Source organism: Mesoplodon bidens, assembly GCF_964165515.1.
Source record: "Mesoplodon bidens genome assembly, contig: HAP1_SCAFFOLD_846, whole genome shotgun sequence".
Classification (NCBI taxonomy): Eukaryota; Metazoa; Chordata; class Mammalia; order Artiodactyla; family Ziphiidae; genus Mesoplodon; species Mesoplodon bidens.
In genome coordinates, this window is record NW_027672457.1 from 1 (window position 1) to 137,000 (window position 137,000).

The window sequence follows — 137,000 nt, forward strand, 5'->3', positions numbered from 1 at the left end:
AAAAAGGGGGAAATGTATGAAATGACAGTTTTTCGCCTTTTGGAGAGAGGGGTGAGTCGTGAGAGACATCAGCTCACTGCTGGACATCCTGTTCATTGGGATGACTCCGTACTTATTATTCCCTTTTTTAGAGCATTTCCTCATGACAACTTGTAATAGAAAGACTTCCAGAGAGTGTCCAGGGCAGGGGGCTGGGGAGCCCAGCATGTCTCTGGGCTGAAGGGATAGAGTGAGGTGTGGAGGTGGGCACAGCAGCTGAGGTTCACAGGCCACCCCAGTCTTCTGCTGAGACACGGTCAGTGCACGTGGGTGAGGTGAGAACTGGAGGCCTGGTGGCGTGCTCATGGGCGCACTGCCCTTCCAAGGCGCTTCCCAGCAAGGTACTCCATGTAGCTGATGTCCTTACGTGGTGAACTTGGAAAATGCGAGAAATGCGCCCTGGAGGTTTGCCAGGCTCAGGCTCAGAGGAGGTGTGGTTGCTGTCATTCCCACACAAGCAGCATTTCATCGGTGAGAATTCAGGCAGAGGCCACAGTCAGCAGCAGCAAGAACTGGAAAAGACCATTCGTGGCTCTAAGCAGCCACTTCCAAGAGCAGTTTTGGAGAAGCACACATTTTGTGCAGGATTCATTTAATGTGGCAGTTCAGCTGGGGAAATCAGGAATGGGTTAGGTGCTTATTCATTTGCATGAATCATCACTTCTTATTTCCGTTTTTAGAGGATTTCCTCAAGACGCTTGTAATAGAAATACTTCCTCTGTCCCTTTCGTAAGTATCTAAATCTTTTTAAAAGCTAAATCAGTCTCTTGCCAGCATTACAACCCAGGAATGTTTATGTTAAGGACCTGAGAGCTATCTTCTTTATCTCTCTGTCACCAGGGGAGTTTAGGCTAGGTGTTAGGCACTTTCTTCTGAGCTATAAGTACGTGCTTGTCGTAGACATAGGAGAAGTCTTCTTTCTCCTTTGGATAAAGGGTATTAACTAGCATGGACAACCACCGAGATGACCAGGTGAATTTAGGATGTACTCTGAAAGAATGTATGCCATTTTTATGGTGGTGTCAAGTCTATTCCCATGAGGCAAGTTCCCGTTTATCTTGAGAACCTGTATGCAACAGATTTTATCTGCTGAGCTATAAAAAAAAAAAGGTGAGGTTGATTTCATTTGCACAAACATTAGTGGTTCACCTGTGGGTGCACAGCACAGTCTGGTTTAATGGTTATTCAACAGTAAAACCGTTTTCTTTCTCTCTACATTTGTGGAGAGGATTTTCTCGGTTGGCGAGAGATTTTTTATTTTTATTTTGTGTGTTCGTTAATTAATTAATTAATTAGACTGTGCTGCACAGCATGCGGGATCTTAGTTCCCCAACCAGGAGTCAAACACGTGCCCCCTGCAGTGGAAACTAGGAGTCTTCACCACTGGACCACCAGGGAAGTCCCTGGAGATTTTATTTTTACCTTTTCCCCTAGCAGCTTTTAAGGAACAGTTGGCCAAGAACACAGTTATATTATTTCACCCCCAGTGATAAATAGTGATAAATCATTACCCTTCTGATTCCATTTTTGAAAAATGATATTTTTACCTAACATAAACAGTATCCTCTTTAAGAGGTAAGATCCCAGGTATCTGTTTTCTGTTTTCGGTTTGTGTGTACGTTCTGATTTTCGTACAGTTTTTAATGCGTTGGTTGTGTAATCTAAACAGCTACAGTTTCTATTTTCTTTTCCTTCCGTGGGCAATATTAGTTTGTGTCATGGCTGGGCATTTATTGTATTCTAGGATTTGAATGAAAGTTGTAGCGTTTCAGTTAAGCGAACATGATACCCTCCTTCCCCTCTCCTGGTGGTGGGGGAATCTCAGATGTAACCCGAAATGTCCCAGGGCCGGGAAAGGACCAGGGAGCCTGGAGACCATCACACAGCCCCCACTTGAGGCCACACCTTTCCTTGATCCCTAACAGGAGTGAAGACAAATGGGCAATGGAGTCCCTGGTCCAGGCGGCACACCCTCGCAGCACAGCAGCACTTGAGCGCCAGATGAGAAGGAGACATTTCATACGTTCACTATCTTGACGGCACGGAGACTTCTGGGAGGCTTCTGGAGTCCGGGTACTTGTCCCGTGCTCCTGGCGGGCTTTGGCAGGCGGACTTCGGGCGTTCGCCTGCGCAGGTGCGCCTCATGATTTGTGGGTGTTGGCGCACGCGCACCGTCGCCGCCCCGCCCTCGCTTCCTGTGCGTGCCTAGGTCGTCGCTGGCCGTCGTTCCCCCGTCTTGGCCTCTTGCGGGCGAGCATTTCGGGGGCCTGCGGGGCGGTACGCTGTCCGGGCCGGCCGGCAGCCCGCGGGAGCTGGCTGTGCGGGCGAGGGTTCGCGTGGGCCGGGCGGAGGCTGGAACTGTGACCTCCGAGCTCGAGCCGCGGAGCCCGCGTTTGGGCCGGAGTGGCCGGGCGGCCGGCAGCGGTGCAGTGCCCGACCATGTGCAGCGCGGGGCCAAGCGAGGTCCCGGGAGGGACGTGGGCCCAGAGCCGGCTCCTCTGGCCCAGTGGTCTCGGGAGGCGGAGCGGAGGGACCCCGAGAGAGGAGCGCGCCCGAGGAGCAGCCCCCGGACCGGAGCCTCGGGAGCCCGGGGCCGGTGAGCGAGTCCCGACGGGGTAGGTGTTGCGTCTGCAGGCCTGTAGTTGGTTGTGGAGCTTGCGGCCCTTGAAGAGCAGGGCTTGGGGTAGCCCGCCCCGGGCCCCGCGGTAGAGCCACCTGAAGGGTTTGACCGCTTCCCGGAGGTGGAGGGGCCGGGCTGGAGGACAGGGCTGGCTGCTCCGGATGGGGCTCCCCTGGGACTTGTGAGCTCCGGGTGTCGTGGGGGAGCAGGGTCCACAGGCTCGGCCGGGACGTGCCGCGTCCTCTCCTCCGTCCAACCCCGATCCTCCTACTCGTCCTCCCCCTCCTGTCGCCGTCTCGGCATCTCGCACGTGTGTCTCAAGGCGCGTCAGCACCTTGGTTGTCTACTGTAAGCGTCCGCCGCCCCCCTGGGTTGTGCCCTGTGGAGTCGCCCAGTGTAATCGGTGCAGGATGAGTCTGCAGGGCTTCTGTCCTGCTGCCTCGGGTGAGGAAGGAAGCGATGGGGCCTGAGAAGGGAGATGACTTGTCCTAGACCCTCACCGGGTGTGCACGTGGGGTCGCTCACAGGACTCCAAACTCCTAGGGCAGGTGTTCTGTCCACTTAAAGTCAGCTTTAATAAAAGATGTTTTCGAGCGTCGCACTTAAGTTTGTAAAGTTTGTACAAATCATTGCAAGACTGAAACGCACCTGAGTGTGTCCCTTTATTCTGGGTATCCTGTGGATGTTCTGATCTAAGTTGTTAACAGACTGAGAAGAGATAAACTATAAGCGTTTTTTAATTTCATATTTAATGACGGAGGTTTATTTTAATAGGATTCAGTGTACACTCGCTACGGAAAAATAAAGTATCCCCTCAGGTACCAGAGTCACGTGGGAGTTACAGACCTGAGGGTGGTTGCTCCCTCCTTATTCTCACAGGCCCTTCTGAAGGTGAAAGGACGAGTCTCCCACAGGTGTCTCTTGTGGAGCGCGGGGCGGGTGCTCGTGCACCCCGAGCCGCTTCAGTCGTAGCTTCACTGCCTGCGTTTTCCTTCTCCAGGTCCGCCTCCACTGTCACAGTCCTGCACGTTGTTCCAAGAGCAGCGGAAAATGAGTCAGCCTCTGGTGAGTTTTGCTGTTTACGTATTTACCTGCTGCTGTTCTTTTGTGATAACACCTTGGGAGGCGCATAGTTCAAAAGTTAAAATGGGAAAGTAGGAGTCGGTAAAAGATGTGGTTAGACAAAGTGTAGAGGAGCAGGTCAGCACCAAGTGTTTCTGGCAAGTTCTACGTGTAGATCCCAGGATCCTCTTAGAGCCACAGTACAAGCCTCGTGTTCTTGACATTTGTGGCAAAACACCATCCCTTGCTTGACTTACATGGTCCTGCCAAATCACTTTTGTTCTCGAGCGTTAAAAGGTTTCCCTGAGGATCCCGCTGTAGGCCGCGAGCCTTCCTGAGAGACAGCCCCTAACGTGTTGACATTGGTGCCTTCCTTGTGCTTCCTGTAAGCCGAGAGCGTGCTGTCCAGGGAGCACTCAGTGCATATAACTTGTCTGTTCAGTAGAACACCGTTGTCACATAGGTACATTGTTTTCAGTGCTCAGTCGAGGGATGCAATGAGGATCATCTGGAAGAACAGCCTTGTCACCCTTCCAGTAAATTGCGCTCTTTGTCTCTTACAATCTCAGAGGGTCGCGCTACACACCATGCAGTGAGGTCTCTGGCAAAGATTCTTGTTTCCCAGCTGAATTGTATCGTGCAGCCTGCGGTCTTGGTTCTGCCCCTCCACGGAACCTGATCCGGTTGAGGTGACCTGGCATCCAGCATACAAAGCAGTGGAGATTTGCCAGTCGTCACCTCAGACCACTGTCGCCTTGCCATCTGCAGAGTCTGCTCTGTGGGTTTCTGTGACAGATCTCTCCTTGCTGTCTTCCTGACTGACTCTGTCTTCCGCCCTCTGTGTGTGTTGTCGTTTCACCCTTGGTCCATGACTCTCCACCCCGTCTGATCTCACCCTCTGGTGCTTTTCACCTCCAGCTCTGTCAGTTCTCCCACCTGGACCAGACAGATGCCTCTGTCCAGCCACTTGCCAGCATCTCTATGGAGTTTGTCCAAAGGGCACCTCGGGTGACTAGATCCAGTAGATCCAGAAATGATTATTTACAGCTCCCCTGCCCCTTGCCTTGTCCTGTTGTCTCTGGCGGCTCATCGTTGCATCATCCAGCCTGTCACCTGCCCAGAAAAATGAGTTCATTCTAAAGTCCTTCTCCATCCTCTGTTACCACGTTGTGGTGTGAGGCTTGTTAATGTCGTCTTCTGGATGGTTTTTATTCGTTCTCCTTCATCCCATACTTGCTACCATTAAAACAGCTTATCTGTTCATTTCTGTAGTTACAGAAACTTCTTTTCTGTGCCGCTACCTCTTTCCTCCAGCAGCTCAAGTGTATTCTCCACGCTGAGTATTTCTCCTAAAATATTAATCACAGCGTTTTGTCTGCATGTGGGAAGCACTTTAGAGGTTCCCTGGGTGACTGGACAAACGAGGTTGCCGTTCCGCGGAGCCAATAACCATCTAGCCCAGCACTGGGGGGAGGTCCTAACTCGCCGATGATGCGTTTGGATGGATCTGTGGGGTAAAATCCTGATCGGAGAGGCTTAGGAGAGAGGAGTGGGAGAACTGGGTTTGTTCTGGTCCCAACTTTTTCAAGACATTTTGCTGTGACGGGGAAAATAGAAACTGGACAGTAGCTGGGGTAGGAGCTGAGGTCCGGGGAGGATGTTGTGTTGTGTTGTGTTGTGTTGTGTTGTGATGGGAGAAATAACAGTGGGAATGATCCAGTAGATGCGTGTGGGGGAGGGGAGAGCTGCTGCCCGTGGTCCTGGAGTGGGGAGGGGATGGCTGAGCAGGGTTGCAGGTGGGGAAGCCCTCCGATGGCTTCTGTGTTCTCAGGGAAGCAGCTCCTCAGCTGAGGGTGAGGGTGAGGTTGGGGGTTTGAGGGGAGAGCAGAGCTCTGGGGCCCAGCTCCATCGTGACCATCAGCAGACACAGTGCATCCAGCTGGGAAGACTGTACTTGCCTTCCCTGCCTGAAAAGCCATCTCCTTTCTTAAATGTGGGAGTAATTACTCTTTGGGGAGCCTGTGTAATTACACGGGTGCTGCTCAGCTCAAAGCGAATTGAGTGCCAGTTCTGGCCACGGACATTTTCTTCTCTGCTGATGGAAGGGTCCCCAGAGGAAGTGTCCTGCTTGCCTGGCTCTTGGCCTCGAGGACCCTTCACACCATCTAGTGTTGTGTCTTTTATCTTTGACATAAGCATCAAATGTCTTCAGTTTCTGCATGTGATCTTAAGAAGCAATTCTCTGCTTCCAGGAGCTTCTGTGCTCCTCGGGAAAGGCACTTCACAGACATAATTACAGGAGAGCTCGGGAATCCTGCCCGTCGATACATAGGGAACTCCAGAGTGCTGACAAAGCAGAGCCTGCTTTTATTTATTTATTTATTCATTCATTTTAATTTTTTATTTGTTTACTATTTAACTTATTCAGTTTCGGCTGCGTTGGGTCTCTGTTGTTGCGCGCGGGCTTTGTTCTCTAGTTGCGGCGAGCCGGGGCTACTCTTCGTGGCAGTGCGCGGGCTTCTCATTGCGGTGGCTTCTCTTATTGTGGAGCACAGCTTCTAGGCATGCGGGCCTCAGTAGTTGCGGGTCGTGGGCTCAGTAGTTGTGGCACGCAGGCTCTAGAGCGCAGGCTCAGTAGTTGTGGTGCACGGGCTTAGTTGCTCCGCAGCATGTGGCATCTTCCCAGACCAGTGTTCGAACCCGTGTGCCCACCATTGGCAGGCGGATTGTTAACCAGTGTGCGACCAGGGAAGTCCGAGAGCCTGGTTTTAAATGCATTGTCAGAGCACGTGGCTCAGTGACTCGGGGAAGGGGGACGGCCCTCAAGTGCCCAGGACTTGGGTAGCTGCAGAGGTTGGCGAGGCTCTCAGAGCAGCGTGAGGTGGACTGGATGAGGCTCCTGAGGTGCTGGTAAGGACCTCCTTCCTTAGGATGTGGGCCTCCCGTCAGGAAGAGTGGGACGTGAAGGCAGGCAGACCCTGAGTTTGACTGAAGAGCCTCCCCTCTGTGCTGGTTTTGGTTTCTTCCTGTAGAGAAACTGAAACCTTGTAATTGGGACAGTGAGTCATCTGATCAAAAGATGTCATGTGTAGAGACTGTGGACGGCATGAAACGCGGGGTGGGGTGCGGTGGGTCAAGTCAGGGGGACTCTGGGCTCCAGCACGATGCCCGACAGGAAGGGGCGAGGCCGCGGCGTGTTCCCGCTCATCCTAGGCCCCGATAAGCAGTATGGATGTTCCCTTGGGGTTTTTCTGAATCGTGAATGAGGTTGAGAGTATTGTCACGTGCTTAGAGCCGTTTCTTCTTTTTAATTGGTGGACAGTCTTTAGCGCAGCTTTAGGGTTATAGGAGAATCAGAATCGAGCAGACAGCGCTTTCCTATACCCGTCCCTCTGGGTTCCCTCCCTTGGTAACGTCTGTGGCCTGTGTGGCGCGTCATCTCAGTGATGGATCGGCATTGACACCTAATTCTCCCCTGGAGTCTGTAGTTTATATCAAGGCTCACTCTCTGTGTCCTACTGTTCAGGTTTGGACAGGTGTGATGACCTGCAGCCACCACTGCAGTGCCACCCAGAACCATTTCACTGCCTGAAACATCCCTGGGGGCCACCTTCCCTACCAGTGCCCTACCAGAACATCCTACCAGTGCCCCCAAGCCCCCGACAGCTGCTGGTCTTGTTACTGTCTGTGTATTTTTGCCCTTTCGAGAATGTCACGTAGTTGGAGTCCTTCATTCTGTGGTCTTTTCAGACTGGTGTCTTTCTGTTTTTGTATGAAGGGCCTGTTCATGTCCACTGCCCGTCTTACTGCCCCAATGCTTTCCTGTGGTTTTTTTTTTTTTTTTTTTTTTCTGTGCGCGCGCCTCTCACTGTTGTCTCCTCTCCTGCTTCGGAGCTCAGGCTCCGGACGTGCAGGCTCAGCAGCCATGGCTCAAGGGCCCAGCCGATCCGCGGCATGTGGGATCCTCCCGGTCCGGGGCACGAACCCGTGTCCCCTGCATCGTTTGGCACTGGAAGGCTTCCAGAAGCCTCCCCCTTCCATTGCAGCTGAGGAAGCAGCTCCTCAGCTGAAGGTGTGGGTGAGGTTGGGGGTTTGAGAATAGGCAGTTGGAAGAACTCCTCAGTCTGGAAGACACGATGTGGGAGGGAGTCTGAGTAGCTCATGTAACGTGTGTATAGATTATTCACTAAATCTTGAGTTAGCTCTTAAGATTGAGAAGAAGCAGCATTAGGGAATAATAAGCGAGCTGTCCTCCACATCCTAAGACCCGGTACCAACTGAGACTATAAATCTGCAGGTCCAGATTCATTCACAGATGGTAGGCTGCTGGGAAGCTGTTAGCCAGAGTTAGGGGGTTAGGGAGCAAATCCCCAACTTAGATTCTGTAGAGGGTAACAACCTGCCTCTCTCATGCAGGGGGAGATGGAATTCTCAGCTCCATGCCTCAGGACTCCGGTCCGTTATCATGGCTGTTGTAATCTGTTTCTGAAGTGGTCTTTTCTACAACATTGAAAAAAGTGACTGCATTATCCTGAACATTTTTATCAAGTAACAAATCAGCTGATATAAATGCATAAAGTTGGCTGAAAGCAGGCCAGGATTTCAAAGCCCCTTCGGCATGTCTAGGTTGGGCACACGTCATGGAGCCTAAGAGTTTATTTAGATGGGGAATCTTAAAAAGCTGCGACTAAAAGTGACCATGAAATCATCAAACTTTTAAGTTTGAAAAAGGCTCATTCTTTTTCATATGTAAAAAAACATTAAGTGAGTCATTACAAGAGCTTTTTAAAAAGCCTCCTGTCAAGAGAGTGACAGATACAGAACTTTAAACCCATGCCTCTGGGGCCAGTGCTCTTTCTGTCATAAAATGTTTCTCCCTAACATTTGATGAATCAAAACATACACACACACACACACACATACACACACACACACACACAATGTTAAGACCCAGTGTTCACTCTTCAACTTGCTTTCAACCATATGGAAACTTTATGGATTGAGTCTTTCAGATATTATTTCAGAGCAGATAAGCCAAACGCTATTTCTCTCACCTGGCTCCAAGCACTGTTTAGTCTTCTCCAACTGGGTGTAATTATTCACTAGGGATCTCACCTATTGTTCAACACTCAAACTTGTGATGGCCATGCTGTGGACTCCATTGTCTTGAGAGGAAAGTTTACACACCAAAACATTTGGGTGGGTGAAAGGAACACAGGAGAGGAGACTAGAGGAAAGGTATCGGTAAATATGTAGTGAGTTGTTGCTCTTCTACCTTGATTATGCCTGAATGGCTATTTTTATTAACATGAGCTTGTGCTACGTGCTTGATGCATGACACACGCAGACTCCCTTAACTTAGAACATAATTGTGGCACATGTATCTCCAGCTACAAATATAGATACCAAAGAGCCTAAGGAGCTCTGAGAGTCACATACCTTCATTTATTTTTTTTGACTTTTTCTTTTTTTGTGAGAATTGAATAGAAATAAAAGCTAAAAAGTATCCCTTATTCACCTAGCAATTTCTTCTCATCTTCCTTTTCTCAGGTAACATCTCTAGGAATCCTCCCATACCCAGGAAAAGATAGTTTCTCCTGCTCTTTACAATCAAAACCCCCTGGGCAACCCTTTCTCATACCTTTTATAGTAGGGTGTTGAATTGTGGATTTACTTGTCTGAATCTTCTTGAACCTGTGAGAAATTGAGTGCAGGGGCTGAATCTTCCAACAGTGTATCTTCCAGTGCCAAGCACGAAAGAGTCAACTAACATGTAGCTTTAAAAAAAAAGTACCTTGTACATATTGTAAGTGTTCAATACATTTGTACATCAAATACGTGAAATAATCAAGGCTGAGAAATATGATAGGAAAAAATTAATATTAAGGAGGATTTATAAATGAGTAGAAAGGGGATTTTAGGGAAGAAATCATGATTTAAGATTATTGGTTTTTTTGAACCTGGTATATGTTGCGGATTGCTATAGAAGAAAAGGCAGTTCAGTACTTTGAAAATGTGTGAAGTCTATATTCATTAGTTCATCAGCTAAAATAAGGTGGTATGCCCATAGCTGCTCATCTTTCAAAAATTTTCATAAATGTCAACTTGTTGAAAATATTTTTGAAACTAATTTTTCTTTACCTTTTAAATTCTCTTGGAATTAAACATGGTGATTTACCACTAAGACCTTCAAGATGTATTAATTTATTTAGGCCACCATAATAAATTTGAGAGAGTCTTTGTACAGAGATGCATTTTAAAAAACACAGTTAATCACCCAAAAGTAATTTATAAAGGAATTCAAATTTTAACCATTACTCATTAAAAAAGGTGAAAAAAGGAATTAAATTCATAAAAAGTTGAACATTCCTAAATCTTCATCCCCCTACTCAATTTTCTTGTAGTTCACAGTGCTGCAGAATTCCTAATGCAGAAATCCTCAATTATATCCAGCACTTTTTGGCTTTTCCCTTTTCTTTACAAACCCTCCATTATTTTCTTTTTCTTTTTTTTAAATATCTGTTTTGGAGTATAATTGCTTTACAATGGTGTGTTAGTTTCTGCTGTATAACAGAGTGAATCAGCTATATGTATACATATATCCCCATATCCCCTCCCTCTTGCGTCTCCCTCCCTCCCTCCCTCCCTATCCCACCCCTCCAGGCGGTCACCAAGCACCGAGCTGATCTCCCTGTGCTATGCGGCCGCTTCCCACTAGCTCTCTATTATTCTGTATTTGGTAGTGTATCTATGTCCATGCTACTCTCTCACAGCGTCCCAGCCTAACCTTCCCCCTTCCTTGTGTCCTCAAGTCCATTCTCTATGTCTTTGTGTTTATTCCTGTCCTGCTCCTAGGTTCATCAGAACCTTTCTTTTTTTTTTTAGATTCCATATATATGTGTTAGCATACAGTATTTGTTTTTCTCTTTCTGACTTCCTTCACTCTGTATGACAGACTCTAGGTCCATCCACCTCACTACAAATAACTTAAATTCGTTTCTTTCTATGGCTGAGTAATATTCCATTGTATATATGTGCCACATCTTCTTTATCCATTCATCTGTTGATGGACACTTAGGTTGCTTCCATGTCGTGGCTATTGTAAATACAGCTGCAATGAACATTGTGGTCCATGACTCTTTTTGAATTATGGCTTTCTCAGTGTATATGCCCAGTAGTGAGATTGCTGGGTCGTATGGTAGTTCTCTTTTTTAGTTTTTTAAGGAACCTCCATACTGTTCTCCATAGTGGCTATACCAATTTACAGTCCCACCAACAGTGTAGGAGGGTTCCCTTTTCTCCACACCCTCTCCAGCATTTATTGTCTGTAGATTTTTTGATGATGGCCATTCTGACCGGTGTGAGGTGATACCTCATTGTAGCTTTGATTTGCATTTCTCTAATGATTAGTGATGCTGAGCATCGTTTCATGTGTTTGTTGGCAATCTGTATGTCTTCTTTGGAGAAATGTCTATTTAGGCCTTACGCCCATTTTTGGATTAGTTTGTTTGTTTTTTTGATATTGAGCTGTGTGAGCTGCTTGCAAATTTTAGAGATTAATCCTTTGTCAGTTGCTTCATTTGCACATATTTTCTCCCATTCTGAGGGTTGTTTTTTCGTCTTGTTTATGGTTTCCATTGCTGTGCAAAAGCCCCATAGCAGTATTGTGAGTGTCACTGAAGCAGACTTGGGTCCACTTATCCACGTGCAATAAACCCAATGTACTGACACTGGGTTGTGGTGAAATAAAGTGCCGTGTTTTATTGTAAGGCACCATACAAAGAGTCTGGACAGCTAGTACTCAAAAAGCCTCATTTTCCTGATGGGTTTCAGCAAAGTGTTTTTAAAGGCAAGGTGAGGGAGGGGAGTCCCAGGGTATGTGATCAGCTTGTGCACAGTTCTCTGTTTGGTTGATGGTGAGGTTTCAGGACAGTGTCACAGGGGTTAACGTCATCAATTCTTTGGCTCCAGTAGGCCTGGGGCCTATGTGCTCATGGTCATTAAGTAGTTAACCTTCCATTTGGTGGGAGTTTTAGCATCTGTAAAGCAGGAAATGTGCATCAAATACTGTTATCTATGTACTTCAGAGAGGAGCTAAAGTAGAGGATATGGGGGAGGGGTCTATCCTAGGAAGGCCCCATAGGGTCCTCCTCTGTTATATGAGCCCTGATGTTCTTTCCAAAATCCTCTTAAAGTTGAAGACAGACAGATTGGGTTTCCATTTTTTTGCTACCAAAAGCATCCTAACTTATACACTTGGCATAAAAATACTCTACTAATTTGGTACCTGCTCAGAGGTCTTGCTCAGGGCTGTACACAACTCCAGCTTGTGTCATTCACATTGACATTATTATGAATGGTACCCACTGGAGTTGTGCAGTCCCCAACTTTCATAGTTGTAAAAGGCTGTGCTGCTTTGTATCTGCTCATCTTTCCAGCTCCCCTTCAGTTGTCTTACATATGTGAGCTACAGTTGAGTCAGTTCCAACTACTTTTGCTCTCCAGAGGAACCATGGTATTACTTGGGGTTTTTGTGATCACTTTGTTCCCAATGCCAAATACAGATTCTTCACAGTTTGTTCATCTGACAGAGTCGTGTTTATTCTTTGATGGTCTTCTCAGATATCACCTTTACTCTCAAACTTTTCTGGTCACATCATTTTCCTGCCATAGACCCTAGGCACTCATAGTAAATGACTTTATCAAATGTAAACATAGCACTTTGTGTACATTTCTATCAATGCATCTCATGATGTTTTTTTATGTTAGTCTTCTGTACTGACCTATGTGCTTTTTGAGCAAACAGATTTTTCTAATTGTGGCCTAGTAGAGGAAACCCTAGCACACAGCAGATGCTTAAAGGACTCTCTCTTTGTGGACTGTTTAATGTATTCATTAACACTCATAATTCACTGAATGAACCAAATCATTTAATATTTACAGTTTTCCACAGCAAGATCTTTTTCGACCCACCGCCTAGAGTAATGAAAATAAAAACAAAAATAAATAAATGGGACCTAATGAAACTTAGAAGCTTTTGCACAGCAAAGGAAACCATAAACAAACTGAAAAGACAACCCTCAGAATGGGAGAAAATATTTTCAAACAAAGCAACTGACAAGGGATTAATCTCCAAAATACACAAACAGCTCATTCAGCTCAATATCAAAAAGACAAACAACCCAATCAAAAAATGGGTGGAAGACCTAAATAGACATTTCTCCAAAGAAGACATACAGGTGGCCAAGAAACACATGAAAAGATGCTCAACATCACTAATCATTAGAGAAATGCAAATCAAAATGACAGTGAAGTATCACCTCATACCAGTCAGAATGGCCATCATCAAAAAATCTACAGACAATAAATGCTGGAGAGGGTGTGGAGAAAAGGGTACCCTCCAACACTGTTGGTGGAACTGTAAATTGGTACAGCCACTATGGAGAACAGTATGGAGATTCCTTAAAAAACTAAAGATAGAGCTACCATATGACCTAGCAATCCCACTCCTAGGCATATATCCAAAGAAAACCATAATTCGAAAGGATGAATGCACCCCAATGTTCACTGCAGCACTATTTATAATAGCCAGCACGTGGAAGGAACCTAAATGTCCATCAACAGAAGAATGGATAAAGAAGATGTGGTACATATATACAATGGAATATTCCTCAGCCATAAAAAGGAATGAAATAGTGCCATTTGCAGAGATGTGGTTGGAGCTAGAGATTGTCATACAGAGTGAAGTAAGTCAGACAGAGAAAGACAAATATTGTACAGTACCATTTATGTGTGGAATCTAGAAAAATGGTAGAGATGAACTTACTTGCAAAGCAGAAATAGAGTCACAGATGTAGAGAACAACCTTACGGTTACCAAGCGGGAAAGGGGTGGGTGGGATGAATTGGGAGATTGGGACTGACATATATAACTACTATGTATAAAATAGGTAACTAATGAGAACCTACTGTATATCACAGGGAACTCTACTCAGTGCTCTGTGGTGACCTAAATGGGAAGGAAATCTAAAAAAGAGCAGATATATGTATATGTATGACTGATTCACTTTGCTGTACAGCAAGAAACTAACACAACATTGTAAAAGAACTATACTCCAATAAAAATCAAATAAAAATTTTAGAGTTTTCAGTCTCCCATTATCACATATATCCAGATGCAGCAATATTTACTTCTTCTATCAGTTGCCAATGTCAACTAAAAAAACCCAAACAATAGCAGCGTAGTAAGGAGAAACTTTACTCAAAAGGGTAAGTGCAAGGAGGGGCCTATTGCAATTGGGGGAGGAGAACTATCGTATTAGGGAGAATGCTGTGACCCTAAGATCTGCAAGCCTCTCAGTGGTTAATCAAAAGGGGTTTTTCTTCTCTTGAGAGGAAGTAACAAGGGTATTAAGGGTAGGGTGTGGGCAAATGGGATAAAAGAGTAGCTTGAGTGGATGGTAGATCAGAGAATATTTTACCCTGAGGTCAGCCTGTTCTTAGGAGAGATTATCTGTTGACTCAGTCTGACAGTGAGTCCGAGTTCTGGAGCCTGGAGGAAGGAGTGAAACTTTACAGTTTGATTAATAAGCAGTTTGTTCCAATTGATTAGTAGGAATAAACACTTCAGATGATAATTTATGAGACAAAAAAACTGGCAATTTGGAATATCTTTGTCTGGCATTGCCATAGGTAAACAAGAGGAGGCATCTGTGGTGGTTCTTAGGAATAAGCTGTTTTCCACAACACAAAGGGCAGAGGGATATCTTAACTTTTGCTGTTTTCCAGGATTCGAGGGCTCAGGTAAAATTCCACATTGTCACTAATAATAGTTTTCAGTATCGAAGGACACAATTAGACTATATAAAACTTTATTTTCTTTTCCAGTGGTCATCACACAGCCAAGCAAATGTATCCACTTGTTAAATTTAATTACCTTTTATCTTAGAGAGTTCCCCCAAATTAAATAGGTCGGAAATTTTTATAAAGAATCAAATATTGCTTTCCTGTCTGAAAAGTGTGGACTGAGTATCAGAGACTTATCAGACTCCTTTCAAGCTAAAGTCACCTTCATTCACTTGATAAGACTGTAGAGGGCACAGTTGGACTGAAACAAAGCTTGAGTGAAAGAGTGTGAGAACTTCATTACACCCAGCTAATATCCAAATGTCTGCTGTCAGTGATTCATATCTGCCTTTCAGAGCAAAGGTCTTTTAAAAAATCTTTTTGAAAGAGGGTTTTCTTATTTGTCACTTTACTTTCTTTTTAATTAATCCTGACAACATTTCATGTGAGAAAGTGTGTTTGAAGAGATAGAATTATAAATGAGTCCAGCATTATTGTTATAGTCCCTGTATTAAAATGTTACTATAAGCTAAGGCAAGGAAGTCAAAGATAGTAGATTAAGAGAAAACTGCTGGGGAAATGAGCAAGCATTATTAAAAACAAGTGACAGGTTTGTATTACTCTCTTGGAAGGAGCATATAGTAGTGGAAAGACTAAGGAATTAGTTGGGCTATCTGTAAGCTATTTGAAGCACAGCTTTTCCAAAGCTAAGTAAAGTTTTGTCTAATCATCAGCTAATTTGTGGTTTCAAAATCCTGTAGTGTTCTTGATGCAGTTACCACCAAAATGAAGCATGCCCTTCTTCCTAATGGTCTACTCCTCCCCTTCCTTGTACTATATGTGCAAAACAAATGACATATACGAACTCTTTATGTTCTCTTTTCACCCTGCTTTCATTCCACATTGCACCAAGATTTCATTTTCCACATCAGTAATGGCTTTATAATTTCCAAATTCAAAGGTTTTTCTTCTGTCTCATTTACCTCAAAATCTCAATTGCCTTTGATTTTTTGCTCCTCACAGATGACTCTTATCTTTTTGCTGGAATTGTGTTGACTATGTACTACCTGTTACTCTTTTCACATATTTAGCAAATCAGTTTGTTAGTTTGAGTGCTTCTTTTTGATTTTTCCCATTCCATTATTTTGGGAATTCACCATACTTCTGTATTTTGTGTGCTGGTTCTCCTCTATCAGACTATTGATTGAATTTTATGTTTCCAGCTAAAACCTGCCATTGGATTGGCTATTACCTCAGTGGGAAATGGCTATGGTATCCATGTAATGTACTCTCACTAAAGCCCCAACTTTGTATTGCTAATTGCCTTCTAAGTATTCATAAATGGATGTCTTGCTGTTCCTTGAAAGATAGCTATTCAAAATCATTTTTCTCTCCAAACCTAGTCCCTCTTTCTGATTTTCTCATTCTTCTATCTCTGCCATAGCCTTTAGATAGAAAAAAATTTGACTGTTTTTTCAACTAACACTCTGTAGGCTCCTTGCTATCCTCCTAGGCCAGGTCTTTGGGCCAAGGTAACTAGTGTCTGGATCCATTAGAAAGTCCAAGGGGGCAGAATTTTCTTTATGCTTTGTTCATTAATGTAGCCTAATCACAAAGGATGATAACTAGCTCAGTTAATATTCATTAATAAATGAATGAGCCCAAATACCCAAAGTTAGGTTCTCCTATTATTTATTTTACATTAATTACCAGATGAATATTTTTAATACCACTTTTGTATTGCTGCTTTTCTGATCAGAAACTTCATTGAGTCTATTTTGTCTCTTTTTTTCTGACTTTTAAGATTGTCCATTTTTCTATTCTAAGGAGGTCCTAAGAAAGTGAATTAATGTTGTGGGTAAGAGTGAACGTACTGGAGTTAAACAGCCTGAGTTTGATTATTGTTCTTTCATTTACTAACTGGGACAGGTATTTAATTTTTCTGTGCCTCGGTTTCTACGTCTTTAAAATTGAGATAATGATCAGTGGATTGATGTTAGGATGAAATAAGTTAGTGTGTCTTAAGCACTCAAACAGTGCCTGGTATTTAATGAATGCTCAATATGCATTATTATTATTATTATTATTATAAACCTCTACATTTGAAAAGCGTCTGTACAGTCAGTGACATCCAGCTGTTTAACAGAACATATCCCATCTTTCAAACAAAATTTTACATGTAATCCCAATAACTTTATGAAATACAAAATAAGTGTGGCTTTGATTATTTGTACCCTCCGCTCTTTCATAAACTCATAAATGTCCTTGACAAAATCCCCAAACTCCAAGAACTACAATTTAAAAACCCCTGGTCTCAGTAACTTTTTTTCTTTTTTTTTAATATTTATTTTTTTGGCTGCACTGGGTCTTAGTTGTGGCATGCAGACTTCTTAGTTGTGGCATGCGGAATCTTAGTTGCAGAATGTGGACTCTTAGTTGCAGCATGCATGCGGGATCTAGTTCCCTGACCAGGGATCAAACCCGGGCCCCCTGCATTGGGAGCACAGGGTCTTACCCAGTGGACCACCAGAGAAGTCCCTGGTCTCAGTAACTTTTGATGTAAGTATTTACTGATTGACTAAGTCATGTTGAAAACCATTAGATTGTAGAAAGAGCAGGCATTTTAATAATACATCTATTATATTGCCTGTCTCAAGTGAGGGTATTGTAAGACAAGGAAGTTACATTTGAAAATATTATGTAACACAGACAATTTATATCTATTTTAGTAAATTTAGATCAAAGGAATAAACTTTTTTTTTATAATAAATGAGGGGTAAGTTTGAATTACAAATCATACTTAAGGAATCAAAGTGTTGTGTTATTATAATTGTCATATATAGAATAAATTATTTGCCCTTTGAGCATTTGGAGATGACTTAAAACATTATTTGTTTCTGAACTAAACCTAAAAGATGTAAAAAGCATTTTCTAAATGATAATATTGATATTAACAATACTTATCCTTTTACTTTCAACTCTGTAAGCTTAGTAAAACTTCAGTCTTTATTGATATCCCCATATCTAAAAGATATTTATCTCTACTGCTTAACTGGAAATTTTTGAGAAAAAATTAATTGATGTTATTAAAAGAAAGGTGTCATCTAAAATTATACTGTCTTATTTTTAGAAAGAATTTGCTGAGTGATCCAATGAACATCTGACTAAGAGTCATGTACTCTTAAAGGGGTTGAGAACAGGTTCATGAGATATTTGAGTCCCTTCATTTTACAAATGAGAAAAATATGAGCCTGCTTAGCTAAGGAATTTACCAAAGATAGATGATTGCATATTAAATATTAAGAAGTATTAAAATCTCTGTTCTCAATCCAGTACTCTTTCCACCATTTGGAAAATTAATCATACAGTCTCAAACATCAAAATATTTTTTCCTGTATCCAAAAGAGAACAGAATGTCATGTTTTAGAATCCAGATGTCATATCAACTTAAAAAGCAACATAAAAAACAATTGTAAAGTAAAACTTTGGATTAAGCAGATGATGACTGCTTGATTGGTAGTGGCTTATACTGGAATATAAAGTAAATCAGTAAGCAGAAATACTGCAGTCATCTGTTTTTCTGAATGTCAATCAACAGAGCTGTTCTAAGAAGGATTGAGAAATAGCAAAAGGCTGGTCTTTCTCCAATCTGTGGTTGTCTTTATTGAACTCATTTTCTTTTTTCCTTGCCCTTTTTGGTGCCTCTTATCTCTGTTCTCTCCTTCTCCTACCAAAACTTCTAGGAAACTTGTATCAAACTTGTACTGAAATGTAAATGGCTTACAAGCCTTAAGGTGCTGCCTCTCCCAGGGAAGTGTGAGGAGTGAGATTGAAGAGGGGCAAAGAAAGGTAAAGTTATAGAATGTATATCTAAATATGAAATTTTAAGCATCAATGAGGAAGAGAATAGCAGTTTTAAATTGTAGGAGGACACACTTCCCAGTGATTTTAAAACCATTGTTAATCTCCCCAAAGAAATAAAAACCAAACAGACAAACAAATATGCAACAAATATAACAGCCAAACACAAAAACAAAAATAAAAAACCCCAAATTAATGGGACTTGACTATGTTGAAACTGAGATTAATATGTGGAGTATTGATTTCTCTAATAAGTTGAGTCCCTCAGTCCATGAACATGGTATATCCCTTTATCTAGGTATTCTTTAATTTTTCTCAGTACTGCTTCATAATTTTGCATATAGAAGTCTTCGTATCTCTCATTAGATTTATTTTTATGTGTTTCACTTTTTAGATATTACCATCAAGAGCATCGTTTTCTGAATATCCTATTTGCTGTTGGTCTGTACAAATACAATTGATTTTTTAAACTATTGACCTTGGATTCAGCAACCTTGTTAAATTATCTTATTCAAATGGCTTACCTGTAGAATTTGTTTCAAATACCATAAGGATTAAAAGATCAATTCTCTAAAACAATGTAATAAATCTAAGATTTCATACAAACGGTAATGTTTTTAAAAATTCATACAGCAAAACTTGACAGGAAAAGAAGAATAAATATGTAAATCCACAATCATCGTGGGAGATTTTAACACAACTCCCTCAGTAGTAGGTAGAACAACCAGCCAAAAGTCCATGGAAGATTTTTAACACAAATATCAAACTTGATCAATTTGAAATATATAAAACGCTCTATGCAACAATGATGGAAATCACACTTTTCACAAGTATATATAGACTATATTACAAAATTACTTATATGGTTGTACATAAAGCAAGTCTCAACATATTTCAAAGACTGAAATACAATAAAATATGCTTTCTGACCATTGAGATGTTGAGTTAGAAATCAGTAACAAAAATTATTTTAAAATAGATCCAAATGTTCAGGAATTAAGCATTTTACTTTAATAATCCACAAAGAAGAAATCACAATTAGCATAAGAAAAGCAAAATTTTAGCTATACTCCCATGGTTTATTACATATGTGTGTACTCTAACACCATCACAGTTTCCCCCACAAGCATATGCACTAACAGAGTTTGTATCCTATCTATCTAGTTTCCTTTAGGGTCTGATAAGGCCAGTTGAAGATGCTTACTAAATGCTAATTGGGTGTATCGGCAGAACTCTTGGTTTTAAGCAACATGATATGACTTAGATAACTTTAAGAAAATGAATTTATTACAGTGATACAGAGTAGCTCACAGAATGGTTTGGAGAGTCAGAGAACCGTGGGTCTAAACGATCAGCCAGGAGAAATGTCTAAACTTATTTCATGGTCTGATGTGGTGAAGACGAGATTGCCGCTACTGCTGGATTACTTGATTACTCTGCAGATTGTAATGCTGAGCTCACAAACACAGAATTTAGATGCTGCTGGAAAGAGGGTATTGCTTCCACTAGGGTTCTTTTGTGTGACCAGTATAGACTCTACAATTACTGTTTTCCACTCACTCACTGGCAGCTTTTAATTGCAAATCTGGGGCATATGCATCCAACTGATAGAATTCCGTTTTTGTGCTAATGCCCTAGTTTCAAAGGAGGCTGAGAAAACAAGTACTTGAGATGTTTAGCTTCTATGGTGAAAGGTGGATTTGCCTCATAAAGTGGGAGATTCCTAAATCATAGGGAATGGACAAGGTTCATGCAATTTATCTATGACTTTCAGGCAGACATGGGTCTTGCCAAGACACTTTGGATAGTCTATTTACTGATCTGTAGGTTCTCTGAGCATGATGTCATTAAAATAGAGGATAAGTGTGATGTCAGAAGGTCAAGGTCTCTATGAACTAAGCTGTGATGTAGAATGAAAAAGTTGAGACAATACAGTGAAATTAATACTGCTGCCTTGTGATTTGCAAGCAAATTGTTCTGATGTTCTCAGCTTTTTAGAGTAAAGGAATAAAAGCATGTGCCTAATCAATAACTACTGATTACTTAGAAAGCAAAGCAGGTCCCTTAGAACCTTACTGATTTGTTCTAGTGAAGAGACCACATATAGAACAATGGTCTCAATTTGCTGTCTCTAGCTGATCAAATTTATAACAATCTTCTGTTTTACTCCTGAATACTCTGACTTCTACACTAGACAAATTGAAATTTTAAAAGGGAATATGATAGAAATCACCAACCCTGAATTTGTAAAATCTTCAGTAGTGAAACTAATCACTGTGATTCTCTTAGGGATTTAATCATGCTTTTGACATATTATTATAATAAATAGAGGAAGCTCTTGGGGCTTTTATTGAGCTCTTCCTAATAAAAATATTATTCCCTGAGACATGCAGCCAAGATGGTGATTCTGCTTGTGGCTGAGTGTACTACTTTAATGATATACTAAGAAACTAGTGAAATATTTATGGAATTTTGGGGCATCCTAGTAGTCCTACTGGGAGGCAGACTTAAGTCAAACTGCCACTTATCATTTCATCTTCATGTCTCCACCCTGACTAGTGGAGAATAGTGGTATCGAAGGTACCAAGAATCAATACAGGGAAGGGTAAAGAGGTTGGGATGGGAAAAATTGACTTCCATTTTCTAGGTAACTCTTCTTGGCTAAGTCATTACATGTCTCCAATCATGGCGAAAAAAATGTTACTATATGTCGTAAAATTGACTTCTCTTTAGAAAGATGGCAAGTGAGGGTTGGAGAGTCCTTTCTTTATTGGAATCTACCATTATATCCTCATCCCACTACAAAGAAGTCCAGTTCTTTTTCAGTCAGTGCCCCATTCCAAGATGCCAATTAAACTCTCATAATAAAGCAGTCATCAGAATTAAATGTTTAGTGTTATTCTATCTCAACCTGTGGATGCAAGAAGTAAGACTTTTATCACATTCACAGAAAGTTAATGATATTTGGCATTATCTTGAGCTGGGAATTTAAGACTGGAATATTACTTTCTTATTACATTGATTTATCCTGTTGTCTTTATTTTTAATTTATTTTATTAATTTATGAAAAGAAATTTTATTGTGGTAAGAAAACAATATGTGATCTACTCTCACATTTTTAAGTGTATAATACAGCCCCTGGCAACTATCATTCTATTCTTTGTTTCTGCGAGTTTGACTATTTTAGATATCTCATGTAAGTGGAATCATGCAGTATTTGTTCTTCTGTGACTGGCATATTTCACTTAGCATAACATCTTCAGATATATCTATGTTACTGCACATGGCAGATTTTCCTTCATTTTTAAGGCTGGACAATATTCTATTGTATGTATATATCACATTTTAAAAATGTATTCATCCATCAATGGATATTTACGTTTTGTCCATATCTTGGCTATCATGAATAATGCTACAGTGAGCATGGTAGTGCAGAAATATCTTTTAGATCTTGATTTCAAATCTTTAGACTATCTACAGAGAAGTGGCATTGCTGGGTCACGTGATAATTCTATTTTTAAGGTTTTTAAGACCCTCCATACTATTTCATAGCAACTGTACCATTTTACATTCTTACCAACAGTACCCAGTAGTTCCAATTTCTCCACATCCTTACCAATACTTTACTTTATTTATTTTTATAATAGGCATCCTAACAGGTTCAGGATGATACCTCATTGTGTGTTTTCTTTTGTTGTTTTTTGGGGGTTGTTTTGGTCTGTGCTGTGTGGCATGTGGGATCTTAGTTCCCTGACCAGGGATTGAACCTGCACCCTCAGCAGTGAAAGCACAGAGTCTTAACCACTGGACCACCAGGGAATTCCCTCATTGTGGTTTTGATTTACATTTTCCTGATGGTTAGTGATGTTGAGCACCTTTTCATATATCTGTTGACCATTTATATATCTTCTTTGGCAAAATGTCTGTTCAAGCCCATCATTGCCCATTTTTAAATTGGGTTATTTGGGGGGTTTTTTGCTATTAAGTCATAGGAGTTTCTTATAAATTTTGAATATTAAGCCCTTATCTGATACAGGGTTTGCAAGTATTTTCTTCTCTTCCATAGGCTGCCTTTTCATTTTGTTGATTGTTTCCTTTGCTGTTCAGAAGGTTTTTAGTTTGATGTAGTTCTACTTGCCCATTTTTGCTTTGTTGCCTGTGCTTTTGGTGTCATATAGTTAGGACATCATTGCCAAAATTAGTGTCAAGGATCTTTTCCCCTATGTTTTCTTCTAGGAGTTTTACAGTTTCAGATCTTATGTTTAAGTCTTTAATCCATTTAGAGTTGATTTTTGTGTATGATACAAGAGTCCAGTTTCATTCTTTTGCATGTGGATATCCAATTTCACCAACACCATTTGTCAGTTCTGAGAAAGAACAAAGTTGGAGGCATAAGAGTTTCTGATTTCAAAAAATATATTACAAACCTACAGTACTCAAAACAGCATGGTACTGGCAAAAAGACAGACGAATGGAACAGAATAGAGAGACTAGAAATAAACATATGCATATACAGCCAACTGATCTTTGACAAAGGAGCTAAGAATACAATTGGGAAAGGATGCTCTCCCAGTGCCCTTAGAAGTAACCATGACACCCTACAGATTTGGAATATTCAGGGCCTCCATACTTTTTTAAAAGATAAATTTATTTATTTATTTTTGGCTCCATGGGGTCTTCGTTGCTGTGCACGGACGGGCTTTCTCTAGTTGTGGCGAGTGAGGGCTACTCTTCATTGCAGTGTGCGGGCTTCTCATTGCGGTGGCTTCTCTTGTTGCAGAGCACAGGCTCTAGGCTCATAGGCTTCAGTAGTTGTGGCACACAGGCTCAGTAGTTGTGGTTCGTGGGCTTAGTTGCTTCCCAGACAAGGGCTCAAACCCGTGTCCCTTGCACTGTCAGGTGGATTCCTAACGACTGCACCACCAGGGAAGTCCCAGGACCTTCATCCTTTTACATGTGAGTTACTACTTGATTTTCCCTAGTCAGGTCACTAGTAGGCTTTAAGTTCCAGGAGACTCTAAGGTTAATTTTTCTCAATTTGTTTCTTATTGCCAACTAGGGATTTACTGTCTTCAGTGCCAAGCAGGCTAGATAACTGATGGCAGTTTCCCCTATATCCTCAATGATCTGTTGTCTCTGATCTCTCCTGGTATCAATTTTTATGTTAGAGCAATAGATGACTTACTCTGGGTTAATTAAGTAGAAAATAAACTACTAAAAAGATATTGGACAGTTTATGGAATCTCTAAATAAAAGATTCAAGAACCAGCATTGGTGTTTGGAAGTTTAAACTTATGCCTAGGAATCATGCTGTAGAATTGGTCCAGGGAAGAACCTAGTGCAAGAGTCACTGGGCAGAGACACTTCAGCTAGAACTACAAATATCAATGATAGGGGATGCTAAATACAGTAATATGAATCACTGATACATTTGTTCTGGATACTGAAAACTGTGTGTGCTTTCCACTTCCAGAATATATTCTAAGCAGTCTTTTCTTCTTGTCAGTAGCTTCTAGTCCAGTCTCCAGAATGGATATAACTGATTGTCAGAGCTAAGGTCATATGCTAGCCTATGGCCCTAAAGGTTACTCAGAGATTAAGTAGCTGGCATTTTCAATCTCAATAACGAGAGACAGATTCTTCCTCATAAGATGGGGATTTCCATAACTTATATATGGGTTCATACACTGGACAAAAACGAAGAGTAGAACTCTCCATTAGAGTTTATTCATGAATAAATACCACATAAGTCATAATTTTCTTTACAATAATATTTTGGAAACAAGAATAAGGAAGTTTTATATATATATATATATATATATATACACACACACACACACACATATATATACACAGACACACACACACACATACACACACATGTATATATGGGTGTGTGTGTTTATAAATTCTGACTTTATATAAAGTAGGCCTTTGTTTTTTACTGTTACTGTTCTGAATGCAGAATGGGGATTCTTTTAGTTACAAAGAGGAAAATGAAAACTTTTTTCTGAACTAAACTACATGAAGTGTGAACATGAAGATTAACATCGTCTCTGAGGCAGGAACCTCAAAATTATACTCCTTCTCAATCAATGTTATTGTCAGTTCTTAGTTTTATTAATTATTAAAGGAAAATATATATCCAAGACATTACTGCAAATAAATATTTTAGAATATGTCTGGCTTTTCCTGTACAGTGAAAACATTTTTATAATATGAAATGTAAGAACAGATATTTTTCCAACGTAAGTTCTCGTTGCACATTCTCACATATTATAACCATATGTAATTACTGTTAAGTGAAAAGCCTGAATTAGATGAGTAAATTGTTAGAGCCAGTGGTAAGAAAATTATTATATATATTTTTAGCACAGTATTTAAATTTTATATTTAAGAAACTTTTGAGGGACTTTTCATCTAGCTAGTAAGTGAGTTAATTAAAAACAGAGGAACGTTGTGAAGAGTGACACCATGGTGTTTTTAGAATCAGAGGGGTATGAATTCCAATTATTCAATGATAATTTTTGAGATCCTACCACAGCCAGGTACATGGCTTTTACATTTTCTCTAGGAATTTCATTTTCATCATCTAAACAATAGATATAAAACATTTAACTAATGAAGTTTTTGAGAGCAGAACAAATCTTCAAGGCAAGACACAAAAAGGTGAAAACCTTTCCAAGTAACTTGACTATGTTCCAGAGCAAAACTCAATAATATTTATAGAAATACAAAAATATTCATCACTACTACAAGGCAAAATTAATAAGTTATGGCATCCAACCAAAGATTACCAGGCATACAAAGGGTCAGGGAAAGATGAACTATAATAAGAATAATCACTTGAGAGTGACCCAAAACTGGCACAGATGTTAGAATGAGAAGATAAGGAAGTCAAAATAGCTTTTATAATTGTACCACCCATGTTAAAAAAGTTATGTCGAAATATAGAAGATATAAAAAAGAACCCAATTTAACTTCTAGAGATGAAAGCTAGTTATTGAGATCAAAACAAAGCAAACAAATCATTTGATAGGTTTTGTGTGTTTGAAACTTTGTTGTTTGAAAATTTGTTTCATTTGTTCTACCAGTTAGACCTGGTAGAAGAAACAGTGTTTCTGGGTAAGAGATGATAAAAATACCAGTCCTCCAGTTAGTTCACTGTCACTCTCAGAGAGCTTAAAAGAGAACTCAGTGTGGTTGAACAGTAGCCCAGAGAATAAGTTGGAGGGGGTTATTGCTGGAAGTGACAAAAGTAAGACACGGCTTCCACTTTGGGGTGTCTTCTGTTGTAAAAGAGGCAAGAATGAGGATGAACCATAAACTCTTCCCATGCTGAAGCCACAGAGTGAACCCATCCCATGTTATTAGAGGCCACTGATAGCAGAGGCAGAAGACCAGGATCATAACTGCTAATGGGCAGCTAATTGTGCTTGTAGTCAGAGGAGGGTCTCCCTCTTTTCCCCTTTTTCTTTTTAATTCTAAACTCAGGGTTATAATTAAACAAAACAGGAATTTAGAGAAGAGCATGTGGGAAGCTTTTTGGCTATTTGGAGTTGTTGCTTTGAACAAATATCCCCCCAATAAAAATAATAACATAATAATAGTAGTACATGAAATGTCCATATATTGACTTAAATGAATTCTTTAAAATTAGATGTAGTTTTTGGTCTAGACTGCAAAAGCATTAAATTTCCCTTGTAGCAGTTACTGAAAAAAAAATAAACATTTAAATTTCTTTACTTCATCAAGATTGAATTTCTCAATCAAACCACATATGATTAACCTGGTTTTCCAATGTATCTTTTATAACAGACACATAATCTGATAATAAACATGGCATTGCTTTCTAAATTATTTTTAATGACATACATGATAGAACATGAGAGGATCTTGGCCCATTTAGCAACCCCCATACTTTTATTTTAATGGAACATATAGTTTAGGTAGAAAATATAGCCTAGTGGATTTAAAAAAAATTATCTTTGGAAATGAAAAATAATAGGACTGAAAGATTAAGTATAAATTAGAGACTATAAGGATTTGATTTATTTGAAGTACAGAGTCCTTAAATTGTGCTTCTGGTTAATAAACTGGCTTTAGACATTGGACAAAGGTCTGTAATTTCTTCTACTACAGTCTGGTATTTCAAGAGCTACCAAGAAAACACTGCTGAATGGCTTTAGGTCTCAGAAGTTAAGACACAAGAGAAGTCAGATATCACCACTATGGTGGTAAATTCCCTCTATGCAAAACAATTTTAAAAAATTCCACTTCTCTCATTAGAATACCACAGTGCAGAACTTGCGTGGTGGCGCAGTGGTTAAGAATCCGCCTGCCAAGGCAGGGGACATGGGTGCGAGCCCTGGTCCAGGAAGATCCCACATGCCCAGAGCAACTAAGCCAGTGTGCCATAACTACTGAGCCTGCATGGCACAACTACTGAAGCCCACATGTCTAGAGCCCGTGCTCCACAACAAGCGAAGACACCGCAATGAAGAGTAACCCCCACTCGCCGCCACTAGAGAAAGCCCACGCGCAGCAATGAAGACCCAACGCAGCCAAAAATAAATAAAAATTAATTAATTAAAGAAGAAAAAAGAATACCACAGTGCAATGTCATCATCTCCTCAAGAAAAAGTGCCATATAATTCTGTTCTCTGTCTTCAGTGTTATGCAGTAAGACAAGATTTGTTTTCTCCAAGTCCCCCCTCCCTTTTTTTGGTCATTTCCCCCTCCTAGAAGAGAGCCTTAGCTTAGATGAGAAAATAAAGTTTCCATTATCATAACACCAAATAAAGGCTATCAACATTTGCAAGGGAAATTTTGATTGTAGATGTTTAACTGAAAGATTAAAACATATTTCCGTAGGACCTTCAAGGTACCTGACCTCTCCCACAGCGTATCTTGCTGAGAAGATGAAAGGAGCCTATTGACTGCTAATCAAGCCTTGCAGAGTAAGAAGAAAGCTGAAAAAACCAAGGTCATGGTGAAGAGGAGAAAAGTTAGGGAGAACCTACAGAGATGCAGCTTTAAGCTGAAACCTGTATAGACTTTAAATGGAAAAGAGGAAAACACTATCCGTGCTCTCCACTGTTCTCTATGTGTTTTGTATTGTAAAGTAGGCTTTTCTTCTAGTAACAGACCCACTTTCATGCTCTTCCAGATATTCAAGTCTACATAAATAAGGATTTATATACTTGTGGTCTTGTCTGAGATTACTGTACTGTGACATAACATATGGCTGTGCCTCCATCTAAGACTACCATAGAAATGAGCCAAGAAATACTCCACCGTTTATCTAAACTACCAGATTGTTGCTGAGGAAGGGGAGTGCTCACAGCTTTTGTAAATTGATGTAATGAATACTCTTTCAGCAGGGGAGTAACTTGAGAAAAGTAGTAATCTTGGCCTGGAAGCACTGGCGGAGAGAATGCATGGTTTAACATGAATGCCTAGGTTAATGCTTTCTTGTGAGTTTATTAGTTTCCCATAGGAAAATTTCACAAGCTGTTATCAGGCTATGAAGAGAGGGAAGAAGTCTGGGGAAGGTCATATGTGTGTCTGCATCATCCAAAATGGCTGATAGAAGGGAAATTAGATTGTTTATGAAGGCGGAGGAAAAGTCCGTGAATGATATGGCAATATTGATGGGGGCAATGCAGTTGATAGAGTATTTGGCTCCAGCTACATTTGAAAGAGGGCTTGAAACTAGTGAAAAGACAGCCAGTAGGTACGTGAGAAGAAGAATGCATTATTTAGGAATTCATGATTCTCTGCCATTCTCAAATAATTCATTGAATAATTAATTGAGAGGATGGGTAAGGGAAATTGATTAAGCTTTAGAGAAACTGATAAAAATTATTTAGTGGACAGTGTATGTTATGGTTGATTTAAGAGATTTTCAAGGGTAATTTTGACTTTACTCCCTTAAACAATATTTTCCACTGATTTTAGCACCTAATCAAATATCAGAGTAATATTTGACTCCAATTTATGGACAGATTTGAATATACAAAATCTTAAGTAACCTAAGAATGGAAGGCAAGTTTAAAGAGAAGTTATAAGGTATGAATACAAATTTTTCCTCTCAATAAGCAGTGCAAAAGGAGAACTACAGCTGTAGAACCCTAGAGTTTGTAGAGCTTTTCAGTGTGATTGAGCCATCAGAGATCAATGTTTTATGGTACCATAGTAGGAAATCCTATATTATGATATCATAGTATCGAAGTTAGTGATCTTATTCAATTGTGATGGTATTTTAAAAGACTAAGAAAATTAGGATGTGTGTGTGTTTGTACTAAAGGAAGTTGAAGAAGAAACTATTAATCATTAATTTACTGTATCCCAAATTCAGAATTCAGAAGTTGGCATGGTATAGATTCAGGAATTTTTTTGTCTGTGTTAGATTTAAGGAAGGAGTGAATATTATTTGATACCCATAGGAAGACTAAACCTAAAGAGAATATAAATACTTTTTTCTAGGGAGATTTTTTTTCCTTTGAAAAAATGCTTCAGGGTAACACTAGAGTCTAAACTCTTTGGGGACAGTGGCTATTGGTGAGAGTATTTGGAAGTGTAGGTCTAGTTAAATAATAAACTTGATTCTTGGAGTTAAGGACTCTGAAAAAGCAAGAAAAGTTACTTCTCTAAGGGCAGGATCACCTTAAGGAAGTTAATTTGAAAATGTCATTTAACAGGTGTGAGTTTTGACACACTTCAGTGAATATGTGCACCATGTTGTTCATTGACAAGGGGAAAAAGAATTACTATGTCATTAACAAGACCACTTCTTACCAATCTGAAAGAACTAAAGATATTTGGAGAGTTCAGATGGTATTATAATTGATTCATCCAAGATTACTCCTAGAGTGAAATAAGTGGATTGGCATTCAGCATCTATTTGATCTATAGTCATTTCCCTTTATTCGAGGTTTCATTTTCTACTGTTTCAGTTACCCACGGTCAACCGAAGTCCAAAAATATTAAGTAGAAACTTCCAGAAATAAACAATTCATAAATTTCTGAGTAGCGTGATGAAATCTTGTATCATCCATCCACCCACCGGGATATGGACCATCCCTTTGTCTGGCATATCTCACCCCTTAGTTACTTAGTAGCCATCTTGGTTATAGAACTGACTCTCAGTATCACAGTGCTTGTGTCCAAGTCACCCTTATTTTACTTAATAATGGCCCCAAAGCAAAAGAGGAGTGATGCTGGCAATTTGGATATGCCAAAGAGAAGCTGTAAAGTAGTGTCTTTAGGTGAAAAGGTGAAAGTTCTTGGTTTAATAAGGAAAGAAAAAATCATTTGCTGAGGTTGCTAAGATCTATGGTAAGAATGAATCTTCTGTATGTGAAATTGTGAAGAAGGAAAAATAAATTCATGCTAGTTTTGCGGTCACACCTCAGATTGCAAAAGTTATGGCCACAGTGCATGATAAGTGCTTAGTTAAGATGGAAAAGGCATGAAATTTGTACAATAAGATATTTTGAGAGAGGAAGGGACCACATTCAGATAACTTTTATTATAGTATATTGCTATAATTTTTACATTTTATTATTAGTTATTGTTAACCTCTTACTGTGCCTATCTTATAAATTGTATCATAGGTATGTAAGTATAGGAAAAAAACACAGTATATATAGGATTCGGTGCTATCTGCTGTTTCATGCAACCACTGGGGTCTTGGAATGTATACCCTGAGGATAAGGGGGCTACTGCATTTTCTAGTATACCTTCCTAAGGCAGAGGTTAGAAGTTAAGAAAAAAAAATCCCAAACCCTCTTTCAGCTTGGGATCTTTATGTAAAAGAAATTCCACAAACTCAGTGCATTTACGTGAGACTTGGAATTTGAAAATAAGGAAAGGCAGTTATCCTGGTGCTTTAGCTTTTGTGGCCAGCAAGCATCGCTGTGGAGACATAAGTATTCATCTGTAGCATCATTCCTGTGTACTTAACTCCCTAGGTAGTAAGCACAATAGCTGTTTCTCTTTGTGAGTTTAGATGGAAAATCTATAGACTCTATGTACATTTTTTTTTTTTTTTTTTTTTTTTTTTCTTTTTGCGGTATGCGGGCCTCTCACTCTTGTGGCCTCTCCCGTTGCGGAGCACAGGCTCCGGATGCGCAGGCCCAGCGGCCATGGCTCACGGGCCCAGCCGCTCCGCGGCATATGGGATCCTCCCAGACCGGGGCACGAACCCGTATCCCCTGCATCGGCAGGCGGACTCTCAACCACTGCGCCACCAGGGAGGCCCAACTCTATGTACATTTAATGAAAATTATGAAGCAGTAACAATTGTTCCAATCACACGGGTCAAGAAATGGAACATTGGCAACAACCAAGAATCCCCTCCATGCCTTGCATCATCACAAAACCCTCCCATAGCACAAACAATAACCACTTACCTAACTTTTATGTTAACCCATTCATTGTTTTTCTTTGTAGATTTATTACTTATGTGCACATTCCTCTAATACTGTTGATAGATATTTGTGTTGTTTTCTATTTATGGCTGTCATGAACAATGCTGAACAAGATACATGTTTATATATGTATCCTAGTAGACAGGAGAACACGTTTCTCTAGGGAGTGAACTACTGGGTTACAGGGAAGTTTCAGGAATGAGATGCTGAGTCACAGAGAAAATATGTCCTTAAACCACAAGATAATGACAAGTGGTCAAATCAACTTACACTTCCAACAGTGGTGGTGACTCATATTTAAATTCCTTGACATTAGTTGTTATCACTTATTTTAATATTTCCTACCTAATCTGTGTGTAGTGGTACCTCATTATGATGTGAATTTTAGTTTTCATGATTACTATTGAAAATATAAATATTTTACAGTTTTAAATATAGTTATTGGCTTTTGGGATTTGCTGTTTTTTGAAGGGTCTATTGAATTTTTGGCCTACTTTTCTATTGGGTTATTTGCCTTTTTATTCTTGCTTTTAAGAGTTTATTTCATTTTTTAGTTGAAGTATAGTTGATTTACAATATTATATTACTTTCAGATGTAGAACATAGTGATTCAATATTTTTATAGATTATACTCCATTTAAAGTTATTATAAAATATTGGCCATATTTCCTGAACTGTAAATATATCTTTGTAGCTGATTTATTTTACACATTTTATACCTCTTTATCCCCTACCCCTATCTTGCCCCTTCCTCCTTCTCTTTCCCCACTGGTAACCACTAGTCTGTTCTCTATAACTGTGAGTCTATTTCAGTTTTGTTATAGTCATTCATTTTATTTTTTAGATTCCACATATAAATGATAACATACAGTATTTGTCTTTCTCTGTCTGACTTATTTCACTAATCATAATACCCTCCATGTCCATCCATGTTGTTGCAAATGGCAGGATTTCTTTCATTTTCATGGCTGAGTAATATTTCTCTGTGTGTGTGTGTGCGTGCGTGTGTGTGTATCATACCACATGTTATTTATTCATTTGGCTGTTAGCAGGCACTTAGGTTTCTTCCATATCTTGGCTATTGTAAATAATGTACATAATGCTGCTGTGAACATTGGGTGCATTCATCTTTTTGGATTAGTATTTTCGTTTTCTTTGGATATATACCCAGGAGTGGAATTGCTGGATCTTGTGGTAGTTCTGATTTTAGTTTTTGAGAAACCTTCATACTGTTTTCCATAGTGGCTGCACCAATTCATATTCCTACCAACAGTGTACTAGGGTTCCCTTTTCTCCACATCCTTGCCAACATTTGTTATTTGTAGTCTTTTTGATGATAGCCATTCTGACAGGTATGAAGTGATACCTCATTGTGGTTTTGATTTGTATTTCTTTGTTGATTAGTGATGTGCATCTTTTCATGTGCCTATTGGCCACCTGTATGTATTCTTTGGAAACATGTCTATTCAGGTCTTCTGCCCATTTTTAATTGTTTTTTTAATATTGAGTTTTATGCGATGTTCATGTATTTTAGATATTAACCTCTTATAGGTCATATCATTTGCAAATATTTTCTGCCCTTTAGTAGGTTGTCTTTTCATGTTGTCAGTGGTTTCCTTTTCAGTGCAAAAGCTTTAAAGTTGATTTAGGTCCCATTTGTTTATTTTTTCTTTGGTTTCCTTTGTCTTAGGAGACAGATCCAAAATAATATTGCTATTATTTATGTCAGAGTGTTTTGCCTATGTTTTCTTCAAGGAGTTTTATGGTTTCTGATCTTGTATTTAGGTCTTTAATCCATTTTGAATTTATTTTTGTATATGATGTGAGAAAGTGTTCTAATTTAATTGTTTCACAAGTAGCTGTCCAGTTTTCCCAGCACCACTTATTGAAGAGACCTTTTTCCTATTGAACATTCTTGCCTCCTTTGTCTTAGATTAATTGACCATAAGTGTATATAGGTTTATTTCTGGTCTCTCTATTCTGTTCCATATGTCTGTTTTGGTGTCAGTACCATACTGTTTTGTTTACTGTAGGTCTGTACTAGAGTCTGAAGTCAGGGCGTGAGATACCTCCAGCTTTATTCTTTTTAAGTTCTTTTCATATTTTGAATAGTAGTCTCTCTATTGGTTTTATATGTTGCAATGATCTTTTCAGGTCTGTGGCATGAGCTCTCTTTTAACTATCTTTGTGTTTTCTTTTGTTGGAAAATATTTCTTAATTTAATGTGGGTAAATACATCAATCTTTTCCTTTAAAGCTTATACTTTTTTCCATCTTTCTACTTTGTGGCTTAAAGATAGCCTCCTATATTGTCTTTTAAAATATATTTGGTACCATTTCACATGTAGGTCATTAATCCATCTGGAAATAATTTTGTTTACAATATGATACAATTTTAATTATTTTTTCTTTATGGATACCCTAGTGCTCAGCATTTTTTAATCGAAAAGTTTGTTATGTCTTTGTTGAGGTGCTGTGATACCTCTGTTATACAGAGGTGCCATATGTATGTGTGTGTGTGTGTGTGTGTACATATATATACATATGATTTTGTTTTAACAATATATGTTTTGGTTTGTTTTTCTGTGTCTCTATTAAGTCTTCTTTTGGTTCATTTGTTTGTCTCTATATCAAAACTGCACCCTCTTTGTTACTAGAGCTTTATAAGAACACTAAATATTCAGTAGAACAAGTTTTCCCACATTTATATTATTCTTCAAGTGTGTGGTGGGCTTTTGTAATCCGTATAAAATTTTAAAGAAGTTTTTCAGGTCCAAAACAAAATCTTTGGCATTTTCACTTAGATTTTTCTTACCCTATAACTTAATTTTTAGAGACTTAACATCTTTTCACTATTAAGATATCCAACTTATAACCACAAAATATATCTCTATTCATTTCTGATTTCTTCAAGGTCTTTGAAAAACTATTATAATGTTGTCTGTAAAGGCTTTGTATATCTTATTGGATTTATTGCTACTTCAGCTTTTTGGTGCTATGTAAAAGGATTTCTTTCTTTTTACTATCACTTTCTGTTTGATGCTATTATATAAAAACACAATTTATTTTTATTGATTTTTATCTAGAAATCTTAAGAAGCTCTCTTACAAATCCTAGCAATTTCCTGTACATTATTTTGTATTTTCTCTGTACACAACAATATCATATCTAAATAGAACAAGTTGTGTGTTTTCTTTTCTAATCCTTAGACATTTTAGTTCTTTTTCTTGACTTTCTCCACTGGCTAAACTCTCAAGTACAATAGTGAATAGAGTGGTGACAGGGGGCATCCTTGTCTTCTTCCTGATCTTTAAATCTTTAATCATCTCACCTGTATCTATAATGTTACTCTATGGTAGATAGCTAATTTTCATTTAAGAAAGTTTCTGTTTCTAGTTTGATAAGATTAGCTGCAGGTTTTTGTAAAATCATACATGACTGCTGAAATTATAAGAAACTTTGGATTTAATTTTTTGTATCTTTAATTTTATTAATTTTGTTATGTAAAATAATTTTGGTTGTCTGTCATGAAATTAGCTTTTTATGTTGGACTCAGTTTGCTTATATTATATTTACCATCTGTTTTCCTGGGTAAGGTCACCTCTAATTATCCTTTCTTATACTGTCCTTTCCTGTCTTGAAATGAAGAAAATATTAAAAAGTAGTTGAATAGTGTTCCCTCTTTCTATTCTCAAAGAGTTTGTGTACTACTGGAATTCTTCCTTTCTTTAGAACACACTAGTGAAAAATCTTGGATTTCAGCTTTCTTCATGGTGAGAATAGTGAGTGCTGATTCAGTGTCTGTAATGTATAAATGTATGTATAAATGTCTATTTCTGTTTGAATCTATTTTGATATTATATTTTTCTAGAGGACTGTGATTTTTATAAAATTTAAAATTTATTTGAAAACACTTTGTTCATTTTTTCCTTTGTAAAGTCTGTAACATGTATGTGATATATGACCCTTTTACCTTTCTGATATTGGCTTCTTTTTCTTTTTTGGTCTTGAGAAGACTCTCAAGTAGATAGCCATTTTTATTAGTATTTTCAAAGAGCCAAATGTTAGCTTTTGAATTTGTATTGTTTATTTTCTATGTCATTAATTTCTGCTCTTGCATTTATTATTTACTTCTTCCACTTTCTTTGGGTATGTCTCTTGAAGATAGCACATAGTTACATGTAATTTTATACAATCTGACACGTATTTTCTTTTCATTTGGAGCAGCCAATCCATTTGCATTAAATGTAGTTACTAATTTGGTTTAAATCTTCCTTTTTTTCCTACTTGTCTAAATTCTTTCATATTTTTCTTCTGGAATCGTGAAATATTTATAGCAGTCTACTTTGACTCTATTAAGTTTGAAACTGTAAGCTCTATTTTATTATTTAATGACAATTTCTGTCAGAATTTACTAAATATTTAGAGCTGAAAAAAAAAACCCTTGCTGGGAACCTGTAAATCAGTACTTGTAATCTGTGTCACACACACACACACACACACACACACACATTTGAAAGGAAACTTATTAGAAATTAATTAGCTAAGTTTGCAACATAAGAATTAAATAGATTGTGCCATAGAAGAAGAGATAATTAATAAAACAAGTAGGACAAACAGAAAACAAACTATAGAGGGTATCAATAATCTCCAACTTGTAGGAGGACTCACACTTCACACTATTTAAAACAATAGTGGTAGGACAGTAAAATGGCGTCACTCAATTGAAAACCATCTAAGCAGTTCCTCCAACAATTAAACATGAAATTACCATATGACCCAGCAATTCTACTCCTAGATGTATACCCAAGAGAAATGAAAACATATGTTCACACCAATTGAACAAGATTGTTTATAGCAACATTTTTCATAGTAGCAAACAAGTGGAAACAGCCAAAATGTCCATCAGCTGATAAATGGATGAACAGAATTGGTATGTCCATACAATGAAATATTACTTGGTTATAAAAAGGAATGAAATACTGATGCATGCTATCACCTAGATGAACCTTCAAAATATTATGCTAAGTAAAAAAGTCAGTCACAAAAGACCTTATATTGTATGATTCTCTTTCTATGAAATGTCCAGAATAGTGAAATCTACAGGGACAGAAGATAGATTAGTGGTTGCTTAGAGCTTGTGGGAAGTAGGGTGGGAATATAGGGAGGTGATGCCTAAAGAATATTAGATTTGTTTTTTGAAGTGATAAAAATGTTCGAAATTGACTGTAATGATGGTTGCACTTATATGTGAATATACTCAAAATCACTGAAATATATAAATAGGTGAATTCTATGGTATGTGAATTATATGTCAGTAAAAAATGGGATCTAAATTGACAATAGAGAGGATCAGTAAACTTCAATTTTGTTTCTTTGAAAATATAAAGAATGGTATTTTTTTATGTTCATAGAAGAGGAAGGCACAAACAAAACTATGAAAGAATAAGGGTTTTACTTACATATATTTGGAGTTTTACTAATTATAGGAATAAAGTAAAGAGTATCATGCCATTAATATGAAAATTTATAAAAACTTGAATTAAAAAATAAAATTAGCAAAATTGTCTTAAGAGGAAATAGAGAAACATAGTATACTAACAACTTTTACATGAATAGGCTAGTCTGGTCAAATGTCTAGAAATCAGCAAACAAAAACACCAGGACCAGACATTTTAAAAGTGCTTTGCAAATCCTTCAGGGATCAAATTAACTTTTATCTTATATAAAATTTTTCAGAGAGTGAAACAAGAGGGTATACTCACTTTTTCAATATACAATAGCCAAACCAAAATAAATAAATAAATAAAATATACAACACATCCATTTATAGAGATCAATAAAACTATTCCAAATAAAATATTAACACAAGATTAATTTATATGTACAGAAGCAAAAGCCAGTGAAAAATATATTTGAAAACAAAAAAAGAGGTGGAAAATGTCTGCATACAAAATACAAGAAAATCTGTAATCTCTGAACTTGCTGGATACAAGACTGACATACAAAAACCAATAAGAATTTAAAATATTAGCAACAACCAGTAAGAAAATGTACTACTATTAGTAAATACTATTCCATTAATACTTTTACTATTAAGTAAAAATATCATTCACAATAAAATAATAAATATCAGGTATTTGAGAATAAATATAATAACGTGAGTCAAATATTCATGGAGAAAATGATGCTTTCTTAAAGGATGTAAAAAATTAAATGGAACGCAGAGCACAGGGAGATCAGCTCGGTGCTTTGTGACCGCCTGGAGGGGTGGGATGGGGAGGGTGGGAGGGAGGGAGATGCAAGAGGGAAGGGATGTGGGAACAGATGTATATGTATGACTGATTCACTTTGTTATAAAGCAGAAACTAATTAAAAAAATAAATAAATAAACTTAAAAAAAAAAAAAAAAAAAAAAAAAAAAAAAAAAAAAAAAATTAAATGGAACACTTTATAATATTCTTTGTAAAAATGAATCAATATTTTATAATTGACCATGCCACTAACTTGTGTATGCATTGCTATCACAATGAAAATTGCAATAGATATTTTCATAAGCCATGACAAGCTAAATCTAAAGTTTATATGGGAGAGAAGTGTATTAGGCAGAGTTCTCCAGAGAACCAGAAGCAGAGCCAATAGGAGATGTGTATGTGCAAAAAATCTGCAGGGCAGGGCAACAGGCTGGAGACCCAGGGAAGAGCTGATATTGCAGTGTGAGTCCAAAGGCAGTCTGCTGGCAGAATTCCCTCTTTTTGAGGGGACGTCAGTCTTTTTTCTATTAAGACTTTCAACTGATTGGGTGAAATGTTAATCTCATCTAAAAAAATGCTTCACACAAATATCATGAATAATGTTTGACCAAATGTCTGGTTACCGTGTCTTAGCCAAGGTGACCATTACGTATAAGTAGGGAGTTGAAAGTAGCCAAAAAATTCTGAAGAAGATATGAAAACATTAAGAAACATGAAGAAAGGGCAACCTATGCTGCCTGATATAAACCTTTAAAGTCATATTAATTAAAACAGTGTGGTACTGGCACAGCAAAGGTATAGACAAACAAAATTGAACAGAATATAGGGCCCAGGAACATAGATAGATTAAAAAAGAGACTAATGTGGTAACATTACAGATTTGTGGAGAAAGGATGAACCTTTTAATAAATGGTGTTGAGATGATTGGAAATTCATATGGACAAAGGATTAGACCCCTATCTTAAAGAAATGAGAAAATAAATTCCAGTTCAAATCAAAAATTAAATATGAAAGAAAAAACATGAATACTTTAAGAGCAAAATATGGATATAGCTTTATGAAGTCAGGTTAGGGAAAGGTTTCTTAAACACAACATTTAAAGAATCACAAAGTATGAAGAAAAGCTGAACAGATTATATGACATTCATATTGAAACATTTCCACAGCAGTATAGACAAATGGACAAATAAAAACACAAAAGAATAAATCTGGGTGGCCACGAAACTTAGAAAAGAAAGGTCAGCCTCTCTATCATTAAGGAAATTCTTATTTATCTACATTAGAAGCTAGGTGCATTGGAATCTTAATGTAGTGCTGTTTATAATAAGGTGGATGTTACCTAAATTCCCTTCTTAAAGGTAATTGATAAATAAATTATGGTTTGTTCTCAAAAGTAATATTATACAATAGGTAAATTGAATGAAATGTTTTTGTGTGTATTAACATGGGTGGATCATAATAACATAATGTGAATTTAAAAAATAAATTGCAGTTACAAAAAGAGTATGTAGGTTTACAAATATATGAACTGAAGGGATGGGTGTGTGTGTGTGTTTGTGTGTGTATGTGAGAGAGAGAGCAAGAGACAGTGTGTACATGAGTTTTTGTGTGTGTTAAATAAGAATATATATGTAGTCAGATATGGCAACATGAACATAGAAGATTCACATACCTTTTGGATAGAGATCTCTCTAATGATTGGGGATGATCTGAAGCGAAATGCAGGAATCAGATCTTTGGAAATACCCGTCAGGCTCCACGTGAAGTTTTGAAAAATTTACCACTTTAAGTAAACATTTTCTTCTCTGAGTCTGTTAAGATTTATTGCAAGTTCGATCTAATGAGCTGTATAGTAGAATGAACTTTTCAAAGTATGCTTGGTGAGGGATAGATTTCAGATCATTGATTGTTCCCCTAAAGACTAAGGCTATTTGGTGAGGAGGCTCCAAAACAAGGATTTTGTCGATATATAAATCTGTTTTCTTGAAGAGCTAATTATTTGTAGTTATGGCAGTATAATTTATTGAAGCTTTAATTTGTGTTTGTTTTCCCCAATAACTCTATGACCACCACTTCAAGATGGTAGTCAACCTTTGCTGTTAATTACTTCAGGGGAGATTTGTGTTAGGGTGAAAAGCTGGTGTTTCCTGGAATTGACCGATTTTCCTTTGTTCTTTGAAAAGCACAAATACTTTGAAAGAATAATGTTAGGTGAGAGAGAGAGAGAGGAAACAGAGGAGAGCCATTGAGACTCCAAAGGAAGAGGGATAGATGTCCCCGAGGCTGGAGAGAGGGACATATCTTCATGTAGCAGAAAACTTAAACATTCACTATGGCAATGTGAAAATAGGGCATGTCTCCAGAGGTACAGAAAGATTTCAGAAACAGTGGTTATGCACTTCATGCAAGTAATATGGGTTCAGGCACCAACTTTCCTGTTATTCCAGTTTATCAGTGAAGCAGTAGAGTCAGCAGATTTAAAGCCACCATGAAAGTTCAACAAGATGTATCTTTTGTTTAAGGCCCAAATACAGAGCCTCTACCACACTTTCTAGGGTTATTTTAAGCCTCTAGAATGTTCATGTGACCTAACGAAAGAAATGGATTCTTGAATGATGAGAAATGGTAGAGTTTCTTCTTTGCCTGATGGGATGAGGGCTTACATTATTATTAAATTTGACATAAAAGAAGTGAATGAGCCTCTTCTTTTTGTTTTTTTTAAGATGTTGGGGGTAGGAGTTTAGTAATTTATTTATTTATTTTTGCTGTGTTAGGTCTTCGTTTCTGTGCAAGGGCTTTCTCTAGTTGTGGCAAGCGGGGGCCACTCTTCATCGCGGTGCGCGGGCCTCTCACTATCGCGGCCTCTCGTTGCGGAGCACAGGCTCCAGATGCGCAGGCTCAGTAGATGTGGCTCACGGGCCTAGTTGCTCCGTGGCATGTGGGATCCTCCCAGACCAGGGCTCGAACCCGTGTCCCCTGCATTAGTAGGCAGATTCTCAACCACTGCACCACCAGGGAAGCCCGAGCCTCTTCTTGACCAAACACTTGAAATTCACTTTAATGAGAATACCAATATGGTGTTGTAGAATAACAAAATCTCATGCAAGAAGGGAGCCTAGTGATCACTCCATCCAGCCTACCATTTTGTAAATAAGGAACCTGAAATTGATCAAATGTGGACAACTTGCCCGAACTTAATATTCTGTTAATTAATCAAGCTGCGATTCAAACTCAGGTCTTTTGATTCCAGGTCTAGTTTATTTTTCCCATTACATTAGGCTTTGTTTAAATAGATACAATTTTAAAAGTACATGATACCTTTACTCACTGTGGGACAGTATTCCAACATGAAGGTTTTATTTCTATTTGCCTTTCCTTGAACCTAGGACAGTTGAGGAACACACACACACACACACACACACACACACACACACTCAGTAAATCTTCATTGCTTGGACTATCAATCCATTGGTATTTTAGCGTTTCCTTCAGAGATATGATGCATCCTAAGAAGCTATATTTTCAAATAGCATATTTCAGATGAATTATCTAAATGTGTGGGGGTTAGTTCCTGAAAATCTATTTCTCAGTTAATTGCTAGTTAATGTTTTTCTATTTTTACCACCTTAATCTGCTGTCCGTTACCTGGACTCTTAAAAAGGGCCTTCTAAAGTTTCTTCTTGAATCCTTGTTTACTTGTCTATAGGAAACTCCCCATAGATAATCTTTTTTTTTTTTTTTTTTTTTTTTTTTTTGTGGTACATGGGCCTCTCACTGCTGTGGCCTCTCCCGTTGCGGAGCACAGGCTCCGGATGCGCAGGCTCAGCGGCCATGGCTCGCGGGCCCAGCCGCTCCGCGGCATGTGGGATCTTCCCGGACCGGGACACGAACCCGTGTCCCCTGCATCGGCAGGCGGACTCTCAACCACTGTGCCACCAGGGAAGCCCTCCCCCCATAGATAATCTTTAAAAATTAAATTAGATCATTTTTCTCCCATGTTTAAGCCTCCAAACCCAACTCTGCATTGCACTATCCTATTGTAATTGAATAAAATCAATATTTCTCACCATTGACTAAAAAGCTTACATGATATGGCATCTCCCAAATACTCCTTTGTTTGGTCTGCTATGACAAAAATACCATAGACGGTCTTTTTCTGTCTTATATCACTTATATATGGAATCTAAAAAAGCCAAAGTCATAAAAGCAAAGAGTAGAATGGTGGTTTCCAGGGGCTGGGGGTGGGGAAATTGGAAAAATGTTGGTCAAATGATATAAACTTGCAACTGGTATTGATAGATAAATAAGCCCTGGAGATTTAATGCACAACATAGTGATTACAGTCAACAATACTGTACTATAAACTTCAACGTTGCTAAGAGACTAGATCATAATTATTCTCACCACAAAAAAAGAAATGATAATTGTGTGACATGATAGAGGTGTTAGCTAATGGTACTGGTGGTAATCATACTGCAATATACAAATGTACCAAACCAACAGGTGTACACCTTGCACTTACATAATGTTACATTTCAACTATATCTCAATAAAAAATACTATAGGCTGGGTGGCTTAAACACAAATATTTGTTTCTTATAATTCTGAAGTAGTATTTCCCCCAAATACTACTTCACTATTGAGTTGTAAGGTCATCTTACATATCCTGGATGCCAGTCTATGTTATGTATATATCTATATCTATATCTATATCTCATGAATATTTTCTCCAATCTGTGGCTTGCCCTTTCATTTTCTAATGGTGTCTTTAAAAGTGCAGAAATTTAAAATTTTAATGTAGTTATAATTTTTTTTATAATTATCAAAATGCTATTTTTAAAATTCTGAGGTAACATGGTTTTAATTATAAATTGAAAAGCAGATAGTATAGGTATGTGATTTTGTATCTCATGCAGAATTTGGCAGTCTGGTAGCTTGTGAATATTTTCTATTTGTACTATTATTGCATGTATGAATTTATTTACAATAAATATACTTATGTGATACATAGAGAATATTTAAATTGTCAGGATTTGCTATTTCCCCATAACCTTTCTCCTGTCAATACTCTGAAGACTTGAAATGTTTACTTTCTTAATTGGTACAAGGCCTTTGTTGAGGTGGGGGGTGGACGGGAGAGAGATATAAAGAATGTAAAGAATGCAAATAATAGCCCAGGCTATTCTCTATGAGGAAGAATGAAAGAGGGCAAAGGGGTAAGAAGGATAGGGAACAATAAAGGAAGGGTGAGGACAGGAGAGAAGAGGTAAAAGGAAAGAGCAGTCACTATCAGGAATGGGATTTAGGAAAGGGAGTGTGTAACAAATCTTTCGGAATCCTAGCTGTGTGCTGCCTGCATCTTTAAAACAAATCAACATGATCTTCAGTGCTTTCTGGAGGTTGGTTTCTGTTTGTGTGCATTATCATACTTAGGCTGTGATATATTTGACATCCTAAATTTTCATGGAGTTTATTTCCCACTCTTTGACATCTATGTATCTTACTGACACAACTTGAGTACCTCCTACTTTTTCTCATGTCCAATCACCATAAACTCATCAATACAAGGGACTATCATAATGCTTTTGTGATATCCAGATGACTAATCTCCCTGTGGACTATAATGTTATAGACATCGGGAGACTTGGCATAGCACTCAAGTAAGACAAAGTTTGAGTGTACTTCTGTCTCTGTCAGATAGAAGTGAACTGCTCCGTTACCTTTGCTGTTTGATGTGGAGACAACTATTCGCCAGATCAATAGCTGTGTATCAGGAGTTAGAGATGTTTTGATTTGTTCCAGAAAAAAGAGGCCCATAAAATCCAGCAGCTTTGATTAGAATTAGTACCTCATTATCTTATGATAATCAACAATCATTGTCCATGACTTATTTGCCTTTTTTACAGGCCAAACAGATTATTTAAATGGGGCAGGTGATGGAGATTCCCATCTGCATGGTTATTTTAGTCTCTGCAAATTCCCCAGATATGTGCTATTGCTATTTTTTGGTATCGTTTTCATGTAGGGACAGTTCCAGGAGTTTCCACTTGGCCCTTCCTATGTATTTTTTCCAGTTGTGGCAAAATATGCATGACATAAAAGTGACCATCTTAACCATGTGTAGGTGTACCATTTAGTGGCATTAAGTACATTCACGTTGTTGTGCAACCATCATTACCATTCATCTCCAGGACTTTTTTCATCTTCCCAAACTGAAACTCTGTACCCATGAAACAACACCTCTCAATTCATCACTGCACCCAGACCCTGGCAATCACCATTCTATTATCTGTCTATATAAATTTGACTACTGTAGTACCTCATATGACTGGAATCACAGTATTTGTGTTTTCGGTTCTGGCTTATTTCATTTAGCATAATGTCTTCAAAGTTCATCCGTATTGTAGTGTGTGTCAGAATTTTTTACCTTTGAAGGGTCATTAATATTCCATTGTATGTATATACTACATTTTGTTTATCCATTCCTCTGTTGATGGACATTTAGGTTGTTTCCATCTTTTGGCTATTGTGAATAATGCTGCTAAGAAGGTGAAATTACAAACATCTGTTCAAGTCCCTGCTTTTAATTCCTTTGGATATATACTCTGAAGTAGAATAGCTAGATCGTATGGTAGTTCTGTTTAATTTTTTGAGGAACTGCAATGTAGAAGGGTTCAGATTTCTACACATCCATGCGAATACTTGTTCTTTATTATTGTTTTTAATAATAGCTATCCTAATGGATGTCAGGCAGTAGCCGTTCTTAATAGCACTCACTGACCTTGGTTGAGAGTTCTGTCATTTTCCAAGTATGTGTACTCCAAAAATACATTCAGATATGGGGAAATATAGTGTAGGTCACTGCACAAGATTTCTAGTGAGGTGAACTTGTGTCAAAATTCCAATTATCACATGGCTTCCATAAGCCCTATTATGACCTGAAGACCACAGTGATGTTTTGGAACCTCAGGTGTGTAAATTTATCTTAATAATCTCTGAAAAATTCTGAGTTTTCCACTTTTCTTTCTAAACATTCCCCCTGGAAAATTGTAAACCCCTTTGAGGTAGACCTGGAGGAAGAAAATAATCACACTCTATACTTTTGACAGTGTTGCAGCAAAGTTCCTGAAGCTATTGTAGCCACCTGATCTCTGGTTTAGGTCTGGGCGAGGCTGTAATTTTCATTCCTGGAAAATCAATGCAGGTTTCTGCTCATTGTGCTTGAATTTTATTTTCATTTATACAGTTCAAGCCTGCTCATCAATGTAATTCCCAGTGTAAATGTGATTAATCTGTTACTGCTGGAAGTCACTTTGGGTCAAAATACTGCCACTCTGCCCTGCTGACCTTTATGATAATTGCACTCACCTTGTTTCTCATGTTAAATGCTACCACTTAACCTCTGCTACTTTGTAACCCAATGTTCCTGTTAAAAAGCACGGGGGCCATTTCATTGGTGCTATCCCGCATTGTCATCTTTAGCCCACAGAAGACAGATGCCACAGAGGTTTAAAAGGATGCTTGTATTTCTCTCATCAAAGAATGTCTTAATGTCTTGAAGAAGAATGTTATCGGTGACCTCTGAGGGGGCATAACTATGGGATAGTTGAGTGGGTTTTACATAATTAATCCACTCCAACATTCTCATTTTAAGTACATGGATTCCTTTGTCTACATTCTGTCAGATAAATTATGGCATCTTGCCCTCTTTGAATGTTGCTGACTATTGAATCTATGTTTCAGTCAGCCAAACAAGCCAACGATTAGAGCCAATTCCATCAGCTAGAGCTAATACTTTGAATCTCAGGTAACGTCTTTATAATAAATTCAACCCCTTGCAACTTTATATTCGATCTTTCTCAGTCTAACACTTATAAAATATATGCCAGGGCTTCCCTGGTGGCACAGTGGTTGAGAGTCCACCTGCCAATGCAGGGGACACGGGTTCGTGCCCCGGTCCAGGAGGATCCCACATGCCGCGGAGCGGCTGGGCCCGTGAGCCACGGCCACTGAGCCTGCGCGTCCGGAGCCTGTGCTCCACAACGGGAGAGGCCACAACAGTGAGAGGCCCGCGTACCGCAAAAAAAAAAAAAAAAAAACCAAAAAAAACCATATGCCACACACGCATTCTACAGGTTTCTGCTGATACACGTTAGCAGGATATAGCATTTCTTTTGATGTATATGCTAACTCCTACCAGGGTGGACATTATACTTGCCTACTGGGGCCTGGTAGAATCTGACTGTAGTTATTAGGATGCAATAAGTGCTGATGTGGGTGGGTCTTGAGAAAAGTAGAAATTTCCTTGAAAACTAACCTATTTAGATGAGGTCTTTAGAGATATGTTAAGTAAGTAAGGGAAGGTTAGTTTCCTCAAATGGGGAGGAAGGAGGGTGGCTTCCTTTGGCGAGGAAACCACAGGAAGATTTGGGTTAAAAATTTTCATATGAATCTGAGTCTGCCTACCTGCACTTATCCTAAATACTCAATATATCCTTATCTTAATACCCAACTCTTCCTGATCAGTGTCCTGATATTAATCTGTGAGGCTTAGCACAGATGAACGTTGAACTTGCATTTTAATTCTGCAACCCACACTTTTAGATCTGAAACTTGATCCTCAGCCATGTCTGCTGTGTGGCTCTAAGACATGAGAAAATTTTAAGGCCCTCAGTGTGGCTCTCTGTGTCTTCCCATGCCTCGATCTGAGAGCTTAAACACCTAACACCTTTTAACATTAAGTGTAAACATTTTCATTTTGTAAGCTCTCTGGTGCTATAAGAAGCAGCTAATGGTCCCCATGGTGCTTGTAGGTATTACTGCTGTAATAGACAAAATCCACTGCCGCTTGAGATGTAAAAGTATTGTCTTCAACTGGCAATATGTTCAAAGCAAATATTGCTGGTAATTTATTTATTGCTTCCACTACTCGGAAGAAGCACTTGTCTTTGCATTGGCAATGGAGTCACTATTACATTCAAGCTCAAAACCTTATTCCAGAGCCCCATCTTGAGCATCTTTTTCCTGGGATTACTCATGCAGGACAGGAAATCTGCTTCAGGAAGTTTAGAAAGTAGATTTTAATAAAAGGAGCTTGTTTCAAAAGTTATAAAAGCTGGAGTCAAATGAAATAGGAAGGCAACCTAGAGTTTGGAAAGACTGAATCCCCTAAGCAGAACTGGAATGAATGTAGAGACTGCTAGTGGGTGCTGGGAACATGGAGGGAGAAGCCCTTGAGCAGGAATTGGACGCATGAGGGAGACGAAGCCTCAGTTGTATGTACAACTCAAAGAAAGAGGGCATTCTGGGTTCTCCCCTATCCCCTTCCTCCAAACTCTCACCAGTCCTTCCTTTACTCAAAATTAATTGGAAGCTAGTTGTCAGTGAATCCTGGGAAACCGAGTTTTCAGGAGTCAGTCCTCTAAAATAAAAATCAGAGCTGGAAAAAGAGAAATAGTCTTTAAAAATTATTCACACAAATATGCCATCCCTTTACAATAACTTCTCACATTCCAGTTCACTTGTTCAAATACCCCACCACTATGATAGTACTTTGACGCAAGTCTGTTTACTCCCTTGCTTTCTCCTGATACTGCCTTTGTATCTCCCCTTACTCTCTTACATTCCAATGTCCATTATCTACTAGTGTGTTTGTCCCTAGCCCTGTTCCAGTGTCTTTTAATTATGCTGGATCAACCCAAACCATTGCTTTCTCTTTTCTTGATCTCCAGCTTTCAAAGTCTTCCCAAGTAAAGTGTATAATAGTTTAGATTGTTTCCTTTATAAATTCATGATCACTAACCTAAAAGGTCCTTTAATATTGCCCTTTAATTCTGCTACATTAATCTGGACCCATCATTTCCCACTCTTTACACTTTGTTCTCTCTTTCTGCACTATTCTTTTTTTTTTTAAATCTTTATTGGAGTATAATTGCGTTACAATGTTGTGTTAGTTTCTGCTGTATAACAAAGTGATTCAGCTATTGCACTATTCTTAAATGGCATGTCCCCACCATTTGCTATAATATCAGGAGATAATCTCTTTTAATTCACAGAAAAGAAAAGAAAAAACATTAGGAGAACTTTCCTGTTAATTAACATAATAGAGTTACTACATCTGCTACCATCTTTATCTCCTTTGGTAATTTAACAGAACAGAAGCTCTATTCCTACTAAACCCAATTCCCTTACTCCTGATTTGGATTGCATCACCTTGCACTCTCTAAGGATCCTTATTTTGTTCAATACCTTCTCTAATCTGGATCTTTTCCACTATCTTTTTTAAACATTCTAAAATCTTCCAAATTGGGAAAAATAATAAAGAAGAGTAAAGCAAAAAAGGAAAGCAAAACCAAACTCACCTTTCTCCACCTGACTTCTGTTACTAATTACCACACTATCTCTTCTTCAAAGGCACAGTTTTTAAAATAATTCTTGAAAATGTTTTTCTATATCTTGGCAATTGTGAATAATGCTTCAATGAACATGAGAGTGCAATCTTTTTGAGATCCTGATTTCAGTTCTCTTATACATATATATATACAGACACACACACATATATATACATATATATATACATATATCCATTCAGAAGTGGGATTGCTAAATCATATGATAGTTCTATTTTTAATTTTTCGAGAAGCCTCCATACTGTTTTCCATAGTGACTATATACCATTTTGTATTCCCACCAACAGTGTACAAGAGATCCAATTTCTCCATATTCTCCCCAGTACTTGTTACCTTTATATTTTTGAAACTAAGCATCCTAACAGGTGTGAGATGATATCTCTTTGTGATTTTGATTTGCATTGCCCTGATGATTAGCGATGCTGAGTACCTTTTCATATACATTTTGGCCGTTCATATGTGTTCTTTGGAAAATGTATATTCAAGTTCTTTGCCCATTTCTTGATGGAGTTATTGGGTTTATTTGCTACTTAGTTGTGGGAATTCCTTATAAATTTTGGATATTGACCCCTTACCAGATATATGATTTGCAAATATTTTCTCCCATTCCATTGGTTACCTTTCCATTCTGTTGGTTGTTTCCTTTGCTGTGCAGGAGCTTTTTATTTTGATGTAGTTCTACTTGTCTATTTTTGCTTCTGTGGTCTGTGCTTTTGGTGTCATAGCCAATAAATCATTGCCAAGATCAGTGTCAAGAAGCTTTTCCCAAAATGTTCATCAACAGATGAATGGTTCAAAGCATGTAGTATATATTTACAATGGAATATTTTCAACTTTAAAAGAAGAAGGGGGTTCTACCATTGTGGCAACAGGGATGAACCTGGAGGACAATACGCTAAGTAAATAAGCCAGTCACAGAAGGACAAATACTGCATAATTCCATTTATATGAGGTATCTAAAATAATCAGACTCATGGAAGCAGAGAATAGAATGTTGGTTGCCAGGGGCTGGGGAAAGGGAGAAATGGGGAGCTGTTGTTCAACAGGTATGAATTTTCAGTTATACAAGATGAATAAATTTGAGAAATCTGCTGTACAAATAGTGTCTATAGTTAACAATAGTGTTAAGCACTTGAAATTAGTTAAGAGGGTCAATTTCATGTGAAGTGTTCTTACCACACACAGAAAAAATGGGACACAAGGAAGCTTTTGGAGGGGACAGATATGTCTATTACCTTGATTGTGTTAATTGTCTCATGGGTTTATGCATATGTCCAAACTCATCAAATAGTATACATTAAGCATGTGCCATTTTTTGTGCATCAGTTATACCTCCATAAAGCTGTTTAAAAAGGTTTATCTATATTTGATATCTTCATTTTATGACTTCCTTCTCATGCTTCAACCCACTCCCAATAGAATCCATCTTTTATTACTCCAATAAAAAGGTACTTCATAAACTATTTCCAAATCCATGGATGCGATGTGAAAATTTTATCTCCTAGTTACTTGACCTGTAAGTAGGATTTGCTTCTGTCTTTGAGACTTGATTTTCCTTGACCCAAAAACTCCTCTGGTTTTCTTCTCATCTCTGCGGCAGTTCATTCTCTATCTTCTTTGCAGGTACGTATCCTTCTCCTCAGACATTAAATGTTGAAATTCTTCAAAATTCAGTTTTAGGCCATTATGTCCTCTCACTCTGGAACTCATAATATGATTTCACAGAAACACACAGCTTCAGTTACCAACTCCATCAAGTTTGGACATTTGTGTACCTGAGACCTCTAATCTGAATTCTGTAAATCCAGTTGCCTAATTAACATCTAAATCTGTTCATTTAAAATATACATAAAGCTAAATACTCATGGTCTCCCTAAACTGCTGAATCTCTCCTCCTTCATTTTCATTTGTCTTAGTGTGTAGTGACACCATTCACCCAGTTGTATAAACCAGGCACCTAACAATAATCTTTGAGTTCAACCTCTCGCATCAGCCACTATATCCTATCCATTATCAATCTTATCCATTTTACCTCCTAGATACTTCCTTAATCTATCTAATGTCCTCTATCTACTCATCGTTGTAAGTGGTAAATTAATGCATGAATATATATTTCCCTGATTGCTTTGCTTGGTACCTATAGTTTTTATGGCAGAAAAATTTATATTAAAAAAAATCCGTTCATCTTCCGTGTATCTTCCCTTCTGTTCCTCCATCCTTCTGTCCCCATTTCAAGCAAGTATACAGGACTCCCTAGAAACCTCTTCCTCAGGAAATATGCCATTTCTAAGCCTCAAGGTGTGAAGGAGGAGATTACAAGGCAGTTGGAGGATTAAAAGCCAGTGAGTACAACAAGCACTGCCTGACACTACCTTGTTACTGGATAGAGCCTTGGAGCTGCACCAACTCATTAGAGGGATGTAGTTGAGAGAGATGTAGGGAAGGCATGTAATAGGCATGAGGTATCTATCTCATCAAATATTTCAGCATCCCAAACATTATAGAGGAGCATTTATAAATGGGACATAAAGGTACAGGTGTCCCGGTCTCAGAAGACCAGAAGGACCTCCACAACATTTTCATGTTACAGGGTTTTTATACCACTTTGGTTGTATAAGGTACCTCGAATAATGGCTGAGTCTAAATTCTCTACTTGCTCAGTTATTTAAAGAATTAAATTCATTTAAATCAAGTAAAGAAACAGTAGGTTTATAGCAGCTCATAACTGCTTACTTTTTTTAAAAAAATTTATTTATTTATTATTTTTGGCTCTGTGTTGGGTCTTCGTTGCTGCACGCGAGCTTTCTCTAGTTGCGGAGAGTGGGGGCTACTCTTTGTTGCAGTGTGCGGGCTTCTCATCACGGTGGCTTCTCGTTGCGGAGCATGGGCTCCAGGTGCACGGGCTTCAGTAGTTGTGGCGCATGGGTTCTAGAGCGCAGGCTCAGTAGTTGCAGCACATGGGCTTAGTTGCTCCGCGGCATGTGGGATCTTCGGGAACCAGGGCTGGAACCCGTGTCCCCTGCATTGGCAGGTGGATTCTTAACCACTGCGCCACCAGGGAAGCCCCTTAACTGCTTACTTTATGTAGAAAAGCTGTCACCAATATATGGCAAGAACTTTGCTTGTATAATTTACACTAACTGGTATAATACACCTTCTACAAGAAAACTGAACAAGAATGAACTAGGGAGCAAAACATTTTTATCCTTTGAGCCATTCTGTTTTTAAGGGTTCTTGTAAGCTCTGATGTTTTATCTCTGAGAGAAAGAAAAAAAATTTTTTTAATTGGAAATTTAGAGATTTTTTTTTAAAACTTAAAATGGAAGATCTTGGTAGTAATTGAGTGTATAGTATTGTGTCATATGTTTTATTATTCATTTTATAGAACTAATTGCCCATGTGTTCCTATAATAGGGGAGGAAAAAATAACGGTTTTAGTCCCAGTATAGATATTGCGTGATAAAAGGAGAATGATGACCATCTCCATTTCCAAAGGGAGAACAGGAATTCAAAACATGCTATGCCATAAATCGTTTAATTCAGCATTTTAAAATATTTTGAGCATTTTGAACTCAATGTTTTGTAACTTCTAAAAAAGTATAATGTATATACATAATTTCCACACATTTAAAATGACTTGTTAAATTGTTAAGACCTGACTTCTTTCTCAAAATTAAGGTATGCTAGTCGGACCTGAGAATAGCCTCCAGAGGGCGACCGCAAGTTTCATCCCTGCAAACAACTGCATCAAAATGTAACATTGCTTCCAACAAAAGCAAGGACTTTCTAAAGTTAAAATTTGAAAAGCCAGTGATAATAGTTAATCCTTGAAAAAATACCATGACCCAAAGTCTGAATAGCTCTGCAAATATTGGTTGTTTCAGAAGGAGACCACCTCTAATTTGATGGTTTAGTAGAGCAAGGGCCTTTGAATCTAGACAAATCTCACAAAGCTGCTAGATCAGCAAAACTTGTCATCAGTTCACGCATGCTCTGATTTTCCTGCTCACTGAAGTCTACCTCTTCTAAGCACCTTGTATTAGCAGGGTTTGGCTCTTGCATTTCCACAGACGTAAGGCCTTAAATTCAAGGGTCAGCTCTACAAATGGTTGATATATTACTTTGTAAATAGAGTTTCATCTATGGAATGGGATAAATATCTTCCTTATGTCTCATTGTTTTGTGAGTATTAAATTAGATAAATATATGAAAACACTTGACACAATGACTGGTTGGTAAACTTACTTTCTGCCCATTTCTTTTGCCCTCCCTTTTTTTCTCCTTAAATTGAGAAAGATAGGATCTTATTATGTCATTCACTTGAATGTTTTAGTGCTATATCACTCTTCCATTACTTTTCCCCAAAGTATATTTTTAAAAATCTCACAGAAATAAAGTAGTGATTAAGTTTAAATAATTGATATTTCTCAATCCCTAGACAGAAGTATATCTAATAAAAGTAGGTTTGTTAATCCTTGACTGATAATGACTAGAAAATAAAGAAGTATTTCTAATTGGGCAGTCCATCCAATTGGCTCTCACCGTGTACCAATGGATTATTTTTTTTCTACTTATTTCATCTTTATTAAAGCTACAACACAGAGAACATTAGTTGAGTTTACTTTGTAACTGCCCTTTCTCATTATTCCTGACCTGTATCTAACTAGCAGACACTTACTTTTGATTCTTCTGAGAAAGTTCCTAAAGCATTGCTTTTCTTTATAAAATAACCTTCCTGAAGGTAATGCTAATTTTAACTACTGATCAAGATGGCCTTAATGTGTCCCTCAGTTTGGCTAAACTTCAGACAGGATTTTTCTTTACCATAGGCCCCTAACCTCCCTTTTCTGAAAACATTTACTTTAAGAAGCTTGAAATTATAAATTCTTTCTCTGCCCCTTTGAGATGTAAATTTTCTCCTAGTCACTTGATAATTTTCCAACCCAGAAATGTCTTTCTCAAGGACCTGGGAGTCAGCTCTTTGAAATATAACCTTCAAGAAAGGTATTGCCCCTAGTTCCCAGTCTCTGTGGGGAGTATAGGAGCCTAACTTTGATAAGAGCCAAAGCAAACAGAGATGGTCTAATTATATTGACCAACCTCTTCCCCAGCATCCTCTACTATTTTTCCTACAGCTAAGCTCATCCTGGCATCTAAAAACTTCCATGCCTTTTGTTTCAGCAGAACGGAGTTCAGTCTCTCTCCTCTATTACAGAATCATCTTGAGTAAAGTACTCCTTGCCTGTTTAACCATCTGGTGCAATTTTTCTTTGACATCACTCCATCACATACTCCAAACTGCCTACCACTTTCAGATTAATCTTATAAAACTTTGTATATGTGCTGCTGAAGTGAGCACAATCTTTATAGAACTTTGAATCACTCCCTATTTCCTGTGGCATGAAGCCCACCATTCAAACTTCTCCACAGTCTTATACCTTCCAAACTCATTAGTGTTATCTTCCAATTCCTGAATTCTCTCCTCCAATAATATTAGTACATTTTCTTCCTACACGTGGCTAACATTTCCCCATTTTGAGATTTCATGTGTCTTCTAATTTTTTTAATATTTGGAAATTTTATTAGACTGTATTTGCCCATAACAAATAAAATAGAAATTGTTTCAAGTCTTTGCAAATAAATTTAATACAGGGTATTAAGAACACCAGTGATGAAACTTCTGAGAAGTAAAGAAGGGCCACCTAGATAATGGAGTGATTAGTAGGAATAGGAATTTACTTGTACCCCTATGCTGGAAAGGCAAAGTTAAGGAGAGGGTTGTAAAGGCATCCAGGGCCAGGTTAAATGATCATCAATGTCAGACCATACCAGTTCTGTCTCATTGGAGTTGGAGCCGTGGAAGTTACACAGTTGCTGCTGGAGAATCTTCACAAAGTAGAAGAAGAAAGGGAGAAATCTCATAGCTTATCCCTAAACTTCCATATACCATCAGTTGCTTCTCTTTGGCTGCACCTGATCAGAAGTAAGCTGCCTGTATGAGTCTGCTATCATGTGATACAAAACAGATTCAGGAAGGAACAATGACTAAATTCAAGAAAAAGCAGTCCCAAACTAGTATTTTTGCTTGAATGTTATGCAACAGTCTGTTTTCTGTATTTTTTCTAACTTTATTGAGATGTAATTGACATATAGCATTGTGTAAGTTTAAGGTGTACAACCTGTTGGTATGTTACATGTTGTGAAATGATTACCACAGTGGAGCTAGTTAACACACCTCCGTTACCTCGCATAAATAGCATTTTTTTTGGTGAGAACATTTAAGATCTCTCTTAGCAACTTTCAAGTATATAATACAGTTCTGTTAACTGCAATCACCATGCTGTAGATTAGATTCCCAGAAATTCATGTGCTAACTGGATATTTTACCCTTTGGTCAACATCTCCCCATTTCCCCCAACCCCAACCCCTAGCAACAACCATTCTATTGTCTGTTTCTCTGGGTTTGGCTGTTTTAGAGTCTACAATTTAGTTACATCATACAGTATTTATTTTTCTCTCTCTGACTTATTTCACTCATCATAATGCCCCAAGGATCCATAAATGTTGTTGCAAGTGGCAGGATTTTCTTCTTTTTCATGGCTGAATAATATTCCATCTATGTACATACCACATCTTCTATATCCATTTATCCATGTATGGACACTTTGGTTGTTTGCATCTCTCGGCAATTGTGAATAATGCTGCAATGAACGTGCGAGTGCAGATATCTCTTTGAAATAGTGATTTCATTTTCTTTGGATATATATATACCCAAAGCAGGATTGCTAATGTATGGTAGTTTTCTTTTTAATTTTTTGAGGAGACTCCATATTGTTTACCATAGCGGCTGTACCAATTTACATTCCCACCAACAGTGCACAAGGGTTTCCTTTTCTGCATCCTTGTCAACATTTGTTACCTCTTAGTCTCTTTGAGGTGATATCTCGTTGTAGTTTTGATTTGCATTTCCCTGGTGATTAGTGATGTAGAGCATCTTTTCATGAACCTGTTGGTGATCTGGATGTCTTCATTGGAAAATTTTTTATTCAGTTCTTCTGCCCAAGTTTTAATTGAATTGTTTGAAAATCTATATCTATCTATATCTATATATCTATATATAGATATATAGATATAGCCATTGTATGAGTTCCTTATATATTTTGGATATTAACACCTTATCAGGTACATGATTTGCAAATATTTTCTCCCATTCTGTAGCTTGCCCTTTCATTTTGTTGATTGTTTATTTTTCTGTGTAGAAGCTTTTTAGGTTGATGTTATATAACAAGTTGTATAACAAGTTGTATATAACAAGTTATATAACAAGTTGTATTTCTCTTGGTGATTTTAAGATTCCCTTGTTATCTTTAACGTTGACATTTTAATTTTAATATTTCTTGGTATGGATCTCTTTAGGTTGATCTGCTTTGGAGCTCTCTGGGCTTCCTGTATCTGGATGTCTGTTTCTTTCCCCAGGTTAGGAAAAGTTTTCAGATATTATTTCTACAAATGTTTTCTGCCCCCTTTTCTCTTCTCCTTCTGGAGTTTCTTATAAGGTGAATTTTATTCCATTTGATGTGCCATAAATCCCTTAAGCTATATTCATTATTTTCATTCTTTTTTCTTCCTTATTCTCTGATTGGATGAGTTCCTCTGACCTGTCTTTGAGTTCACCTATTCTTTCTTGTGCTTCATCTACTGTATTTCTAAGTTCAGTTATTGCATTCTCCAGTTCCGTGACTTCTATTTGGAACTTTCTTATATCTTCTATTTCTTCGTTGAAGTTCTCACTGTTTTCATCCATTTTCCTTCTGAGTTCAGTGAGCATTTTTATGACCATAACTTTGAACTCTTTATCAAGTAAATTACTTATGTTCATTTCATTAAGATTTTTTCCTGAGGTTTTATTTTGTTCTTTTTTTGGAGTATAGTCCTCCCTTTCTTCATTTTGCTTGACTCTCTGTGTTGGTTTCTATGCATTAAGTGAAATAGCCACATCTCCCAGTCTTGAAGAGCTCTGTGACAGATTAACCTTGTCATTTAACCCTGTCTACTCTTGGTTGCCTCTCAAACCTTTGTGATTGTCTAAGCAGTTTATTTTTAATAGACCTGGCACACCATCCCAGCGGTTGAGGGTGTGCCAAGACAAATGAGCAACCCAAAGTGGAGGATCTCAGGCAGCACCTAGATTCAGGTTGATAGGAAGCCAGAAAACTTGGTAACAGCTTTTAAAGAATGCAAATGTATTTAGTCTTGTGAGATTGCAAGTGGAAGCCCTGCTGCGCCCCAGAAGCAAGCAATCTGAAGGTGTTCCCTGGGGAGCAGTCACAAGAAAACAGTGCTTCAGATAAGTGTACAAGCTCCATTCTGGGAGATACCAGTGGACTGTAGTAAGGCAGAGTGAGGGTGGAGAGATGGCACCCCCAGCCTACCTTCCCCGAGAGCACATCCGTAGCCTCTAGATGTGTGCTGAACCTGAAGCCTGCTCTTAAGTCTTGTCCCTACTAGCAAATAGGCCTTTTTCATGTAAAGGCTGGGGCTGTGTCTCAGTCTGATGTGTAGTGGTACATCCTGGGGGTGGTATCCTGCCAAGAACTGTCTCTCCAATTGTTACAGTCCCATGGGACCCAGAAAAGAAATCCCTCCTGGCCTCCAGAGCCAGGTGATCAAGGAGCATCCCCTGAGTGGAGGCCACAAAAATGGGATCTCCTGTCTTGGAGATTCTGGCTCTCTGGAGCACATCAGAAGGAAAGTGTGAAGATGATGCTTACTGGCTGAGTGAGGCGGTGGGAAGAGTGCAAAGATGACACCATTTGAATAAAGGGAAAGAGGGAAAAGAAAAAAAAAGAAAAGAAGAAAAAAAATATATATATATAGCAAGACAGAGGAAGAGCAGGGAAGAAGGAGCCAGCTGGCTGGCGCACAAAGCTGTCACCTGCAGGAAAGGAAAAAGGGGGAAAAAGATGGCACCTTTCAGTTTTATCAAGGCAGAGAGAGAGCAGGAAGATGGCACCCGCCAGCCTCTGTCCCTGGGGAGTATTCCAGCAGGCCCCTGTTCCTCAGATTAATTCTTTAAAATTGGGAAGTGAGTCTCTTTCACCAAAAGTCAGAGTGCTTTTCAAAGGGCTGCTTCTACACTTGGCCCTGGGACAGGTGAGTCTGTGCACAGGCCCTTTAAGAGCTGTTCCTCAGTTCACCACAGCCCTGTGGGTCTCATGGGATGTGCCTTGTTGGTCTTCAAAGTCAGATGTTTTGAGGGTCCATCTCTCAGGTGCCAGCCTTAAAATTTGGAGTGCCCAATGTGGGGTCCATACCCTTCACCTCTCAGGAAGAAGCTCCAGGTTTTGAGTTCCTTCCTAATTGTGTGTCTCCACACCAAGGATGGGGTTTATGGCAAAATTGTGTCTCAGCCTTTCCTACCTGTTTTGATGTGGTTTCCCTCTGGTTTTCCTGATGTGAAGGGGTTGCTCCACCATCTTTTAGTTTTCTTCAGAGGAAATTTTTCCATATGTAGCTATAGCTTTGGTGTGTTTGTGGGAGGAGGTGGGTTCGGGATCTTCCTATGTTGCCATCTTGAACTGGAACCTATTTAATATGTTTTAAATTTTGGTTTTCAGTTGTTCAGTTTGTTACTAGTATATGGAAATATGATCAATGTTGTGTATTAATGTTTATGTATTGATTTTATATTCTGAGATCCTGCTAAAGCAAGCTATTATAATTTATTATGAGTCTACTTATACCTTCCTTGGAATTTTCTATGTAGACAGTTATGTCATCTGTAAAGAATGACAGTTATATTTCTTCTTTTCTAATATGTATGCCTCTTTTTTCCTTTTCTTGCTGTACTACACTAACTAGAATCTAAAGTACTAAGTTGAAAACTAAGATAAGAGTGGACCTTCTAACCTTGTTTTGAACTCAGGGAAAAGCATTCATTCTTTCACCATTTCATGTGATGTTAGAAGTAGGTTTTCTGTAGAGGCTCTTTATTCGGTTGAGGTAGTGCCCTTCTATTCCTAGTTTCCTGAGCACTTTTAATATGAAGGGGCGTTGAATCTCGTTCAGTGCCTGTTCTGTGTTAACTGGTGTAACAGTACGTGTTTCCTCTTTAGACTCAATCTGGTAGATTACACTGGTGAGTGTTTACCATTGAACAAGGCTTGCATCCCTGGAATAAACGCCACTTGGTCATAGTCTGTTATTCATGTGGATGCTGATGGTAGGTATTCTTGTGGATTCCTTCTAGTAGGGTAAATTCTGGTTCCCCCAACACGTCCGTGTTTAACCCCTCCTATGACAATATGTGCACGTTACCTTGTATGGAAAAATGGACTTTGCAGCTGTGACTAAGTAAAAAATCTTGAGATGAAGAGATTATCCTAAATTTTCTGGGTGGGCTATATATAAACACAAAGAGCTGTGTAGGAGGGACACAGGAAGAGTCAGAGTTGGAGAGACCATGTGATGAGGGAAGCAGAGATTAAAGTGATGCACTTTGAAGATGGAAGAAGGGACTAATTCCAAGGAATGCAGGCAGCCTCTAGAAGACAGAAAGGGAGAGGAAACAGATTCTCCTGTAGGGCTTCAAAAGGAACAAGCCCTGAGACACCTTGCCTAATATCAGACTACTAAGCTGCAAAAACTTTCTTTCACAAAGGGTCAAGGAGGGCTGGGAGCACATATGTGCTGCCCACCTGGACAGAGGGGGACCTGTGAGGCTGACCTACAGATTCTGTGGAGGTGGAGAGACATGAGCCCCTTTCTTCTCCAAGCTCTTTGCAGGGTCCAGCAGAGAGTCATGCCACCTGTGGAAGCCTGCGGCCCCAGTTTTGCATGCTGGTGGTGTAGGGGTCATGTTCAGGGAATCTCTGTTGTCCTAACACCTGCCTGGGTCCTGGGGAAGGAATCAGAAGTCAGAAGCAGGAGAAGAGCCTTTGGCCAGCAGGGAAGGGGGGGTGAGGCCCAGGGCAGGTCCATAAAAGATCAGAGCATCTCAGTGCTTTAGGAGGAAGGGGCTTCAGAGGTGGGCCAGCACAGGCTGTGACAGAGGCTAAGCGGACTGGGAGGGGAGGCACTTCTGGGAGACAGCGGGGGTCTACTCCCTGCCCCTCATTGTTTGCTCATCTCACTCTAATGAGGGGGTCATTTCCCCTGCTCTGATGATTCGAAGCCTCTGCCGACACCCACAGGACGGTGACTGAGGCCTCCACACTCCTCAGCATGGATCCCAGCTCCCACTCAGATCTGGGGCCACAGACACCTCTCCCACCCCCTGCCGCCCCTGTGAGCAAGCTGTTCTTGTGAAACGTGGTCATAGTTTGTTAGGAGGACCTGTTTCCTATGGGGATACAAACCAGTGTTGATACCAGTACACACACACGTCCAGCCATGGGTGCAAAGGGAAGGGACAGTAGCTCTGGGGTGTCTCTGCAGACCCGGAGGCCCCGGACGCCAGTCCCCACGGCCACAGCCACATGGGTCCTCCTCCCTCAGTTGAACGAGATGCTGCTGCACAGACATCCCACAAGTTCCACAAAGGGGCCCGACTGTCCTTTCCCTTATACACACCTTTAACGGGTGCCCCATGAATCTCCCCACACCCATTCCCCTTGTTGCCTCCTCATTGGGATGAAGAGGTAGCTGCCTCCACCACTCTCCACATTGCAATAATCCCAGTGGAACTAGAGGATGCTCCCGCTACGATGAGGCAGACAGTCCCGTCCCCATGGCCAAGACTTTTCGTCTCTGGTCAGGCCACCCACACAGGAAACCCTGGATGAGCGGAGGGTCATCCCAGCGCCGTCGTCTGGCCACATGAGGAAAGCAGAGAGAAGCTCCATAATGACAAGGGCTGTCTCCAGGCTCCATCCTAGAAACTGGTGAGTGTCCAGAGGGCTGAAAGGCACAAGAGCAGCTCTGCCTCCCCAGAAGGTTCAGGGATGCAGAAGACGGTACAGATGCCCCAGAAGGGCCCTAGCCTAGCAGGCGTTAGAGAAGGGGCTGATGAGGGGGTCCCTGGGGAAAGTGAGAGCTGTGCGTTCCCAGGGGCAGCCTGAGGAGTCCTTGTCTATGTGGAGGAAAGGTGTGGCCACCTGTAGACCCAGAGCTCCTGTGACCTCCCTCATCCTTCCTTCCTCTCAGGATCGCTCTCTGTGGAGCAGCTCAACACCAACAAGATGACAGTGGCCTGAGAGCATTTCCCACGAAAACGATCTTTGTTCACAATTTACATACATCACTCCAAAGGTCCTGCTCCCACCCACACCTGGCCACACCCACCTCCCCCACCTCCCTAACCCCCCACAATCCCGCTCCCCCTCCCCACCCTGGTGGTCCTGCCCCGCTCCCTTCCCCCCACATCATCCAGGATCAGCACTGGGAGGAGGAGGAGGAGCCCCTAGGCTCCCCAGGGGGCTGCCCTGGGGCCTCGCCCTGGAGGGCCGGCCCAGCTGTTCCCTACTGGCTGCAGTGCTTCTTCCTCCTCTTCCCACGCTTCTTTGTGTCAAACGGGTCACGCTTTCTCTTTCTCAGCTGTGAGGGGCGAGCCAGCCCCAGAGCCAAGGCTGGCCTCCCAGAGACGCCGAGGCCAGCCCCGGGGATGGGCAGCTTCTCAGCAGCGGCTGGGTGTCCACACAGAGCCCGCTTCCTCGACTTGGGAGCGGCTGGTGGAGCTGGGCTGAGGCCTCTTCTCTGAGAGGAGGGGGACTGGGGAACACTCTGGGCCCCCCAACCTCCAGAGGAAGCCAGGGCTGAGACATGCGCAGGACTGAGGGACATCCCGAAAGGCACCAGTATATGCTGAGAGTCTATGATGAAGACGCTTTGGAGCACCTCCTCGTTCTCACTGGACCCTTCCCTGGGCACTCGGGCCTCCCGAAGAGGAGAGGCCTTTCTGAGAACAGACGCATCCCTGGATCTCAGTAGAGGGCCGGTGCGCCTTTGACCCTGGGGAGGGGAGAGCCGTACGGGCCGGAATATAGAGAACTCCTGACGTCCTCCAGAGGGAACAAAGACTTTGGGCCTGCACAGGGCAGTGTCTGTTTGCATGAGCCTATGAAGAGCCTGAGAATCAATCTCTGGTGGGCAGGCTTCATCACTGACCCCTAGATGGGGGTCTTGGTCGTGCCTCTGGGCACCTTGGCCGGCGTCGGACTCAGAAGGACTTGAGGCCATTCCGGGTGCACTGTGACTCAGGGCTGCCCGCACACCGTCGTCCTCTTTCAAGGCCAGGAGTCGTTTCTGCACCAGCTGGTAGGAGGGAGGAGGACAGTGACGGCTCCACACACACGTGTGAGAGGAGGAGCACTGGGCAGTGGGACAATGGCCCTGGTGGGGAGGAGGGGACGGACGACCCCAGGACTCGAATCCAAATACAGACACTGTGGCAGTCCGGCCATTCTCCTGCAACTGATTCCCAGCTTTGTGACCTTCCCTCCCCTCCCGGCTCCCTATCCTCTCCTTCCTTTCACCCTGCACTGCACCCACCCCAGAACGGGCCCTTCCCCATGCCAGGTGTCCCAGGCAGGGGAGGGATGGACAGCGCTATGTGGCCCTCCTGTTCTGGGGCCCTACCTCTCCCCTGTTCACTGGGGTCCCTCTGTGCCCTGGTCTTCCTGAGTGTCCCTTGTGTCCCCTGTTCTACCGGGGATCCCTCCCTCCTCTGGCTCCCCTGGGTCATCTGGGTTCCCCTGTCCCCTGGATCACCTGGGGTCCCCCTCCCGTGGGGTCCCCTGGCTCCCTGAGTGTCCCTCTCCCTCCCCTGTCTCACTTCTTCGGGGGTGAGCCCTTCCTCCTGCTCCAGCTCCTTCTCTAGGGCCAAGAGATCCAGCTGTGGGTCTGGGGAAAGCAAATCTGCCAGGAATCCAGGGTGAATGACTGCCTCCACCTAGAACAGAAAGAAGAGGCTGTGAGCATCCTCGGCCAGGAGTGGCCTGTGAGACAAGAAGGCCAGGAGGGAAAGTGAAAAGCAGAGACCCACCCCACTCTCCTCCACAAGGCGGGGATGGTCAGCGCGCACACGCACACACACACACACACGCAAACATGCACATACACAGTCACACACAAAAGAGCACATATACAGAGGCACAAACACAGACACAAAGGCATACACACAGATAGACACAAACATATACACACAAACATCTGCGTAAACCTCCCCTAACACCAGGCTCAGGAACAAGGAGCTGAGCTTAAGTCCCAACGGCCTGAGCAGAACCCAGATCTTGGGTGCTGAGAGTTCCATGCCCTGGCATCTTGCAGACCCCAGTCTCCAGGCCTAGCCTACTTTGGTGACAAAGTCCTCCTGGGAACACAGCTTGTCGATATAGCTTAAGAGATCGGGGTCCGAGTAGGTGCCGTCCTCTTCCTGCTGCAGCTCATTTCCGTCCTCTCCCCATTCTGCATCTGAGTCGCCTGTGGCTGAGTGGACGGGCCCCACCAGCGCCTCCATGATGTCCATATACTCCCTCACAGCCTCAGGTGGAATGTCCTCGGGTGCCTTGGGCTCCGGGGGTCGCTGGGACCCGTGTGGCTTCGGGCGGGAGGGCTGGGCCCTGGGGCCGGACATCCTGGGAGCACAGGCTGCGGCAGAGCAGGAGGAAGGGAAGGAAGGTGAGGGGCTCCCGGTCTACCTCCTGACCACCGAGCGCACGCTGGTGAGGGCACTGTTGGGGGACATTGATGTGGGTGTGGGGGGGTCAGGACCACCTGAAGCTTCATGCACAGTTGGAGGGTGGAGGTAAGGGGGCATCTAAGAGAGTCACATATAAGGAAGTGGGGAACCTCCAATTTTCTAGGGGTGTCCCCATCAAGCCCACTTCTTAGGCAGACTTTGTGTGCAGTCCTTTGACAGGGAGGCGTGAGAGAAGTTACAAGATTGACCAAGTCAATACCCCGTAGTAACAAAGGGCATCTGAGACCCCACCCCCCACCCCCCGCCTCGGTGGCTGTTTTGCTTGAAAGACCAATGCCCCTGTCTTGAAGGAAAATGATCCACATGGGAAGAGTGGCCAACCCTGGGCCCCTGTTACCTGTGCGTTCAACTCCAGTGGGAACCTGGGTGGCCGGCTGAAGGCCCACTTTCGGGGCTGGGGGCCCCCGAGGATCCAGCTTCGGTGGGGCTGGAGGAGGCAGGCCCTGCGCGCACTGCATCCACCGCAACTGCTGGATCTGCATCTCCTCCTCTGCCTCAAATTGCATGAACCTGGGGTGTGACGGAGGCACAGGCCATCCTGAGAAAATGGCCTGGGTTCTGGAGCCCAACAAAGGCAGCCAAGAATGAGGGATTGGGAGAGGATGTGCCTTGGGGCTGTCAAGGCCCTGTGAGGTGCTGTCCACAGCAGAGAGCTGCTCCTGGAACTGATACAAGATCTGGGACCCTTCCTGCCTCACCAGCACTGGAGAGCATTCAACAGCATAGAGCCAGGTCGCTGCATTGAACCAGGTCAACGGGACACGTGGCTGACCCAGGGGGCACCCTCCCCATGCCCCCCATCCAGAGCCACATGAAGGGCTGACAGCCAGAGGCTGGAACAGGCATGTGTTCCCCACAGGGGTCCTTGCCCAAATCCAGGACCCTGGGTTGGGACTGAGAGTTCTGGAACGTAGACCTGGAGACAGGGCTCAGGAGAGGCTGGACGATGTGGATGCTGAGCTTAGAGGACAGGCCTTCCTTTCCTCTGAGAGGTGCTTGTTTGTTTGGTTTTGTTTCTTAAACCAAGGGGATTACCGTGGAGCAAACACTGGAAGGGCCAGAGACCCTTGGGCTGATGACAGCTGGCTTCCCCAGCCTCATGAGGGATGCCAGGGTACCCACTCAGGCCACTTTTCGTGAGGAGAGGGGGTCCCAAATCTATGTCAGTGGCCGCCAGCCAGCCACCACTAAGGAAGCAGCAGGCTGGCGGGTGGAGCTCTTTCCCCAGCCCAGCCCATATGGCCGGAGTTGGACCCCTACTGGACTCACAGCTTCACCCTGCCCCGTCCTGAGACCTTCATGTGAGGGCAAGGGTAGGTCAAACTCAGGGGAGGGCAGAGCTCGTGGTGGAGGAAGGACAGAAGACCCAAACTCTCAAGGTGAGGGAGGGGTTTCTGGAGGACTGTAGGGCCTCTGGGCTGCGGGCCCCCCGTTCCGAGCGACAGCCCTTCTCCTTTGTCCTCTCTGATGAGCCCTGCCACGGCCAGACCCTGCCCTCACCCACTCGCCTCACCCTCCACGCAGCCCCTGGGCCCAGGACGCTGACTCACTTTTGCGCCATCTCGTAGTAGATCATCCGGTCAGAGTTGCTAATGTGCTGCCATTCCTGCACGGCCCTGCACAGTCCCTCCTCCAGTGTCATGGTGGGCTTCAGGCGGGCCAGGGATCGAAGCGCTGGGCTGTAAGCACTCGGGGTCAGTCTCTGTGCCCAGCCCAGCCCCCACCTGCCTGACCCCACCCACCAATGTGGACCACACATCACTCAACACAGCATGACTGAGCAACAGGAGAGTGAGAGGCAGGTGTCTGGGAGAGCAGAGACAAGCCTTCCCGGCTACGGCTGTCACCGCCTCACACTCACTCGAGGATGACCATCCACTCCCAGGCTAGAGCTGGGACACTGTGCCTTGGGGAGCTCTTTTCCTCTTCAAGGCTGCCTTTTCATAATAAAAATCACCATCATCAGTGAGGCGTGGCATGTGCCAGGCAATCTGCTCACACTTCATAGATTAGCCCAAGGAGTCTTCTGCACGGTCCTCTGAAGGTGAAGTGTGATTGTCCCCTTTTTACGAGGGACCGCAGGTTTAGGATGGAAATGCCTGCCAGGCTCACAACTCTAGTGGGAGAGAGCCCATGCCCTTAGGAGAGCTCTACCATCACCCTGTTCCTAGTGGAATTCTCCACATCAACAAAGTCGAGGCGTGCATGAAGCGCTCTCCTGGGCCCCGCGCTCCTCCCCCTTCTCCGAAGTGACCTCCCCCGGCCACGTACACTCAAGTGCTGTATGAAAGGAGACGTCAGCACAGGAGAGTGTGGCATCCACTCCTTGGCTCCTCAACTTACACCACGACCCTCTCTGACTGCAAGTCTTCAGGCCATATTACCAGGAGAATCATGGAAGAGCAAGCTGGCTAGACTCACAGAGGGGTGGGGTCAGTTGAGATAAGGCACATTTCAGTCATGATGTCGTGGACTAGCAGGCTCGCCCGTATGACTGACAGTGTGCCTTTTCGTGGCGTGGACATCGCCTTCACACCTTGCTTCCAGTATCCCTAGAAACCTAACCTGCGAGTCCATCCCCAGTTCCTCTTTATCTAAGAGCTCCGATAAGCTCATGACCCCCTGAGCGTTCACTCACATGAGAAAGCAGGAAAGAGCTTCTGCATCAGGACTCTGGGGAAGGTGTCTCCGGGCCAGTGGCTTGAGGCGCTGCCACCGTCGGAAGTTACTGTACACGCTCTGGTGGTTAGAGCAGTCCTCCTGCGAGGCATAGGGCTGGTTGGTGTCCAGGCTGCCCTCCCTGGAAGTGCCACGTGGCCATGGCCCAGAGTTCACTGGGCGAATGTTAGGGGCCATCTGGGCAGCTGGTGGTGGAGCTTGAGGAGGAAAGCCTGGGGTCCAGCCTCCCTTGCCAGCCTGAGTAACTCCAACAGCTGGAGCAGTCACAATGGTCTCCATCGCAGGGGTTGCTAAGAATATGGGTGCAGGACATGCAGCACTCCCGCTGAGGGCCCCTGGAGCGCTCCAGTTGAGGGGGCCCTGAGGAACGATAAAGGTCTGAGCCGGGGGGGCCTGCACTGGCCTCCCTTGTGACCTGACTTGTACAGTGAAGTTGCAAGCCCCAGGGGTACTGGGGCCACAGCCACCATTAGCCACCAAAGGCATCCTGGGGAAAGCTGGCAGCCACAGGCTGCTGCCAGGAGGGAATGCGGGGGTGATGAGAGGTGGCAGGTGCTGCTCCCAGGGTGGCCAGTGCTGGGCGCCAGGAATGGGTGGAGGAAAGGACACTGCCATGAAAGTAGACAAGGAGGCACCGGGGTTCATGGTGACATCCGTTCCGAGCACTGCAGATGCTGTTGAGGCAAAGGAAAGGAGTGAATGGAGGAGGAGAATGGGCAAGTGGGACTGAGGCTTTCTGCGGCATCAGAGTGTAAATCTCCACAGATGAGAGACTCTTGGACAAGGGAAACTGCAGCGTGCAAATGTCTTCAAGTGATTTTCATGCCCTGACCTCCAGTTGAGAATTATTCCACTGGTGACCCCATGCCCATCCACCAAGCTCCCTGACCCCTGCCTGCCGAGAAGAAATTGCCTCAGCAAGCACTCACTTGGAGAGCCTCCCTAAGGCACACCCTGGCACCTAAGCCTCACAGGCTGTCTCCCAAGACCTGGAGCTGTGTGGACATCTGCTCTGTGAGAAATGCCCCTCAGCCGGCGTACTAGCAGGTGGGGCCTTCTGCAAGGTAAGTTCTAGGCCCCCAAAGGCCCTTTGTGGACAGGCACTGTGTAAAATATTAGGGCCCCACCTCCTCCTCAGTCCTCCTTTTCCTGATGCTCAGTATAAATCCCCTCTTTCTTTCCTAGCCTCACAAAACAAAACAAAATGCTGGAAAATATCTCTAATGGAATCCTGATACAAACCCATGACACTGGCCCAGAAAGCACCTGCATCTCCGAACAACCCACAGCAGATACGTAACATGGGCCAGGTCCTGCCACCCCTTCCCCAGTGCCCAGAGTTACTGTCATCAGTCAGGAGTTCTGTTCCTAGGGGCTTGGGGTGGTCTGAGAAGTAGGCACGTGTCCCTTAGATTCTGTCATTTCACAGCCAGTGATGGCTGCAGAGGATTAAACAAGGGCCAGGGAATTGTCATGTTACATTGGTCGTGGGAGTATAGACTGCCTGTGGTCCTTCCCCTTCCAGCTCCCAATAACGGAGAGACAATCTGAGATGCAGGCATAAGCCAGATGCCATGGCGATCAAGTTGTCTGAAACACATCCCTGTTCAGGAGAACAAGGTACACACCACGGTGCACCTAACTCACCAGAACAGATGTCATAGGACGTTTAATAGTAACACAGAAGATCATCTTCCTGATCCTGGGCTACACTCCTTCCCCCTTTAAAAGAGGAAGCAGGCTTCATAGACATTCCACCCGAAACAACCCCACTCCACATCTGTTCCCTGTCCATGAAGGAGTGACCTGAAATAGGAACAAACTCTTCCTCTCAAGGCAGCCTGAGGGTCCACCATGAGATACTGGACAAGATGAAGTAGGTCTGAAGTACTGCCATTCCACAAAAGGAAGAACAATTCAGAGCAACTCAGGAACCTGAGCCCTCTCTTGGCTGAAGTTACTCGTAATGGTTGCCCATCCCCTGTTGAATCCAAGGCAACAGTTACCTGAACTGACAAGTGAGCTCTGGGCTGGGAGGAGTGGACGAGGTGTGGGCTGCGGCAGTTAGAGTAACCCCCTGCCTAGCTCTCGGAGAGGACACTTCACTGCAGGTGTGGCCACACACAGCCCCATTGAATAGTTTTCTCACCAAGACCATCTCTCCCCACGGCCCCCTGAGATACAGTATGCTCCTGTTCAAACCCCTTTGAAAGATATGGTGAGGCAAGCTTCAGGTGCCTGAGGAACACAATACAGCTCTAGGCTTTCCTCATGACCCTCCCTGTGTCACCACCAGGACATCACACACATCCTTACACACACGTTTCAAAGTGGCTTGTCTCCCTTCTAGAAAGAATCAGACTGTCTGCTGCCATCCTTTCTCCATAGCCAGGGCACTTCCTCTGGATCCACCTCCAACGACCCCTCCTCCCCAGGGCAGTCTCAGGTTTCTTCAGGCTCCCCAGTCTCCCCAGGTGAAATGTCCTTGTGCGTCCAGTGCTCTCTTCTCCCTCTACTTCAGTCCAACTAGGTGCCCACAGTTAAGTGTAACATGTGAACCTGAAGGATGTGAGGATGGCAGGGTCTCTGAGAACACACCCCCAGCCTATAGGCTTACCTCCTATTGAAGCCATCCTGCAGGCTTGGGCACGGACTACTGCTGCCTGGTAGCCTCAATGAGAAAAGTCAAGACCAGGAGCCAGAGAGCGACCTGCTTCAGCAAACGCTCGGGATCCAAGTCAACGAGGGACACGTTTGAAAGTAAACCGGAAAATGCGGGCTGAACCGTTCTGTGGTGGGGGAGGGGCAGAGGGCACGTGGGTCGGGGTGGGGTGGCGTGCGCTGGGGGGACATTCCACGAGGGCTCTGGCAGGTAGGCAAGAACCGGAAGTTCCTTCCACCTCCCATAGTGGCAACACAATTGGCGTGTGCCTCTTTAGGCAGTTTATAAACTGTTGTTTTGATTCACGGCACCGAGGTTGAGCATGACAGTCCCTTCCTTTCACGTCTTTATCCATCAACCTAGGTTTTTTTTTTTTTTTTTTTTTTTGCGGTACGCGGGCCTCTCACTGTTGTGGCCTCTCCCGTTGCGGAGCACAGGCTCCGGGCGCGCAGGCTCAGCGGCCATGGCTCACGGTCCCAGCTGCTCCGCGGCATGGGGGATCTTCCCAGACCGGGGCACGAACCCGTGTCCCCTGCATCAGCAGGCGGACTCTCAACCACTGCGCCACCAGGGAAGCCCTGGAGCTTTTATAATGAAGGAAAACTTGTATGATTTGCAACCAATAACTTCATACTAGAGGAATGGTGAGGCAAAATATTGTACCCAGGCACTCGAGAAAGGCAGGCTTCCTTGTTGCTTCCTCCCTTTGTTCAGTCATTCAACCAATTATTTACAAGATTCTCACTCATAATTCTGATACAGTATTTGAAGGACTCTTCTCAAGGCCACTGATACAAAAATTGCACTGTGCAAAAATTAGCCAGTCCCAATACTGCAATCACTTTTGTAATACTTCAAAATCCTACACCCCACAGACAGAGATAATCAAATTAGCCCAAATGTAACTTGGGAAGACCAGTCACAGAAGGGAGTATCTAAAAGTCCTTTGGATCATGATCTCTGACTATTCCTGCACAGAAGGTGGGGGCGGGCATTGACTACTGAGAAAAAACATCTCTGGACATGGATCACAAGCCTCAGAAGACAGTTCATCTTCCACTCAATCACGAAACATTAAAGAAACGAAGAGATACCATGTTTGTGTCTTGTGGAGTTTTCAAGTCTGCACTTGGAGGCGCTTAGTGCTGTTACATGTGAGGGGTCTTCAGAGGCATCCTGTTGAGTGAGAAATGCTCTAATCTTGCATTTGACCAGAAAGCGGATCTGATGATTGAAGTTTCTTTGGGAAGTATTACAAAGTCAGGTCAGTAAGTTGATCCCGCTACTATTTTTGTTGTTGTTGTTTTATTGTCAACTGAAATTCTGCAAGATATTATAAAAAAGGAGGGAGGGAAAATAAAATTGTTCCCATACTACCTGTTGAAATTGGCCCAGATTGTCAACTCTTTCTCAAAATTATTTTTAAAAAATCCCCAAAACCGTACAAAGGAAACACCTGTGAACACGGAGAAAAAATATTCTAGTAGAGTAAATGCGTTGGAAAAACTCTAGGAACGGAGTCAGGAGACAGTATCTTAAGAGTGTTTCCCAGGTCTGAAATTCTTTGCTAGCATTGTTCTTTAACGGAAACTTCAGGTGTGCTAGGAAAAAGGACCTACTGTTTTTTGAAAGGCATTAACAAGAACCAAGGAACGGCAGTCCAAAGGGCATGAAAGTACTTGCCCCAATTTGAGGCTACTGTGCTTACAGCGGAGCTCTCCAGAACTCTTTGTAGCTAAGTGCATGGGTTTCACGAGTGCAATATAAAACTCACGAGTGCACATTTCCCAAGAGCTGGTTTTAAGAAGAGACCGTCACGAAGGTTCCCAGCGAGGAGCGTCGCCAGAGAAGTTCCGCAGCTTGCCCGACCCTCCATTTCTGTCCTCTCCTGCAGAGACCTCCTAGGCCCGCGCACCCCGCGCCTGCACGCCCGCGCACGCCTGTGCACGCCCACTGGGGCGGGGCTCTCGGGCACGGCGGACCGCCGTCCTCCAACAGCTCCCGGCGTCTGCTGGGGCAGTTTGCTCCGGAAGACAGGAGCGCATGCGGGAGCGCGGAGGGTGGGGCCCCAATGGCTGTCCGGCGGGGGAGGGGCCTGTCATGGCGGCCTGTAGAGTGAATTCTAGGAATCCTGAGGTAAGGGGTACGGGGAGTTTTCACCCCTCAGGTGTCACCGCTCTGCACTGTTGTTCACCCTGTGGGTTATTTGTGCCCTTGTCCATGTAAGGAGACTCCCCACAATGTGGATTCACGCCCCCATAGAGCTCGATTCCCTTGAGATGTTTACCCCAGGATTATCGGCACCACTGGGGAGCCGGCTGTATGAAGGGTTCAGTGATTGCGGGGCCTACAGTGGGGGCTAAATAGTGTGTGCGAGCTATTAAACAGGTGCCGTTCTAGTCTGCGCGTTGTGAAGAGTACAAAAGCTAGAGGGAAGTTCTTGCGAGTTGAAAACCCTCATCTGGTTCCGAAGGTGTAGCTCAGGTGATTGGAAAATGAGTGAAGATGGAAGGAACACACTCATCGTTTCACTAGTGTCTTCCTTCTTATCATAAAAACATCAGTCAACACTTAGGTTCAAACTGCATTCTTTTGTCAGTGATGCGAGCAACTTTGCTGAATGTGGTAATAAACATGTATTTGTAGTCTGGTGTCAAATCATGATTGATTTGCAAGCATAGATGGGGTCTGTACATACTTAATTGGTTGGTGGGAATCTGATAGGTAGTCAAATGTGTGGGTTGGTTTTGTCCGTGGATATTTGTGTTTGAAGGGAGGTCATGCCTGTGTTTTTGTGAGAGTGTGTAAGAGTGAGCGTTGTATTTGGAGGGTGTTGAGATGTGACGCAGGCATACTCAAGGAGTTGGTGGTTAGGTGTTTGTAATTTGGTGTTTGGGGAATATGTTTACATGTGTTTTTTTCACCCCTGAATTTGGGGATTTGTGTGTGTGTAATGGTGGATTTGGAAGGATTATCTGCATATGCGTAAGGGCCATGTCAGGAAAAGTAGTGGTGTATATTACTTTGGGTGTCCAGTCTGTTAATTTTGTATATTTGGGGAATGTAGGCTGATCATTTGTGTATTCAGGGCATGTTGTATGGTTATGGGGTGTTTGTGGGTGTGCATTTTCAGGAGCTGTGTATGTATATTTGGATGTGTAGAGGGCAAGTCTGTGACTATTTTATGGGGCTGGTGGATGTTGAATGTGTAGGTATGTTGTGTTTGTATGATCCTGTATTCTGCAAGATGGCAGAGTTCATTCTGTGTGAGAGGTTGGGAATATGGGGTTACGTATACGCCAGTAGCGTGGTACTGTATGTGTATTTGGAACAAAGGGCGTATAGGGTGACATTATTGTCTATTTGTAGTGTACTGGGTAATCGTGGTTCTATTTGGGACTTGTGGAGAGTTGTGTGTTAAATGAGTTTGTGTGTGTATTCAAGGGGCATGGCCACTTGGAGGAATATTTGCTGAGGCTGTGCATTTGTAATTTTCAGTAGGAGCCTCTTAGGCTTATGTATTTTGGGAAATGAGTATATGTGTATCTGATAGAGAGGTGGGGTTCTATGTTTCTACAGGGAAGATGGACAATTGCATTTGTATGTATTAGAAATATGTGATACGGGTATTTGTTAGTACTTGCATATGTGTGAGCTGGCTCCTGATAGCTAGGGATAATTTGATATATGGAAGTTGTTTCATAAATGGTTTGCTGGAGATATTTCCATGTATCTTACTTGTGTATTCTAATCCGTGTGCGTGTCCATCATCAGGTGCATGCATTATCAGAGTTTGTTCATAAGGTATGGAGTTGTTAGGAGTATTCAAAGTGTATTTCTTTGGAGAACGCTAGGGTGTTTATACATGTGTTTGGTAGGAGTAAGAGGTGGTCTGTCTATATATTCAGGGTGAGGGTAGAAACATATATATATACACACACACACATATACAGTTTGTATGTTGGAGTAGTGGTGGGGAGCTTGTATTCTGGAGAGGTAGCATAATGTATAGTGTTTGGGAGGGGATCCATATGTTCAGGGGTTAGGAATATTTGCATGTGTGTGTCCATAGGTGTGTGAGAATTGTGTATGTATCTTAGTAAGACTGCAGAGGTTGTCGGTGTTTTTCTGTTTTGAGTGTGTCTGAGCATTTGGGGTGTATACTCATGAGTAGTTTGTGGATGTGTGTATTTGTGATTTGTGAGTGTAGCAGGAGGCTTCGAGTCCTCTATGTGTCTATTTCAAAATGTAATGCCTGAAGAATTTAGTGGTGTTGCTTGTATGTGTGTTCTCAGTATTAGTGAGGTGGACTTATATGGACAGTTGACCCTTGAACAACATGGGTTTGAACCACACGGGTCCACTTATAGTGGATTTCTTTTTCAGTAACTACTACAGGACTACTACAGGATCCATGGATGCAGAGCCACTGCATGGAGGGTTGGCGCCCTAACCCCCAAGCTGTTCAAGGGTCAGCTGTATTTGATCAGTATAGATTATTTGTGTCTGTGTGTGTGTTTGAGTTCCTGGGGCTTCTGGGGTATGTATTCTGTGGGACGTGAGAGTTTAGTTTGTGTGTTTGGAAACCAGTAGGCTGTGTGGGTTCTGTGTGTGTGCAGGAGTCCTGCAGTCTATGTATTTTAGGGCCGTGGGATTGCATATGGGTCTTTTTTTGGGTTGCACATGAGACAGTTGTGTACTTGGTGACCCTGTGTGCTTAGGTACTCAGTGTGTACATCTGGATGGCATATTGGTTGCACATGTTTGTTTTCAGGCCCATGTTGTGTGTGTATATATAGTTGTGAGAGTGGAATGTGAATATTCAGGGTGAGTAAGGTTTCATCTGTAAAAATTTAGGTAGTAAGAGGTGGTCTGTTTGTGTATTTATTCAGGGTGAGGGTGTGTGTTCAGGAGATAGACATATATATATATATATCTATGTACAAACACAAATGTGTATGTGGTGTCCTTTTGGTTATGTATCTGTGGTGGGAGTTGAGAGTTCTCCTTGGGGTGTAAGTGGATTCTGTGCACATATTCACAGGAAAAGTTATGGGATGTGCTGGAACTGGTTCATACTGTCTTGGGAGAGTCAATGGTGCATATCTCTTCCCAGCTGTGTGTTTAGTGATGTCAGGTGGGTAGCTTGAAATTGGTCCTGCTGGGAATATTTATACCATGTACATACCATAAGTGAAGTCTTTCCCGCCTTTCTCGGAGAGCTTTTTATCAAGCACTTAGCAGCGTACCACTGATGTGCGTGTTTGGATTGTGTATGTGTGAAGCAAGAATATTTGGGCATCGGTGGGTACGTATGGGACCCTCATGTGAATTGTGAGTGGGGCATCTGGGGCTATGGGCCCTTGTATATGTGCATTGACCCTGGTAATTGTCAATCATTGCATTGCTCCTATCAGGTTGGTCTGTTCTTTAGGGCCAGAGAATCCCCACAAATGTTGTTGATTCCCAGTAGAAATCATGCAGATGGATACAGGGGTGTCTGTACCTTAGGCAGGTGGACACTTCTTCAGCATTTGTGTGGTCCTAGCATCTGGGTCCCTAGAAGGGGGCGCCTGGCGGACAGATGGTCATGCAGAGCAGAACCTTCACAGGTGTGTTGTTGGCATGACAGGCAGCAATCAGAAAGTCATGGGGCTTCCTGGATAGGAGGTCAGATGACCAAGGGCTCTCCCAGGAAAACCCCCTGAGAATCAGTTGGACAGCTACAGGCATTACTGGCTCTTCTGTGGCACAGCGGACGTGCAAGGACACCCTCCACATGGGGTCCAGAGCCATGTGTCCCTGAGCCCAACTGCCCCAGGGTGGTGGGAACTGTTGCATATCAGGCTGGTCAACTGTATCACTAGGTCTCAACCAACCTGTCTCATGGAAACCTAAGTCCTCACGGATAGGCAGGACCTCTAGGGATCACTGAGCTGACAAGGACAGAGGTAGGGAGGCTTTGTCACTGAGGGAGAGTTGGGGACTGAGACCTGGAGAGCCTGGGGAGTCCCACTCTGAGGAGATACGGCTCTGATGTTCCCAAACCCTTTAGACATGTTCTCTGTTCTTTTCTGAAGGCTCAAGATGCTTCTAGCAGTGGGAAGCTTATCTCAGTTTCATGTTTCTCTGATAGGATGAACTGACCATTTTATTCACTCTTCCACATCGAGCTGCAAACCCATCAGAGGGAACCATGTGATCGTTGTAGCCACCAGCTGACCCCACAGCCACCTTGTGCCTGCCTTGGACCCACCCAAGCATTTCTGAGCCTTTATGGTGAGTCTTGTGGCCTTTTCTCCCTCATTGTGACTCCTCCTGCCAATAAAACATGCTGTGAATGTTAACAAAAGGAAACCTGCACTAGAATTGGAGTCTGGAAGGCCCGTAGAGGGAGCTCTCATGCCGTGCCACTCATCATCAATTACCCCAACAGGAAGAGGTCATTTACTGACCCCAAAGAGGAAGTGCAACCACTTTACTACCCCAGCTGGAGGAGGGAAGACTTCCTTCCTGGCCAGCAACAAGAAATAGAAAATAGAAATAGCTAATAGAAAATTCCGCAGTTTAGCCAATGAGACGCCGTTGTCACCTGAAGTTTTACTTTCCTCCAGTGAACTTCCATTTTTTCCCTTGATGATGACTTTCTTTCCTTGTCCCACCCTCCTTACTATACAAGTCTTCTGGGACTTCCCTGGTGGTCCAGCAGCCAAGACTCCGCGCTTCCAATGCACGGGGCATGGGTTCGATCCCTGGTCGGGGAACTAAGATTTCCACATGCCATGTGGCATGGCCAAAAAAAAAGAAAGCCTTCCATGTTGTGTAACCCGTTGGAGTATCTCCCTTTCTATCAGATGAGATGCTGCCTGATTCATGAATCGTTTAATAAGGCCAATTTATTCAAAATTCAAAGTAAATCTTCCAATTTACTCCGTTAAATTTTGTTTTTTAATACATTGGGGGCATGCAGAGGTGGCCACTAACAGTTTAATATGTATCCCTCCAGAAATGTTCTGTATAAAAATATGTATGTGCACTTTTCTAAAATCCACTCTTATGATTGCTACTGCTAACAAGATGATTTTATGATTAAATGCTTATCTTTTTAAAAAGAAAAAGGTAAATATATTGGTGGCAGTGATGGGATCTGAAGCAAATTTCTGATAACATTTGGGACAAGGAGGAACAGGTGTGGTGCCCACAACTCCTTTGAGTTCACTGTCTTTCTTGCTATTCCTGAAGGTTGTTGGTAAGCTCCTCTTGGTTTGAGCTCCATTCTCTTTGCGTTTGTGCTCCCAATCTAACTGGCTTTCCTTTACAGGGCAGGTCAGTTTGGCTGGTAGAGGATTCTCCTTGAGGCCAAACCCCTAGCCTTTCAGATGGAAATTCCCAGGACACAGTAACATCTCTTGGTTATTGCCAGTATATTTTTTGAGTGGTAAACCATAGCCCCTAATTTTGTTCCCTGGATTCCACACTGGGCACTGCTGACAGTGTAGTCTGCACTTGCCCATCTGTTTGGAATCAGCCCCCAGTTTCCATGCTTGGAGCTGTTGGTGGTGGCTATAGTTCTCCATTTTGTTTGGAATCAGTTTGCAGTCCCCCTTCCTTGGGATTTGCCGTTTGGATCTTTTTCCTCAGTCCAAGGATCCCTGGGAATCGGTGGTGGTGCATACCAGGCCTTCTTTTGTCCAGGACATAGTAACATCTCTTTGTTACTGCTGATATATTAAGGCGCATGTTTTTTGTGTGTTCTTTTGGGTTGACAAAGGCTAGCTAAGGAAATGAGATCCTTTATCGCCCAAGAGTTGAGAATGCCAGCTTCTGGCACACCTGCTTATTTTATATTTAAGAACTATGGTCCTGGAGGTTGTAGATATTTAGAAAGATGGAAAAATTATACTAATATTGATCTAGAATTACAGTGGTCATTGTGGGGCATGTTCCAGTTAGACAAGATTGTACATTTAAGGAAACCACTAGAGAGCAAGGGTTCACAGATTGCACAGGGAGAATGAGATGCCTGCTTTACTTGGTATGTAAAAGTTTACAGACGGTTTCAAGATTCCAAAATAGCTTCGTTTAGAGACTTAGAACAAAAAGCTAATGAAAAATTAAAGAGACAAAAGGTACCTGAGACAAAAGACCGCAGGACGGATGTGACTGCAGACGCACCTCCTACTGTCCCCCCCTTTCCGTTGTCACCCGAGGACTCTTGTGTTACTCATTTCCTGTCTGAAATACTTCTCTATTCCAAAAAGAATATTTAACAATTGCCATTTAAAGTAAAACTACCTGAGGTTGCAGGTGAGCCCCCTCAGGTGTCCTTTACCCCTTGGTCAAAGACTGAACTGAGAGCTGTAGTCAAAGAATTCTCTAAACCTTGGAGGAACCCCCAACATTTTTTAAAGAATTTAGAGTCACTGTCAGGGCGTATGTCCCCAAACTGCTAGATCTTTATCCACTTGTACACATGTTGGTAGGACTGGGGGAAGCCCCAGAATGGATGTGGGAAGCAAAATGACATAATCCCTAGGATGATATTCAAGATCCTCAACCTAAAAAGGCTTGCAGAATAACAACTAACCTTTTATAAGCTATTCCTAAAATCTTCCCTGCTCACACTTGGTCTATTATTAATTGGCCTAATGATTGCTCTATTATTCACTCATACAAACAAAAGAGGGGTGAATCTGTGGAAGACTTTAGAGCCAGTTTGGAAGCTCTCTTTTTACAGCAGTTGGTGTTCCAAGGAATAAAAAGGCCACTCAGCCTGCTTTAACTGCCCTCTTTGTAAGTGGATTATCTTCTGAGATGAGTGGATTGATAAAAGGGCAGAAAAGAGGGTGGGAGGCTATAGGCCTGACTGAACTCGTGACTATAGCTGAGCATTTTGAAAGGACCTTGGAGCAAGACCACAAACAGAAATCCACCAAGCTCATAGCCTTACAGTTACAACAGCTCTAAGGCAAGGGACACAAAATGACACCTGGGCCTCCCCCATTACAACCTCCTAGGGGTCCATGATCAATTTGACGACCCAAAGTTGATGTTTCATTTGTAATCAGTGAGGACACTGGAAAAAGAGGTGTCCTCAAAAGTCCTATGCAAACTCTTCACAAATGCTCTCGTATCTGTCTCAAAAGGATGGCCCCCCGTGACCCTCTCCCCTAGTTGGCAGAACTCCAGAGGTTCTCTGGTAAACTATTAGCAGCAATGACCTTAAACAGCCCAGAGGAAAATATAATGAAAAACGGCCAAATTTTAGTTGATACTGGAGCTATGCTTTCTACTTGAAACCCCACTCTCATATTTTACTTTGAAATCTACATTAAACTCTAACCCTAACTGTAAACATAATTACCTAACCCTTTAACACCCTACCCCTAGCCCTAACCAGAGCTGTGCTTTCTACTCTAAATCCCACCCTCAAAGAACAACAGGTGCCTCTGAGTAAAGAGGATGTTTCCATAGTGGGAGTACCTAATACAGTTCAGAGAGAATTTTTATCTCAACCAAGATTCCTTTCTGCTATGCAGTATAGCCCCAGTTAATCTATTCAGTAGAGATCTCTTTTCTAACTTCAAAGGGCCAGTACATTTTGCCTCCAGTGGAGATCTCACCTTAAAATTTCCTGATCAACGTGAACCTGATCAGTTATGTTCCTTACAATCTGTCCTGGACCTAAAAGCGGAAGTTCAACAAAAGTTCCCTAATTGGATGGAGATGCCTGCAAATTTGGGGGCTACTTCTGACAGGATGCCTGCAAATTTGGGGGCTACTTCTGACAGTGTTAACATGAGAAGAATAAAAAAATGCAAACCTATAAAGATTCAGATAGATGTAGCTAAACCTCTCCCTAGGTTTCCTCAACAGCTATTAAAGCCTGCGATCATACAAGGTCCCATAGCTATTGTAGAAGACCTAATTGCCCAGGAGGTAATCATTCGTGTACTCGTCCCTGCAGCATGCCAATCTTGCCTGGTTGGAAACCTGGCAGGATGGCGATTTGTCCAGGACTTGGGAGCTGTTAATAAAAATAGTTTTTCCCTGTTTTCCTGTTGTTCCAAACCTAGCCACCCTTGTGTCACAAGCTTGAACTGACTTGAAATGGTTTACAGTTGGAGACCTTTGTTCACCTTTCTTCAGCATCCCGGAGACCCAACAGCCAATATCTACATGGCTTTACTTGGAACAATCAACAATATACCTGCACTTTTATGCCTCAAGGGTTCACTGGGACTCCTTCTTTTTTCCTCCCAAGTACTTCACCAAGATTTAAGTACCCTCTAGTTCCCTGAGAAATCAGCCTTTTTACCATATGGAGATAACCTCCTGCTGTACTCAGCTACTGTAAAGGTTCCATAAGGCATTCATAAAAGATTCCATTTATTTGCTGCAACAGTTAGCTGAGAAAGAACAAAGGAAAAATTACAATTATCCGTAGACGCTGTTCATTACCTAGGACGTAATCTAAGCACTGAAGGAATTCAGCTATCTCCAGAGAGAATTAGGCTGATACAGGAACTTCCTAGACTCACAACTAAGTGCTAGCATTGTGGATTTCTAGGTTTAGCTGGTTATTGCAAGCTCTAGGTTCCAAATTTTTCTGTTACCTCTTCCACTCTGTGAACTTCTTAAAGATTTAGTTCCTGAATCCTTTGCTTGGGAAGATAAACACAAGCAGGTTTTTATAAGGCTAAAACAAGCACTGCAAGAGCTGCCTGCCTTAGGGTTACCCAAATGATCAGGTTCAGGTTGATCCGGAAACTTTTTTTTTTTTTTTTGCGGTACGCGGGCCTCTCACTGTTGTGGCCTCTCCCGTTGCGGAGCACAGGCTCCGGACACACAAGCTCAGCGGTCATGGCTCACGGGCCCAGCCGCTCTGCGGCATGTGGGATCTTCCCGGATCGGGGCACGAACCCGTGTCCCCTGCATCGGCAGGTGAACTGTCAACCACTGCGCCACCAGGGAAGCCCGATCCGGATACTTTAAGGTGAGATCTCCACTGGAGGCAAAGTATATTAACCCTTTTAAGTTCGAAAAGAGATCTCTACTTAATAGATTAACTTTAGGTTATTCAAAACCTTTTCCTTTATTTGTGCATGAAAGGCATAATCAGGCCGCGCAGAACTGTGTGAGCATGGTAGTAAACACAGGCCTATTGCCTGTTATAGCATACAACTTGATTCAGTTGCTTTTGCCTGTCTCAGGTGTCTTAAGGTTATAGCCACAACTGCAAATTTAGTGGAAGCCTTGGCAGATTTGACTCTAGAAAATGAAGTTTATTTGCAAACTCCACACCTTGTCCACAGTCTTCTTAACGCTGAATTGACAACATTTCTCCGCAAGTATCACTGGATTAACTTCCTGTGAAATCCTGCTTTCACCACCTAATCTTTAAACGTCACACCGTTCTCAGTCCTGCTACACTACTACCTCTGCCTCACAAAGGTGAGGGCCGTGACTGCCAGGTAACAGTGTCCCATGGGAATTCCCTGGGAGTCCATTGGTTAGGACTCCGAGCTTCCACTGCAGGGAGTGCGGGTTGGATCTCTGGTCGAGGAACTACGATCCCACAAGCCACATGGCACGGCCCAAAACAAAAACAAAACAAACAGAAAACAGTGTCCCGTTTTGTGACACCGTGTCCTGAGTAAAGATGTTACCAAGTCCAAGGTTGCTCTGCTTGCCGCACGACAGGCCATAAATCGGAGATGAGGTGTTGAGGCAAGGAATATGACCTTATTCAGAAAGCCAGCAGACCGAGAAGATGGCAGAGTAAAGTCTCAAAATAACCATCTTATCGGGGTTTGGGTGCCAGTTTCTTTTATAATACAGAGATGGGGAGGAGATGAGGAGGTAAAGTAAGAAGGCCATAAGTTGTGCGAATAGCCCCTGGAATGGCCAGCCTCAGGGAGGAGATGTGTTAATTTCTTCTTAATTGTAGCCATCCACAGGTGGAAGGAGTCCATATGTTTCCCTGAACAAAGGCACTTTGGTTTAACATTCAGACAGAGGGACAGGGTTCCCCGAGGCAGGCCATTATGTACAGGTACAGACAGTATCCTTTTAGTGAACAAAAGCAGCAGAAGGCAAAGGTTAAAGTAAAAGGAACAGATCCCATGTGGAGTCCTATTTGGCTCTTCCCTGTTACACTTCCCTACTGTCAATGTCCATTCCACAGTCTTGTGGATAAAAGGGGGTGACGGCCCTTCTAATTTCTTCATCAGATGGATCTTTCCGGGAGTGTCCACCATTGGTGCCAGTGTTCCAAACGTTGGGTTTTTGTTTTTTTTGTTCCTCTCTGGAAAGTGTGTCCTTTACACCTGTAGCCTTAAAAAAATATTCTCAGCCTAAAAGTTGAGAGTTACGACCGCTTTGATGGGAATTTTGAGGGCTTCAAGCCTGGGAGGCAGCATCTCAAGTTAAGGAATTCAGCACTTTTCTATGGACGGGAAGATGCCAGAGTCTGGGCTCACTGAAGTCAGTCATTTGATATGTGCCTCAGCTATCCGGGGCCTGTATCCTATATTCTCATATCCTGAGTTTTGTCAGGGCTCACCGGCTCACGTTGGGGGGCTGCAGTCACTAATGTGTCAGGAAATATTCCATTTCTCAGATCCTCTCCTCTTGGTCAGGATTTTGACCCATATTTGGAAGACGTTTCAGGATCAAATTTTGTCCCACGGCGCTGGGAGGCTCATCCCAGGTCAGGGGAGAATTCTTGATATGCCACTCCAGGTGCTAGTTTTTGGATTAGGCCCTATTGCTAATTAAAGATCTTCTGGATCCTCTTATCTAATTATGATCCAGGAGACATTTTCCCTTGTTGCTTCCTCCTATACCTAGAATCACACTATTACAATTATTTCATGTTATAAATGTGGTCTATTTTCTCAAGATGTTTAGCCATTGAAGTATTGTTGGAGGCCTGGTTCCATACTGGGTACTGTAAGAGACGCCAGTCTTATAAAGTAGACAGGATATAAGTAATGCAGCTAGTAACGTTAACAAAGACACAGTACAGCAGGGAGACACAAAGAGCAAACAATCTGGAAACAAAGAACAATGATCAGTATAACTACTTGTAATCCAATTGCAATAGCGAGCGACCAGAGGTACCATAACTGATTTAGTGAGCCATCCGCTGTTTCAGTGTACCAGCAGTGCGTACTTAGACGTGCATGGCTTAATCTTTGGGACAAGCATATGCTACTGGCAGGATCACCCAGGTAGAGAGAAAAAGATAAATGTTTCAATTCTGCTTACAAGGGTATAATTTAACAAATGACTGTAAATCATAATGAGTTTAAGGGGAGCGTTTTGCTTACACCTGGAAAACACAGAGTTAAAACAGTCATTTTTCAGATAGAAACCATAAAAATTATAACCATAATTATAACCAAAATTATAACCATAAGTATAACCCTTTTACCCAGGCATGTGCAACTAATCGTTTTTGTTAACAGCTTTATGAAGCCATCAGGTTTCCCATTAGAATTCTTCAAGTTCTTACCCAGTTCACCTTTATGGTTTGAAAATCAGAAACTTGTATTTATGCAAAGGTCCTTTCTATAAATCTTCTTGAAGAGGAAGCATTTTTGCAAAGGCATCAGAGTGAAACCATGACTGTGTACAATGGTGAAAGACTTAAGAAGGCACGTTTCAATCTGATTACAGTGCAATTGAGAAAGTAACGTGGTTACTGCGGTGACATGCAACACTTTCAGACAATAAAGAGAATTCTGACTGGTAACATTTTACCAGGACATACCAGATTTTAGGAACTCCATATAATCTGTAGAATACCTGTGTCATTTGGCATACAATAGAACCTAAGAAGATTTATTGCTTATTTGACAACACTTCCTGTGTCATTCAACCTAATTAGTTAATATCTCTCTTTGGGGTGTTTCAGGGGCCCTTTGAAGCACCCCAAAGTTAGCTAGAGATCAAAGGAACTTCATTATAATTTGATTTGGGAAGTTTTGTCAAAAAAATAAGAAAAGGGTTTAAAACAGATAGGATGCCATGTCACTGTGAAACAATAGTTATTCACTTAGCCAAAGTAACAATAAAAGATTTCAAAGGCAAGTACAGAACAGATCTCTTAAAAGGTAGAAAAACTTAAAATCTGGTATCAAAGGCAGTCCAAAATCTGAAGAAACCTTGTCTTCTTAACAGAGAGAAAAGCGAAATTCAAGTTGTGCACCAGCTTACTTTTAAAACGTATTTACTCAATTAAACTTATTTTAAACTTAGTCCTGACCACGTACAGAACTCTTTTTTTTTTTTTTTTTAGGTACGCAGGCCTCTCACTGTTGTGGCCTCTCCCGTTGCAGAGCTGAGGCTCCGGATGCGCAGGCTCAGCGGCCACGGCTCACGGGCCCAGCCGCTCTGTGGCATGTGGGATCTTCCCAGACCGGGGCACGAACCCGTGTCCCCTGCATCGGCAGGTGAACTCTCAACCACTGCGCCACCAGGGAAGCCCCCAGAACTCTTTTTTTCAGGGTCCACTTTCCATAAACCTTCTGTCACTTACTTTAGCACAATTCTGACTTTCAAGTGGTCAAATATCTGGAGAGATTAATTTTAGATAGACCTTCCTAAAAGATAAGTATTTTAAAAAGTTCACCTAAAGCTCTTACCTCATTTGCATTTTCTTTCCTTAAAAGTTTCTTCACATCAAGTTATTTCCTTGCTGACAAATTTGCAACAGATATAACAAGATTTTATTTAGCTTATATTAAACGTAGGCACAATAAAAGTATTATACTTAATGTTGATGACTCTAACAGCATGTCTATATTAATTAGATCAACAAACGAACGTTAATACCAGGTCTTAATTAATACTGACTATTTCCCAGTTCACATGAACCTGAAGCTCATGTAGCTCAGTTTCTCTTGTATTTAGAATAGTTTGGTGTGTAAGTGCTTACTTTTCTTTAAGCCAATTAAATAGAGCTCATCCACAAATCAACCTCAGCAATGTTATCCAAAGACAAAGACACATACAAGGACACAAACATACAGAGACGTCATGGTTGTCATTTCAGAATTTCAGCACTGAGTCAGGTACAGCCATGTGAAGCCCATCAGTTTAGAAAAAGAGGTTGGATTCAAATTAGGTTTCTGGCAGATGGAACAAATCCAACTCACTTGTCTAGATGGCTGAATTTTTACAGAAAAGACACTTAGGTTTTTGATTTATCCTTGATAAGTCAGTTTCTAAATTACTTTACCCTCTTTCAAAAAGGTGCATTTTAGAAAGATGGCAGAGATGAGAGTTCCTGAGAAGACCAGAAAGGACATTTGCATCTCAAAGATACAGGCAAGTTTTTCCTAGGATGACTTTGTTTCCCCTTTGTTTAATATTTACAAGCCTCTTAAGATAAACAGGGAGGGTTTGGGGAGTGGTATCTATTGGAGAGTCAGTCAACTCGTTCCCCACTGTCAAAGTTCCCTGGGGCTCCTGTGGGGAAATTAGAATCGGACGCCTCAAGGCCAAGGGAGTCCCCTGGCCTCTTATAGGATGTCCGCACAAGGGAACTTGCCCTGCTGTGGATGTGGCTCCCAGTCCAAATTGGGTGGCTTGTGGAGTCTTAGATGGTGATACTAAATCAGGCTCCTGTCCTCTGGGGGTTAACACAGAAACTTCTATTTGATCCCCGTGGGTAGGGGAAACAGGAGGTGGTGAATATGATGGCGGCATGGGGGGAGGGTGGGCAGGTGGAACAACTGCCGGTGCAGCTTGCTGTTTTGCAAAACACTTCTAACTGCGAGATCCTATAAAAATTGAGTGAGCCATTTAGGGGCTACCGCCCTTGTGATCCTATATTTTGGGTCCACACCCTATTACAATAGTATACATGTCTTTCTTAGTCATAGGCTCAGGGCTATGTTACACCCATTTATCTACTATAGGCCCCACCCAAAGGGCTCTCCTTCAGGGTTGATGGAGTATTTCCCATTTTGTACACCCAAACGCAAAAGACGCAAACAAATTCTGGCATCAGTGCACACAAAACCAAGACCAAATCCAAGGAACCAGTTCCCAAATCGGTTCTGAGGGGGTGTAGTGGTGTAGAGAGCAGCCGTCTGGTGCAGAAGCCCACAGGCAGCTAGGAGGAGCTGTGTTAGTCCAAAGGGTCCGGGACACATAGTCCATTCTCAGCCCAGAAGGAGCAGCCAGGGGGAACCAGTGGGAGGGCTTGACTAATTGAGCTTTGTGCCTGCTATAAAGCTTATTGTTTAGCTCTTGGCCAGTAAACTATGGAGGGTTTGTACGTGGCTGCATAAATGGGTCTAAGAATGATGGACAAGTGTGGTATTCGTTGCCTCCAAAGTGTGGAGAGACCTAAGTAAGATGTGTTGGGCTTGCTATAGTGTGTTGGGGGGCTGAATAGTTAACAGCTGAGGTTTAGCTGCAAAAGGAATTTTCTGGCTTTTAGAGGATCAGTTAATGCCCAGAAATTTAATAGTTGTGGACAGCCCTTGAATTTTATGTGGGGCAATAAATAGCCCACCTGTATGTTATAGATGGGTCACCAACCATGTTAGGGCCTTGTGCACCAGTCTCCTGAGGGGCTCTGGATTAGAACATCCGTATAGTGCCAGACGGTGCAAGGGGACCCCAGGTCTTGCCAGCAAAGACTGTGGGCAATAGCTGGGCTGTTAAGATAGCCAGTAGGCAGACAGGTTAAAACATACTGGGTGCCTTCTGAAGTAAAAGTAGACTGCAGCTGGGACTCCTTAATAACTGGTACTGAATAGAACATAACAGCTAGATTGTCACAGCAAAGTAATTCCCTGGAGCCCTTTGGATATCCTTAATGAACTGGACAGTGTTGGAAATGGGAGCCTTAATAGTGGGGAGCAGCACTTATATTTCAGTAGTTGATTATAAGTCACCACTCATTAATAGCAGGCTTTAATAGCAGCCAAATGGGGAAATTGAAAAGGAGAAATGGTGTGTTTAATGACTTCTTCTTTTCATAAAATCTGAATTATGGGCTGCAATCCCACAGCCCCCTGTCATACATGTTATTGGGGGATATTTACTGTCTTAGGTGGCAGTCTTACGGGCTCCCAGTTTCAGCTTCCACCAGGAAGGCCAGGAATTTGGGTTTGTTCCAAATGGCGTTGCAGTACATCAAGGCATCCATAGCTGTAACGGGAAAGGGTAGGGCCAAAGGGGCTACCACCACTAAAAGATTTCTAATAAAGATTGTTTCAATAGTGACATTCAATGGAAGTTGAATGCTTTCTACTCCCCTGACTACTATGCCTTGTAATCTAAAGTGTGGCCCTTGCTTATAATTGGAGGGGTTCCCAGGAGGCACTGTAATTTGAGCTCCCGTTGTCAATGAGAGCCATAAGAAAATTTGTTTATGTGTGTCCCAAGGAAAATTAGAGAAGTATATGGGCAAGTGTCCCAGAGGAAGGCCACGCTCCAGGGATCTGCCAGGTCCCTAAGGCAGAGGCGTTGGCAGAGGTCAGGGTAGAGGATTCAGAGAGGTGACGGCTACCCATCACTCCAGTCTCCGGAAGAGTCTGCAGCGCCTGAGCAAAAATTTCTAACTTGTGCTTGGGCAGTCTCAAGTTGACATCATTAGGGACCCCCATCTCCAGAGCTGCCAATACAGGGAGGTCTGTTAGTCATCTCATGAAGGATGGAGCTGTGTGATGGCACCACCCCTTGGTGGAGCTCAGTAAGGGTCCCAGAAGTCCCTATATCCCTTAAGGGTCCTCTGCTGGGTTCCTGGCCAATGGGGCAGCGGGGCCCATGTGCCTTTACTGGCAAGCGAGATTTGGGGCTTCCGAAAACTTATCTTTTTCGTATCCAGCTACAACATGGATGCAGTCCCACGCCTGTTGGACTGTATCTGCCGTTTCTTTGAATCGTAACTGCATGGCTTTAGAATGAGGGGGAACACCCTTCTCCCCCTTCCCTTGGACAAATGTTTTCTAGAAACATTTGCCTTTCAACCATGGTATAGTTACATGTCTCTGTTTCTTGTTCATGCTGGTCATCTGATGTTTTGGTGCAATGGATGGTGACAGGGAACACCTGGAATGGAGTTTCCTCTTCCTGACTCATACGCTGCCACTTCCTGTTTAGGGTGTCCCAGTCAGCCTGGGTGGGGTCAAGGGATGACTTGCAACAGCAGCAAGAAATGCAGCAACATAGGAAGCACTTACCTCAGCGGCATTTGCCCGTTCAGGGTACCGTGATGCCCCTGGTACAGCTGCCTCTATCATCGGTTAGGGCTGTGTGGGGAACTCTTGGATGTATGTTTCGGGCATAGGATGGTTTGGGGTAATAGTAAAGCTGTGTAGAGACTGTGTATGTGTGATCTGGGGAGAGATGAGGGGCATGAGTGCCTTTGTGAGTGTACGGTTGGTGTAGCATGGTGTGGCTGGGTGGTGGGCTGCTTCTGGGTGTTTTGAGGCTATGTGTGCAGGCATTTGAGAAGAGGTAGGGGTGTGCATTTTAATGCTCTGTGTGTTGGATCCGTGTGTATTCCGAGTGCAGGGGTTATACACGTGCTCATCCTGTAGGGTAAGAGTCCAGGGAGTGTATTTTTGATGTGGAGGAATTTGCAGAGATTGGGGTTGTCAGTGTAAACTGGGGCCGCCAGCTGTGTGTGTATAATCAGGGGATGTGTCAGAGGCTGTTTATAGTATCTCAAGAGGGAGATGGGTGTGTGTTTGTATCGGGGGTGTGAGGTCATGATGTGTTCTGGGGGGAGTATTTAGGAGAATGTTGGAAACATTGTGTCTCTCTGATGGTATTTTGTGTTTGTCTCAGCTTCTGAGGCATTGTACATACGTGGATGTTGACAGCTGTGTGCGGACTGTATGTGTTCTACTTGGATTTGGGGGGTTGTGTCTTCTATTAAGAAGTCTGTGAGTTTGGTTTGAATATATCTGGCTATTGTTGAAGGGTTTGTGTGTTTGCATTGAGGGGTTATATGGGGTTGGGTGGATTTTTGTGGGGTATGAGGATTTAGGTGTTTGATTATCAGGGGCCGTTGGGGGTGTGTTTTTGTATTCAAGACTGTGGCTGTGATTTTATTGGGGTTTGTAGTGCATGTATATTGGAGCAGGACGGTTCTGGGCACACAGTCAGGCATTTGCTCATAAGTAGGGAGTTTGTGTGTTTGAGGATGTTTGGAGCTCTGTGGGGCTCTGTGATGGTGGCACAGGTGACTGTGGGCAGGTGGAGTGTGTGTTGGGCTGGAAGGGAAACTTGAGGGCCTGTTGGGGACTGTGAGGCACCCATGTGAACTCCCACGTGGACTGACCTTTGTTCCTTCTGATCTTCTGTGGCTTGTCCGCATCCTGATCTTCTGTGGCATCTACTCCCCTGGAATGGTCAGCGATACTCTGCTCATTCTTAGCCAGATGAGTCAGGAAATGTCACTTCCTCTGGCAGCTGGATGTGCCTCTTGCAAGTGAGTGGTCCTGGAGTCCAGGGTGCAGGACTGGTGGACAGATGCAGAGTGAAGCTGATTCCCCCATGAGCCCTCTCCTCAGTGAGGTGGCCAGGAGGTCAGGGCTGTATCTCCAGAAGGTCAGACCTGGCCAGTCCTCTCTAGAATGTGCTGGAGCGGCCAACTCGTTGAACGCACCCTGCCAGGAGATAAACAGACCCTGAGGACAATTCCTAAGGGAGAAGTCTATACCTACCCATCTTCCACTTTCTCCTTTGGATGGCCTCTACCACAAGGTAAAAGCTAAGCCCCCTCACACGGCCTTTCTTGGCCTGGTCTTACTGAGCGGCCAGTCTCTCCCCACATCCTGGCTCACTATGGGCCCTCTGGTGATACCAGCAAGAGGGCTCCCTGCATGTCAGTTCTCACCTCCTTCCCTTGGCCCATGCTGCCCTTGCTGTTTGTCCTGCTCTTACTCTCCCAAGGCTGTTAAGTCACCCTGTCCAGGTGGGAAGGATCCACTGAAAATGCACATTTGAATAATTACTGCATCACCTGAGTCTCTAGCATGTACCAGGCACTATGACGCTTGCCAAATCCCTAAAAACCCCACAAAGCGGATATGCTATTAGTTGAACTTTGCAGGTGACGAAGCTGAGGTTCAGAGGTGAGCAACCATGACCAAGTACCCTGTATGTACCAGAATATCAATCAGACTGGTCAACGTATCCAATAAAGCCAAACATTAGTCTGATCAGTACGCCTAGATGCAAGGCTGTAAAGGCGCAAAATATGTCCCAGCACGAGAAAGAGCAGTGCCAAGTACCCCAGCAAAGAAGCAGTGTTCATATCTTGCTTTCTTAATCAAAATAACTGCACATCAACCCACAATTTCCTACTCTGTTAATAGGAGAAAAATACCAATGTGCGTTGTCCTGTAAAACTACCTTAAAAGAATATGTATGATCCTGAGTGCTTTAGTAATGACCCCAAATCACCATCATGAAGTTGGGATACTTCTTAAAACACTGCAAGTCTTACACACTGGCATATAGAATCTGTAAAGTCAGTTCTTTGGGTAATGATGGTAGATAGAAGTGGCCCAGAAGGACAGAAGACAGAAAATAGAGCAGAAACGATTTGTCCAGAGGTGACAATGGGTCATAGCCAAGGTTCAAGCATTACGAGGGAGGTGGTGAAAATAGTAATGGGCATAGAGTGTAATAAGTCAAGGATATCTAATGTAGTTTCTAATGAATGTTTGTGAAAGACATATAACTAAAAAGATAATAGGCTGGGAGGTGAAATAATACAAAACATTTGATATATTTTTTACAAGGATAAAAGAAGATAGAAATGAACATTAAAGAAGTAGGTCTTTAGAAATAGAAATAGAATATAGAAAAACTATAAGATGGTTAATAACCTCACAATATGATGAGGCAACTTAGATTTATTTTGTTTAAATAAATTGGTAGACTATATTTACAGTAGTTTTAAGTTTAAAGAGAATTTTTGAGCAGAGTATTGAGTTCCCATACACCCCCCTCACATCTATTCCCCAAACCACACTTTCCCCTATTATTAACGTCTTGCATTAGTGTGGGGCATTTTTTTACAATTGATGAGCCAATGTTCATACATTATTATTAACTAATATCCATAGTTTACATTACAGTTTACTCTGTTGTATATCCTATGGGTTTTGACGAATGTATGACAAGCATTGACCATTACAGTGTCATACAGAATAGGTTAAGTGCCCTCCGTTTTCCAGGATGTCCTATAGCTGAAATCATACAGCATGTATCCATTTCAGTTTGGCATCTTTCATTTAGCAATATGCGTTTAGGGTTCCTCCATGTCTCTTCCATTTAGTACTCTTATAGCTCAAGCTGCCATAACATAATACTATAGGCTTAGTGACTTTAACAACTCACAGTTCTAGAGGCTTGGAAGTCTAAGATCACGGTGCTGGCCAATTCAGTGCCTGGTGAGGGCTCTCTTGCTGGCTTGCAGACAACTGTCTTTTCACTGTGTCCTCACATGTTGGAGAGAGACAGAAAAAATTCTCTGGTTTCTTCTTATAGGGGCACTAATAGAGCCTAATCCTCATGACATCATTTAATCTAATTACCTGCCAAAGGCCCCATCTCCAAATACCATCACTTTCTTAGAGCTTGAATATATGAATTTTGGGGGAACAGAATTCAGTTGACAGTCTCATTCTTCTAACAGTATAAAATATGACTAATAAAGAAAGCTCATCATTAAATTATCTCTTTCCTAGCAATACATAGATATTTACGTGCTGTTTTAAACCATTTATATTTTTTTTACATCTTTATTGGAATATAATTGCTTTACAATGGTGTGTTAGTTTCTGATTTATAACAAAGCGAATCAGTCATACATACACACATGTTCCCATATCTCTTCCCTCTTGCATCTCCCTCCCTCCCACCCTCCCTATCCCACCCCTCTAGGTGGTCACAGAGCACCAAGCTGATGTCTCTGTGCCACGTGGCTGCTTCCCACTAGCTATCTATTTTACGTTTGGTAGTGTATATATGTCCATGGCACTTTCTCGCTTTGTCACAGCTTCCCCTTCCCCTTCCCCATATCCTCAAGTCCATTCTCGAGTAGGTCTGTGTCTTTATTCCTGTCTTACCCCTAGGTTCTTCATGACATTTTTTTTTACATATTAATTGGAGTATAATTGCTTTACAATGGTGTGTTAGTTTCTGTTTTATAACAAAGTAAATCAGTTATACATAAACATATGTTCCCATATCTCTTCCCTCTTGCGTCTCCCTCCCTCCCACCCTCCCTATCCCACCCCTCCAGGTGGTCACAAAGCCCCGAGCTGATCTCCCTGTGCTATGCGGCTGCTTCCCACTAGCTAGCGACCTTATATTTGGTAGTGTATCACAGCTTACCCTTCCCCCTCCCCATATCCTCAAGTCCATTCTCTAGAAGGTCTGTGTCTTTTTTTTTTTTTTTTTTTTTTTGCGGTACGCGGGACTCTCACTGTTGTGGCCTCTCGTGTTGCGGAGCACAGGCTCCGGACGCGCCGGCTCAGCCGCCATGGCTCACGGTCCCAGCCGCTCCGCGGCATGTGGGATCTTCCTAGACCTGGGCACGAACCCGTGTCCCCTGCATCGGCAGGCAGACTCTCAACCACTGCGCCACCAGGGAAGCCCCAGGTCTGTGTCTTTATTCCTGTCTTACCTCTAGGTTCTTCATCACATTTTTTTTCTTAAATTCTATATATATGTGTTAGCATACGGTATTTGTCTTTCTCTTTCTGACTTACTTCACTCTGTATGACAGACTCTAGGTCCATCCACCTCACTACAAATAACTCAATTTCATTTCTTTTTATGGCTGAGTAATATTCCATTGTATATATGTGCCACATCTTCTTTTTCCATTCATCTGATGATAGACACTTAGCTTGTTTCCATCTCCGGGCTATTGTGAATAGAGCTGCAATGAACATTTTGGTACATGTCTCTTTTTGAATTATGGTTTTCTCAGGGTATATACCCAGTAATGGGATTGCTGGGTCATATGGTAGTTCTATTTGTAGTTTTTTAAGGAACCTCCATATTGTTCTCCATAGTGGCTGTACCAATTCACATTCCCACCAGCAGTGCAAGAGTGTTCCCTTTTCTCCACACCCTCTCCAGCATTTATTGTTTCTAGATTTCTTAATGATGGCCATTCTGACTGGTGTGAGATGATATCTCATTGTAGTTTTGAGTTGCATTTCTCTAATGATTAATGATGTTGAGCATTCTTTCATGTGTTTGTTGACAGTCTGTATATCTTCTGTGGAGAAATGTCTATTTAGGTCTTCTGCCCATTTTTGGATTGGGTTGTTTGTTTTTTTGTTATTGAGCTGCATGAGCTGCTTATAAATTTTGGAGATTAATCCTTTGTCCGTTGCTTCATTTGCAAATATTTTCTCCCATTCTGTGGGTTGTCTTTTGGTCTTGTTTATGGTTTCCTTTGCTGTGCAAAAGCTTTGAAGTTTCATTAGGTCCCATTTGTTTATTTTTGTTTTGATTTCCATTTCTCTAGGAGGTGGGTCAAAAAGGATCTTGCTGTGATTTATGTCATGGAGTGTTCTGCCTATGTTTTCCTCTAAGAGTTTGATAGTTTCTGGCCTTACATTTAGATCTTTAATCCATTTTGAGCTTACTATTATGTATGGTGTTAGGGAGGGATCGAATCTCATACATTTACATGTCCCTGTCCAGTTTTCCCAGCACCACTTATTGAAGAGGCTGTCCTTTCTCCACTGTACATTCCTGCCTCCTTTATCAAAGATAAGGTGACCATATGTGTGTGGGTTTATCTCTGGGCTTTCTATCCTGTTCCATTGATCTATCTTTCTGTTTTTCTGCCAGTACCATACTGTCTTGATTACTGTAGCTTTGTAGTATAGTCTGAAGTCAGGGAGCCTGATTCCTCCAGCTCCATTTTACGTTCTCAAGATTGCCTTGGCTATTCAGGGTCTTTTGTGTTTCCATACAAATTGTGATATTTGTTGCTCTAGTTCTGTGAAAAATGCCAGTGGTAGTTTGATAGGGATTGCATTGAATCTGTAGATTGCTTTGGGTAGTAGAATCATTTTCACAATGTTGATTCTTGCCATCCAAGAACATGGTATATCTCTCCATCTATTTGTATCATCTTTAATTTCTTTCATCAGTGTCTTATAATTTTCTGCATACAGGTCTTTTGTCTCCTTAGGTAGGTTTATTCCTAGAAATTTTATTCTTTTTGTTGCAGTGGTAAATGGGAGTGTTTTCTTGATTTCACTTTCAGATTTTTCATCATTACTGTATAGGAATGCCAGAGATTTCTGTGCATTAATTTTGTATCCTGCTACTTTACCAAATTCATTGATTAGCTCTAGTAGTTTTCTGGTAGCATCTTTAGGATTCTCTATGTATAGTATCATGTCATCTGCAAACAGTAACAGCTTTACTTCTTCTTTTCCGATTTGGATTCCTTTTATTTCCTTTTCTTCTCTGATTACTGTGGCTAAAACTTTCAAAACTATGTTGAATTAGATTGGTGAGAGTGGGCAACCTTGTTTTGTTCCTGATCTTATTGGAAATGGTTTCAGTTTTTCACCATTGAGGACGATGTTGGCTGTGGGTTTGTCATATATGGCCTTTATTTTGTTAAGGAAAGTTCCCTCTATGCCTACTTTCTGCAGGGTTTTTATCATAAATGGGTGTTGAATTTTGTCAAAAGCTTTCTCTGCATCTATTGAGATGATCATATGGTTTTTCTCCTTCCATTTGTTAATATGGTATATCACGTTGATTGATTTGCGTATATTGAAGAATGCTTGCATTCCTGGAATAAACCCCACTTGATCATGGTGTATGATCCTTTTAATGTGTTGTTGGATTCTGTTTGCTAGTATTTTGTTGAGGATTTTTGCATCTATGTTCATCAGTGTTATTGGCCTGTAGTTTTCTTTCTTTGTGACATCCTTGTCTGGTTTTGGTATCAAGGTGATGGTGGCCTCGTAGAATGAGTTTGGGAGTGTTCCTCCCTCTGCTATATTTTGGAAGAGTTTGAGAAGGATAGGTGTTAGCTCTTCTCTAAATGCTTGATAGAATTCGCCTGTGAAGCCATCTGGTCCTGGGCTTTTGTTTGTTGGAAGATTTTTTATCACAGTTTCAATTTCAGTGCTTGTGATTGGTCTGTTCATATTTTCTATTTCTTCCTGATTCAGTCTTGGCAGGTTGTGCATTTCTAAGAATTTGTCCATTTCTTCCAGGTTGTCCATTTTATTGGCATAGAGTTGCTTGTAGTAATCTCTCCTGATCTTTTGTTTTTCTGCAGTGTCAGTGGTTACTTTTCCTTTTTCATTTCTAATTCTATTGATTTGAGTCTTCTCCCTTTTTTTCTTGATGAGTCTGGCTAATGGTTTATCAATTTTGTTTATCTTCTCAAAGAACCAGCTTTTAGTTTTATTGATCTTTGCTATCGTTTCCTTCATTTCTTTTTCATTTATTTCTGATCTGATTTTTATGATTTCTTTCCTTCTGCTAACTTTGGGTTTTTTTTGTTGTTGTTCTTCTTCTTTCTCTAATTGCTTTAGGTGCAAGTTTAGGTTGTTTATTCGACATGTTTCCTGTTTCTTAAGGTAGGATTGTATTGCTATAAACTTCCCTCTTAGAACTGCTTTTGCTGCCTCTCCTAGGTTTTGGGTTGTGGTGTCTCCATTGTCATTTGTTTCTAGGTATTTTTTTATTTCCTCTTTGATTTCTTCAATGATCACTTCATTATTAAGTAGTGTATTGTTTAGCCTCCATGTGTTTGTATTTTTTACAGATCTTTTCCTGTAATTGATATCTAGTCTCATAGCGTTGTGGTCAGAAAAGATACTTGATACAATTTCAATTTTCTTAAATTTACCAGGGCTTGATTTGTGACCCAAGATATGATCTATCCTGCAGAATGTTCCATGAGCACTTGAGAAAAATGTGTATTCTGTTGTTTTTGGATGGAATGTCCTATAAATATCAATTAAGTCCATCTTGTTTAATGTATCATTTAAAGCTTGTGTTTCCTTATTTATTTTCATTTTGGATGATCTGTCCATTGGTGAAAGTGGGGTGTTAAAGTCCCCTACTATGAATGTGCTACTGTCGATTTCCCCTTTTATGGCTGTTAGTATTTGCCTTATGTATTGAGGTGCTCCTATGTTGGGTGCCTAAATATTTACAATTGTTGTATCTCCTTCTTGGATCGATCCCTTGATCATTAGGTAGTGTCCTTCTTTGTGTCTTCTAATAGTCTTTATTTTAAAGTCTATTTTGTCTGATATGAGAACTGCTACTCCAGCTTTCTTTTGATTTCGATTTGCATGGAATATCTTTTTCCATCCCCTTACTTTCAGTCTGTATGTGTCTCTAGGTCTGAAGTGGGTCTCTTGTAGACATCATATATATGGGTCTTGTTTTTGTATCCATTCAGCCAATCTGTGTCTTTTGGTGGGAGCATTTAGTCCATTTACATTTAAGGTAATTATCGATATGTGTGTTCCTATTCCCATTTTCTTAATTGTTTTGGGTTCGTTATTGTAGTTCTTTTCCTTCTCTTGTGTTTCTTGCCTAGAGAAATTCCTTTAGCATTTGTTGTAAAGCTGGTTTGGTGGTGCTGAACCCTCTCAGCTTTTGCTTGTCTGTAAAGGTTTTAATTTCTCCATCAAATCTGAATGAGCTCCTTGCTGGGTAGAGTAATCTTGGTTGTAGGTTTTTCTCCTTCATCATTTTAAATATGTCCTGCCAGTCCCCTCTTGCTTGCAGAGTTTCTGCTGAGAGATCAGCTGTTAACGTTATGGGGATTCCCTTGTGTGTTATTTGTTGTTTTTCCCTTGCTGCTTTTAATAGGTTTTCTTTGTATTTAATTTTTGACAGTTTGATTAATATGTGTCTTGACGTGTTTCTCCTTGGATTTTTCCTGTATGGGACGCTCTGTGCGTCCTGGACTTGATTAACTATTTCCTTTCCCATATTAGGGAAGTTTTCAACTATAATCTCTTCAAATATTTTCTCAGTCCCTTTCTTTTTCTCTTCTTCTTCTGGAACCCCTATAATTCGAATGTTGGTGCGTTTAGTGTTGTCCCAGGGGTCTCTGAGACTGTCCTCAGTTCTTTTCATTCTTTTTTCTTTCTTCTGCTCTGCAGTAGTTATTTCCACTATTTTATCTTCCAGGTCACTTATCCGTTCTTCTGCCTCAGTTATTCTGCTATTGATCCAATCTAGAGTATTTTTCATTTCACTTATTGTGTTGTTCAAAAAGAGGAAAAGAGGAGAAAATCATAAATCTTGCTCTCAAAGTCCACCTCCTCAAGTTGGGATGATTCCTTGTCTATTCATGTATTCCACAGATGCAGGATACAAGTTGATTGTGGAGCTTTAATCCGCTGCTTCTGAGGCTGCTGGGAGGGATTTTCCTTTCTCTTCTTTCTTCGCACAGCTCCCGGGGCTCAGCTTTGGATTTGGCCCCGCCTCTGCATATAGGTCGCCAGAGGGCGTCTGTTCTTCGCTCAGACAGGACGGGGTTAAAGGAACAGCTGCTTCGGGGACTCTGACTCACTCAGGCCTGGGGGAGGGAGGGGTACGGAGTCCGGGGCGAGCCTGCAGCGGCAGAGGCCGGCGTGATGTTGCACCAGCCCGAGGTGTGCCGTGCACTCTCCCGGGGAAGCCGTCCCTGGATCCCGGGACCCCGGCAGTGGCGGGCTGCACAGGCTCCCCGGAAAGGGGGCATGGACAGTGACCTGCGCTCGCACACAGGCCTCTTGGCGGTGGCAGCAGCAGCCCCAGCGTCCCACGCCCATCTCTGGGGTCCGCGCTTTTAGCCACGGCTCGTGCCCGTCTCTGCAGCTCCTTTAAGCAGCACTCTTAATCCCCTCTCCTCGCGCACCAGGAAACAAAGAGGGAAGAAAAAGTCTCTTGCCTCTTCGGCAGGTCCAGACTTTTTCCCGGACTCCCTCCCGGCCAGCCGTGGTGCACTAACCCCTTCAGGCTGTGTTCAGGCTGCCAACCCCAGTCCTCTCCCTGTGCTCCCGACAGAAACCTGAAACCCGAGCCTCAGCTCACAGCCCCGCCCGTACCGGTGGCCGATCAGACAAGCCTCCCGGGCTGGTGACTGCCGGTCGGCACCCATCCTCTGTGCGGGAATCTCTCCGCTTTGCCCTCCGCACCCCTGTTGCTGTGCTCTCCCCCGCTACTCCCAAGCTTTCCCCCTCTGCCACCTGCAGTCTCTGCCCTTGAAGGGGCTTCCTAGTGTGTGGAAACCTTTCCTGCCTCACAGCTCCCTCCCACTGGTGCAGGTCCCGTCCCTATCCTTTTGTCTCTGTTTATTCTTTTTTCTTTTGCCCTACCCAGAGTGCATGGGGAGTTTCTTGCCTTTTGGGGGGTCTGAGGTCTTCTGCCAGCGTTCAGAATGTGGTCTGTAGGAGCTGTTCCACGTGTAGATGTATTTCTGGTGTATCTGTGGGGAGGAAGGTGATCTCCGTGTCTTACTCTTCCGCCATCTTCCCCCAGGCCCCTAAGGAGTTTTATTAGCAACTAATCAAGATGTTTTTTCACAAGGCTCCCGATTAGCTATTGGTATACTAAGAGTGAATCAGAGTTAGCGTAGTTTCTGATTTCTTTACATTGTCTATGTGGATGATCATATTTTTACTGCTGGGGGTGGCGGTGGTGGGGAGTGAGGGAATGTTGCTTTCCTGCTCCTGATGTTTCAGTCCTGTCAAGAGAGCTCGTAGGGTCCTATCAGCGCTGCTTCTTTACTGACTCTGCCCCAGGGTGATCAAGTGACTTATATAGAAAGCTTGAAAAGAATGAAGTGAGCATGCTTGCCTTGACTAATTCTGTTCTCTCCCTTGAGAGTGTGAGTGTCTTCTGTTTCTCTCATTCTGTGTATTACTAGTTAGTAAATCTGCCCAATTCTGCGGTTCAGTTATGTGATCATTTCATTCAAACTGGATTCTCAAGCCAGGGTTATCAAGAGTAACAGGAATATTCAGCCCTCCATCTTTTCTCTTTTATCTTATTTCCTAATTTATTCCAAACCAAATGGAATTAAGGCATTGTACTTGCTGAAAGGTAATTAGAAGTTCCTGACACTTGGTGCATTACCTGGGAACACTGAGAAATAAAAAGAAAGGAGCAGACATTTTGGAGAGGAAAATGTCCATGTGGAAAATCTTTTGTTACTGCCAAGGAAGGTAGTCTACTGCCTTGGTCTTTAATGTATGGTGGGATGTTGAAACCTTTGACTGTTTGAAAATATTTAGGTTTGTGCAGTAAACTGCTGAAGCTTAGAAAACATTTAATGCATGCTGTATAAATGTGCCGTGCTTGCTGGGAAACTAATAAACTTGGAGGCTGAACACAATAGAAATTTACGATCTCACAGTTGTAGAGGCCAGAAGTGTGCTGTCAAGGTGTCAGCAAGGCTGCTCTCCCTACTGATGCTCTAGGGGAGATTCTATCCCTTGCCTCTTTCAGCTTCTGGTGGTTGCCAGCTTCCTTGGCTTGAGGCCACGTCACTCAGTTTTGGTCTGTGTCTTCACATCACCCCCTTTCTGTGTCTGTATCTTCTCTTTTGTGTGTCTCAAATATCCCTCTGCCCTTCTTGTATATTAAGGACAATTGTCATTCTATTTAGGACCCATCCAGCTAATATAGGATGGAAATCCCATCTCAAGATCCTTAATGACGTTTGCAAAAACCTTTTTTTTTCAAATGAGGTAACAGTCAAGGCTTAGGACATGGATATATCCTTTTGGGGGCCACCATCCAACCCAGTACACCAGCCATAAGATACTTTGATTTTGGCTGATGGCTGCAGCTTATGGTGTGGGAGAGTGGCTGTTTCTTTCGAGCCACTTAAGTAAAGGTCTGATATAAAGAAAAGGGGCATTAGGGAGTTGCAGGTGACTGAGCAATACCTGGAGCGGAATGAATAAGGCACCTGGAGGGTCTTTAGTATACAGAGACCTTTACCTGGCACTTGACTTGAGAGTGTGCAGGAGTTTACAGGGCAGGAAAGTCTCAGGCAGCCGTCCACCTTGCCTTACTCTTCAGGTACAGTTTTTCCCAAGCAGGCTTGACTGAGACAAAGACTCAATTATAAGGAAAACATGTTTTATAGAACTTGTCGGCACTGACACATATGGTCTACCGTAGGCTCAAGTGACGCCCTTCACATGTGGACCCAAGCTGACACTGGATTTGTCAATTATATTGGAGAAAGAAATGTTGTCCTAAAGGCAGCTGCCTTTGGTCTATGTAGTTCCATAGCAGGAGGCAGTGAAAATGGCCATGGCGGCATAGGACTGTCAAATCTACGCCTCAGACCTGGAGGTGTAATGTCACTCGACAGAACCCATAAACAGTTCAGTACTGCAGTGTAAACAGCAAGGTCATCAAAGAGGAAGGATAACGCAAGAGTCCATGTGTGACAGATGCTCAGGGCTGTGCACTGCACATGGCAAATTCATAGTGACAAATCAATGTCAAGCTAAAAGTTTCCTCCTGGTTCGAAGTTCGCAGGTCAGAAATTTCAGTTAAATGGCATAGACTAATGGACATTCTAGTGAGGCTAAAACCAAAGAGACTTTATCTTTCTCTCAAATGCCATTGAGTTTCCGCTGTGTTCTTTGATCAAAGTCTTGACTGGATTCCGGGAACAAAAATGTGCCTAGTTTCACTCTTCTAAGAGTGGGGGATTGGCTTGCTTTTGAGATTGTTTTTAAATTTTGGGGATAGTGCTGTAAAATCAAATTGTATCTTAGTAACTCTTTAGACTCTTTAAAAGCATGGTTCATGAGAGGGTTGATAAACTGATAAAACAGCCAAGGCCCTGAGAGACCCACACCCGTGTCAGTGACAGAAGTCCAAGCTACAGATACTGAAGGAGCCCTCAGTCCCATTCAGGCAATGAAAGCCCTGTCACTGAGAATGAACCAAATGTGCATTTGGGAGGATTGTTTATGGACATTTAGGACTTCGGATTTTTAACCCACAGTAACAAGGAAACTTGATTTCAAAATTGGGATTTAATACTTTGGAACCTTAATTCATAAGAGCGTGTCATGTGTGCCCTTTTAATTTGTCTGTGAAGAATTTGATACTGGCAAAGGTGTACTTACAAATTTGCAACATTTCTATGATTTCTGAATTGTATTACTGGATGCTTTTCTGTATTTAATCTTAGTTTGTCATTTGACCTCATCAAATGTCTATGGTTAGCTATGTTGTGGATGGCTGGTAGAACAAAAAGTTGTTTCTGATCATTGGATATGAGTAGCCTTGGAGTTCATTTGAATTAATGCAATTTCTCACCCATATCAGAGACTTCTGGGATGAAACTCTAAGGCATCCACCAGCAGTTCCTGGAGGCCACTCAAACGAGTAGCCCCATAAAAGTGTGAGCAGGGCTGTCCTGATAAAGGTCTATTCTTTCCTGAAGGGAGAGCCATATTCCATTAATTATAGGCTTAAAAGCATCGTTGAGTGGGTTAAGAGATTGAAAACACCAGGGGAGCATTAGTGACAGTTTCCCTTCTCATTCTTACGGGTACCAGCATGTGAAGGGAATTTGATTAGTGTAACTTTTAACCTCCCTGCTCTTATGTTCACTGACACTGGCTAGGTGAGGTGACCTACCTGACGGGCAAAGTTGGGAAGAATAACTGGCCATGCTTTGCTAAGCTCTTCTTTCCTTCATCTTGGGAGTGAGTCTGGTGATAGAGAGACAGAAGTTCTCTGCTCCACTGTGGACATGCCCCTCTCACCTGGCTTTGCCTGGAACCAACTTGCTGCAACAAAGTGGGTAAGTCTGCATAACTCTAGAATTCAGTTGACAGACTCACTTGGCTATGTCATGAAGCCCCATTTTCCAACATGGGCTCTAACGGTAACAAGTGACATAATGTGTGGGCTCCAGTGCAAAATGAAAATATAGTGCCTCTTGTTCAAACTGCAAAGAAAAAGTCTTGTTGAAAGTATTTGCACTGGGGTGCATAGTGTCCTCCCCAAATTCATGTTCACCTGGAACCTGTGAATGTGCCCAAGTAAATTATTTTTTCAGATAGAATTGAGATAAGATGACATCATACTAGATTAGGATGAGTCCTAAATGGGTTCTGTGGGTTGTTCTCTCTTCTCTTTTTCATACATGTCATCTTTTTCAGCAGACTGTTTGGCTAATATTGGGAAGTAACACGAGTAAGAAAGGATATGATAAGATTCCTTGGACATTCTTGTTTCTTAAAAAACAACACTTTCTTTCTGTGTTAGAAGTAAGTTCAGATTCAAATGGAAAGCATGGCCTCCACATCTGTTAACACCTTCACTTAGTCTTGGATGTGACCAGTAGCACAGAATTCTGGTGGAACACAGCAAGACTCCAAATGGGTACCAAATAAGCATGTCATGGAAAGCACACCATAAGCAGGGTGAAAACTAGATGTGAATGGGGCAGCAGGAATGGTGGCAGACACACATATTGCACACGTCTCCTCTGCTCATGCGTATATTTTATTGTCCCATAAACTTTACTTACAGAACATAAGTTCAAAGATAAAATCATTAAGAATATTAAGACAGCAATATCAGAGCATGAAACCAAGCAAGTGTGGGGCCCTTCTGAGCATGGTTCATCTGGGACTTGATAAACTGGTAAAAACAGCCAAGGCTGTGAGATACCCACACCATGTCAGTGACAGGAGCCCAAGCTACAGATATTGAAGGGGCCCTCAATACCACTCAGGCACTGAAAGTCCTGTCACTGAGAATGAACCAAAATATAAATTTAGGAGGATAATTTATGGACACTTAGGACTGGATTTTTAACCCACAATAACAAGAAAACTTCATTTCAAAAGAAAGTGTGATGTCTTCAAGTTTGCTTTCGTTATTGAGGGTCCTTTGTGGTTACATATCAATTTTGGAGTGGTTTCTTCTATTTCTGCAAAAACAGGGGATTTTGATAGGCATTGCATTAAATCTGTAGATAGCTTTGTGTAACATGGACATTTTAACAATAGTTCATGAACATGGGATGTCTTTCCATTTATTTATGTCTTCCTTAATTTCTCTCAATACTGCTGTAGTTTTCAGTGTACAAGTGTTTCATGTCTTTGGTTAAGCTTATTGCTAAGTATTTTATCCTTTTAGATGGTATTGTAAATGGAATTGTTCTCCTAATTTCTTTTTCAGATTGTTCATTGTTAATGTACAGAAATGCAAGTGATGTGTGTATGTTGATTTCATATTCTGCAAACAAACTTTGCTAAGTTTATTCTAATACATTTTTTGTTCTAATAATTTTTTGTGAAATATTTAGCACTTTCTACATCTTTTTCAATAGGTTCCCTTTCAGCCTAAATGTATCCTTAAATCTAGGGGACATTTTGACCTCCATCTTATGCTTTCATCTTATTTCTCAACTTATTCAGTCTTAGTTATTGAGTGTTCTCCTTATTGTTTGCCACTTTGGAGAATCCAACAAAATGTTCTACTCAAGGTGAGACGTCTTTCTCTTCCGCCTCTGAACCTGAATATCACTTATTACTTACTTCATTCTCTTAGCACTTAGCATTCGAAGTTTAACGGGTGATCTTTCTTAAAGGAGGCCAATATGCTCACCGAATTCAAGACCTCTGGTGAGTTGTGTCAAGTGTATAGGAATCATATTAACTTGTTGGCTGTTAGCACCCCTGGAAACATTTCTAAAGTGGCCTTTGACATTGATATTCAGGTATATTGAGCACCACATTAAAGAGTTTAACAGAATAAGAGTAGGCTGGTCTTTCCTAAAGCAGAGTTTATTCAAGGGTGACCTTTTCGTAACCTGCATCAGGCTCATCCGCATTGAGTCATTGAGTGCCCTCAACCCCCCTAAACTGTAAACTTTTTTTTTTCTTTTTCTTTTTTGTGGTACGCGGGCCTCTCACTGTTGTGGCCTCTCCTGTTGCGGAGCACAGGCTCCAGACACGCAGCACAGGTTCCAGACATGCAGGCTCAGCGGCCATGGCTCGCGGGCCCAGCCGCTCCGCGGCATGTGGGATCCTCCCGGACCGGGGCACAAACCCGTGTCCCCTGCATCAGCAGGCGGACTCTCAACCACTGTGCCACCAGGGAAGCCCCTGTAAACTTCTTATACACAAGAATTATGTTTTATAGCTCTTGTTCCCCTTCCCTATACCTAAACATACCTGGAATAGAAGGTGCCTCTACGAACAGGTGTTGCTTTAGTTTAAACTACATTAAGTACATGTATATGTTCATTTCCCTCTGGGAAAGGAGGCTACTTTCCACAGGATTCAAATATCAAGCCTTTAAACTTCCTTGAACCCATAGATATATAAATAGTTGCATAACTATCCTCCCTCTATACAACTCTAAGATGATCATATCAAAGTATGGTCATTAATTGTTTTTAATTGCAAACAGATAATAAGCAAAGTGTAAGGAATTTCTTCCACCAAAGTAAAGGCCAAAGTTCAAAAAGTCAAATTAATATGGGATTTGTTACTATTCTAAATAGTAAAGAACACTGACAAGAAATAGCACAGTGCTGGTTGCTATTATCATCTTTTCATTTTCCATTACTGTTGTTTATATTATCTTCATGGGATTTCACTGAAATTATCAAGGTTTTTTAATAGTCACTAAAAAACAAAATGCCTTGAAATGCCAATACAAAGAAAAATGAGTCAGAACATGAAAAAGTGTTTTAGACAAGTTGACGACATATATTCTTTGCTCATTTCTCTTTTTGAGACAACTTCCATCTTCTTCACACCCACATGTACAATACACTGAATAAAATACAACCCCATCACTCGATGGTGATAAGGAAAGGAAAGATAAGCCGGTTCCAGAAAATCCCTCTATTCCTAGTATCTTGTTGCATCTGGCAAAAAAGAGCATTTTGAAATATTGTCTAAAGTTTTGTATTTTATTTTATAATAATTTACTTATTTATCTCAATGTAAATATTAAAAACGCATGAGAAATATGTTAACATTCGGCATTTGACTATTCTTATCTACTTCCTTAATGTTTCCTTTGCCTCCTATGATGATCTTTTGGGATAGACAGCACATACCACTCTCATACTCCCCAGACTCTACAGCCCCATACACATGCAAAATAGCTTGTGTGGGGATGTGTTAACATACACTTAGTTGAGGCAGGAAGGCTGTAGAGTACATCGTTTTTACACCTCAACATTTTAAGAGTTTTTGGAAAGTAACCCTAGTTTGAGTGCAAGTTCCATCGATTTATCAAATGCATTTCAGGTATATCTAGGTATGTCCAGTCATATGGTAAGGCTATATTACTGGGAGACTATTTACATGAGCAAGTGAAAAGAAATCAGTGAAAGAATATATTATAACCAAGAGTCAGATATAATAGGTCAATCAAATAGAATGTAGATCCCAGGAACATATCCACACATATAAGGACAATTGATTTTTAAACAGAGGTGCAAAGCCAATTTTGAGGAGAAAGGATAGTCTTCTTGACAAATGGTGCTGGAAGCATGTCGTACATGGATATAGTGCCTAGTTCACCATATGCAAAAGTATGACCTTTGATCCCTACTTCACACCATATAAAGAATTACCTAAATGTAGATCAAAACATAAATCTCTAAAACTTGGACACAATCTTTTTGACCTTGGGTTAAGCAAAGATTTCCTAGAGATGACACCAAAAACAAGATCCATAAAAGAAAAAAAGTAATAAATTGGGTTTCATCTTTGGAAGCCATTATTAATAAAAGAAAAGCCACAGGTTGGAAGAAAATATTTACAAATTATACACCTGAAAAGACTTGTGCCTCTAACACGTAGAGAACTCTCAAAACTCAGTAATTAGAAAAACATTTTTTAATTAACAATATGGGTAAGAATATTTAAAAAGAGATCCTGCCAAGGAGGTGTACGGACGCAAATAAGCACATGACGTTGCTCAATGTAATCCATTATTAGCTCTATGGAAATGAACGCCCCAGGAGATACCACTACACACCTACTGAATGGCTAAAATTAGAAAAGTCCAACCACACCAAGTACTGGTGAGGCAGTGTAGGAACTGCGCGGCTTTTACATGCTAGTGGGAGGGCAAGAGTGCAGTCACTTCAGTCCGCAGTTTGGCCGTTTCTTCATAAGTTGAACGTACACCTACCGTATGACCCAGCCTTTCTGCACCCGGATATTTACGCAAGAAAAATGAAAGCATATGTGCACACAAAGACTTGTACATGGATCATCATAGCATCTTTATTTCTAATAGACAGAATTGAAACAACCTCGAGCACCCATCAACAAGAGGATGAATAAATATACTGTGGTATACCCATACAGTAAAACACTATTCAGCAAAACAAAGTGATAAACTATTGACACCCACCAAAACATGAATTACTCTCCAAATAATTACATTGAGTGAAAGACGCCAGATAAAAGAGTCCTCAGTGTGTGAATCCCTTTATCTAAATTTCTAGAAAAATGCAAACACGTCTCTAATGAAAGAAAGCATATCAGTGCTCACTTGGGGATGTGGAGGGCTGGAATGTGAGGGGAAAAAAGGGGCTTTATGAATGAGGCATAAACACTTGCAAGTGATGGATATGTTCCTTTTCTTGATTGTGTTGGCAGTTCCATGGGTATATGCATATTTCAGAATTTAAATTGTGTTTTTAAGTATGTGCAGTGTACTGTGTCCATTCTATTTAACAGAGCCATTAAAAAAAGACTAAGAACAGACATTTGTCTCAACGAATAAATGTAACAAAGAACAGAAAAGTCAACTACAGTATGATCTCTGTCAGTTGAATTTTCCTGTAGTTTATTTCCTCAAAAAATATATCCCAGTTCTTAAAAGAGATGGGACTCTTAATAAATGGTTAAAAAAACCCAGCAAAGCCATCAGCAGGGTGAGCTCCGGCTACTTTTCAATTGTGAGACACTAGGTGCACAGTACAGACATGCTAGGGTGTTTGTTCTTCCTGCCCAATATTTTAGAGAGGATATGAAACACCCCCGTTAAATGCCTGCAAGTGATGCCCAGAGTGGAGTTTGGAGAATGATGGCTGTGATCTTTAATATGGTTGTGCCTTTGTAAAGAATCTCACTCAGAATTTCCAGGGTAATTTTGGAGTCCATTTTTTTTGTGTTTTTTGGATGATATATATGTAACTCACCTGAAGAATATACCCACGTAGACTTGAAGTTAGGGACCAGCTGGTGTAAATCTGTGTGGTTATCTCCTGACCTAACCTTTTAGCTTCTTTTTGCTCCTTGATTGTAGTTAAGCTTCATCTTGCCTCAGGGACTTTGTATTCGCTGTTCCCATGTTTTGGAAATATTATTTCCAGAAAAATTTTCCATAACTGATTCCTTTCTATTCTTTGGCACTCATCTCTTAAAGATATTTTTTCCTTGATTGTCCTACTAGCCTAACTCAGTCCCAATTTAACAGATTACCTTACTTCTTTCACAGAATAATAATCAAACCAAATATTATCTTTGGTGTCTCTTTGTATTTAGATGAACTTCTTCCCAAAGAACTCAAGCCCCCCAGTGACAGAGGTTGTTACCTTTCTTATCCCTTATTCTGGGTCTTAGAACTGTGTCTGGCATGTAGTAATCACTCGAGGTCTGTTGACTGTGTAAAGAATATGTGAGTAGATGAAGAGATTTGGAGTTATTTGAGGTCGCTCTTAATGATGGCTGGTGTTGGTGATTAAAGTTGTAGGTTTTAGAGTTGGAAGTGATCTTGCTGAGTCTCACAGTTATGGCAAATCTCTCCCTACTGTAGCATCCCTGACAGATGATCAAGTCTGAGCTTGAATAACTGTATATGAAAGACCCTAACCAGGGCACCCTCCTAGCTCTGCCAGGTCAGATAGAATTTTGGACTATTCTCTTTCTCTCTCTTGTAGACAGCCACTGTCATTTGGTAAGCCATAAGCCTTCCTTTGCTTTGACTGTGGTTAGTGTGTTTGCTGGATTTCTAAAATATATTTTTAGTGTTTACTTGTTTAGATTGAAAAGATTGGGCTATATTTTTAAAAGTTGATCCCTCCATTTTGGAAGGCCTTTTAAGTTGAGATATTGCATGCAAGAGAGCTAAGGGAATTCTGGACTCCATATTTTCGTTTTTACCTTTTTTTTTTTTCTCAGACTTTGAACTAACAATGGCTAAGAATGAGAGGCACTCAGACCCGAATATTTTTTCCCTTGTCAAGCACAGAGAATATGGGAAAGAATGAAATTGGGAAATTGTTTTGCTCCTCTTCCTTTCCTCCTTTTTGGTCAGTTACCTTAGTCGTCCACCTCACTTTGTATTTCTAGCCTGGCTTCAGAAGACCTGAATTTGATGAACTACACACTGATGGAGTAGTAGATTGCTAGAAGGAATGGCGGCTTCACAGAATTATTTTCAAGAAGGATGGTCCAGCCAATTTCCTCACTTCCACTGTGAAAGGAGTTCCCTATTCCTAAGAAAATGGACCTATGTCCGACTGACACAGAAGATGGAGATGTATCCCAGTGCATGTATATATGTATATCTATTAAATTTATGTATATATATATAATGCCTAATGGAAACATCTCAGATGTTCTCTTTGGTATTTTTCTTTAATTTTACTTATAAAATTGTGACCATTTTTTAATTCAAAAGAGGAGAACCTTAAAAATTAATTAAGAAGACATCCTCAGTAGTCTAAGGTTCAGAGTGACTTGGCAGAGAAAATTGCTGAATGGTTAGATAATAGTGCTGGTATGCTTGGCTATTGTAACACTTTACATTTGAGTTTCTCTTCCTTGAAATTACAAGAACTATATGACTCAAGAGAAAGATTGATAATTAGGAATATTCTGCTTGCTTTATTTTATTTATTTTGTTGTTGTCGTTGTTGCGGTACGCGGGCCTCTCACTGCTGCGGCCTCTCCCGTTGCGGAGCACAGGCTCCGGACGTGCACGCCCAGCGGCCATGGCTCACGGGCCCAGCCGCTCCGCGGCATGTGGGATCCTCCTGGGCACGAACCCGTCTCCCCTGCATCGGCAGGCAGACTCCCAACCACTGTGCCACCAGGGAAGCCCCTCTGCTTGCTTTTTATATAGCGTATTGAAGAACATTTTAATTATTTGGAGGTCATAGGAAGGAACCTTCATGATCTAAGTTTTGAACAAGTAGTGTTGCAACACAAAGCTATGACTTAAAAAGGAAATTTGAAATGACCTATTTCTTTTGGCATCTCAATCCAGATATCTGTCAGTAAAATGAGTCACTTTTCAGTCAAATGGGTGGTCAGCAATATAATTTTTTATTGGGAAGCTGAAAGACACCATTGCCAAGCAGAGCACCTGCAGTGTTCACATCTATATTTGAGCATCTTTCGTTTTCCCAAGGGGTGCAAGTGAAGAGAAGGCAGGCAGAGAAATGGCACTTGAATAAAGTTTTTCAAGATGGATAGAACAGAGAGCATTCCCAGAGGCAGGTCAAGTCCAACCCAAGAACAACTCTCTCAGTGCTTTCACAACTAGGTAAAATACAAGACCAGTAGTAACTCAGCTCTCAAATCAGTGCTGAAATCCAGTGGAAGGTTGTTAATATTGATACGGTTAACATACATCAAATAGGATTACTGAATTTTCTGAATCCAACTGAACTCCCAGGATTGTTTGGTTTCATAGGCTATTGGGCTCAAGACGCATTTGGTTTTAAATAATCCTTCCTAAAATGTTCAGCTTTCAGTCTAATATGATTGAAACCCAGCTTGAGTGTGTCTTATAATACACTGGACTGGAAAGACTATGGGCATTGAATTATTCAAAACATGGCAGGCGAAGGAGTGATATGTGGGGAGGATGTGATCATAGAAATGAGTGAGACTTGATATGTCTTGTTATCTCATTTGATTTACCTGTTAGAACTCTTCCAAATATTAGAGGAAAGAAATCAATATCAATTTTCACCTGTCACGTTCCACACTTCAATGATGAATGAATGTCAAATTTGACCACAGTTTTCTGTACCACCTGCTCTGAAATAATATTTCTGGGCCTTTATTAAAAAGGTAAAATTTTCATTGAATTTCCAAATATGATTCTGCAGTGGCTAATTCAGCTTGTTTTATTAGTAAGCAAGTTCTGATGAGTAATACTAATTTAATAAGCCTGCATGTGAGGTTAAAGTGTCAACTATTCCTGCCGAAGGTGATGAGATATGACTGTGATGAGGTGGTAGGACACTCACCTTCCTGAACGAACCCTGCGAGCACACAGTTCTTGGGAGAAACCAGTACTGCATATAGTAGCAAATCTGATATCATTTTGCATGTCTCCTGTAGCAGTGGAATGCGCACACATACAAACATGATCATGGGTGAAAAAACACACATGCGCACCTTAGAGGCTTACATTAATTTCTGAATATAGTTCTCCGGAAAGAAAAAGCTTTACTGATGATTTGTATTTTTATAGTTTATTGTTTTATCCATACTAAAACACTTCATGAAATCACTTCCTGTTTTGTTGTCCATGGAATCCTTTCCATTTTGAGATGCTAAATATAAATCGAAATAATGATTATAGTCCTTGGCCATGAAAGACTAAGTTACAGAGAACCCGGTGACTGGAGGTCAGAGCTGCCACGGAATTATTCTCTGCTCCAGAGACCATCAGAATATCACTGTGTACCCACTTAAGGATAGAATGCTGCTATTGAGAAACGAGCTCTCTTTTATTTCTACTAAAAGGAGAGAACAGTAGGGGACCTTGGCTGCGCGAGTGTATGAGACTTTCTCTGTTTTGTACAATAAGCCAAAAACAATACATGAAATAGCCTCACGCCTTTTGTCTTTTGTACCCAGCTCCTTCCTGTATTGCTCCTGATCCATTACACTGAAATCAACAAGAGTTGCTTGAACATTTTGACAGTTATGTTCCCCATACCCTGAAGCATTTTTAAAGGGTTACTGAGATAAAGCTATTTCAAAAATACTCCCTCCAAATTTTTTCAGGGTGGCATCAATGAAAGTAACTTAGAGGAAAAAAACTTGAGTTCCTGGCCTACCCCTCTAAGGCCAGGCAAGCATAAACCTTCATAGCAAAACCTAAGTTTGCTCCCAGTTGAGAATTTGGTTTCCACGGTCTTATATAAAAAGTATATGGAGACTTTAATTCCCTATAAGCCCTTTCCAAAGAGTGAATACAGTTCATCATTCGTAAGAGATGATGAAAGTTACAATTTTGTTGAATAGGTGGAATATATATTACATATAATATACATATTTATTTTTAATATATATATATATAATATATATAAAGTTACTATTCAGAGTCCTAAAACGTGAATTTTTCTTACTTACCAAGAATGAACAGTAACTTGATCTCTAAACAATAAAGCACCTGGTCATAACAGAATCATAACAAATATTTGATATCAGAATGAATTCACTGTTCAGGTGTAAAGAGGGAATAGCTTCAGTTTTCCTCTTTCGTGCACCCCATTATTGCATCCTGGACAGAGGGGATTTTCTTGATTTTAATCTAAAGGAGAAATGGTCACTTTTGTTGAGATGGAAATTGACCACCTCAGTAGGCAGAGGCACTGTTTTTATTTGGCTGAATTCATGTTTCTAGTGATAATTCAAGGTGTAATAGGGTTTTCTCAGCCACTCCAAAATCTGAAAATGATAAGCATCTCACCAGAGTTTCAGGATGGCCCATTACCTATTCTGTGGAAAGGATATTCAAAATACCATGCTTCATCAATGTCTTCTTTGACTTGTTAATGAATGGACAACTACTGAGTTAAGACAGTGTCTTATCCTTGCTTCAAAAAAATAAAAACAGAAAACCCCCACAAACACAAAAAAACTGTTAACAACGAAAACTTATTATGCCAGGCCTTAGTATGGCCTGACTTGGAAATTTAGTTTCAGAGGCTTTTGTGAATATACCAAGGAAAGAGGACCTAGGTGTATCTTATTCCCACAGGCCGCCAATAAATATTTGCTTAACGGACAAAATATGAATATATAGTGTAGGAGAGAACCTGACAGATGCTTCACATTATTGAGTGATAGCAATGCCCAAACTCATCTGTGATCAAACACTATGAAAGTATCCTCCTAAGGATAAACTTATTACAAATAAGAAGTGAAAATTCAATTATGCAGATACTTTCAGTGTCCGCTCTGATATGCAAAAAGCATGGAAGTTGTCACTGTATCTTGTCCTTACAAGATAATGCTGTACAAAATGAAAATCAGTGACTTTTCTCAGACGTGATTAATAAAACATGTAACTATGAAAGAATTTTCAAACGGTAATTATGTATGTGTATATATGTGTCTCTGAAAAATCTGGTCAAAGAAAACCGAGGCTATCAGTATAAACTTCTTTAACTTCTATCTCTTCTTACCTTTATTTCCTCCCAAACTTACCAGTATCCATCCAGCTCGAAGGATACAAGTGATTTTTATATACTGTGCAAGGTTTTTTTCTTATTCATATGTCCGTGTTTCCCCAATTCTCTAAATTATTATCTACATCTTCAGGATCTCCTTTATTGGTTCCTTCATTTCAACATATAAAATACAAGTCCTTCTCATTCTAAAAAATTCTTTTTTGCTAATTATTTTCTCTTTTCATCCAAACTCCTTGAGAGCAGCCTATTCCCACTGTCCTCACTAGCCCCGCCTGGCCCCGACAGGCAGCCCTACACCCTCAGTTTCTTGCCATCTGGCTTTCTGTCCACCACTTCCCTGCACTGCTCTAAGGTCACTGGGGACCTAACTGCCCAAATCCAATGGACACTCACATTCTCTGAAGGACGACGCTGGCATCTCCTTCCTCCTTCTTGAAACTCTGGCACCTCTCTCCTTCCCAGAATTCTTTCTCTGCTTAAACGTTGTCAGGACTCACAATTCTCTGAAATCTCATCCATTTTCATGATTTTAATGACTGCTGCTATGTGCTGAGGACATTCAAATTTTTATCTTTCCATGTCTTCACGTGCATGTCCAGTTATCTACCAGTTTGTCTTCTGAATTCTACAGGTGCTTCAAAATTCTACATGTCCAGAACTAAAGTCTTTTCCCCACTTCAGTTCTTTATCCCCTATTTCCAAACTCAATGATACCACCACCCAACCTTAGTCACACAGATGGGGGTTCAGCCTCCGCCTCCTACTTCTTCCTTACTTCCCAAGGTCAAGTCTTGCTGGTAATTTCCTAAATACAATTAGAACTTATTTCCTCCCTTCATCTATACCTTATTTCAGACCCCTTTCTTCTTGCTATTACCTGGTCTAGAAGTTACGAAATTGCTCTTCGGTGGAACCAGTTGTTAGACATTCTATTAAAAAAGGACTCTAGGGTCAAATAGCTTTGAGGATGGCTGTGTACCATACGCCTGCTGTGACGATCCAGAATGAACATTAGCCTACAGCAGCCCCGAGAAGCTGTACAGTAAAGGAACCTGATTAACTTTACTTAAGCCAGGTTCTCCCTTCTGCCGGCCTATAAACCTTTCAGTAGGGACAGGAGAGGAGGTGGCAGCGTGAAAATCCCACTTGAAAATATAAAGCACTGCTCCTCAGAAGAGTGGGGCATAATTATCTCCAGGCTTCTTCAGATTCCTCATCCATACTGACGTCAGTGGTCTAAAATGCCACCCGAACTTGTCCTTTCCATTCTTAGCTATTTTCTGAGGAAACCAGCTCCACGCACATGGATGGTTAAGACCTGCTCTCCTCCTCCTCGCTGCCTCCTTTAGGGGCACTTGCCGCTGCCTGGGGACACTGCACTGATCCTCCAGAGCCTGTGCCTGTGGCTCTGTAACACACCCCTCGCACACTCACGGCTCTGGACTTCCGCTGTCCACTCTGCCTTGAGTATCCTTGCCTTTCACCGGCTGACTCACCAGTTTCTCACGAGTCCTTTAAGACTTAGCTTAGGGACTGCCCCTTTTGATGACTTTTCTTTGCCTCACGGCTCCCCCTCTTCTTCCACAAACACTGACTAAACGCCCTGAATATGCCCGTCACAGCAGGTCACGTGCAGGATGAGACATCTGCTGTGCGTCTTCCCCTCTGACTCCACTGCTAAAGGGCCAACACTACATCTTGCTCATTGTTTCACTCCTCTAACACTCAACCCATGACTAATGAACTAACTAGTACTGTAGTAGCCCTCTTAGTAACAATCAGGCAGGACCTTCTACAAGAAATCTGACACTCCAGCTTTTCTCTGATCTCACCTTTCACTCTGATTGAACTAAAGACTTATCTGTACATGTTTTACCAGGGAGACATAATTTAATCCAGAGATGTGTCATCACATACTCTTACATACTCTGCCGTTTAAAAATTCTGCTCACAATGGGGGAAGGAGACAGGTGTGCTTTCTGACAGCCCCACTGTTTTTGCACTTCTAGTGGTCACTGGCTTCTCTCTGTGCCTTCCTTAAACCCTTCTTAACAAGGGAACAGGATAACAAAGTAATTAAGAGCCTGGTTACAGCCTATGTGTGAACAGAAACATAAACAGGGACATAGAGAATAGACTAGCGGTTGCCAAGGAGGAGGGGGTGGGAGAGGGTTGGATTGGGAGTTTGGGATTAGCAGATGCAAACTGGTGTATATACAGGATGGATAAACATAAAGGTCCTACATGGGACTTCCCTGGTGGCGCAGTGGTTAAGAATACGCCTGCCAATGCAGGGGACATGGGTTCAAGCCCTGGTCCGGGAAGATCCCACATGCCAGAGAGCAACTAAGCCGGATGTCACAACTACTGAAGTCCAGGCACCTAGAGCCCGTGCTCTGCAACAAGAGAAGCCACCACAATGAGAAGCATGTGCACCTCAACTAGAGGAAGCCCGAGTGCAGCAACAAAGGCCAAACACAGCCAAAAATAAATACATACATGCATTTATTTTTAAAAAGTGCATGTATTTAAAAAAAACCCAAAAAGTTCCTACTGTAGAGCACAGGGAACTATATCCTATATCCTGTGATAAACCATAATGGAAAAGAATATGAAAAAGAATGTACATAAATGTGTAACTGAGTCACTTTCCTGTACAGCAGTAATTAACACAACACTGTAATTCAAGTGTATGTCAATAAAAAATAAAATTTAAAAAAATTGCTAGAAAAATAGACACATAAGGGGAACTTCCCTGGTGGTCCAGTGGTTAAGACTTTGCCTTCCAATGGAGGGGGTGAGGGTTCAATCCCTGGTCGGGGAGCTAAGATCCCACATGCCTTGAGGCCAAAAAACCAAAATATAAAACAGAAGCAATACTGTAACAAATGCAATAAACACTTTAAAAATGGTTGACAGCATAAAAAATCTTTAAAGAAAAAATTCACATAAATCAGAAACAAATGAAAGATAATAAAGTCCATACATTAAAAAAAAAAAAAAAGAGCATGGGTTCGGGTCACATTGCAACTTCCCACTTACTTATAGCTGTGTAATTCTGGGCAACTCACATAATGTCTCCTCAGACTGTTCATCTATAAAATGGGGATGGTAAGAGTTCCCTACCTCAGAGCGTTGCTGTAATCCATAAACACGGTTAAGTGCCTTGGTAAATGTTTGAGGCTCTCTGGTTATTATGAATTAAAATATGTCAATGGCTTCTGGCCGTGTGATTTATAATAGTTTGATGTTTAACCAAATGGTAAAACTATTCCATTTATTATTCCCATCTCTTTTTAACCCTTAGCCTGCTTTGTTGTTTATGTTTTCTGCCACCACAGAGTGCTAGTTCCAGGAGAGTAAAGGCTTTATTTTGTTCCCTGCTGAAAGCAACAGCACCCAGAAAAGTACTGTACATATGAAGCCCTCAGTAAACACTAGCTGAATGAATGGTGCAAAGTGTTACAAGGAAAAGTACACCCAAACTTTCATTATAATAAAAAAGTATAGATAAAAAAATCTTTCTCTAATGGCTTCCAGTCAAGTAACTGAAAACACCATATGCTATAATAATAACATAAGTAATTTATGAAAATTTGAAGGCAAAAACATAATTTTAAAAGATTTAGACCTACGTTAGGTGTGATAGAGTATGGATGCTTTCTTGAAATTCACAATCAGATCCAAGAGTATCACTTTCAGACTGTTCTAGTACACTGAGTTTACTTTTAGTTGTCTTTGATGACACAGTCACTATTCTACTCTCTTTCTTAACAGAAATGTGTTTTCTCGAAGACTCACTTTTAATTGGTTTATTAACCAAAGAATTATTTTGCCCAATTCCTTTGCTTTTCTGCTTTACAGGTGAGTCAGAGCAGGAGTGCAGGTCCTTCCCAGTTTGTTTCTTAGCAGAGTAGTTTTTGGTCTATTCTCCTGCTTTGCTCATTTTCTCTGAAGAAGACCTGCTATTTCTAGATAATTCCTCTTCTTTTCTTTGACTTCCAGTTCCAGAAATGACGTCTGCTGAAGGAGAATATGTTCTAGCAATGAAATCTTCAAAAGACTCCTCCCGCTGCTCTGTGACTGGGACCCCCAGGTTGTCTTTGGAAGTTTCTAAGGCCTCCTGAGTAGACGCTGGGACACGGAAGGAGTCGAGAGGCAAAGGAATCCTAGCATCACCTGTAATTTTCGGGAAGTGGAGGGGAAGACAAAAGACAAGACAAAAATTCAGTGATGAACAAAGCCAACCATTAAAAAGTAGAGTTCAAACCTTCAATGTTACTCTGTAATCTTATTATTAACACAGTCAATTGATTAATCAGAAGATTTCAGAGCCAGTTTTTTTTGTAATTATATCTTGCCACGTGATTCTCAGCTTAACCTAGCTATATCCAAGGCTATGTCCGCTACGTTTTCAGACTTTGGTGATTGGGGTAGTTATTACCCATTTCCTTTCCCTCACTAAAAATAAAACCCTATTCTGTAGGATAATTAATGTCTTTTCTATCCTCCAGGCACATGTAAACCGTATGTAGTTTGTGACCAGACTGTGTTCTCAAGCTGTCAGTTCCCAAGACCGCTCTGAGATTGGCTGATGGGGGCTCCAAGTAAGGCTGGAGGAAAAGCTGACAGGTTTTCCCCTCCCATTCCCATAACCAGGTGATTCACTCTAATATGTTACCTATTAGCTATGTCTGGATTACTTATTTTAAAAATTATATCAGTATGTGTACCTTCATTAGTGTTCCTTCATTGTAAGCTGACTGCATACAAATAGAAACCTAGATAAAATATGAACAGAATAGACATTTATACAATTTAAAATCTGGAATATTTTCTCTAATGTCTTCTTTCTTCATTAAGGATAGTTTGCTTTAACTCATAAATTTTCTCAAGAACTTCCAGTCTCCTTATTTACAAAAGTACAGTATCATGAAATGGGCCCACATTTACTAATCTCAGATTTCGAAAGGATTCCAGAGTCTTCTAGCTCCCGGGCATGTGAACTATTAGAGACTGATCGTTATTGTTTTCTCGCTGACTTGGTCATTTCCTTTTTGCTAATCACTCTTAGAATCATTAAGTGCTGTTCTGTCCATTTACTTGGCTATTTTGCATTTGTTATGGGGCACCCTGTTTTGATTCTGATTTTCCTTCTTCAAGTGCCTTCTTTTCTTCTTTAGGTGGACTACTAACAGGAGAATTCATCTGGGGACGACCTAGTAAATGAAAATCTGACTGATCTATACCAGCCATTGTGGCCAACTGCCCAAGCCTAGACGAGAGGAGGAAAGGAGAAAAGACAAAGGTTATTATAATCACAGAAGAGCAGTTTAGATTTCCCCAGACTTACAATCATGAAATACTTCTAAAATCTTTTTTTTTTTTTTTTTTTGCGGTACACGGGCCTCTCACTCCTGTGGCCTCTCCCATTGCGGAGCACAGGCTCCGGACGCGCAGGCTCAGCGGCTATGGTCACGGGCCCAGCCGCTCCGCGCCATGCGGGATCCTCCCAGACCTGGGCACAAACCATAGCCCCTGCATCGGCAGGCGGACTCTCAACCACCCCGCCACCAGGGAAGCCCTACTTCTAAAATCTTAAAAGCTAACATCCTACTCCAGACTACAAGCCTCTCTCTCCCCCAAATCCTCAGCCATTTCCAGATTCATCCTCTAGGAGACATCCCACTGTCTCACTAGAAGCTTCAATATGTTCCATGCACCCTGTCCACTGCCTGTCACACCTCCATTCCTACACTTCTTTACCACCTTTCCTCCAGTTTCCAAGAATGTGTTTGTTCCTTCCTTCCCAACACCAACACCAATTCATTCACTGACAAAACACCACTCCATCAACTATCAATCTCCACTTCCCTCTTTCAGCAAAATTGCTCCCGGTTGAGAACCACTGACCTATATCTCCCCTGCAGATTAATAATCATTTTTATGTCTAAGGCAAAGATAACTTTAATTCAAACTTATCAAACAAGCAAAAGAAGTGAAAGATAGGAAAATTCTTATGCATTCCCGACTATTTTCAATGAAAACTGCCTTTAATTTAGTCTTTACAAAACAACTATACCTACTAATTACTCTGTCTACAGGTTACTCTTTTATAATGGGCTCCCCACTCTACCAAAGCAGGCTTCCCTATTTGCATTTCTTAAAAAATTTAATTCCTCATTTTAAAATGTCAACTATATTACCTATAATTACACTAAATTTGGCTAAATATAGCCACGTAAGTGATGAAAATTGCTCCAGTTCCTCAGCAAACTACCATTAGAGTCGCAAAGAGAAGAATGCCATGAAGAGAAATGAACTAACCCAGCATCTTTAAGGAGAACCAGGAAAGCATGGAACTTCTGAAAAGAATTCTCAGTGCTGCCCCAAACACCTTCATCATCCAGGATCATGCTTGTCAATGAGTGGGCATGAAGGGCTTCAGACAAAGAGAAAGTTGTGTTTCTTAACTGGGCATTTTCATGTTCCAGCTATACAAGAAGACTGAAAACGTCTGACATGATTTTTTCTCATTGTCATCAAAAGTAGTCTTGCCTTGGGCTTCCCTGGTGGCGCAGTGGTTGCGAGTCCGCCTGCCGATGCAGGGGACACGGGTTCATGCCCCACTCTGGGAAGATCCCACATGCTGCGTAGCGGCTGGGCCCGTGAGCCATGGCCGCTGAGCCTGTGCGTCCGGAGTCTGTGCTCCGCAACGGGAGAGGCCACAACAGTAAGAGGCTCACATACCGCAAAAAAAACCCCAAAAAACAACAAACAAAGAAAAAGTAGTCTTGCCTAGTTTCAAGGAACAAAACTAAAACACTCAAAATGTAATTATTTTATAATTAATGTAACCCTCCGCCAGTAAAGACAGAGACCATATCACATAATAACCAAAGCCCACAGGCACCCAACAAAGTTTCCTATATAACACTTAGGTGGTATATAAATAAACCCAAGTTACCGTTTTATTAATGATCTTTCACAAAAGATCACATTTCTAACTGGTTCAATTCATAATGGAGCCTCATTCCACATTAGAAAATGACCTGCTTTAAGTTTCCCTTAAATTAGAAAGTGAATTATAGAATCTGATTTGAACAAAACATATTACAACTCTGATGAATGTTAAGAATTAACTTTAGTGAGTAAAATATCTAATGCTTACGTTTAAAAGTCCTAAATCATACCCAACCCAATTTATTAAATGTACGATCACCAATATTTTCTTTGGCTTCTTGAACATATTCACCCCCGTGCACTCTTCCCCTTCCACTCAGCATCTACGCACTTAAAACCCCCTGTAAGCTCAACTCTCGTATTTCTCAGAAAGGCCGTTAATGTTCATGATGCCCCTTTTGCCTTACATGAGCAGGTACTCAACATTTATTGAATGAGTGTCTGCCAATCCACTGGATGCACTTTTAAAACTTCCTCCCTACACTCACCCTGTGATAAATTATATTTAGATAGAACTTTTTAGATTATGCCCTGCTTTCATGCACATTACCTAATGTAATTCTCATAGTATATATTTTTATCTTTCATTGCATTCTTAGAAGTTTTCCAATATCTTAAATTTATTTAAATGATTCACTTTCCTAATTCATTGCCAGGAGAGTCTCATCATGTCTTTTATGTTACTGTATATACAATACATGCACAGAAAGTGCCTTCTTGAATCAAAGAATCATGAACAGGAAATAAGCTAATGTCATATAAAAGCACACACACACACACACATACACAAAACCAGATTTTCACATCTTTAAAAACATGCTTTCTGGAATATAGATCATATGATCACTAAATACCAGTAAATGCAAAAGTCCATATGATACCACCGATTTGCAACATATTACAGTTTTAAAGCTTACAAAATATGTGTATATGGCTTAAAATCAAATCAAAATAAAACCAAAACACTCTCAAAAGCAGATGAAACGTGTTTACCTCACTGACTCGTCTATCAGCCTTCAGTCTTATTACTCTTTCCTCCTTTAACTGCTTTAGGCACTCCTCCAGGGTTTCCTAAACAAACAGAGTCAATATTATAAGTAATTCATAGTATAATATCCAAAAGCCTTTCCAGCTATTGGTCTCATCAGGATTTAGGGGCAGAGCCAGAAGTGAACTCAGATTTTAGTCTGCTACTGGTCATATTATACCATGCCAGTGAAATGAATGATCAAAATCTATCAAATTTGCAAAGATTTATTTAAATTCCACTCTTTCCAACATAAATTTGTGGCAGCCCACCATAAAAGGCATATGCATATAACATAGTAAGTCAGAAATAAGAAGTTACGACCAAGAAAGAAAAATTCTATTTTTATTTGTGGGTCTCTTTATAGCAGGAAGTCCTATTAACGAACCTGCTTAGCATACCTGAATTGCATAATTGCAGATTCAAAAGCATGTTTTAAAAAAGTAATCACTTTTAAAGCAATTTACAGTCAAGCACTGTTCCTGGAGTTCCCTGGGTATTAAATAATCGAATCATCAAAACCCTAAGAGGGGGCTTCCCTACTGGCACAGTGGTTAAGAATCCGCCTGCCAGTGCAGGGGACACGGGTTCGAGCCCTAGTCCAGGAAGAACCCACATGCCGCAGAGCAACTAAGCCTGTGCGTCACGACTACCGAGCCTACGCTCTAGAACCCACGTGCCACAACTCCTGAAGCCTGCGCGCCTAGAGCCTGTGCTCCGCAATAAGAGAAGCCACCGCACCGCAACGAAGAGTAGCCCCCCGCTCGACGCAACTGGAGAAAGCTGGCGAGCAGCAACGAAGACCCAACGCGGCCAAAAATAAATTTATAAAACAAAAAACCCTACGAGGAAAGAACGATCACTAACTCCATGTTATTTTACACATGAGGGAAACAGAGGCAGAGAAGTAGAGTAAGTAGAGCAGCACAGCCAAGGTCACACCACTAAGTAGCAGAGCCACACTGTGGACTCAGGAAGCTGGCTGCCATTCCTGCTCACGGCTGTGTAGTCTTCCCTTCACCAAGGTCACTGAAATAAAATGAACACTGATAAACTATCTTAGGAGTTTTAGGAGCTAAGACACTTCGGTCCTTGAAGTGGGGACACTGCTTGCAATAGGCAGAATTCTGACAGAGCCTCCAAGATGACCACTTACTGAAGTACACAAACCTTCCACTTATCCAATCAAACTCTAAATGTAGGTGCTGTAGTGAAGGGATTTTGCACATGGAATTAAGGTTCAAAATCAGTTGATCTTTTAAGATAGGGAGATTACTTTAGGTGGATGTGGCCTACTCAGGCACCCCACGAAAAGGACCTGAACTCTTCCTGAATTGAAGTACAAAATGGACAAGAGGGAGACTCTCCATTGCTGGCTCTGAAGAAGTCCAATGCTGCGGCAGAGAAGGCAAGCGAGAGGCCTCTAGGAGCTGAAACTCTCCCCCGACTGACAGCCAGCAAGGAAATGGGGACCTCTGTCCTGCAACTCCAGAATCTGAATTATGCCAACAAGCCGGAAGAAGCCTGTAGGCATTCTTTCCCAGAGCCTCTGGACGCTAACACAGCCAGACTGACATCTTGATTTCAGCTCTGTGGCCCACACAAACTATGGTGAACATCCAACGTTTGGGGCTCAATATCTTACCCTTAAATTTCACGTGCTTTAACACTCTCAGGAGGGAACCCACATGTTCCCGTGTGTATCTGAGCAGGAAGCCCAGTCACGCTGTGCCTGGACTTCTGACCTACAGAACTCTGAGCTAGTCAAATAGGTATTGTTTTCAGTCAGTAAGAGTGTAGTAAAAGAATTAATATTCTACTCAACCTCCAGGTTCGTGAACAAAATAAATGATTGTCATTGTTATAGGCCACTGTTTTGGGGTGGTTTCTTATGCAGTGATAAACAATCATAATACCTATACTTATGAAAACAGTAAGGTATATTTATACATGTTAACTGCTTTGAACAATCACTTAAAGAATGAGGAACTCTATTACCTGCCATCATTGGGAGAGGAGCTGGTATCACTTTCTGGAGAGTAGCTTTTGGTACCTAACAACAATCCTACATCAGGAGTTTACCCTAAGGAAATCAAAGATGTGGGCAAAGATTTATCTACCAACATGATGTCATAAGATTGTTGATAACCAAACCCTAGAAGAAAGCTAAGAGCCTCCGAATTGGGACTGGTTTAAATAAAAACAGCTCATCGTCTGAAGGAATGCTCTATGAAGCCACTAAGAATGACAAGAGGTCTCAACCAGAGTTCATGAATGGGCTTCAGGAGTGCTACATTCAAAATATATCTGTGCGTTTTTCCTGGGAGATGATGCATAAGCTTAATCAAATTCTCTGATGTAGAAGAGTAGTTAGTGACATGGCAAAATATTTCTGATACTTTTTTAAGACAAAAGAACAGATTAGGTGTGTGTACATGCAGAGGTGGCTTTTATTTCCTTCAAGAAGTTATTCATTGTTTTCAAACATTTGCTCAATGAACATATATTTTTATATTCAGAACATGTTTAAAAAATTGACAGTCTAAGAACTTCAAATTCTTTAATGTTTCATTACTAAAGCCAGTCAAGTTTTCAATGGGGAAAAAGGGGAAAAAATTGCAAAATTCCTCTACTTTTAATATAATGGTTTAGTCAATCTTCTAAAACTGATTTCAAAGAAATTCTAAACAAATAAACAAAAAAACAAAAAACCCTCAGCACGGTCAGAGGAAAGTAGACTAAAATTCCTGACTGGTTCTAAATAGCACATCAAAGTGCAATTACATGCAACAGTTTCTCCCTCTAATGGAGGGAATTAGAACACAGTGTTCAATTTTTGTGAAAAAGTGTACCCTCCTCCTACAAAATATTCAGAATTCATGTCCCTTACATGGAAATATGGAACCAAAAAAGTTAGAAAGTAAAATTGCTTGATATTCTATTACTTAAGTAAGACTAATGATAAGGCTTTGGAATAATTTTCCTTCCTTCCATCTGCTCTCCATTCCACCCTTCTGTACACCGGCTAGGGTGATTTTTCTGGGGCAAAGCTCCCATCATATTGGATATCAAATTTTATGTTCAACTTTTCTCCATTTAACATTGAAATCAATCATTTCTCATATAATCAGGGGATTCATAACCTTGATTTTTTTGTGCGGGCTACAAAATATTCCACTGAGTGGGTTTACTGGTTAACCATTTTACACATTTAAATTCTTTCCAACTTTTCAGTATTATCAGACAAAATAACCGTTTTTATGCATGAAGGCTTTTTTCCATATTGAGAATAACATTCTTACAATAAATCCATAAAAATGAGTTTGAGATCAAAGCAAATGAACATTTTTAAGGCTCTGAGCTACCTATCTCCAGACTTCTTTCCAAAAGATTTCTGAGATTTTACACTGCCATCAGCGATGTATCACTTGGTATATAACCTCTACTATAACTGTTGGCTTACTTCCTCAATTAGAGTGCAAGTTATTTGAAGATAGGGGGTGTATTTTATTAAGTGTTTATCCCCAGCACCTGTGCCTAGCACAACGTAGACGGTCAATAAATAATTGCTTAATAAGGAAAATCCCTGCCACACACGTACATATAAGATGTACGTGTGTGAAAGACAGACTGTGTGTTTTTCTCTAACTGGATAGATGAAAACTTGTCATCTTCTTTAATGTGCAATTTTTTTGCTTATAATTAGTCATTAAATTTCTCTTTTAGATTATATTGTAAATATTCAGATTCTCTGAGGCAAATGGGCCTGGCACTACCCATTAGCTACATAACCTTGGACAAGTTCTATAACTCTAGGCCTCAACTTCCTCATCTATAAAATGGAGATAAGCTCCCATATTACAGAGCTCTTGTGAGAATTACATGAGTTAAAACACATATAAAATTAGAAGAGTGCTTGGTACATAGAATATGTGCAATTAATGCTGAATGAATGAACATGCGAATGCAAACAGTAGTGAAGGGCTTCAAATGAAACGGTCTCATCCCACTCCCACATCCAGCACTCAAGAAGCGACCGATTCTTTATGCAGTTTTTAATTGTAAAATACGATATGTGTACTGAGAAGTGCACAGAACAAAACTGTCAATGTGACAAAGAAAAAGAGAATACTTACATAAGCACTACTCGAAGCTGAAAGTATTGATACTTGTCAGCATCGCAAAAACCCCCCATATCCTTTTCTCATCACAAGCTCCTTCCCTCTTCCCGGTTAAACACCAACCTCATTTCTTGACAGTCATTTCCTTTAACCTGCATGCATCCCTAACAAAAGAGTTTAGTTGTGTCAACATCTAACTTTATGTACAGGATCATAGTATATGAAGTCTTTTCTATCTTATTTCTTTCTCTCAACGTTGGTTTAAAAAATTCATCCACATTGCTGCCTGTAGCTCTAGTTCATTCAATTTTATTGCTGGATAGTTTTCCCACTGTACAAATACACATCATTTATTTAATTTTTGACTCTTAATGGACATTTGGTTTGTTTTCAGTTTGTGCTAATGCAAATCATGGACAGGAATCCTGCTGTACCCGTTATTCTGGTGCATTTACACAGGGCGGGGGTGAGGGCTGCTGGCTCACAGGCTATTTATATACCTTCAGTTGATGGAGAGTGCTAAATGCTTTCCAAAGTAGTTGTGTCGATTTATACTCCAGTATAAACAGGGTAGAAGATTCCCATAGTACTTCAGGTCTACAATACCTGATACTACCAGACTTTTTATTTATGTATTTGTCAATCTGATTGACATGTAGTTTCCTTGGTTTTGACTCACTTTTCACTTATTACTTCATGAAGTCGTACACTTTTCTGTGTTTACTGGCTGTATGGATTTCCTTTTTTATGAGGTTTACATCAAATATTGTTATTTTTTATTATTTTATTATTATTATTTACTTTTGGCTGTATTGGGTCTTCGTTGCTGCGTGCAGGTTTTCTCTAGTTGCGGCGAGCGGGGGCTACTCTTCATTGCGGTGGCTTCTCTTGTTATAAAGCACAGGATCTAGGCGCGCAGGCTTCAGTAGTTGTGGCACGTGGGCTCAGTAGTTGTGGCTCACGGGCTCTAGAGCACAGGCTCCGTAGTTCTGGTGCACGGGTTCGCTGCTCCGTGGCATGTGGGATCTTCCCGGACCAGGGCTCGAACCCGTGTCCCCTGCCTTGGCAGGCAGTTTCTTAACCACTGCGCCATCAGGGAGGTCCAACTATTGTTATTTTGAATTCTTCTCCATGTCCAAGTAATACTCTTACATGACTATTTTCTCACTAAATTGGAGGCGTTATCAGTTCACTTTCTAACTTACTAATAAGTAAGGGTTTAGTTCCTCTACACTCTTTCCTATGTCCACACTGCTCAGTAAAGTTATGTCATCATGAGTTATTCCACTGCTCATGATCTCTTTGTAGTCATATACTTAAAAACCTACATTGTTGATCAACTAGAAGCTCTCTCAACGTCACGCTTTGTAAAATGAGGACATTCTTACCATCTTCCCTTTTTTCTACCTCCTGTCTACCTTCCAAACCCAGCTGTTACGTTGTCAAAGTTGAAATTTATATTCTGTTCTATGTGCAGTTAAGTCTTCTGTTACTTGAGAGTCAGTACGGAGTAAGGTTTAAGAGAACAGGCAGAGAGCCTAAACTCAAAGCCTCGATCCAACCTTAAATTAGGTACAGCCTGGGCAAGTTCCTTCCCTGACTTAGCTTCCTGTTCTCAAAAGTGGGAATGATATTAGCACCAACCTCATAAGGCTATTCAGAGGATTAAATGAGTTAATATATGCAAAAACACTTAGAGCCTAATATATGCTAAGTACATACTAGTACACAATACATTTCAGTACATACCAAGTTAATACTAATACATACTAAGTATAGTTTACTTTAGTTATTTGTGATTACATGCAAGTTGGCAATAAAAGCTGCAAACCAAGACAGTATTGCCATTATTACAATGAAATTAATATTGCCCACTGCAGATGTACTGTGTCTCTGTGTATAGACTATACCTCGTTCCATACTGTGCCAGTGTCACTGCCCTTGTGCAGGGTGACCACATACCCCAAGCCGCCTTGGGCTGTTCCAGTTTATACCTGTTGTCCTGATGTTACAGCATTAGAATGCCTCCTTACACTATTGAAGTGTAAGGAGTTTGGACAAGTTCCGGTTTGGACAACAAATTAGATAGGTGGTCATTACCCCTGTGTGTCACTGAAAAGGGGGACATCTATAGTGTCAAGTTGAAGTGGATTCTTCCCTTCCTCACCAATAGTAGGTTAAAAATCAACCATAGTTCAGGGTGCTTCAGCTTTATGTCCGTATAGCCTTTTCTCCTCTGGAGTTCAAGTTCCTTCTCCTCTTCCTCTCCATCCTCCCTTCCAACAGTGCCTAACACCTAGTAAGTACGATATGCCTCAAGGTGTTTCTAAGCTCTCAATCACACAATCAATAGAAGCCTCTCCACTCTAGACTAGCTGCAATCTGTACTGAATCCCCTATTACCTTCCTTCTTGGTTTATTGCCTCATTTTGCTGGATTATGTCTATAAATAGCTTAAGGTGTAGCACAGGAGGTCAATTTTTCAAATTTCTTTGGGTACAAAATATCTTCTTCAGCCTCCACGTATGACTGATAGTTTGGCTGGATACAAACCCCTAGGGTGAAAATTATGTGCCTGAAAAACTTTGGAGGTATCTTTCTAATGCCTTCCAGGATCCATGGTGCTCATGACAAGTATGATAAAGTCAGATTGTAACCTTTTTTTTTAGGTGACCAGTATTTTTCTCTCTGGAATGGATGTATCCTCTCAGTATTTTATTCTATTTTAATTTAGTTTTTTAAGTATTTGAAAGTTTCACAATGAAGGGTGCCTAGGTATGAGTCTATTCTTACTCATCTTGCATAACTATTTTCAATCTGAGGCCTGATGTCTACTTTCAGCTGTGGGGAATTTTGTTGCCCTTTCACAGCTTCCCTCCATTTTTTTTCTGGGTCTGGACTTTCTAATAGTAACATGTGGGATCTCCCAGATGCAGCCTCTCTAACATATTTCTATCACATTTTCCATTGTGTCTTTCTTTTTTATATACTGAGAAATTTTTTAAATTCCTACTGAATTTATTTCAGCAACCATATTTTCATTTCCAGGAGACCTCTCTTGCTTTCTGACCATTCTCCTTTTCATTAATACCCTAGTCTTATTTTATAGTTGCTAGCTCTTTTTAAACCTCTCTCAGGATGCTAATTAGGGTTTTTTCTTAAATTATTCTGTGCCCTAAATTGTCCCTGGTCCTACTAGGATATGTTTGCACTCTTTCCCCCTCTCTCATGTTGTAAGCTTTACTCAACTAACAGGCAAATGACAGTTATTTTCTATTTAAGAATGAGCGCAGAAAGCTCCCTGAAGTCAATGATTGATTGGCTTCTTATGCAGGAAGAAGCGGGGAGTAACTGTAACAGGATCTCCCCCAAAAACAGTTTTCTAGGGTGTAAAAACTCACAGTAGCTGCCCCAGTTCTCGCCAGTTTCACTGTCTTCAAAATGAAATCATCTCATTTCAGGAGGGTTAGGGCGGGGCAGGGAGTCCACTCCTCCAAACACATCCCTTCAATGAGCTCCCCTATTGGTCACACTTTTAACTAACTCCACCCTCTCTCCTACATGCGCACCTGAGCATGGGGCTACTTTTTCAGGTGGGGTCAGAATCCTCCTCAGTTGCACGTGGTCCCTGTGCATATTCTAGGTGATGCTTTTCCTCTGTTCTACTGCTTCAGTTTCACACTCTTCCACCTGTCTTCTTTCAAAACTATGTTGAAATCTCTTGATAGTTGTGTGCATATATACTTAAACACTTTGATACCATCATTGTAGTGTCTTGTCAAAACAGAGAAGAGCTAAAAGGGTTCTCAGTGCATTCTGAATCTGCTATTCTGTGGTCCCAGTGTTTAAACTTCTTGGACTTCCCCACTGTCTATTACTGCTTTTACAAATACAATCTCATGGTCTATTCGTGAAGGAAATGAATACACCACATCTAAAATAACAAGGAATGCGGGTTAGATGCTCTAGGGTCTAGTCATACTCTGCCATTTACTAATAAACCACTTACGTTCTACAAATTGTAGGTGCGCATTTATAAAACGAAAGGGAGTAACTCTACATGAACTATAGATTTCTCCTACTCTAACATTTCATAATTTTCTAAGTTCTTTTCTTAAAATTTCTCTATATTATCATTAATTTTAATTAAAAAATAAAAATCTAACTTTCTCTTTTGAAAATCAAAGAGTAGTTCCCGTAGTCCTACAATAATGGGATAATTAGTTCTGAAACCTGTCAAGTGTCATGTTTCATACGAAGAAAAAATCATATTAAATAATTTTAAAAAATTAAACATGGACTTTGTAGCACAAAGACAAGGTCCCCCCCAAATGGTGTTCCTTTATTTACTAGAAATGTTCAGCTCTGCATTAAAGTTGAAATAAAATAAATATATTAATTTTGAGGTGCAAAAATTTCTTATAAAAATCAATTTTTCTTTTCTGTCCATACAAACAAAAGTATGGAATGACATTAGAGGTCAGGTTTATTTGGCAATAGAATGTAGCTTCTTGATATTTTTGATTTTAGGAAAGGAGAATATCAACATCAAAACTTTTTTCAACTTTACTTTTATTTAAAATGAGGCCATATTTTCCTCTTATAAAAAGAGAGTTCAACTAGAACTGTCTATTTTCTCATCTGTAAAACAAGAGCACTGAATCAGCTGACTGTATTCATTCAGAACTCAATTTCCTTATCTTATGATCACTAAGCTTCTCCCTAAATCTAATATACTAAGGTTCTAAGGAAAGGAAAATATATTACTAACGACATGTTTTGATTTTAGTTTCTTAGAGTTCAAATGTCCGCCATTCACCTTGGTCTAAGCTTAAGGAACCATTCAAGGGGATACAATGCAGGTGGCAGGAGAAAACAGAACCCTCACACAAGCTGTGCTGTGTTGCAATCAGCCTTCCGTTTGAAAAATAATCTTCACTATAGCTTTAAAGTGATAACTTTGTACCTGCAATGCTTCTTGTTTCAAACGGATTTTCTCTGGCTCCTCCTGAACACGTTCTGAGGAATCATCGACCTCTTCGATTTCTGAGGAGGAAGGACTCCCTACTGTCACAGTCACAGGAAATTCTGATGGACCTGAGTGTCACAAGAAGAAGATAGGAAACCACAGAGTTGTTACACTAAAGTGCAAAGAAAGAAGACAAGATTGTATAAAAGACAACACAAGCCAGATACCAAATATCCAAATATTAGAGGACATTTAACAAAAGTGATCTGAGGTATCATTATTTATAAATGTCTCTCACTGCTCTTTAGTGTAAAACAGGCAATGACTAAGTAAAAGTACAGGAACTTATTTTTGCTATGTTACTGTACAGACCTCTGTTGTACGTGGTTAGGATTAGTAATGGGAATTGCCCATATTATTTTATTAAGTTTCTTTCACAGAAGCCAAGTGAAGATCCAAGGTAAACATTTTTTCTCAGATCAACTTTATACTGCAAATGAAAAATTTATTCTTCACCATCAGACAAAAACAGTCTGGAAGAAAATGTAGTTTTTCAGAGGAAAATACATCAGTAAAGGGACTGATGAATAATCAGGAAGTCAACATATCTAAGCTGTGAATAATAGACATTAGAATTTAAAAAAATAAATCACATACACATACACAACTAAAACTGACCCATCAAAAATTTCATCTTCTCACCACCCTTAAGCCAAAACTAGGGCAACAATTCTCCCAGCAAGCTTCACTGCCACTGCAATGTTGTTCAATAGGACATTTCCAAACATTTAAAAACTGACCTGGCCACAACCCCATAAAAGTCTACAGATCATAAAGAACTGTGCTGGGATTATAAACCACGCAGAAGACAAGTCACTAGGACATCATTTTGACAACAAGCAGCAAACCCTGCAGCATAGGAAAACCCTAACAGGAGAACGAGGTGCACACCCCTCTCTCTGGGAATGCAAGGCCAGGACTGACACCCAAGATGCTCTTCTCTCAACCTCAGCAGTGGTCCCTTTCACAGAGCAACTATGCAGTCTCCCAAGACCACTGGGAAGGAGAGTCTGATACTGACAGTATTAGCTTGCCACGAGGCCATAAGCGAGGGAATGTGTGTGGTCTTGGTGAGAGAGCAGAGGTTTGGGAGATGTTGCTTTATATTGGCTTTCAGATCAGGAATTTGTACATATAGCCCGCAAACAACGTTTCTTGAAAACATGTGAACATTCTTGAGTATGACAGCTCCATGTGAGGGGTCAGAAATGGCAGTCAAGTTCGTTTCACTGGGTAACAGCTGATTTGCGGACTGGAAAACAGGCTTCCTTGTTTACAGACATAACCACAAGGCTGCCAGGTGTGCACTAAATCCACACAAATACACAGTTGCATTGGGAGAGCGACCAAACATGTTTTACATGGATTTATTTCAGAGAGGGAAATGCTTCATGTAAGGCTCTGTCAGTTTAAAAAGCAAGAAGAATGACCATCCACCTTTCCCAATTCAAGCCCTATATATCATAAATATGATAGCTACACACCACCAACTGATTACATACATCACGAGCTTTGATGAATAGAAAGCCCCTAAAAAGATAGCAACAAAACGAAGTTAGATCTTCATGTAAATACATCACCAGTTAAACCCAGTTAATACAACTATTTAGTAGTATGAACAGTATCCATACAGAATTGTGTATAAAAATAAATAAGCTCAAAACAAGGACCTGGAGGGCTCTGCTACGGAGAAAACAGAACAGAATTCAGCCTACTGGCTTGGTGATCACTCTCTGAACTGCTGAGAGGCCCCTTCAGCTCCTATGTTCAGGATGGTTGAGATTTCAGTCTCACTTCTTTAAATGGTGATATTAATCGTTCTCTAATTTACCCCCCTGTGTGAGGAGGATGGACCTGCGATTAAGTGTCTCAGGAAGAAGACAGGAAACCACAGAGCTGTGAAACTCAAGTGCAAACACTGGGGATTCAACACTATAGTTTATGCAACAGCAATTCACATTACCATTTGCAAAAAAGTAGTCGGTTGTCCAGTGGGGATTAGAAACATCCATTTAACATGAGCAACTGAACAGATATTTTACACAGTAACTACTTCAAGTACTATTTAAAATCAATTCTCTTTGTTTTCTTAAGCAATTGTTAATCCCCAATTTCCTGATTACTACCAAGTAAGTCACCTGAAGATCATCTAGAGCCATCTATTTCACTTAGCAAGCCTAAAGCTATAATTCAACCATTTTATTTACTGTTCTGTGACAAAAATTACTATGAACAGCTATCCCCTGGATAAGAAATCAGCTAATGCTAGTTTGACTCACTAAATCTGATTTACTGAGTTAATAAGCCAGTTGATTTAGAATAGGTCTAATGCACATTTTTCATCCATTCTGCATTAAACTATTTCCCATGCCTAAAATGTCTTTTTTCCCATTCATACGTATCCAAATTCCTACTTCTGTGCTGTAGGGCTTCGCTCAACTACACCTGCCTTTAATCAAACTTCTCTCACATGCACAATTGGTGATCATTTTAGTCTCCTCAAGACTCCCACGGAGTTACCTCTGTTGTGACACTTGAGAAACAACTTGAAACTCCCAATTACTTTTAATTTTTCTTCCTTAGAGGGCTCATTAGGCAGAAGCCATGTGTGAGTTACCTTTTTTCCTCTACACAAAGCACCAGAGACCACCCACATAATACAAGTTCCAAAATAAAGAACTCTAAATGACTGAAAAAGACAGGGAATGCAAACAGGTTACCTGTTGCTTTTTGCACTTTCTGCAGGACACAATGGCCGGAAACCAGACACTCCAGGTGGTAGCGCTTCAGGAGGGTAACATTCTTTACCAGCAGAGTATTTCCTTCCATTACTTACAGGCTTCTTTGCGGCCAAGACTACGTTTGACAAAGCATGAAAAGAAGGAATCAAGATGCACCAAAGGTCTACAGAGCAAATGTCACACGTGCACACGTCGAAAGGAATCAAAAAGGCACTTGACAACGATGCCAAGCCCATTAAAAAGAGGATCGGTTTTGTACAAAGGTTTTCCATAAGCCAGCATTTTTAAAAAACATAAGTTCTCTACAGTAACAAGTTATTTTAACTAAAACAAAAGTATTGAGATGTGCAGAAATGCAAAAATAAAAGTTTAAAAAAAATCCCAAAGTATGATACATTTTATGTATCATGCAGAAACACTCAAGTTTCCTGAATCTTAGAACACCTTTGGCATTTCTGAATCTCAAGGACACAGAAACACAGATACACCCATGACTTCTGCCAAACAGAATCTTCAGAAGTAGACCAAAAGTTAAATTTAAGATGAATTTTTCTATGTAAAAACAATACAAGTTATAAGGCTGCAAGTTGCTGGGGGGTAGGTGAGTCAATTTTACCCTCCTATAAGCCTGTCAACCTTCACTGCTCCTTTGATTTCATATAGAAAACGCACAAAAAAACAAATGAAACCCACTGGATGAAAGAGTGAAATGTGGAGACTTACCCTATATTTCAGTAGTAAAGAGGCAAGTATCTTTATAGGAAACATTTGGTTGCAAAAACTAGACCTACGTGTTAATATTTTACTTAGAACAAGCCATATATTAAAATTCACATTTAAATATTTAATTTGAATTTACTGAAAACAAACATCATAGGTTAAAATGGTTATATTTATCCTTCAAAGCTACTATATTTTATGTTATTTTATTTATTTATTTTAATAGATCTTGATTGGAGTATAATTGCTTCACAATTCTGTGTTAGTTTCTGTTACACAACAAAGCGAATCAGCCATATGCATACACATGTCCCCATATCCCACCCTCTTGAGCCTCCCTCCCACCCTCCCTATCCCACCCCTCTAGGTCATCGCAAAGCACCAAGCTGATCTCCCTGTGCTATGCTGCTGCTTTCTACTATATTTTAGCAGCATTAGGATGCAGGGTAAAATGGAGTGTATTCGGTAATATAGGACAAATATTTCATAGAGTGTAGCTTATTGATAATCACCACACGATCCTCTGTGATTTACATGCCTCTTAAAAATATATAGGAGGGCTTCCCTGGTGGCGCAGTGGTTGAGAGTCCACCTGCCGATGCAGGGGACACGGGTTCGTGCCCCGGTCCGGGAAGATCCCACATGCTGCGGAGCGACTGGGCCCGTGAGCCATGGCCGCTGAGCCTGTGCTCCGCAACGGGAGAGGCCACAAAAGTGAGAGGCCCGCGTACCACACACGCACACACACACACAAATATATATATATATATATATATATGTATTAAAATTTTTTAAAATTACACTTTTCTTGTTAGGAGATTAAAAAATTTCTAATAAAAGTTCCCATCTTTTATTAGGCATACATAAGTACAATATAAATGTGACACAATTCACACCATTATTTCACCCCTATACTCCCCTGGATCTAGGTATATACCCAGATACTGATTTGGCTTACCTCTATGTCTCCAAATAACTGAGGCAAATACAAAAAAAAAAGCCCAAGAAATAAAATTACTCTTAAAAGAGCTCAATGAGCTTGTATACTGCAGTTACATTTCCACTTTGTTTAATCATGCTAACTAAAAAAAAAATGTTTAACTGTTCTCATTCCATGATGCCCTATTATTCTGTACTAATTCTACAGAATTCCAAATACGTTGTACATATACATGTTTTATTTATATATCCTTCCATTTCTAATATCATAGCAAAAGTCAATGTAGCTATTTTAAGATTGCTTTACATAGGATATAAATTTTTAATAATAATATCTAATTAGTGTGATATCACAAATCTTAACTTCTTTGAATGTACTATTTGATTATTAAAATATCACTCTCTTTAGCGGAGGGGGTAGCGGAGGCGCGCGGGAGAATCCATGTCCTTCTTAGAACCGTTTCCTCTAAATACTTTTAAACCAACAGCTCTTGGCGAAAGTCTTCATCCCTTTAAGGCTAAGTTCTCGCGAGACGACAAGACGCCGGATAGCTTAATCGCACGTTGTGCCTGCGCGCGCTGGGGCAGCTCGCACTTCCGCCCGAGGCGTGTTGCGACTCACAGCAGCTGCCGGTCTCGCGTGGTGACGCAGCTGTTTTTTCTCGGCTAGGTCTGCTGTAACGGACGGAGGCCGCCTGAGCTGCGGAGTTGCAGAATCTGGCGTTCGGAGCTGCGGTTCTTGGCGAGATTTCGCGTTGCCCGTCCTCAGCCGTTTCACCGATAATCAGCGGATCGCTTTGCCAAGTGCCGGGAAGAACAAAGGAATTCGGAAGGAGACTCTCGGCTCCCGGCCGCCTTTCTCTGAGTGGCTTCGTTTCCCGCTCGCGCCTGTCCGGAGAAACTGGACTTATAACCGTCACTGGATTGTAAGTACCCGAGGCGAAGAGAGCTCACTACGCCCCGCTTTTTGCGTATCTTTGTTCCGGGAGAGTTTGTGGATTGGGAGTATCTGCTGAGCCTTACTTTCTGTGCCGAAAATCATTCCGTAGGAGCCGCCATTTGCTTTCCCTGCGTTGTCCTGCAGCGGCAGGACAACCTCTATCTAGAGGTTGGAACTTGGCATTGCAGCTAACAGATTTAAATGGACCTGAGTAAGGCAATGCGTCATTAACGACTGGTATTGTCACAGCATATTTAGAAAGACTTGGAACTTAATTCCGAATAGACGCTTAGTTGCTCTTCTACCTAGAACTCTTTGTAATTAAAGACGTCAATTTATAAAGAACTGGTCTTTCTGTTGAAATAGCTGAAATTTTTTAGTGCAACAAGTGGTTATTAGAGAAAAACTGAGTCACAAAGAAGTAAAGATGAGTAAGAGCAAAGATGATGCTCCTCACGAAGTAGAGAGCCAGTTTATCTTACGCCTACCTCCGGAGTATGCCTCTACTGTGAGGCGGGCGATACAGTCTGGTCATGTCAACCTGAAGGACAGACTGACAATTGAGTTACACCCTGATGGGCGTCATGGAATTGTCAGAGTGGACCAGGTCCCATTGGCGTCAAAATTGGTAGATCTGCCATGTGTTATGGAAAGTTTGAAAACTATTGATAAAAAAACCTTTTACAAGACAGCTGATATCTCTCAGATGCTTGTCTGTACAGCTGATGGTGATCTCTATCCTCCTGTTGAGGAACCAGTTGCCACTGCTGATCCCAAAGCAAGCAAGAAAAAGGATAAGGACAAAGAGAAAAAGTTTATATGGAACCATGGAATTACTCTGCCTCTAAAAAATGTCAGAAAGAGAAGGTTCCGTAAGACAGCAAAGAAGAAATATATTGAGTCTCCAGATGTGGAAAAAGAAGTAAAGCGGTTGCTGAGCACAGATGCTGAAGCTGTCAGTACCCGTTGGGAAATAATTGCTGAAGATGAAACAAAAGAAGCAGAAAGTCAAGGCCTTGATATCTCTTCCCCAGGAATGTCTGGCCACAGGCAGGGCCATGACTCATTAGAACATGATGAGCTTCGGGAGATATTCAATGACCTCAGCAGCAGCAGTGAAGATGAAGATGAGACACAGCATCAAGATGAAGAAGATATAAACATCATTGACACTGAGGAAGATCTGGAAAGGCAGCTACAGCACAAGCTAAATGAGTCAGATGAACACCACCAAGAAAACGAGGGAACTAATCAGCTGGTTATGGGAATTCAGAAACAGATTGATAACATGAAAGGCAAGCTCCAAGAGACCCAGGACAGGGCAAAGCGACAGGAGGATCTCATCATGAAAGTGGAGAACCTGGCTCTCAAGAACAGATTTCAGGCTGTGCTGGATGAACTGAAACAAAAGGAAGACCGAGAAAAGGAGCAGCTCAGCTCTTTGCAAGAAGAGCTAGAATCACTCCTAGAGAAGTGAGGAGAGTTTTGATACTTAATTTCATTCCTGACAGTGGTCAGCCTTGAAAGAAAAACTTTGTTTTCATCACCTGGACTAGACAGTAAAACTTTGCAGTAGTTCCCAGTTTCCTCCACTGCCTTCTATTGGATTTGTTTTATAATTGTGAATTTCTATCTCATTTGTTTTTTGGAACCACTTCGGTGGGTGTTTGTCCTGTAGTAAGTAGGAATGTATAGACAGATAAATGTAGGGAAGTTGTAGGATTAGTGGAGTGAACAGTTCAGTTTGGTAATTAATCACAGCTTCACTGCAGGACTTTGCTGCTGTTTCTCCGTTTACCAGAAGCTGCCATTGCTACTCTGTGATGCCATCTGAGATAAATTAGTAGATTCTAGTTTGGTGGCAGTGAAGTTTGTTTACATACGTTTTCCCATGCTGTAGCTATTTTCCCAGTTATTCAAAGCAGTTTTCCACATTTTGCATTGCAAATCATTTCATAAAGTTGTTTTAACAATAAATAAAAGCAAGTAATTTTCACCTTAAAAAAAATAAAATATCACTCTTGAAATAACAATTGGCAGACGATCATAAGCTTTTTTTTGACTTCATAAACACTCTTAACAACTTATTTAATACACTATTGTCCAAGCAAGTTGATTAATAGAGAATCAAAAACATACAACTTGAAGTAGAAAAAAAAAAGCTGTATTTATGAAGATGTTTACAATAGTTTATTTGAGGTTATTTCCAATTTTTCACCAATTTAAAAAAATTGACCTACTCAATGAAACCATGTGAATGCAATGTTAAAAAGTATAACTATGAATCACAGAATTTAAATTTAGTATGAAAAGATAAGAATGGCAAATTATATTGAAGCTATGTGGAATTATGTTTATAGACAGCAGGAAGAGAAAATTAAAATGTAAATATTGCTTGATAGGATAATGGGATTAGAGGTGGTCTTTTAAATTTTTCATTTTTATGCTAATACCTTTATAAAACCCAAAAATCTTCAAACAACACATTTTTTAAAAATTGTGGTAAACGACACAAAACAGAAAATTTATAATTTTAACCATTTTAAAGTGGACCGTTCATTGTTACGAAGTCAACAAATTTTTAAAACTTTCAGAGGGCACCTGAATAAAAGATGTGTTGTCCACTGGTGATTTTAATGTATCTGGTATATAACTAAAGTCACCACAAAACCCTTTCTGGGAAATTGGCAGATCATAAACATAAAAAATTTATTTTGCTTTTTATTAAACCTTATTGTTTTGCTGTTTCAATATTCAAATTTACTCACAAGAAAGAGTCAGTTTCATATTAGATTTGGTTTCACAAATGCTGCTCCTGCTATTCATTCTTATCACCAAAAAAAAAAAAAGGCTATTTGTGACTAACGATAATATGTTACAGAAAATAAAAAGTTAAAAGGTTTTCAATCTGCATATCTGGGAACCTAAATTAAAGCATCACACAACATTTTCAAAAACAGAAAAGCCATTTGATTTGACTCAAATCTTAGTTTTAAGATGGCAGAAAGTACCTTAAGAAAGAAAGAAAACCAAGCCATTAAAGAGAAATTCTTCCAAGAGAACTGAAACATGCTATATACCTCTGACTTGGCACTCCTTCTATCTGGAGAACTTGTTTGGTAACTGTTTTCATCACAGAATGATCTAAAGTAAAATGAATTGAAATTAGAGTAATTATTTTCCAATGAGTGGCTATTTCCATTTAAAACCAAAAGGCAACTAATTATTGCTTTTCCCATACATTTAAATATGAAATCTACATTATATAATTATACACTTATTTCCCCCTTTGTGTATTCTAATTTCTTCCTCAGAAACCTAAGATGCCATCTTGCAGACTGCCCACAGTGGCTACTATTTTGGCAGCAGCAAAGGTCAACTTGAAACATTTTGCATCTGAAGTGGCTTTGGATACCTTTGGATACAAAGTACAGTCTGAGCACCGTCCAGACGCTTAGATACCTAAAGAGCATCTAAGATATCAAACCAGGGCATCCAAGATAACAAACCAAGTCCTGATATTCCCTCAAAAGCTGCTCCTCCCATCAGCTCCCTTCTTCTAAGTGATACTACCCAGTTGCACACATAATCATCAACGACTTGTCTCCTTGTTACTATTTCCTTCATACCTCACATCTATCTGCAGGTCTTGATAGCTACACCCTCAAAACACAACCTGAATTCAACAACTTTTCATTTGCTGCAAACTTCCAACCTAACCTAGGCCATAAACATCTCTTATTTGGAGCACTGTGATAGTCTCCTAACTGGTCTCCCTGTTCCTCTTCTTTTTTTTTTTTTTTTTTTTTTTTTTTGCTGTACACGGGCCTCTCACTGTTGTGGCCTCTCTCGTTGCGGAGCACAGGCTCCGGACGCGCAGGCTCAGCGGCCATGGCTCATGGGCCCAGTCGCTCCGCGGCATGTGGGATCTTCCTGGACCGGGGCACGAACCCGCGTCCCCTGCATCGGCAGGTGGATTCTCAACCACTGCGGCACCAGGGAAGCCCCCTGTTCCTCTTCTTTATCCTCCCAAGTCCCTTCTCTATACCAGGTCACCTTATTCAGATACGATTTGGATCATGCCTTTTTCCAGTTCAAACCCCTCTACTCATTTAGAATAATCCACATCTTTACTCTGGCCTTCAAGACTTTACAAGAGCAGACCCCTGGCTAGCTCCTTGACCTCATGTCATACCACACTCTTCTTCACTCAGTACTCTGCCCAGATTGGCCTCCTTGCTTTTCCTTAAATACTCCACCCACCTACATGCCTACATACTCATTGCCTCCTTGTCCTGGAATGTGCTTACTCCACATCTTCCATGGCTTGCTCCTCTCTTCATTCAGGTCTCCGTTCAAATGCCACTTCTCCAGTGAAGCTGTCCCCTAACAAACCTATCCAATGGAGTCCTACCTGCTCTCCCTCACTCTCCTTACATTAAGATAGTTTTGCACTTCCTACTCTCTAAAATTATATGACTTATCTGTTTACTCATTTCTATCTGATGTCC

General features: G+C 41.2%; 3 protein-coding genes across 3 annotated transcripts; 2 read left to right on the plus strand and 1 right to left on the minus strand.

Annotated features, from left to right (window-relative positions):
- Positions 1-2,341: 2,341 nt before the first annotated feature.
- On the plus strand, positions 2,342-114,054 carry LOC308610184 (uncharacterized protein; the record flags this gene model as incomplete). Its single annotated transcript, XM_081259424.1, has 3 exons — positions 2,342-2,654; positions 3,660-3,724; positions 114,015-114,054. Coding segments are annotated over 3 exons (390 nt in total), but the record flags the coding sequence as incomplete, so codon positions are not given.
- On the minus strand, positions 59,668-69,663 carry LOC308610183 (NUT family member 2G-like; the record flags this gene model as incomplete). The annotated part of the gene is made up of 3 exons (XM_081259423.1): positions 59,668-60,773; positions 61,294-61,361; positions 69,477-69,663. The coding sequence occupies 3 exons, from the start codon at positions 69,661-69,663 to the stop codon at positions 59,982-59,984; spliced, it is 1,047 nt and encodes a 348-aa protein (XP_081115549.1). The 3' UTR covers positions 59,668-59,981.
- Positions 114,055-132,745: 18,691 nt separating the features above from the next.
- LOC308610186 (transcription initiation factor TFIID subunit 7) lies at positions 132,746-133,527 on the plus strand (the record flags this gene model as incomplete). Its single annotated transcript, XM_081259425.1, has 1 exon — positions 132,746-133,527. A coding segment is annotated over exon 1 (611 nt), but the record flags the coding sequence as incomplete, so codon positions are not given.
- Between the last annotated feature and the right edge of the window lie 3,473 nt (positions 133,528-137,000).